Source organism: Pseudorca crassidens, chromosome 4 (assembly GCF_039906515.1).
Source record: "Pseudorca crassidens isolate mPseCra1 chromosome 4, mPseCra1.hap1, whole genome shotgun sequence".
In the NCBI taxonomy this organism is placed as follows: domain Eukaryota; kingdom Metazoa; phylum Chordata; class Mammalia; order Artiodactyla; family Delphinidae; genus Pseudorca; species Pseudorca crassidens.
In genome coordinates this window covers 79,381,048-79,525,226 of record NC_090299.1, presented here as the reverse complement: position 1 = coordinate 79,525,226, position 144,179 = coordinate 79,381,048, and the positions used below count along the sequence as shown (strand labels likewise).

The following is a 144,179-nucleotide window of genomic DNA, read 5'->3' as shown; positions in this document are numbered from 1 at the left end:
CAAAATATCAGGAGGAAGAGGAGGCTTATCCAAAGGTATAGGCACATGAAAATACTTCCTACTTTGAATAAATAGTTAAGTCATAAGTGAGGTAATTATTTGACTGTCAAATTAAGTAGATTACAAAGGTTAATGACTCTTACTAACTTCAGTCACCACTACATGTTTAAAAATAACATACCATGTTTGAATGAAGTAATATATGAAATACAACCCTTTAGTACTATGAAATGCAAAAACACACAGCAAATAACAGATTGTGAGTGAGTTATAGTTCCAATTGCTGCCTAAGCACAATTCTTTTTCTCTGAATACTAAGCTTGTTCATCGTTCAAAATCAGTTCCCCAACAATTGGCACATGCATTCTATTTTTATTTTAGTTGTACCTCTAATAGTATATCTGTTAATATCCTCAGAGGGAGGGGGAGAATGAAGGTGGGGGAGAAAGAGGGAGGGAGGAGGGAGGGAGGGAAGAAGGGAGATCTCTGGTGTCCCTTCTTTATAAGGATACTAGTCCTATCAGATTAAGGCCCTACTCTTATGACGTTTTTTTAACCTTAAGTACCTGCATAAAGACCCTATTTCCAAATACAGTCACATTGGGGGTTAGGGGCTTCAACATATGAATCTGCAAGAAGGGTACACTCAGTCCATAATAGATTGTTTAAATAATATTAAAACAATTTTAATTTTAAAATAGTTTAGGTATATAGAAAAATTGTGGAGATACTTACAGAGTATTCCCATATGCCCCTCACTCAGTTTCCCCTATTATTAACATCTTACATTAGTATGATACATTCATTACAATTAATGAATCAATGTTCATACATTATCATTAACTAAAGCCCATAATTTACTCAGATTTCTTTAGTTTTTACCTACTGTTTTTCCTCCTCTGTCTATGTCTCTCTTTCTCTCCTTCTTTTCCTTCCATTCTTTCTTCTTTTTGGTCTCATTGTCTCATTCAGGACATCACATTACCTTTGGTAGTCATTTCTCATGAGTCTCCTATCGGCTGTGGCTCTTTCTCAGATTTTCCTTGTTTTGGAGGATTTTTTAGCCTTTTCAGAAGCACTAATTAGGTGTTTTGTAGAATCAATTGAAATCTGTCAGATGTTTATCTCGTAATTGGTCTGGGTTATGCATTTTTGAGAAGAAGACCACAGAGGTAAAGTGTTGTTTCCGTCACATCATATCAAGCGTATATACTGTCACGGTGACATCACTGTTGTTGTGAACCTTGATGGCCTGGCTGTGGTAGTGCTTGTCAGGTTTCTCCACTGTGAAATTACCCTTTTGCCCCCATTTTTTTCATGCTGTATTCTCTGGGAAGAAGTAATTATTCACTGCTCACACCTAAGGAGTGGGAGTAATGCTCCATCTCCTTCAGGTAAGAATATCTACATAAATTATTTAGAATTCTTCTGTACTGGAAATTTGTTTGACAAATATTTATTTAATCATTTATACCAGTATATACTCATGGGTAATTATTTCATACTTTGGGTTATAACCTAATACTACCTTATTTTCTTTCACACTTTCTTATAGCGTTGGCCATTGGGAGCTCTTTCACTTGTCTCTTGTACCTTTTTGGCATACTCCCATTATTCTGCTCTTTTTTAAACATTTAATTGTTTCAGCAATTTCTTATTCCCTGGCACTACAAGATGCTTTAGGCTCATCTTATATATTTCCTGCCCTCATCTTAAAACCAGCCATTTTTCCGAGGAGACTTGGTTCCTTTTATTGGAAAATCATATTAGAAATCAAGATCTGGGTGTTACGTGTGCTCATTACTACTGGGATGTTGTTGCTTCTAGGTCCTGTCACCTGACAGAGTAAGGAGACATATTTGTGTATATAATAATACACATCTAAAAATATCTATAGGTGTATATTAATAAACATTAAAGTTCATATTGATGCCTCCAATTTTAATCAGTTACCACATGGATCTTTCCCACTATGTGTAACTTCCCACTACAACAGTGAGAAACCTTGTTCCCATCATTTGCTATCCATTAACTTAATTATTACATGCCAGTATACATGTATAAAAATATCATACCTCTGTAGTTTATCATCAACAGGACAGTGCTTATGTACTGTTCCTTTTGGCTTTGTTTTAAAGATTCTACTGATTTTCAAAATTATTTAGGTTATCAACCTTTCTTCCCACCATGTGAGGGACGTTTTATATGTTTATAATACAGTCAAATTGTCTTGTCATGGTCTAGAGTATATCCTGGGGTCCTCCAGTCTCCTGAATGACTTGTTTTTTTAACATCTTTATTGGAGTATAATTGCTTTACAATGGTGTGTTAGTGTCTGCTTTATAACAAAGTGAATCAGCTATACATATACATATATCCCCATATCTCCTCCCTCTTGCATCTCCCTCCTACCCTCCTTATCCCATCCTTCTAGGTGGTCACAAAGCACAGAGCTGATCTCCCTGTGCTATGTGGCTGCTTCCCACTAGCAATTTATTTTACATTTGGTAGTGAATATATGTCCATGCCACTCTCTCACTTCATCCCAACTTACACTTCCCTCTCCCCATGTCCTCAAGTCCATTCTCTACATCTGCATCTTTACTCCTGTTCAGCCCCTAGGTTCTTCAGAACCCTTTTTCTTTTTTTAGATTCCATATATATATGTTAGCATACAGTATTTGCTTTTCTCTTTCTGGCTTACTTCACTCTGTATGACACACTCTAGGTCCATCCATTTGACTACAAATAACTCAATTTTGTTTCTTTTTATGGCTGAGTAACATTCCATTGTATATATGTGCCACATCTTCTTTATCCATTCATCTGTCAGTGGACACTTAGATTGCTTCCATGTCCTGGATATTGTAAATAGAGCTGCAGTGAACATTGTGGTACATGACTCTTTTTGAATTATGGTTTGCTCAGGGTATAGCCCAATAATGGATTTGCTGGGTCATATGGTAGTTCTATTTTTAGTTTTTTAGTAACCTCCATACTGTTCTCCATAGTGGCTCTACCAATTTATATTCCCACCAACAGTGCAAGAGTGTTCCCTTTTCTCCACACCTTCTCCAGCATTTATTGTTTGTAGATTTTTTGATGATGGCCATTCTGACTGGAGTGAGGTGATACCTCATTATAGTTTTGATTTGCATTTCTCTAATTATTAGTGATGCTGAGCATTATTTCATGTGTTTGTTGGTAACCTGTATATCTTTTTTGGAGAAATGTCTATTTAGGTCTTCTGCCCATTTTTGGATTGGGTTGTTTGTTTTTTTGATATTGAGCTGCTTGAGCTGCTTGTAAATTTTGGAGATTAATCTTTTGTCAGTTGCTTCATTTGCAAATATTTTCTCCCATTCTGAGGGTTCTCTTTTTGTCTTATTTATGTTTTCCTTTGCTGTGAAAAACCTTTTAAGTTTCATTAGATCCTATTTGTTTATTTTTGTTTTTATTTCCATTTCTCTAGGAGGTGGGTCAAAAAGGATCATGCTGTGATTTATGGCATAGAGTGTTCTCTGTTTTCTTTTAAGAGTTTTTTTTGTGTCTGGCCTTACATTTAGGTCTTTAATCCATTCTGAGTTTATTTTTGTATATGGAGTTAGGGAGTGTTCTAATTTCATTCTTTTACATGTAGCTGTCCAGTTTCCCAACACCACTTATTGAACAGGCTGTCTTTCTCTATTGTATATTCTTGCCTCCTTTATCAAAAATAAGGTGACGATATATGTGTGGGTTTATCTCTGAGCTTTGTATCCTGTTTCTATTGATCTGTATTTCTGTTTTTGCGCCAGTACCATACTGTCTTGATTACTGTAGCTCTGTAGTATAGTCTGAAGTCCAGGAGCCTGATTCCTCCAGCTCCATTTCTTTTTCTCAAGATTGCTTTGGCAATTCGGGGTCGTTTGTGTTTCCATACAAATTGTGAAATGTTTTGTTCTAGTTCTGTGAAAAATACCATTGGTAATTTGATAGGGATTGCATTGAAACTGTAGATCGCTTTGGGTAGTATAGTCATTTTCACAGTGTTGATTCTTCCAGTCCAAGAACATGGTATATCTCTCCATCTGTTTGTATCATCTTTAATTTCTTTCATCAGTGTCTTATAATTTTCTGCATACAGGTCTTTTGTCTCCTTAGGTAGGTTTATTCCTAGGTATTTTATTCTTTTTGTTGCAATGGTAAATGGGACTGTTTCCTTAATTTCTCTTTCAGATCTTTCATTGTTATTGTATAGGAATGCAAGAGATTTCTGTGTATTAAGTTTGTATCCTGCTACTTTACCAAATTCCTTGGTTAGCTGTAGTAGTTTTCTGGTAGCATCTTTAGGATTCTCTATATACAGTGTCATGTCATCTGCAAACAGTGACAGTTTTACTTCTCCTTTTCCGATTTGGAATCCTTTTATTTCTTTTTCCTCTCTGATTGCTGTGGCTAAAACTTCCAAAACTATGTTGAATAACAGTGCTGAGAGTGGAAACCTTGTCTTGTTCCTGATATTAGAGGAAAAGTGTTCAGTTTTTCACCATTGAGAATGATGTTGGCTGTGGGTTTGTCATATATGGCCTTTATTATGTTGAGGTAAGTTCCCTCTATGCCTACTTTCCAGAGTATTTTTATCATAAATGGGTGTTGAATTTTGTCAAAAGCTTTCTCTGCATCTATTGAGATGATCATATGGTTTTTCTCCTTCAGTTTGTTAATATGGTGTATCACGTTGATTGAGTTGCGTATATTGCAGAATCCTTGCATTCCTGGGATAAACCCCACTTGATCATTGTGTATGATCCTTTTAATGTGTTGTTGGAATCTGTTTGCTAATATTTTATGGAGGAGTTTTGCATCTATGTTCATCAGTGATATTGGCCTGTAGTTTTCTTTCTTTGTGACATCTTTGTCTAGTTTTGGTATCAGGGTGATGGTGGCCTCGTAGATTGAGTTTGGGAGTGCTTCTCCTTCCGGTATATTTAGGAAGAGTTTGAGAAGGTAGGTCTTAGCTCTTCTCTAAATGTTTGATAGAATACACCTGTGATGCCATCTGGTCCCGGGCTTTTGTTTGTTGGAAGATTTTTAATCACAGTCTCAATTTCAATGCTCGTGATTGGTCTGTTCATATTTTCTATTTCTTCTTGGTTCAGTCTCGGAAGGTTGTACTTTTCTAAGAATTTGTCCACTTCTTCCAGGTTGTCCATTTTATTGGCATATAGTTGCTTTTAGTAAACTCTCATGGTCCTCTGTATTTCTGCAGTGTCAGTTGTTAGTTTTCCTTTTTCATTTCTAATTCTATTGATTTGAGTCTTCTCCCGTTTTTTCTTGATGAGTCTGGCTAATGGTTTATCAATTTTGTTTATCTTCTCCAAGAACCAGCTTTTAGTTTTATTGATCTTTGCTATTGTTTCCTTCATTTCTTTTTCATTAATTTCTGATCTGATCTTCGTGATTTCTTTCCTTCTGCTAACTTTGCTGTTTTTTGTTCTTGTTTCTCTAATTGCTTTAGGTGTAAGTTCTGGTTGTTTATTTGAGACGTTTCTTGTTTCTTGAGGTAGGATTGTATTGTTATACACTTCCCTCTTAGAACTGCTTTTGCTGCATCCATAGGTTTTGGGTCATCATGTTTTCATTGTCATTTGTTTCTAGGTATTTTCTGATTTCCTTTTTGATTTCTTCAGTGATCTCTTGGTCATTTAGTTGTGTATTGTTTAGCCTCCATGTCTTTGTATTTTTTTACAGATTTTTTCCTGTAATTGATATCTAGTCTCATAGCATTGTGGTTGGAAAAAATACTTGATATGATTTCAATTTTCTTAATTTTACCAAGGCTTGATTTGTGATGCAAGATATGATTTATCCTGGAGAATGTTCCATGAGCACTTGAGAAGAAAATATATTCTTTTGTTTTTGGAAGGATTGTCCTATAAATATCAATTAAGTCCATCTTGTTTAATGTATCATTTAAAGCTTGTGTTTCCTTATTAATTTTCATTTTGGATGATCTGTGCATTGGTGAAAGTGGGGTGTTAAAGTCCCCTAGTATGATTGTGTTTCTGTCGATTTCCCGTTTTACAGCTGTTAGCATTTGCCTTATGTATTGTGGTGCTCCTATGTTGGGTGCATAAATATTTACAATTGTTATATCTTCTTCTTGGATCGATCCCTTGATCATTATGTAGTGTCCTTTTTGTCTGTTGTAATAGTCTTAATTTTAAGGTCTATTTTATGTGATATGAGAATTGCTACTCCAGCTTTCTTTTGATTTACATTTGCATGGAATATCTTTTTCCATCTCTTCACTTTCAGTCTGTATGTGTCCCAAGGTCTGAAGTGGGTCTCTTGTAGACAGCATATATACAGGTCTTGTTTCTGTATCTATTTAGCCAGTCTATGTCTTTTGATTGGAGCATTTAATCCATTTACACTTAAGGGAGTTATCAATATGTATGTTCTTATTCCCACTTTCTTACTTGTTTTGGGTTTGTTATTGTAGGTCTTTTCCTTCTCTTGTGTTTCCTGCCTAGAGAAGGCCCTTTAGCATTTGTTGTAAAGCTGGTTTGGTGGCGCTGAATTCTCTTCTCTTTTGATTGTCTGTAAAAGTTTTAATTTCTCTGTTGAATCTGAATGAGATCCTTGCTGGGTAGAGTAATCTTGGTTGTAGTTTTTTCCCGTTCATAACTTTAAATACGTCCTGCCATTCCCTTCTGGCTTACAGAGTTTCTGCTGAAAGATCAGCTGTTAAACTTATAGGGATTCCCTTGTTTTTTATTTTTATTTTTTTTCCCTTGCTGCTTTTAATATTTTTTCTTTGTATTTAATTTTGGATAGTTTGATTAATATGTTTCTTCACGTGTTTCTCCTTGGATTTATCCTGTATTCAACTTTCTGCACTTCCTGTAGTTGATTGACCATTTCCTTTCCCATATTAGGGAAGTTTTCAATTATAATCTCTTCAAATAGTTTCTCAGCCCCTTTCTTTTCTCATCTTCTTCTAGGACCCCTATAATTCAAATGTTGGTGTTGTCCCAGAGGTCTCTGAGACTGTCCTCAATTCTTCTCCTTCTTTTTTCTTTATTCTGCTCTAACATAGTTATTTCCACTATTTTATCTTCCAGGTCATTTATCCGTTCTTCTGCCTCAGTTATTCTGCTATTGATCCCTTCTAGATAATTTTTAATTTCATTTATTGTGTTGTTCATCACTGTTTGTTTGCTCTTTAGTTTTCCTAGGTCCATGTTAAACGTTTCTTTTATTTTTTCCATTCTATTTCCAAGATTTTGGATCATCTTTACTATCATTATTCTGAATTCTTTTTCAGGTAGAGTGCCTATTTCCTCTTCATTTGTTTGGTCTGGTGGATTTTTACCTTGCTCCTTCATCTGCTGTGTGTTTCTGTCTTCTAATTTGCTTAACTTACTGTGTTTGGGGCTTCCTTTTCACAGGCTGCGAGTTCGTAGTTCCTGTTGTTTTTGGTGTCTGCCCCCAGTTGGTAAGATTGGTTCAGTGGGTTGTGTAGGCTTCCTGGTGGAGGGGACTGGTGTTTGTATTCTGGTGGAAGAGGCTGGATCTTGTGTTTCTGGTGGGTAGGATCGCATCTTTGTGTGTGTTTTGGGCTGTCTGTGACCTTATTGTGACTTTAGGCAGCCTCTCTTCTAATGGGTGTGGTTGTGTTCCTGTCTTGCTAGTTGTTTGGCATAAGGTGTCCAGCACTGTAGCTTGCTGGTCGTTGAGAGGAGCTGGGTCTTAGCATTGAGATGGAGATCTCTGGGAGAGCTTTCATCGTTTGATATTATGTGTAGCTGAGAGGTCTCTGGTGGACCAATGTCCTGAACTTGGCTCTTTCCCACCTCAGAGGCACAGGCCTTACACCCGGCCAGAGCACCAAGACCCTGTCAGCCACATGGCTAGGAAGACAAATGGAAAGTACCCAGCGAGGAAGATGAACTGCAGCAAAGCCTTTGTCATATGATAGTGACCTCACGGGCTTGCCGGGCGCAAGGGCGTGTGTGTGGCTCACACTCAGAGGCCAGTCAGGGGTTTTCTATTGCAAAGTGGAGAGGAGCTCACGGAGCCGCTCTGCCTCCGCTTCACTGTACACTGCTCCACATACCCTGAATGACTTTTAAACATTTTATATACATTTAGGTTCATTCTTCATGCTATAATGATTTGTGGGTTGTCACAAATGCAGTGTCACATATTCATCATTATGGTGCCATACAGATAGATTTATTCTCAAAAAATTTTTATACTGTTTTTAACCTATTCAAACAGTGCCAACCAGCGACCTATTTATCATCTCTTTAGTTTTGCTGTTTCTAGAACTAATATATTTGAATAATTGAATATTTATGCTTTTCAGACAGGCTTTTTCTGCTTAGCAATATGTATTTACAAGTCATCCATGTGTATTAATAGCTTGATAGCTCATTTCTTTTTATTGGTGAGTAATAATCTTTTGTATGGTTACATGATCTACATTTCTGATACTGGAATTTGTTTCCATCTTTCTCTTTTCTCTCCTTCTCTCTCTGATCATCCAGGCAATAGGTTTATCAATTTATTTGTCAAATAATTATCTTTAATTTTTTAATTTTTTGGTTTTCATTGTCATTGATTTCTGCTGACATTTTTCTTTTTTTTTAACTTGCTTTAAGCTAAATTGCTCTACATTTTCTAGTTTTCTAAGATGGAATCTTAGGTTACTGATTTTAGATCTTTCTTATTTTCTAATACATGCATTTAATGCTATATTTTTTCCTCCAAGCACTGCCTACACTGCATCCCACAAATATTGATAGGTTGTATTTTTATTGCCATTTAACTCAAAATACTTTTTGAGTTTTCCTTGAGACTGCTTCTTTGATTCAGGTTCTCTTTGATCTCCAAATATTTGGGCATTTTTCAGGTATCATTTGATTATTGATTTCTAATTTAATTCCATTATGATCTGACAATATATCTTCTATGATTTTTATTTTTAAAATTTGTTTAGTTGATTTTTTTATTGTCTAGAATATAATCTGTCTTGGTGAATGTACCTTTTTGTTGAAAGCTGGACATGTTGTATCAGATGATTAAAACTGAGGTAAATAGGCCTATAGTGTGTGGTTTTATGTTAATCCGGCTAGTAATTGGGCTGTGTTTAATGTTTACTGTAAGGATAGGTGCCACAAACTTCATTTATCTTGTTTTGTTTCTACTCTTAACTTTGGGCTTTCTTAAGTATTCCTCTTCAGAGAGGGGCTACGTCTTGCAGTTTGGTCAGTGGTAATTTTCTTTTATTAATATAACCCTGTTGATGTGGTGGCATGGAAGTTAGGGAGGGAAGTGTTCTGTCATCTTCTGATTAAATCACAGTCCTTTAGTTGGCCTATGTCTCTATGCTGATACCCTCACAAATATTTTTCCAGTATATAGTATCTCCCCTACATTAGGTGAGAAAGGAAAGCTTATGGGGAATGGAGAGGAGGAATTCTCTCCTGCAACTGGGATAAGACTTTGGTAAAGTTTTTCCCCTGGAAAGTAGGTCTTTGTTATAGAGAATAATCTGAGCGATTTCCCAATTAACTCTTTTCCTCCTCCTGCCAGAACCATGCTTAGTTCTTCACCATGGGATCCTAGTACAGAACCTGAGTGTAAAACCTATGAAATTGTGGAGAGCTCCTTAAGACTGCAGCTTCCAGGTGTTTCTCACTCTCATGCTAGTCTATGTTCAGTCTCCAGCAGTTCATCATTTAAGTGTTCCTACCTATTTGTGGCTCTAGCAGCTTCTGTTCTAGTTAAACATATCTCCACTGTGACTCTATATTTTCTTGTCCAACTTTTGGGGTGATAATTTGTCCTGATACCACAATTCTCTGATGAGTTAAAAATTATTGATTTTTTTGTTTATTCAGATTTTTCTTAGTATATGAATGGAAGTGACAGTTTAAAATCTATTTATATGCCAGAGCTAAAATCTGCAATCTCATATTTTTCTTTTAAAGATTTAAGTGGCCAGATGTTTACCTAGACTCTCAATGTAAACATCTGTAGCTATTTAGACAATTTAACACAATGCTAGTAATTTTACATATGTACTCTGAGCGAATAACAATCATTGATTGCTGTTGTCAATGAAATTGTATATGATCACTCTAGGTAGCAACTTCTGAGTTCATGTTAAAAGCTAAATTTTTGTTCTTGAATCTTTGAGAGTTTGTGGTTTAGCAGCTATCATAAACATCCAAGTTAAAATTTCAAAATATCCAGATTACAGCTGTAGTAGGTAGAATCTTAAATTTGCCCCCAGGATTCTCACCAACCTGGTGTACATATCCTGTATAACATCTCCTCCTTTTGAAAGGTACTTGTGATCTATCATGCCTGTGATTGTTACATTATATGGCAGAGAGATTTTGAAGATATAATTAGGGTTCCTAATCAGTGACTTTGAGCTAATCAAAAGAGAGATTATCCTGGTTCACCTAATTTAATCATGTGAGCCATTAAAAAGGGGACTAAAAAGATTTGAAGCAGGAGAAATTTCTCTTGCTGACCTTGAAGAAGCAAAATCCACATTTGAACTGCCTATTGAGGGGGATACATGGCATGAAATTGAAGCGTTCTCCAAAACTGAGGGTGATCTCTGGTCAATATCCAGAAGAAAAGGGGGATTTCAGAACGATCATTGTCAGGAACTAAAATCTGTCAACAATCAGTAAGATCAGAAGGAAAACAAAATGATTACCAACATCTTGATTTCAGCCCAGTGAGACCTTGAGCAGAGGTCCTAATTAAACCATACCCAACTTTTTGAACCATGGATAATTAATATATGTTGTTTTGTACCTCTATGTTTGTGGTAATTTGTACATAGCAATAGAAAGCAAATACAAAAGGTAAAAAAAAGCACAATGTAAAAATATTTTGATATTTTGTTAACGTTAGCCCTAGTGGGAACATGCTCAAGATTTTAGAATTAAAAGAATAAAGTCCCATTTTTTTATTCCTATAATTACAATAACTTACACAAAAAATATATTGACTTAATTTATCTAAAGATAACATGCTTAGGCATTGTCTTCATTCATTCAGGCTGCTATAACACAATACCACAGACCAAGTGGCTTAAAAGGAACAGAAATTTATTTCTCACACTTTTGAGGGCTGGAAGTTCAAACTCAAGGTGTCAGCATGGTCAGGTTCTGCTGAATGCCCTCTTCCAGGTTACAGACTTCCACTTCTCACTGTGTCCTCACATTGTGGAAGGGTCAAGGTTGCTCACTGGGGTCTCATTTACAAGGTTACTAATCTCATTCATGAGGGTTCTACCCTCATGATCTAATCACCCTAAAGTTCCCACCTCCTAAAACTACTACTTTAGGATTAGGTGTTCAGCATTTGACTATGTTGTACCTGCTGATGAAAGTTGTCTAGGTGATCAATTTGGAGTATTTGCACATTTATGATTGCTTATGTGTGCTCAAAAAAATAAAAGACCTAGCAGAGTTGTAGACTGAAAAGTCCAAAGAACAACAATGTAACAAAATAGTAACAGTATAATAGTACTAATATTTTACAGTAATAGGAAGAGTAATAACAGCTCTTTACTTCTTGAATATTTGCAATGTGTATTAATGAGTACTTGAAATATTCCAGGTATGGTTTTGATCACATGCTTTTTCTAATAAGCATTAACTAATTTATTTTTCTCAATGATACTATGCAGTAGTTACTATTAATTTCCCACTTTAGTAGAGGAAGAAACTGAAACAGAGAAAAATCAAGTTAACATATGGAAGGAAGCTCTTGCTAACAGGTGACCTGAGATGGCTTAAACTGGCCTTTTCTCCCATGCAGTAGAGAGCCTAACTGGGCCTGACCTTGGAGTTTTGTGCAAGGATTTCTACATGCACTGGGCTTACTGAAGATGTCCAGCAAAGATCCATGTGAACAACATAAGGGGCTCACTGGACAAGGCACACAGAATTCTGGTTATGTGTCCATTCTGAACCCTTTTATGCCTTGGCCTTGGGACCACGTCTACATAGGTCTGGCCAAGAGACCAAATAATCTATACCTGTTGAGCACTAGATTGATCTGGCAGCAAATAACATCATACAAATAATACCACTGATACCTAGCATTATGATTAATAATAATAACTGATAAGATCTCATAGAGAAATAACAGTAACTCATGTGTATAGTGTTTATAGCTTACAAAATAATTCCCAAATTCCTTATCCATTATTTGATTTAACTATTAAAGCAAAATTATTTAATATATTTTATTACTGTCCTAAGTTTAAAGAGGAGGAACTAAGCTTTCCAGGGGCTGAGTCACACAGCCCAAACTTGGTAGAACTAGGACTTTTAATTCCAGACTTTTAGTAAAAAGTTCCCCCAAGACTTTACTGGCTTAAAACAGCATGGATGATTCTGCAGTTCAGCAGTCTGGACTGGATTCACCTGGATGATTATTCTGCTGGTCGGGCCAGGCTTACTCAAGCATTTGCAGTCAACTGTTAGTTAGCTAGATGTCAGCTCTGAAGGTTTACTGGCTGTCAGCTGAGGTGTTGGGGAAGATTGAGCTATATTCTTCTCATCTAGCAAGGTTCCAAAATCAGCAGAAAAGAAAAACCTCAGTGATCAATCGTGTTTCAAATCTTTGCTTGTGTTTCATTGCTGCTGCTTCATTGGTCAAAGAAAGTAACATGGCCAAGTCTAGTGTCAGTGTGTGAAGGGATCAAGGGCATTAGTACAGAGAGGTATGAACAAATTTGAGACCATTATTGCAGCAATCTACCATAGTTACTTAAAAGAGAAAGCCCCTCTGTTCCAGTAGGTTCTATTAGGGTTATTGCTTTCTCAGGGTTCATTGATTCAAAAAGAACAATACTTTTCAAAGGTTCTGGAGAGAGTGTGATATAATTTAGTAATTCTCTAAAGTCTCCAGTAACAAATCTCCAAGATGTTCTATAGAACATTGGTTCTGAGATTTACTCTTCAAAGGGATGGAATTTGTCATCAAAAATGTATAGAAAATACCCATTTCCCTGGCTCACTTCGGTCCCAAGGTTTACATATTAGCATGTGTGATGGTTAATTTTTTTGATCAATGTAACTGGGCCATGGGATGCCCAGACATTTGATCAAACATTGTTCTAGGTGTGTTCTGTGAGGGTGTTTCTGAATGGGATTAACATTTGAATCAGTAAACTAAATAAAGCAGATTTTTCTCCCTGATGTGAGTGGGCCTCATTCAATCAGTTGAAGAACTTGACAGAATAAAAAACCTAAGCAAAAGGAGCTGATGAGCTGGGACACTGGTCTTTTTCATGCCTTCAGGATCAACCTGAAAAATTGTCTCTGTGGGGTTTTAAGCCTGCTGGGTTCTGGGCTAGAACTTACACGATTGGCTTGCATGGTTCTCAGGCCTTTAGAATCAACTAGAATTATACCATCAGCTCTCCTGTGTCTCCAACTTGTCAACTCCAACTGAAGATCTTGGGTCTCAGCCTTCATAATTCTGTGAACCAATGCCTTATAATAAATCTGCCTATCCATCCGGGATGTGTGTATATATATATGATATATAAATTATATCTACATATATGAATGCTATCTATCAATATATATCATTCATATATATAACATAATATGTATATTATATATTATATATATTTTATATATATATATATATATATATATGGGAGAGAGAGAGGTTATATGCATTGGTTCTGCTTCTCTGTAAAACCCTAATACAGCATATTACACATTAACATGTTAATATATTAATGGCCCTAAGACTGTCTGGAGTAAAAAATAAGAACTCTTTATCTTTTAATGTAAAAGAAATTTTAAAATAAATAGAAAAGCCTTGATTTAAGTCTTGGTTCTACTACTATGTGACTTTCAACATTTATTTAAAGGCTCCAAATAAATTTCTGATTCCTCACCTGTAAAATGGAAAGATTGAGAAAATATTTCACAGGCTGTTTTGTTTGTTCTTTTTTTTGTTTTTTGTTTTGCGGTGCGTGGGCCTCTCACTGTTGTGGCCTCTCCCGTTGTGGAGCATAGGCTCCAGACGCACAGGCTCAGCGGCCATGGCTCACGTGCCCAGCCGCTCCACGGCATGTGGGATCTTCCCGGACCGGGGCACGAACCCGTGTCCCTTGCATCGGCAGGCGGACTCTCAACCACTGCGCCACCAGGGAAGCCCCACAGGCTAAGTTTTTTCTAGAAACTTGTGAATAAATTATAGTTATAAAAATTATTATTACTATGCTTATATGACTACTTGAATCTAATACATTTTTAAACCACAGAACCCCTTGTTGTATGATATCTAATATCCTAAGGAATTATGTTCCAGTGAATATATTTTATAAAATATATTTAGAGAAGTGGAAAGTCCAGGAAAATGGTAGTTTAAAACTATTGTTGATATGGTGAAACTTAGATCTGCCATTATTTTCGCACTTAATTTGGCCTTTGTGTGTGAGAGACACATTTGGGGACAAAAGGAAATGGCAGGATGTGCTTATTCTAGACACAAAAGTTTCTCAGTAAAACAGACAAAACTGAGATTTCGACAGAATTCTTAGCTACTTCTTTTTTTGAGAAGGCTGATTTACTGGATGTCTTGAGGGAAGATTTATATGTACAGTAGGAAGATAATAATAAGAAAATAATAGTAATGGCAATACCACATAGAGCTCTCAATCTCCATTTTGTTTCAGAGTACTTTCATATCTCTTACCTGATTTCAAAAATGATTCATGGACAAAGAAACAGTACATTTGACCCAGCCACATAGTTGCAGACTACTAGAAGATTTTGGACAGATAAACTACAAAGGAAGCAGAAAGAGGTTTGCTCCTTTTGCTCAAAGATCACAGACACCTTGCCTGTGCAAGAGTAAAACTCAGGCTGGCAAACAGCAATTAACACTGACAAAATGGATCATACCAGAATATAAAATCTAAACCTACAGTTTCTTCCTGAATAGTTTTTCTGTCACAGATAATAACTGGAGATGACATTTTGAAAATATTCCCCTACTCCAACAAATTTTAAAAAATGAAATCTTGGACGTTACAGTGCCTTAAAGTGTTTTTTTAAGGGAATATATCTATTCCCTTTAATACCCCTCCCCAATAAAACATATTTTATCAACAACCATTTCACTTATATATCAAAATATGATGACTCTAATATTCATAATACTCATTTTTATACTACTTCTCCAGTTATCTTAGAATTAATATAGGCTTCTGTCTTTTTGTTCATTCTTTTGCTCTCTGTGACCTCTTAGCATATTAATGAAACAGCAAGAAAACTTTTCCAGCCATTATATTAAGGATCATAAAAAGTTGCTATTATGTTCCTAACTGAAAATATAAAATGTATTACTTTTCAAAGGATATGAGCTTAAAAGTAAAAAGAGGTGCAGAAATATGGACATTTTTGTATACTATTTACCAATGAGAGTAAAAATGCCTAGTACAAATGATGTTTACTTTTTTTTTTTTTTTTTTTTTTTTGTGGTACGCGGGCCTCTCACTGTTGTAGCCTCTCCCGTTGCGGAGCACAGGCTCCGGATGTGCAGGCTCAGCGGCCATGGCTCACGGGCCCAGCCGCTCTGCGGCATGTGGGATCTTCCCGGACCGCGGCACGAACCCGTGTCTCCTGCATCGGCAGGCGGACTCTCAACCACTGCGCCACCAGGGAAGCCCGATGTTTACTTTTTTGAACCCTATAGTTACATTGTCCTGTCCTATGATCACAGACTAGACCTACTCTAGAATAATTATTTTCTACCTTCTCATTTTTTTTCCCAAAGGTGCCAGGCAAAAAGTTAGTTAAAAGAAGAATCTCTATGAACTCAAAATCTCTCCTGGTACAATAAATTAATGTGAATACCATATTGAGAGGGAGGACATGAGAGTTTTATTTATTAAAAACCGAAGAAAGATTGTCTATAGAATTCTTCAATATGAAACTTGATATCTAGTCACCTCTTTTCCAAACATATTTCCTTAATTCACCCTGCCATTCATTTCCTCTCCACAGATCCCGGGACCCAGTTCAAATCCTACTTCCTTTGCAAAACTTTTCCTGAAGAGTCCACTGGAAGGTAATCTTTTCCTTTTCATCTTCCATATCAAAATTTTCTATCCTGCCTATGTCTTTTTTAATATGTAAGTAATGCCATAGTTCAGGACATGGACCATTGATCTAAAGAGTTGAAGTTCAAGTGCTGGCTCTATATTTATTCACTCTATACATCTGGGCAGGTGTTTGGTATCCTCAGATCTGCCTCGTTTGATCATCCATGGGGTAGGAAATGTTTATATGCCTTTTCAAGTCATTATAAAACAGTATAACAACTGGTACATAATCTACTTTTTACAAGATGATAGTGTTGTTATTTTTTTTATCATCATCATTCTCAACATCATTTCTGTAACTACATTTAACGTCCAAGAATATAAGGATAAGCTGTTGCAGTGTTTTTGTAATCTCCACGTTGCCCAGCAGTATGTCTTGCCCATGGTACATACACAAAAAATTGTTATTGATTATTAGTTTTCTGACATTGATGAAGAAAGAGGAGAAAAAAGGAAAGATAAAAGGTAAGATGACTTTATATGAACAGTGGTAATGTTAAAATTAATATCCTAGAGTCAATAGTTTCTATATTAAATCAACAAAGTAAATGTTTAAGTTGTAGACAAAGACTCTTTCAGCTCAAATAAGCTGTGATTCTGCTGCTATGAGTAAACCATTCTTTAAAGTAGCAGAGTGCAAATGAAGAAATGATGTGTAGTGTTATGAATGTGTAAAATGCGAGGAATATATAAAGTTACACTTAGATAATCATCTGCAGTTTTCTAGGCACTGTGGTCAATGATGGGAATTAAACGATTATAGGACATTGCCCTAAAGCAGCTCAAATCAAAAGGGCAGATGACTAAGCAATGTGTTATGAGAGGCTGATATGCCTCATATAAATGCTTATGCAGTGTGCTAAGGAGGCACAGAGGAAGGGCATGCAAGCCAGGGAAAGGAGACTGGCAAGCATTTAGAAAAGATTATATTTAAGCTAAATCTTCAATATTCAGGGAAACAGGCAGAGAAGCTGCTGTGGTTGTCCGAGAGAAGTATGACAAAAGTCTTGAAAAAGATGCTAAAAGGTAAAATTAAGCATAAGCCAGAAAATTAATATAGCAAAACCCTGTGATAGTTTGCCCTGAGTTAATCCAAGTTAATCCAATTTGGAAGTAATGACATTAGTGATTAGCTCTCATTCTGTGCCCAAACCACATTCTCGAATGGGAGTGGTCTAAAGTCTTTTCCTTCTAGAGGGAAGGCAAGGCCAAGGGGGAAAACAGCAGACAGCTGTATCTTGAGAAAGTATGTCCTCATATCCTCATTATTCTGGCCCAATCCCTCCAGGCTGGGTCAACAAAATGAGTCCATTCCTAGGCAGATTCCTGGAATCACTGCTTCTATCCCAGAAGTTCCATCCTGTCACAAGACCCAACTTATTATTTAAGCTGCTTTGGACAACTGCCACCAGGTGGCACCAAACTGCAGGCAGGACTTGGAGGGATTTGGATTTCCCAGACTTTGATTTTCTGACCAATTAGCTGCACAGGTTTATCCCCAGTCATTTCATTAACCTCACAACAACATGACCCAGCATTTTATCTGATTAAATTTTTAGACCCTGCATCTCACATTTTGGTAGCGCTTTTACTGCATTTTCAAATAAGAGAAAAAAATTAAAGCTTGGAGAAGAAAGACAAATGTAAGATAATTTGAAATTACTGACTCCCCAATGGATAAAGTGGTTTATTGGTTCATTGGTAGGGAGGCAAGAAGATTGGGTTCACAGGAGAAGGAAGGATGGAAACCTGGCTGTTAGCGTTTTAAAAGTTTTTGGAATGGGTATTCACAAAGGAGTGAGAAGCAGGAAAGGGGTAAGAAAGGCCATTGGAGTGAGAGGAAATCCATTCTACTGGTTTATTTCATAAGCAATAGACAAAGACTAGAGAAGTTCTAGCATATCACTAGGAAAAACAAGAGGTTTTAATGGTCATTTTGTTTTGTTTTGTATTGTTGCCCAGTTTCAGGAATCTGTGGTTAGTTTTGAAATGTATAAAATGACTTCTATTTGGTTCTCTCTCAGAGAGTGACATGTGAATCATTTCTGTCCTTTGATAATAGAAATTTGCAAATTTGGCAACCCCAGGTCTTAATGCAGGATAGTTGAAGATGCCTAATTTTCATTTCCCCCTAAATCTCCATGTCTCTCTCTTTCCAGTATAGTATTGGGTATGAGCTCTGCCTGGTGAGATGGTTTTTTTATAGTCTCCTGATCAGGCATTTCGTGTCCTGCTCATTGGCTAAAGTTATCATCTCGTGCTATGGAATTGCTTATGCTGTGAAACTTGCCTCCCAGGGAAACTTGGCCCCTAGGCCCCATAATTGATTCTGCTGTGGAATTATCTCCTGAAGATTTCTAAATTGAAGGAACTCTTAATCCATCCAAAGGTGTCTTACTAGCGGCTCAGCAGTGCACAACAACTTTACCATGCCTGTCTCAAGACGTTGTCTTTTCTCAGCTTTGTAAGTAGCATTCCAACTCATATCTTTATGCAGTAGCAGAATCTGCCTCTAGTGTGGTGCCTCTGAACTCTGACTGTATTTGGAAAGCATTACGGGAGTTCTTTAAAAAAAAATCTCACCCCCACTCCCCCAGAGATCTTAATTCAATAGATCTGAGCTATGACAGGAGCCTTAATTATTCTTTTAAAGTACCCCAGGTGCATCAGTATGTGCAGACAGTGTTAAGAAACACTTTCCTACTATTTTAGGAAGTATCAAATGATCCTTCTTAACATTTTAACCTGCATCTTAGGTTGACCCTTTTTTCCTTTTCTTAGCACATGTAGGCATATTCTTTGCTGAAACTAAATGCTTACTTTTGTTTTACAATTTCTGTGCTTTTTGTCTTATATGTTGTTGTTTGTTCTGTTTTAACATGCTTTTCTAGTTTTATTTCCTTGGGGTCTTCATGAGAAATACAGGCCTGTCAAATATATCCACCGTTCAAAAAGTCTTTTCCCACTGCCTCATCCTGAGTCAAGTAATCCCACCTAGGAGCTGTTTTCCTGTCACACTAACATCTACTTCAAGCTTGAACTGTATTTACTACAGTTCTTCCTGACTTACCTTTGGTATGGTTAATTTCAGAGCTATTGCATTTGGTTTTTAGGTGGTGAACTGCAAAAGGAGGTATTCAACCTGCATCCCCATCATAGAGCTCTGTGCCCTTACATGACACTGTGTGTACCCAAAGCACAGAACAATTTATTTTAATTTGCACCGTTTTGCCTTATGTGATAGTCGTGGCCCTGCTTAAAGTTTCTCTACATTTTATTGGAATCCTAATTTAATACACTTTTCATCATGTATGTCCGGGGCACAGGTAACCCTGTACTCTACCCACTAGTAAAGGAACCACTTTGGTATCAACTCAGTTTTTCTTTCAGCACTGTACAGTGATCTTTCTAGTCTTCTCTAAAATCTGCTCAAGTTTTCAATAACTACTTGATGCGCTATATTAATCCTTATGTTTTTAGTTGCTCGTATATTAGGCGCTGCATCTGCATGTATAAGGGGGAAATTCTCAATTTTTCCCTCGTCTCTAAATCTTGCTTTGGAAATCATTTTAGTCTATCTTGACATTTTTGGGCCAGAGTCATATTATTTCATTGGTAACAACTAGAACAACATAATCTTTCCTGATACTCTCTTTAAGAGCAGTTGTTACATTCAGATCTACCTCATTTTCCCTTTTGTATCTCTCTATCCTGGCCTTGCAGATCATTTTCCAGTTTATATCTGTCTAATTTCTTTCTAAGATTCAACTTTTCCCCTGAGGAAATTTCTCTTTCCCATGTTGACCGAAGGAAAAATGCACAATGTAAAAGTTGTGAGTTAAGTTTTATTCTGGGGCCTTACTGAGGACTATAGCCTGTGAGACAGCCTCAGGGAGAGCTGTGATGAACTGCTCTGAAGAAGTAAGGGAGGAGCCAGGATATGTATGAACTTTTTCACTGGGAAAAACATGTAGCTAAGCATAAAATAATTACTGACAGTCACAAAAAACAGACATCTCAAGTAATGATTTTAGTGTTTTTTCTTTATGGGAAAATGCAAGCACCTGGGGTCATAAAAATTATCCTCAGATATGTATCTTGACTATCTAGGGGCCATTATATCCAAAGCACAGAATGCTTCCTGTTTTTCTCCATCCTCAGTACGGCTCAGGATGCACTGTTTGTGGACAACTGCAGTGGCTAATGGCTTAATCTTGTACAACTGGAATGGCAGGCAGCATTTTTTCTTTATACCCAGAATAATCAGCATTTCTTTTGTTTTAATTATTTTGCTATCTTATATCTGATGAGAGAATTGAACCATGTTTTTGAACCATGTTTTTCCAATCACCTCAGTTTCTCCTTGATTCTCTGAGCAAGTATTATTCTTAGAGGCATACGTACCAAGCATAGGTTTTGTAAGAAACTCTTCAGCCTTTGGAATTCCAATAATTTCAGTGAGTTGTTTATCTGGTTAAATACAAGTAGATAGGATATTTTCATAGGTCTCCTTCTTTATTGCTATATTTGTTTATTAGGAAAATCTACCACTTGTGAAGGAAGCTACATTTTACTACTAGAAAATTAAAGCCATGGTAAGAGTTACATTGAATTAAATTTAGTGATCAACTTGAGACCAAGAAGAGGGTAGGACTTCTGCTGCCTGGCAGATCCCCCATATGGAGAAGCTAGATATCATAGATCTATCTCATTCTGCTAAACCCCATAATCAGATACATCAAGTATTTTCTGGGGAAACGTGAGTGAATAGGTGGTGAGAGAGTACGAGAGTTTTTCTAATGGAAAATGCTGTTATGTAGAAAGACACTTTAGGAGAGAAACACATAGGTTCTTCTCTAGTGCTTAGTACTAGGTCTAATGGTGTCTCCTCTGAATGAATGGGATGTGGAGTACAGAGGTGGGGGGCAGAGCTCCATAATATTAAGTGCCTCAAAGTCATTCTGAAAGTGATCTAGAAACATTGTTTTGCCAGAGATTAATGACAGGAGAGATCATAGCATATAACTGTTGGTAAATTAGATTTTTCTTCAGTCCTACAGTTGAGAATTTTCTCAGTTGTAGTGATAAGGAAGAATGCTAACAGAATTCAAGTATATGTAGAATATGATAACATTTACAAATATATTAGAACACATTCTTTCATATTTTATATTATTTCAAATTACAAAACAATAGATTTACTATAGAAAATGTGAATAATCTAAAAAATAATTTCATCAAACTATTAGAAATAATACAGTTCATGGTTGCTATATACAAGATATATTTACAAAAATTGATTGCATGTACATACTATAGCAAAAACTGACAAGAGATTATAATAAATAAAAAGACACCACTAACATAAGCACTCATAAAAATAATACTGGACTTTACTAATAAAATCTAACTTATATGGAAAAATATTAAAAATCAACCAAAAGACCTAAAGATTTAAATAATAAGAAGTAACATTATCGTAAATTAATCTAAATTACAAAAATTAATTTGTAAATATGTCACTCCAAAATTCTGGTTGTATTTATTTGAGATATTGAAAGAACTTATTTTAAAGTTTTATGGGAGAATAAAGGGCTAAAATGGAGTGAATTAACTCCAAAAACGTGTTGGTAGAATGTGGGGATATGGGAACCCATGTGCACCTGATAGAGCAAAGCATTTACACAAAGCAACACGTCTAGATTTTCAAAGCATGTTGCTGAGTGAAAAATGCAAAACTTATTTCTATAGCACAGCATTAGGCATACAAATGAATATAAATATACATGAAATATTTATACATAAAATAAGAGAATATGCTTTAGAAGATGTATTATATGCCAGAATAAAATGATGTAAATAAATAAGTAAATAAACCAAAAGACAATTCTTGAACTCACAATAGAGGATAGTGGACAAAGGTGTATACTTAATGCAATTTCCTTGACAAAGTCCCAAATATATAAAACAGAGTTTAACTATGCATTTCCATTTATATCTATCTTAGTTTTCTCCTGGTTATAAAAGTACTAAGTTCTTTTAGTTGAAAATCAATAGAAGTATTGAGAATCAGTACACAAAACTATAACCACCCCAGTCTTCCCACATCCTTGCAATGGGAAACACTATTAAATTTTAGCTATATTTTTAATTCAGGCTTTCCTATAGATGTTATTCTATGTTTTCCTCATAATATTATTGATTAAATATTCTCCAATATTAAAAAAATAACATTCCCTGGAAACATTTCAATGGCCGTATAATATCTTAGTCTCAATTACTAGGCTCAGACTAAATGCTACATAGGCCAAATAGAAGTTACCCATTAATTATGAATCACATTAATCAAAATTAATTATTTTCTTAGAAAAATTTGGAGTTTTTAGTTCCACATGATAGTATATCTGTGGCAGAGGAGAATAGAATTTTATAACGTAAGGTATATTTATATAGAGAGAAGCCTTATATACAGATACTGTAGAAATAGAATTTTCCTGTTCATTTCAAGATGGTTACCATGTGAGAACCACTGGAACCTCAAGGTTGCAAGTCCTACTCCATACCTCCATCTCCACCAGAAGTGCCCACTTCTTTTGAATCAGAAGTAAAAAAATTATAGGAGCTCAAGCACAGATTATCGGTATTAATTTTTACTTTGTACTTTTAAGTTTGCAACTGGGTTATACCAAATACCTAAATTTATGGAAAAATTGCTGTCTACTGACAGGAATGTGATTACCTGGAAAGGAATTCAGTTTGTGTGGGTAGGAAATAACAGAGGGAAGTGGAAAGAGATTTCTTAAAAGATGATTTGTGAATCACCTACTTAGTAGTAACCACTGAGAGGACAGAGTCAGTGACTCACAGAGAGAGTCCTGAGAAAGAAAAGATACTAGAGAGTGGGTAACAGCTTTGGAGAGAAGTAGGTGCTCTTCTAGTTAAATTTCGGAATGAGATAAAGGAAAGGAAGCATTTAAAAACAAGACCTACTAACCTGGAGGATATACAGTAATGTGCAGTAGCACATTACATGCTGTCAAGACTGTCAAACATCAAGGAGAAATCAAAGAGAAGGAGAGCTTAAGAAATGTCACCTGTATTTTAAGATCAATTTTGGAAATGCATAGAATGTGATGCTAAACCTTATAGAAAAGAAGAAAATACATTATGCTGGGAATTGATACCTTAATTCCACATTTGAAACTCCCAGATTTTTGAGACTTGGGAAAAAAAGTCCCATATTTTGCTACATATCTTAGCTTTTCCATTTAAAAAATGAAGGATTTAATTTCTTGATTTCCAAGACTCATTTTAGTTGTAAAATGTTAGACTTCTGTGACAAAATGCAAGACATTAAATTATATATAGTAATGTAAATGAAATAATTTTTTTAAATTTATTTATTTATGGCTGTGTTGGGTCTTCATTTCTGTGCAAGGGCTTTCTCTAGTTGTGGCAAGCGGGGGCCACTCTTCATCGCACACACAGGCTCAGTAATTGTGGCTCACGGGCCCAGTTGCTCCGCAGCATGTGGGATCTTCCCAGACCAGGGCTCAAACCCGTGTCCCCTGCATTGGCAGGTGGACTCTCAACCACTACACCACCAGGGAAGCCCATGAAATAATTTTGACTCATCATGCACATTAGATTGACAAGCATACATAATGGTTTTAATAAGATTACTTATCCATTTTCTTATATAAATATGAGCTATACATATTCTATAAAATTATTTTTTATACCTTTGTATCTTCTACCTATAATAAAAGAATATCTTAGAACTTAGACCAAACATAAAAGGAGAGAAAAACAAGACTTTGAGTCATATTAGCTTCATACTTTACTCATTTGGAAGTAGCCAAGGGACAGACTGGGGACATAGTCCTGGGGTGAAGCCACAGGACATGACAACGAAAGTCGCTGAGACTTTCCTCTGGCCAGACGTGTACAGAAGGCACATTCTTCCTTTGTATATTTGTACCCAACCCTAGGGAGGATCCAGGGAAAGAGGTACATGCCTGAGATACTTGAGTGACTGAGCAATTTTTCTAGTAAGACTGATCATTATCTAAATGGAGTCTTTAAATCATAGACTTGGATTTAAATTATTTAAATTATTCAGTAGACTCTTTAAATTCTTGAATTGTATTAAGTTTTAAACTAGAAGTATCCAAAGTGAGAGTGTTTTCTCTAACCCATGAGTGGAAACATGGGGAGTAATGGTCATTGTTTATAGGCAAACTAAATTAGGCATATTTCTCTTAGTATATATGAAGTATTGTGAGTTAAATTTTGACACCCACATATGCCATTTTATACATCAGAAATCTCAGGCTCTATTCTGTTCCTGCTGTGTTCAGGTATATTGCTGCCTTCTAGAATACAGCTTATATAAACAGAAATAGATTCTCATATTTGTCCAAGCTGTGAAGTCCAAGGCAAGGGACCTCAGTGAGATCAATCAAAGATGCATTTTTTGACAATCACAAACAGGCAGTTTGAACAACATGGCAGTGCACTCTAATAGCTTATGTAGCTGCTTCATTTTATGCTGAGGAAATTCCTTCTTAAACTCTTGCTTTAATTTATTCTTGATGAGATGCTTACCGTTTCCTAAGAACAGTCCTGTTATTAGAGGATAAGTATCTAAGGAAGTTACGATGGAGCAGACAGCAAGATATAAGGAGGTCATGTATGGCCCTTTATTTATTTATTAAATAAACAACTATTGATCACCTAGCACATGTCAGACACTGTTTTGTGTGGTGGGGATAAAAGGATGATTAAGACTGACATGAAGTTTACATTACAATGAGGGGGGATAGAGACAATAAAATAATAAATAGGATGATTTCAGATTGCAATCAGTACTATAAAGAAAATAAACTCTTATAGCCAAGAGTCTGAGGGGTGTGGAAATTTCTATGGAAGGACTCTGTTAAAAGAAACCATTTCAACTTAAGTTAGAATCAGACACACGACAAGGGGGTCAGTGAGTTCAGGCAAAGGGAATAAAGCCACATGGATCAAACTTGGTTGGCTAAAGCAAGAGAATGTACATTGGTTAGTTTGCGTATGGTGAGGGATGGGGTGGGAGATGATACAAGATGAGGCTGAAGAAGAGTCAGGGCTAAATCTCACAAAGCCATAGTAAGTAGTTTAGACTCTTTTCTCAGTGAGATTATGTAATGAATAATATTGGTGCCCAAATTCTCTCAGATCTCTATGACCATTTTTGTGCATATTTCAGCTTCAGTGTGCTTTTTTTCCAAGAACTAGTGCCTGTGACTCTTTTTTTAGATGATTGCTTTTCAGTGGCAGTGGCCTGCCTTATCCACATTGCAGAAAAGCATCTGAAAATTTATTTCTGTGACCTCCCTACCAGTAATTAGATGATTCATGGGTGCAGCCTCTGGTTGAGAAAATACTGAGGGTTAATTTTCTCTTCAGAGTTCTTTGGGATTAGGCTGAAAGGACCCTCTCTGGGACTTTGCCTGTGATAGAACCTTGCTTGGATTTCTCCCTTTCTCTGTTCTGCTCTCCCAGTTTCCCCTGGGAACAGTTCCTTACCAGTTTCCCTGGGAACATTTCCTTATAAAATCACTTGCATACCAAACCTCATCTCACAGTCTACATCTGGGAAACTCAAACTCTGACAGTTGGAAGATTTGGAGGAATCTAAAGAGAAGGACAAAAACTGACTAATGTTTTAAAAATATCACTGCGGCTGCTGTATGAAGAATGTTAGTAGGGCTGGGGGAGGCCAGAAAAGAAGAGACAAAGGCAGAAGGCTGTTTCAGTAATCTGGACTAGATAGCAAGCTATATGTTACCTGAAGTTCTCCAAGAGGTATGTGCATTGGAGAGACTGTCATAAATAATGCATTGAGGTATAAAAAGAAAATAATAAATTCTATTTCTTTGTATGAGTCTAGAAATCGAGAAATAGATTGTGCTTCACTACACTAATTTGTCAGTACACACATTTATACTTTGAAATAAATTTTTATATTGAGGGATGCACTCAAGATTTTGTACTGAGGAGACAGGCCATCAAAAATTTTTGAAGGACACTGGTTTTAGACATCAGCCAACTTTATGTTTTCTTTTTTTTCATGCAGTCTATTCTTGGTAGTCTTATGGAATGTTTTTCTTGCATATGTGTCTCTAGCAAGATGTCTTTGCTTTTAATTCTTCATTTTGAGGAAGGGGATTTAATTATTTGGGTGCTCCTCTAGGTTAGCTATTTTGAAGAATGAGACTATTCAATTTCTTCTGAAGAAATGCATAACTAGTTACAGGGGCAAGTCTGATAATTCTCTATTATTTTCTGAGGATAAGAAAATTAAAAGTGCTCCAGATGCTTTAAGTGTAATATTCCATCTACTATAAATTGACTTTAGAATGCTTTCCTTACACAAGGTTAGGGCATGAGTGCTCATTAAGGACTATATACATTCATGGCTTGAGAATTCATCAGAAAACCAATTAAACTCAAAGAAAGTCTACAAAAAAAAATATTGTAAGCTGACTTTTTTCTCTCACTCAGCAGTCCTTTGCCACCTTTCACATCAGATATTACTATTTTAAAATGTGGATTTTATTATTCGGGTACAGTCAGGACAACAGATCTGGTGGCAATTGCCATTGAAGAGATAGTTTGCTTCTCACAGTTCCCAAGAGGAGGGACTTGCCATGCCATGCAGGGCCACATGGAGAAACATTGGAGTCAGGCAGGAGGCAGAAGGAGCAGGAAGAAGCAGTGGTAGGAGCCTTTATTGTGGTTTCCACAGGAAAGACAAGGCAGGGTGAGCAGGTTTGGGACTGGCAAGTTTGAATAATTTCAGTAGGCTCTGGGGTATAAGGGCTGTCCCTAGATGTTTATTTCCTGGCTCTGGGGTGATTAGGACAGAAAGAAAGTGACATGAGATCTGGACAAAAGAGAGGGTTGATAGTATAGGCTTTGGATTGGCTGATTTGCATGTGAAAGGCACACCTGCATGCTAGTCCATTCCTATTGCTATAAATTGGCTAGCCCTAGGAATGTCACTCTCTTCCATGTCAAAGCATCAGAAAATTAAAAGCATCATCAATGCATTCACAATGAAAGAAAGAAAATGGTTCTAGAATAGAATGAAAGAAGAAAGAGGAAAGTGAGAAAGAAATGGAAAGTAACAAAGAGAGTGAATGAAGAAAGGAAAAGGAAAGGGGTAACTAAAGAAAAGGACACAAAAAAAAATCAAGAGAAAAGAATGGAGAAAACAAAGAAAAACTGTTTCCTTTGGACTAATTTTTTTTTTTTTTACATCTTTATTGGAGTATAATTGCAATACAATGGTGTGTTAGTTTCTGCTTCATAACAAAGTGAATCAGTTATAAATATAGATATGTTCCCATATCTCTTCCCTTTTGCATCTCCCTCCCTCCCACCCTCCCTATCCCACCCCTCCAGGCAGTCACAAAGCACCGAGCTGATCTCCCTGTGCTATGCGGCTGCTTCCCACTAGCTATCTACCTTACGTTTGGTAGTATATATATGTGCATGCGTCTCTCTCGCTTTGTCACAGCTTACCCTTCCCGCTCCCCATATCCTCAAGTCCATTCTCTAGTAGGTCTGTGTCTTTATTCCTGTCTTACCGCTAGGTTCTCATGACATTTTTTTTTCTTAAATTCCATATATATGTGTTAGCATACGGTATTTGTCTTTCTCTTTCTGACTTACTTCACTCTGTATGACAGACTCTAGGTCTATCCACCTCATTACAAATAGCTCAATTTCGTTTCTTTTTATGGCTGAGTAATATTCCATTGTATATATGTGCCACATCTTCTTTACCCATTCATCCGATGATGGACACTTAGGTTGTTTCCATCTCCTGGCTATTGTAAATAGAGCTGCAATGAACATTGTGGTACATGACTCTTTTTGAATTATGGTTTTCTCAGGGTATATGCTCAGTAGTGGGATTGCTGGGTCATATGGTAGTTCTATTTGTAGTTTTTTAAGGAACCTCCATACTGTTCTCCATAGTGGCTGTACCAATTCACATTCCCACCAGCAGTGCAAGAGGGTTCCCTTTTCTCCACACCCTCTCCAGGATTTATTGTTTCTAGATTTTTTGGTGATGGCCATTCTGACTGGTGTGAGATATCTCATTGTAGTTTTGATTTGCATTTCTCTAATAATTAATGATGTTGAGCATTCTTTCATGTGTTTGTTGGCAGTCTGTAAAGTTTCTTTGGAGAAATCTCTATTTAGGTCTTCTGCCCATTTTTGGATTGGGTTGTTTGTTTTTTTGTTATTGAGGTGCATGAGCTGCTTGTAAATTTTGGAAATTAATCCTTTGTCAGTTGCTTCATTTGCAAATATTTTCTCCCATTCTGAGGGTTGTCCTTTGGTCTTGTTTATGGTTTCCTTTGCTGTGCAAAAGCTTTGAAGTTTCATTATGTCCCATTTGTTTATTTTTGTTTTTATTTCCATTCCTCTAGGAAGTGGGTCAAAAATGATCTTGCTGTGATTTATGTCATAGAGTGTTCTGCCTAAGTTTTCCTCTAAGAGTTTGATAGTTTCTGGCCTTACACTTAGGTCTTTAATCCATTTTGAGCTTATTTTTGTGTATGGTGTTAGGGAGTCATATAATCTCATACTTTTATGTTTCCCTGTCCAGTTTTCCCAGCACCACTTATTGAAGAGGCTGTCCTTTCTCCACTGTACATTCCTGCCTCCTTTATCAAAGATAAGGTGACCATATGTGCGTGGGTTTATCTCTGGGCTTTCTATCCTGTTCCATTTGTCTATCTTTCTGTTTTTGTGCCAGTACCGTACTGTCTTGATTACTGTACCTCTGTAGTATAGTTTGAAGTCAGGGAGCCTGATTCCTCCAGCTTCGTTTTTCGTTCTCAAGATTGCTTTGGCTATTCGGGGTCTTTTGTGTTTCCATAAAAATTGCAAAATTTTTTGTTCTAGTTCTGTGAAAAATGCCAGTGGTAGTTTGATAGGGATTGCATTGAATTTGTAGATTGCTTTGGGTAGTAGAGTCATTTTCACAATGTTGATTCTTCCAATCCAAGAACATGGTATATCTCTCCATCTATTTGTATCATCTTTAATTACTTTCATCAGTGTCTTATAATTTTCTGCATGCACGTCTTTTGTCTCCTTAGGTAGGTTTATTCCTAGATATTTTATTCTTTTTGTTGCAGTGGTAAATGGGAGTGTTTTCTTAATTTCACTTTCAGATTTTTCATTAGTGTATAGGAATGCCAGAGATTTCTATGCATTAGTTTTGTATCCTGCTACTTTACCAAATTCATTGATTAGCTCTAGTAGTTTTCTGGTAGCCTCTTTAGGATTCTCTATGTATAGTATCATATCATCTGCAAACAGTGACAGCTTTACTTCTTCTTTTCCAATTTGGATTCATTTTATTTCCTTTTCTTCTCTGATTGCTGTGGCTAAAACTTCCAAAACTATGTTGAATAAGAGTGGTGAGGTTGGGAAACCTTGTCTTGTTCCTTATCTTAGTGGAAATGCTTTCAGTTTTTCACCATTGGGAATGATGTTGGCTGTGGGTTTGTCATATATGGCCTTTATTATGTTAAGGAATGTTCCCTCTATGCCTACTTTCTGCACTGTTTTTAATCATAAATGGGTGTTGAACTTTGTCAAAAGATTTCTCTGCATCTATTGAGATGATCATATGGTTTTTCTCCTTCAATTTGTTAATATGGTGTATCATGTTGATTGATTTACGTATATTGAAGAATCCTTGCATTCCTGGGATGAACCCCACCTGATCATGGTGTATGATCCTTTTAATGTGCTGTTGGATTCTGTTTGCTAGTATTTTGTTGGGGATTTTTGCATCTGTGTTCATCAGTGATATTGGCCTGTAGTTTTCTTTCTTTTTGACATCCTTGTCTGGTTTCGGTATCAAGGTGATGGTGGCTTTGTAGAATGAGTTTGGGAGTGTTCCTCCCTCTGCTATATTTTGGAAGAGTTTGAGAAGGATAGGTGTTAGCTGTTCTCTAAATGTTTGATAGAATTCGCCTGTGAAGCCATCTGGTCCTGGGCTTTTGTTTGTTGGAAGATTTTTAATCACAGTTTCAATTTCAGTGCTCGTGATTGGTCTGTTCATATTTTCTATTTCTTCCTGGTTCAGTCTTGGCAGGTTGTGCATTTCTAAGAATTTGTCCATTTCTTCCAGGTTGTCCATTTTATTGGCATAGAGCTGATTGTAGTGATCTTTTGTATTTCTGTGGTGTCCGTTGTTACTTCTCCTTTTTCATTTCTAATTCTATTGATTTGAGTCTTCTCCCGTTTTTTCTTGATGAGTCTGGCTAATGGTTTATCAATTTTGTTTATCTTCTCAAAGAACCACCTTTTAGTTTTATTGATCTTTGCTATTGTTTCCTTCATTTTTTTTCATTTATTTCTGATCCGTTTTTTATGATTTCTTTCCTTCTGCTAACTTTGGCGTTTATTTGTTCTTCTTTCTCTAATTGCTTAAGGTGCAAGGTTAGGTTGTTTATTTGCGATGTTTCCTGTTTCTTAAGGTAGGATTGTATTGCTACAAACTTCCCTCTTAGAACTGCTTTTGCTGCATCCCATAGGTTTTGGGTCGTCGTGCCTCCATTGTCTTTTGTTTCCAGGTATTTTTTTATTTCCTCTTTGATTTCTTCAGTGATCACCTCGTTATCAAGTAGTGTATTGTTTAGCGTCCATGTGTTTGTATTTTTTACAGATCTTTTCCTGTAATTGATATCTAGTCTCATAGTGTTGTGATCGGTAAAGATACTTGATACAATTTCAATTTTCTTAAATTTACCAAGGCTTGATTTGTGACCCAAGAATGATCTATCCTGGAGAATGTTCCATGAGCACTTGAGAAAAATGTGTATTCTGTTGTTTTTGGATGGAATGTCCTATAAATTTCAATTAAGTCCATCTTGTTTAATGTATCATTTAAAGCTTGTGTTTCCTTATTTATTTTAATTTTGGATGATCTGTCCATAGGTGAAAGTGGGGTGTTAAAGTCCCCTACTATGAATGTGTTACTGTCGATTTCCCCTTTTATGGCTGTTAGTATTTGCCTTATGTATTGAGGTGCTCCTATGTTGGGTGCATAAATATTTACAATTGTTACATCTTCTTCTTGGATCGATCCCTTGATCATTATGTAGTGTCCTTCTTTGTCTCTTGTAATAGTCTTTATTTTAAAGTCTATTTTATCTTATATGAGAATTGCTACTCCAGCTTTCTTTTGGTTTCCATTTGCATGGAATATCTTTTTCCATCCTCTTACTTTCAGTCTGTATGTGTCTCAAGGTCTGAAGTGGGTCTCTTGTAGACAGCATATATATGGGTCTTGTTTTGTATCCATTCAGCCAATCTGTGTCTTTTGGTGAGAGCATTTAGTCTATTTACATTTAAGGTAATTACAAATATGTATATTCCTATTCCCATTTTCTTAATTGTTTTGGGTTCGTTATTGGACTAAATCTTAAGTTGGGATGATTTTAATAAGATATTGTAATAACTGTTTTAAAAGTTGTTTTAACTACTTTTATTTCTGTGTGGACTGACTCAATTATGTGAAGAAAAATGTAGCTAAGTAGATTTGAGACAACTGAATGACTACATAATTCATAAAATTACATTGAAATATACTGAATGGATTTCAATTTAGGATTTTGCATAATTTATTTTTGTAAATTGTGTATGCTTGAATGATTTCTTCCTTAAATGAATAATGGAGATTTCTGGTAGTCAAGAATTGAGAACTTGACAGGTGTTTGAGAGAGAAGCTAGAACTCTTGTTTCTGATAAAATATGGAGAAATTATTTAAAAAATATATATTTTTTGTTACCGTTTTTATTTTTTCCTTTTTCTTCTCTCGTTGCACCGATTATTTACATTAGCTTGAATAAACACCATTTAATGACTGTATATATTCTAGGTTTTACAGGTGTCACAATTTTCTTTTGAGGTCACCTTGGGTTTTGACTCCTATTGAAACTTTTGCCACTACATGAAAACCTTCCAGTGTACTTGCTTTTTCTCATTTATTACTAATCTGATATTTCTAAACATTTCTCATGTGCCTGAGAGAATGAATATACAATGGAGAATACATGACAATTGAACTTGGACCTGTAAAGCAAACAGCCCAAGAAGACAAACCACAATCTCTGAAGCATTCAGCACAGAACAGTGAGGACTTGGTCAATGACTGCCAGATTCCCTAATTTTTGTTCCTCAGGATCAACGAGAGAGAGCCAAGTACAGTCCCCAAACCAATCACATAGGAAGATAGGATGTTCCATTTCTAGGTAGCCTGCCACTAGCCTTCTATGCCATCAACCCCCAATCAGAGCACAGCATAAGCCTTCTCTATTTCCTTTTACTATAAAGCTTTCCCACTCCCCTCCCTGACTTAGAGTCTTTGCCAAGGCAGATGATGGTAGTTGACTCCCTTGGCCAGCAAGCTCTGAGTAAATAGTCTTTGAATGGTCTTCACTATTTCCACATGCTTTTTCTTTTCCTGAGACTAATTTGTTTTTCTCTCACTAGTCTTCATAATTCTTACTTATACTAAGGTGAATGATGTTGTCTTTCTTTAGTACTAGGTATTTCTTGAAAAATGGAATGATATTATACCAGGCAGGGAGGAACACAGGTAAAAGTGTGACTGGAGGTAGGTGGATTTTTTCCCCCTTTAAATATCTTACAATTTTATTTGGAAGTTATTCCTCAATAAAGCTGAAAAAAAGGCAAAAAATACCATATAAAAATAAAATACATATTGTTTGAATATTACAATTGTGTACAACACCTTTACTCAAAGAAAGAACATAAAAAGCATAAGAATTTGCTGTCAGGGCTTTGAGACTTTTTACAATTATTTGTTCTTATGGACTTTTGACATACACTTTCTAACACTTACTCAATGATAAAATCTTTTCCTTCTCGTAGTACCAAAATATGTTTTCAAAACATTTTGGGGGTAGTATAAAAAATATGGGATTACATATCAAAGGTCCTGAATTTAAAAGTTTTCCCATTTACAAATCTATTTAACCTGTGGCAATTCATTTAACTGCTCTAAGTTTCCAGTATTTTAATCTGCTAATGAAACTAACATTGCTTTCTTGGTATAGATCACATTTAAAGAACAATGAAAAGTGTTTTGTAAACAGTTAAATGACTCACAAATATGCCCCCTTCCTTTTTTTTTTTTTTTACTTAAAAATTTTTAATTGTGGTAAAGTACACATAAGATTTATCATCTTAACAATTTTTAACTGTACAGTTCAACAGTGTTAAGTATATTCACATTGTTTTGCAACCAATCTCCAGAATTCTTTTCATCTTGCAAAACTAAAACTCTATACCCATTAAGCAACAACTCATACCATATCATTTCTAAGGATATTTGTAAATTAATATGTGATAAAGGCTGTAAGGTGAAAGGATGTTGTCCTGACTGTAGATTCAGGATTCACTCTGAAGGACAATTTTGATGGGCATGGAACAACTTTACCCTGCTCCGTAAAATGGCTCAATTCTGGCTTCATTTACCATTTATTCATTTTGACAACTGTTGTCTCACATTTTTCTTATCCTATTCCACTTCAGCCAAAATGACATTTCCAAAACTGAAGTGAGAGCATATATTTCTCAGTTTGAAATCCTTGGGTGGCTTCCTGGTATTCTGAGAATAAGAGCAAAATCTTTAATATGCCCTATTAGACCTTGCAAGCTCGAATTAGCTTATATCTTTGGTTTCATGTTCTAATAATTTCTGTTATATACTGGTTCCGCCTTACTGAATTTCGGTTCCTGGGGAGGGTTCATCTGTTTTCATAGGTCCTTCTTTTGTATATATACATACTATGAAAGCTTTTTGCCAGCCCCCTTCACTTAGGGTCATTTCCAGAAAGCTTGAGAGAAGGTTTAGAGCATTTCATGAGATCTACTTGAGATCATCTTGTAATAACAAGTTTCCACTATTCTATGTTATATTACCAGTTGGGTCCAGAAAAGCAAATACAACTTTCATGGAGTGAGGTGTTAATGGAGTACAGAGAGACATTGAATTACAATGTTTACATCTATCAATGGCAACAAGAATGAAAATAGCACCTAAATAACTTTACATTAGAACATAGACCAAGAACTCAAACTCTATTAGAATTACAGTGGCTACATGTCAGTGGTACTGTTGTAAAATGCTAGGTATATAGGTGTCAGCTGAGGAAAACATTTTTAGGTACAACAGAAAAACGACCAATTGTTTAACTCACTCTCTGGTTTAGAGATTTGACCTTTTCATGTTAATAAGTATTCCTGAAGCCAAGAGTTTTTAATGGTGAATAATGCCATTTATTTTGTAATTCCCTTTTCTAAGTATGGATGATAAACCAAACCAAAGCAAACGATACTAAAGTATTTTCATAAAGTGTAATACACAGGTTGAAATCGAGGTTACTGTTTACCAACCTGTGACATGGAAGGCAAGGTTTTTTTTTTCACATAAAAGAGAGAGTGGTATGAAGTATTAATACCATGAGAAAGGTAAAGTATTTCTTTATACTCTGGAAAACCAGCTGTGCTGAAGCTTAGCAACAATCTTAAAATAGAATGGAATGTGTGGAAATCTGGTTATTGTTGTCAACTGTTTTTTTACGTTCTTCACTATGATTTTCTTATTGAGGAGGTATCCACTGCAAAATAATCATGTGCTGCTTGTCAGAACAATTTAAAGTCATGGAGATACAGAGGCAGACAGAAGAGAGTCAGGAATATTTTCTTCAGGCAACTAGCTATAACTTTTTGATTTATATTAACAGACTTGGTGGCCAGTTACCATGGTGGTTAAACCACATCCAGAATTTTGACAGATTCTTGGAAAGTGAAACCATATTGTTCTAATTAAACATAAAAAGATGAAACTGGTAGGCTTTTAAGTACTTTATCATTTATGTATTAATGCACAGTAATTAATTATTGACCTTTGAAATAAAGAAACTAGAGGTGATTTTTCTTCAATAAATTATTATTTCAATTCAAGGAATAAAAATTACAAAATTGGGCGGGAAATGACAATATTTACAATAGTTATGATTCATTTTTGTCAATTCTAGTGATTTTTTGGTTGAAAGTATATACTTACCTTTAAAGAGTTAGCTATTTTGTTGTGATTTCCCATAGTCTATCAAGAGATTAGTAATTTCAAGGCTTTAGACATAAAAATCCACCATTAAATAATTTGGTTTTGAGAGAATAACTGATTCAAAAGTCAAGTCCATGTTACTCAATATGGTGGACAAATTTCTCCCAGAAGCCCCAGCCCATACGTCCCTCACCCTTTATACCCCAGAAACAACAAAGTGCTATCATTTTATGCCCATATTTTATGCTTCTTGAATCTAAATTTCTCTTGATAATCTCACCTGTGTTTGAGTTTCTTACTGCCTTCTCATTACATCACTGAGAATAAATTGGGATTGAAAATAGTATCAGCAAAGTAAATGAAAAAAACATGTAAAATACATTAACAATTGTATAATTCCTCACAATATCAAAAATTTAGAGTAAAATTAAAACATAATGAAATAAAATTTATGCTTTGTGTGATGCACAGAAACTAAACTTCTCTGAAATCTCCTAATTTGTAAAATAGCATAATGTCACTGAACTTGAAGGGCTATTTTAAGATTAAAAGAGAAAGTATGTGAGTAAAATCCACTGTTTGTTATATTATAAAGCTTGGAGTTATCTTGGATTTGTCACATTTTTTTCAACCCTACCTCTTATCTATCAACAAAGCAAATTGATTATGGTTTCAAAACATATCTTTGAAATTACCACTTCTCAACACCTGTACCAACATTCCTTTTGTCAAATGAACAGCCAATGCAAATGACTCCTACCTACATGCTTTGTATTCAGTCTTGCCCCCTACACCACTCTCCAAGATCCTTTAAAATAAAGCTGGTTTACATCATTATACTTTTAAAATATCTAAAATGTTTCCTTTTCAACCTTAAAATAAAAAGTAGTCTAGTTGTACTTTGTAAGACTACATTGTTAGGCCCCTGGCTCACTAGCTAATCTCTCAAAAAAAAAAACAAAAATCAAAAAACACAAAACCAAAGCCAAAAACCAGCCAAACAAAAAAATAACAGAAATAACACTAACCTCAGGTCTTTTTTCATTGTTACCTCTGAATGGAACATTCTGTTCAGATATTCCAGTGGTATATTTCATCATTTCATTGGGTCTTTATATAAATATTACCTCATCAAGAGTTCTTTGATTATCCAAACTAAAAAGTATGCCCTCTTAATTTTTAATTTTATTTCCATTATTTGTTTTCATAATGTCACTTAATGCAACCTGACATTAGGTTATCTATCAATCTATTTATTTACTTACAGTTTTTTCCACCCCCAGTATCTAGGCTCTAGGAAGGCATTTAAACTTGTTTTTGTTTTCTAATTAATCACCAGCATCTGGCATATACTAAAGGCTCAATAAGTACCTATTTAATTAATAGAAAAACAGATGAATTAATGAATAGAATATAGCTAGGATGTGCTATTATAACAAAAAACCCCACCTCATATACATTACCACATATATTCTTTCAAATAATAATGTGAGGTGGGCATTCATTATATTCCAGGTTTTATACATAAAAAGTGAGAACAAGAAATCTTAAATTACTTGCTCACTACCTTGTATCAAATAGCTTTTCTAAATTTAGCTTTTTGTTTTTTGGTCTGTAGAAAAACATCTTTTCTTAACAGGGATACCAGTTTCCTCCAGAGAAATAAAGGTAAAGCAGGAGCTAGTCAATGATTCTCAGATCAGGCTGTACATTAGAATTATCTGAGGCAATTAAAACAAAAACTATTGAGTGTTAAACAGGATTATAAGACAACTAAATCAGAAAATCTAAGAGTAGGGTGTGGGCATTTACCTGGTTTATATGCAGTGAACATAGTCGTGCATATATCTTTTTTGCATTAGTATTTTTGTTTCCTTTGGATAAATACCAAGAAGTGGAATTGCTGGATCATATGATAGTCCTTTTTTTTAAATGTTTTGAGGAAACTCCATAATACTTTTTATAGTGTTAAACAAATTTACATTCCCATCAATAGTGCACAAAAGTTCTCTTAACATCCTCATCAACTCTTGTTATACCTTGTCTTCTTGATAGCTATTCTAACAAATGTGAGGTTTTAGTTTTGGTTATAATAGACCTTTCATTTACTTGGATGTATTTATTCCTAGGTATTTTTATGCTGTTGTAAATGGGACATTTTCTTTATTTCTTTTTCAGATGTTTTATTATTAATATGTAGAAATGCAACTAATTGTTACATGTTGATCTTATATCCTGCAACTTTACTGAATTTGGTGATTAGATCCAACAGTTTTTTGGTGGAGTGTTTGGGATTTTCTATTAAAAAAATGATATCATCCGTAAAAGAGTAAACAGTTTTACTTTTTCCTTTCTAATTTGGATGCCTTTTATTTCTTTGTCTTGCCTAACTATTCCAGCTAGGACTTCCAGTACTATAGTGTATTGTATAAGAGTGATAATAATGGGCATCCTTATATTTTTCCTGATCTTAAAGGAAAAGATTTCAATTTTTCAATATTTAATATAAGGTTAGCTGTGGGTTTGTTGTCCATGGCCTTTATTATTTTGAAGTTTGTTCTTTCTATACCCAAACTGTTGAGGGTTTTCTTCATGAAAGAATGTTGTATTTTGTCAAATGCTTTCTCTACAACTATTGAGATGATCATATGATTTTTATCTTTCATTCTATTAATGTAATGTATTACAATTATTGATTTGTGTACGTTGAACCTTCCTTTCATCTCAGGGAAAAATCCACTTGGTTACTGTACATAATCATTTTAATGTGGTCTTAAATTTGGTTTGCCAATATTTTGTTGAAAAATTTTACATTTATATTCATTAGGGGTATTGATTTATAGTTTTCTTTCTGTGTTTCTTTTGATCTTATGTATTTCTTTAGTACCAGCTGGAATGTCTCCCCTTTCATTTCTTATTTTAGATTTTCACTCCTTTCTTCTTAGTCTAGCTAAAGGTTTGTTGATTTCATCTTTTCAGAAAACTAGTTTTTAGTTTCACTGATTTTTTTTTTCTTGTCTCTATTTCTTTGTTTCCAGCCTGATATTTATTATTTCTTTCTTCTGCCAAATTTGTGCTTAATTTGTTCTTCTTTTTCTAGTTGCTTGTGGGGTGTAAAGTTAAGTTGTTTATTTGAGATCTTTCCACCCTCTTAATATATGGATTTGTCACTATAGACTTTCCTCTCAGAATTATGTTTGCGGCATCCTATAGGTTTTGATATGTTGTGTCCATTTTCATTTGTTTTGCAACATTTAAGAATTTCTCTTTTGATTTCTTCTTTGACCCATATGTTGTTCAGAAGTGTTGTTTAGTTTCCATACATTTCAGATTTTCTAGCTTTTCTCTTGTTCATTTCTAGTTTCATAACTTTGTGGTCAGAAAGGATAGTTGGTATAATTTCAGTCTTAAATTTGCTAAGACTTGTTTTGTGTCCTATCACTTGATCTATCCTGGAGAATGTTCTGAGTGCATTGAAAAGAGTGTATATTCTGCTGCTGTCACATGGAATGTTCTGTAGTTGTCTATTAAGTCCATTTAGTTTAAAGTATGTTTCAATTCCAATGTTTCCTTGTTGATTTTCTGACTGGATGATCTATATCCATTGGTGAAAGTAGGGGTACTGAACTCCCCTACTATTATTGTAATGTCTATTTCTCCCTTCAGATTTGTTAGTATTTGCTTGATATATTTAGGTGCTTCAATTTTGGATGCTTACATATTTACAATGATTTTTATATCTTCTTGATGCATTTTTCAATATATAATGACTTCTTGGTCTCTTATTACCATTTTTGGCTTAAAGTCTATTTTGTCTGGTATATGTTTGGCTATCCCTGTTTTCTTTTGGTTTCCACTTGTGTAGAATATCATCTTCCACTCCTTTACTTTGAACCTATTGTGTCTTTAAAGCTGAAATGAGTCTCTTGTACACAGCATATAGTTGGGTCTTATTTTTTTAATCCACCAAGGCACTCTGTGCCTTTTGATTGGTGAATTCAATTCATTTACATTGAGTGATTATTGATATGTAGGGACTTACTAAAATGATCTTATTAATCATTTTCTGGTTGTTTTGTATTTCCACTGTTTCTTTTTCCCTCCGTCTCTGTCTACTTTTGTAAATTGGTTATTTTCCATGGTGATATGCTCTGTTTCCACTTTCTTTGTCTTTTGTAGATTTACTCTCCTTTTTTGCTATGTGGTTAACTTAAAGATTATATAAATCATCTTTCAGATAAAACAGTCCATTTTAGCTGATAGCAACTTATCTTCAAAACCTCTAAAGGCTCCCCCCTTTACTATTCCTTTTTTTTTTTTTTTGTGGTACACAGGCCTCTCACTGTTGTGGCCTCTCCCGTTGCGGATCACAGGCTCCGGACGCGCAGGCTCAGCAGCCATGGCTCACAGGTCCAGCTGCTCTGCGGCATGTGGGATCTTCCTGGACCGGGGCACGAACCTGCGTCCCCTGCATCAGCAGGTGGACTCTTAACCACTGCGCCACCAGGGAAGCCCTACTATTCCCTTTTATGTTACTGATATTACAATTTACCTATTTTTAATGTCATGTATTGGTTAACAATTTATAGTATCTATAGTTATTTTTACTACTCTTTTCCTTTAAGTTTTTACTGTAGTTGAGTGGTTAACTCTCATTCTAAAAGAGAGTTACTGTTTTCTAAATCTGACAGTCTATTTTTTACCTTTACAACTGTATTGAACACTTTCATATGTTTTCATGTCACTGATTAGCATCATTTCATTTCCTCCTGAAGAGCTCCTTTCAGCTTTTCTCTCAAGATAGGTGTAGCGTTGGTAAACTCCCTCAGCTTTTGTTTTTCTGGGAAAGCCTTTATTTCTTTTTTATATCTAAAAGATAACTTTTCTGGATAAAGCATTCTTGGCTGGTAAATTTTTTCTTTCAATACTTTGAATACATCATTACACCTTTTTCCTAGCCTGTAGAATTTCTGCTGAGAAATTGCTGATACCCTAGTGGAGGTTGCTTTGTAGGTTACTTTCTATTTTCTATGGCTGCCTTTAAGATTCTTTCTTTATTATTGATTTTTGACAGTTTCATTATAATGTGTCTTGGAGAAGGTCTTTATGTATTTAGATAATAGTGTGTTCTGTTAGCTTCATGAATGTGTATGTCCAAGTCCAGCCCCAAGTATGGGTAGTTCTCAGCTATTATTTCTTTATACATATATTCACCTTATCCCTCTCTTCTCTTTCTGGAACCCCAATTATTTGATTATTTGCCTTTCTGATCATAATCTGACAGCTCTCTAGGTTTTCTTCACTCTTTTAAAATCTTGGTTCCCTCTCTTCTATTATTTCTATATTCTAATCTCCAAGTCATTTGTTCTTTCCTCCATGTGATTTGCCCTGATACAGATGTTCTCTATAGCATTCTTCATCTCATTTGTTGAATTCTTCAACTCCAGAATTCCTATTTGGTATTTTTGTTTTGTTTTTTATATATAATTTCAGTCTCTTAGGTAAAGAACTCCTTCTGTTCATTGCTTTTATTCCTGATATCATTGAATTGTTTTTCTGAGTTTTCTTATAGTGTGTTGAATTTCTTCATAACAGCTATTTTAAATTCTTTACTAGTTAGTTCACAATATTCTGTGCACTTCAGTTTGGTTGCTGGAGAATTATTATTTTCTTTTTGTGATACCATTTTCCCTTGGTTTTTCATATTGTTTGTTCCTATGTGCTTCTGCTTTTACATTTGAAGTAGCACATATCTTCTTAACTAAACTTTTCTCTTTTGTATTCAAGAATTCAGTGCTATAGTTTAATTTTGCTGTTCTCCCTTGTCCACCAAGCTTGGCTTATTTCCTGAGCAAGGTCCCTGTCTATCAGAGCTTACTCTCATGGGCGTACTCGGTATCATGCACAAGAAGCCAGCAGCAGAGTGGAGGGAGGTGTGGGTTTAGCACTCACGGCTTAGGGGGTGCTCAGGAATCCAGTGGGAGATGCTCTAATGGGGCCTTCCTAGAGGTTTGTGGGTGGACTTCCTGTTGAAGTCCTGAAGTAGACAGCAGGAACCATGTTTCTTTAATGCCCTTTGATATTCTTATCTGTCTCCTTCCTTTTCTCCTCCTTTCCCCCAGTCATGGAGGTTGTTCCTCAGAAATCAGGGTGGTTCTGGGGAGAAACAGCTTTCTCCAGCCACAGCCCGTGCAACTGGGGTAGCCAGAGTGACTCATCACTTTCACTTTTCACCTACTATGTGGGAAAGGTCTCTGCTTTCCACCTCCCCTGTGGGAAAGGTCGCTACTGCCACTGCCAAACATCTAAGCCCTTTGAAGTGTCACCCTAGGGATGGGGGCAACTCTGGTAAGTTCCTCTTCTTCCTCTGCATCCAAACTCTCTCTATCCAGTTCCAGTGGTATGCTGGAATCTCCCCTCAGGCAGGTTGCACTTCTACAGTTTGTCTCTCATCTGTGAGTATCTGTTCAAGTTTGCTCTCTCCAGGTATTTTTCTGATCATGGTGAGTGGAGATGGGGTAGGTTCACTGAGTTTTTTGGATCCAAAGCCCCTTCTGAAGCCTTGTTTGTTTACTTTTGGATGCATAGATAGGCAAGACTATTGATCCCTTGCTTTAAGGTATGAGGCACTTTTGTTCAGTTATGAATATCTCTAATTGTTTAAAAAAATGGGGGGAGAGAAAATAAGAATGACTTAAAGCTCCACAATGCTGACATCACTCTTCCTGAGGTGTCATGATTAACAGTCTCACTTTGGTGATGTTGTCATCACACTTCTGGCCTGTGAACAGTATTGATGAAGCAAGGCTGAAAGCAGTATTTTGAAAAATCATGGATTCCAAACCAGAGGCTGAAAGCCTATATTTATATAAATATAAATTTACTTTTAAATTTATTTTTAAATTTAAAATATAAAATTAAAATTTAGACTTCCCTTTAGACTGAGCCTAAAGAGAAGATCTAATGTTTTTAGGAAAATTAAAAAAAAAAAAAAAAGGTTCATGCAAATGAAACCTGGTACTGGAAATTTTCAGCTGCTATAGCCAGAAACTAGAAATATAGAGAACAGCACTTTCAGAATTCTGTGAAAATTATTACATAACCAAAATATCAATCAATATTTCCATAGTCAAAAACTGTAAATATTAACTAACAAGTTAAAATAATTTTATCCTATAAATATATAAATATTTATATATTTATATTGTTCAGTTACAAGTGCCTATCCTGAATAGTTTGCGTTAGAAAGAAGAGAATTCTAAGTACAAAGAAAAAAAGAGAAAAAAATAGGTATTGTGATCTCTACTTAAGAGATGATGTCTAAACATCTTTCTGAGGTCTGACTTAAAAGGAGTGTTGTGTTTGTTTCTGTGTTTGTGGGTAGGCTAGTAAATGGATGTTTAAATCAACAGTGAATTGAGTATTTAAAATAAAGGTAAAGGAGTTGAAAGAAAAGACTATTCAGGTTAAAATGAGAAACACATAAGATAAATGAAAATGGAAAGTTGAAAGGAACAAAGTCAATAAGAAAACAAATATTCATGCCCAAAGCAGCAGGGTCAACATTAGTATCTGATAAAGTATTTGAGAAGGAAAGAAATATGCAATAAGAAAAGGGTTATTTTACAGGAATAAGTAGAATTGTCCATACTGAAGATATTACAGTATCCAGTATACTGGATAACATAACAAAATATATAAAGTGAAAACACTTAAAAATACAGAAGAGAAATGACAGATATATAATAACAGTAAGACCTTGACCACCACCATCCCTGCAACATAAAATGCATAGACAAAAAATAAAAAATTATAGTTTAAAAATATATCTAGTAAGCTTTATTTAAGTGTGACTTGGCTGTCTGACATGGGAGTTATTCTACTGCAACTTTGCATTGTTTCACATTCTTGTCAACTCTTGTTATTGTCAACTTTTAATTTTAGTCATTTGGAAGTATCTATAGGAGTAGCACATTGAAGTTTTTTTTTGCATTTCCCTCATGATTGATGACACTGAACACTATATGATTATTACCTATTTAGATACACTTTTTAAAAGTTCTTGTTCAATTATTTCATCCATTTTTAATTTGGTGTTTCTCTTATCTTGCTGATTTGTAAGAGTTCTTTATGTATTCTCAGATATGAGTTATTTGAAAAAAAAAACATACAAATTAAAGGAACTGGCTTCCCTGGTGGTGCAGTGGTTAGGAGTCTGCCTGCCAATGCAGGGGACATGGGTTTGAGCCCTGGTCAAGGAATATCCCACATGCCACGGAGCAACTAAACTTGCGAGCCACAACTGCTGAGCCTGTGCTCTGGAGCCCGCGGGCCACAACTACTGACACCCACGTGCCTAGAGCCTGTGCTCCGCAACGAGAAGCCACCGCAGTGAGAAGCCCGCACACTGCAACAAAAAGTAGCCCCCACTTGTCACAATTAGAGAAAGCCTGCGCACAGCAACAAAGACCCAACACAGCCAAAAATAAATAAAATAAATTAATTTAAAAAAATAAAATGAATTGTAAGTTTAAAATAAATAAATAAATAAAAAATAAAGGAACCAAGAGGAAAAACAGACAATAAGAGAAGAGAATTTCAAAATCTGAATAATCCATGTGAAGAGATGAAGCGTTAGATATTCACCCATAAAATAATTGCAAGCTGATATAAAATAGAATTACAACAGGTAAGAACAATTTGAAAAAAAAAAGTAATAGTGAAAATTAAGCATTTATTAGTAGCTTTGAACAAAGATTCAAGGAAGTTCTAGAAAAGAGAATTAAAATGCAATAGGAAAAATAGAAATAAATGCAGGAAAAGATACAAAAATTAAATGACAAATTCAAGATGTTAAAGATTCAAATTTTAAGAGTTCTAGGAAGTGAAGTTATAGAAAATTGGTGATACATTACACATTGCAGGAGACTGGGCCTAAAGAGAAGATCTAATGATTTTAGGAAATTTTTAAAAAAATGGTTCATGCAAATGATCATGAACCTGTTACTGGAAATTGTCAGCTGCTATAGCTAGAAACTAGAAATATAGAGAGCAGCATTTTCAGAATTCTGTGAAAAATATTACATAACCAAAATATCAATCAATATTTCCATAGTCAAAAAATGTAAATATTAACTAACAATTTAAAACAATTTTATCCTATATTTATATGAATATTTATATATAGACATTTGAGGAATGTTGGGAGGAGTAGTGAGAGGAAGATGTTTTTAAGAGAGCTAAATCATCATCTGTCATAAAGGAAGCAAATGAAGTTTTAAAATTAAGCAACATCATCATATTGTTTAAATTATGGAGTTGAGACACTAGGAACAGCTAAGAGTTGAAAATGGTTGTTGAACTGAGTAGGGCTAGGGTCCAGGGAAATTATTTTTTATTATAATCTCTTTAGGTCAAAATGATGTAAAGATATATACATATATGTATAGTATTACTTATTAATTTAAAACTATCAATATTTTCAATAAATTCCTAAGTGTTATGTTATAACTTTATAATTCCACTAAAAATAATGTGCATGCATATATATATATATGTATATATATATATATAGTGGGAAAATCAGCCACCAAAATATCAATAGGGAAATATTTATTAGACCCTTGATATAGCAGGTTCTTATTAACTTGAAGGTATTTGCACATTTTTGTAGCTAAATCTGAGTAGAATTTTTACAAACAGTGACTGGTACCAGTGACCAAGACTGAGAAAATAGAAATGACTGATGGGAGTATTAATATTTGGAACATCATTCTGGTTAATATACTTTTGCAATACTTAAGGGAACTGGAAAGAGTGAAGAACGTGAGTAATTGAAGTCATTTCTTATATGAATCTGGAAGTTTGCAGAACTCACATAACTAGAGAGATTCCTTTGAGTTTGCTGTTATAAGGCGAGAAGTAGCACTAATTATTAGAAATAAGGGAGACTGTGAGGAGATAATATAATGATTTATGAGCTTTCTTTATAATTTGGTAGAAACATGACCCAAATGCAGAAACATTCATAGGCACTGGACAAATGAGATTTGGTCATTTTTTGTTATTGAAGAGTTAATTGGATAAACTTCAAGAAACTTCTCAGAAAATATCTGATGTTTGTAACATATCCCTGATCTATTCTGTAATTTTTAAAAAGTTTGTTATTTTAATGGAGGATTACTTTTTTTTTTTTTTTGCTGTATGCGGGCCTCTCACTGTTGTGGCCTCTCCCATTGCGGAGCACAGGCTCTGGATGCACAGGCTCAGCGGCCATGGCTCACGGGCCTAGCGGCTCCATGGCATGTGGGATCTTCCTGGACCGGGCACGAACCTGTGTCCCCTGCATCGGCAGGCGGACTCTCAACCACTGCGCCACCAGGGAAGCCCCAGGATTACTATTTTTTTCATTTCAATAAATTCAGTTCAGTAAATTAGATCCTTAAATATGTGCTTATATACTGGGAAGCAAATAGTTCTTTAATCAATGCAAACATTAACTCACTTCATTTCTTTTTTCCTTCCTTCCTATTAGTCACTATATTGAGCACCTATTAGATGGCAAGCATTGTGCTCGTGTTTTAAAATACACCAATACATATTACAGCAACACAGGGAGTTTCAGGAATATTCTGCAGATGAGGAAATTTATGTTCAGAGGTGTTAATTAAATTGCCCAATACCACAGTGCTAGCAAATGGAAAAGTATATCTTTCTAAATGCAAATGCAAATCTTCTCCATTACATCATGGTGTATTATTTTAAACACAAGTATTTTTTAATCTGCAAGTGTTCATTGAGTGTCTATTATCTGTCATGCTCTATTCTTGACACGAGAGAAATAAAACGCAGTCCCTTTTCTTATGATTCTTATAGTCTGGTGGAGAGAGTACTCACATAAATATTTTGGGGAGCATGTAAATTTGGCTTTGACCTTGGTATTTCTTTTTGGGAACGCTGTACAAGTAGAGAAAGTGATTTAAGAGCAGAATGCCATTACAAAATTTCATGAGAAAGAAAGCCCCACAATACCTATGATAAATAATCTTTAATTATGACATTAAAACAGTGGGTAAGAAGAGAATTTCTAAAATTAGAGAAAAATGGTGTCCTAAAATCATATTTTGTTTTCATTTATCAAACTTCAAAACAGATTCATCACAAATGATTTAATGATAGATCTTCTGATGATTTTAAGCCTATAGAGGCAAAAATTTTGAGCAAAGCCTTACTGAAATGACTGCAATAGAATAGCAAGCATTTTCTGTGGATGAATATCAAAGAAGTTTTAGTTTAACCCAAGCTGTAAATTCTAAGTAATAGAATTCTATCTATAAGACATATCGCTGAAACACTAGTTCTTGACTTATATTCTGCTGTGCATACCAACAAAAATGTTAGCAGTGTTACTGAATCAATGTTTTTCTTTTTTTATAATCACACATTTAGACATAAAGATACAACCATATGTATTTTTAAAATTTTTACTATGTAGAGTTAATGAAGAATTTAGTCATTCTTCTGCTTTACTTTTTGAGAAATTTCTTGGTCTCACATAGCTAATGACTGAGTGGATCTGACTGATGTACTATTTATGGAATGGAAAATCAGTAAAGCAAATGTCTTATAACTGTGACTGACAATGAAACACAAATGTGGTGAAAGCTAAGAATGACATGTAAATAAGGAGATGATGGATTTTTTTTCACATCTTTCAGTTATATGTTAGAAAAGTAATTATAACACAGAAAAATGTAATAGAATTACTGCCCTTAGACAGGAAAATAGTGACCTAATGTTATCACTGTACTTAATTCAAAAACATCTACATGACATAAAAGAGACGATGGAACTGCTTTGTCAGATATCAGATATTCAAACAAGATGGAATAGAAGCTATTACATTTTTAAAAAACATTGAATTAAAGAAAGATTTAACACTGCACTCTGCCAATAAGAATGCCAGCTTTCAAGACAGCTTGCTTGTAAAGAACATGGTTTATTTGTTAGAATTGGGTAAAAAAATAATCAAACTGGTGTGACTTGAGAGCAGAAGTACTTCTTACATCGTGCCTGCTATAAGGAGTCTCCCAACATTTTGCTTCACAGAAAGTGCTGCAATTAATGTGCATGAGATAAAAGTTGAGATGCAGGTGGAAATTTGGAGATTTGTCATATTGAAACCAAATTTCTCCATGGCTATATTTCAAGATCCAAGATTAAGGGAGATTTTATCTCAGGCAAGTAAGTGTAAAACAGCAACTAAGCAAAAATATTCCTGATAAAATATTATGTGAAGATATTTTTAAGTCTTCTGAAAATATGGAGAATCTTCTTCAAGCAGTGCAACAGTGCAAACCACTCTAATTTGAGCGATTGATTAGATGAAGTTACAGGAATTGAAGAGCTGATAAATCTTTACTTAGATGATGGAAAACTTTCAAACTTAGTGGCAATGTTACCATCAACAGCAGCCTATAGTGCCAGTAGAGGCACACCCACTGACCCCATTTGGAAGTGAGTGGACAAATCGTTTTTTTCTAACTAAATGTTCAAACTATTAGAATTGGCTTTTAACAATTTTAGTAGTGAAAATATAATCATAATTACCTTTTTGGAAATATATTCATATTTTTCTTCAAGTCCCAAAAGTTTATTCTGTTATGGTATTAGATGGCTTCCCCTAATATTGATTTTAACATTCAATTATTTGGCTTTCAACCAAAGAGTGTATTGAGGGCAAATCTCTGATTAAAACATGGTGTAATAATTTTAGCAATAGAGACTTTAGTGCAAAGTTTTCAGGTAGTAGATACAATAGGTAGTGGATTCTGTGGTAGAGCATCAAAATAAGCTCTACACAGTGTTTTATGATAGTATTTAGAAAGAAACAAAGAACCCATGATGGTAACCAACTTGACAGAAAAAGCTAATATAATTGTAAATACAACTCTGGTGAAACTGTATTCCTTTTGGATAGTTATCACTATGTCTTCTATGTTGTCTGTAAAACCAATCAAATATATATTATAAAAATAAAATTCACATATGTAGTATAATATATGTAATATATTGCATCCAAATATTTACATGAATATTTGGTCTTACCATTAAAGGAAGCAGGACGGTTCCATTTGTGTCTGTTGTGAATAACCAAACATTGTACATTTACTTGCATATTCCAGAAAATACTAATATCTTTTATTCTTTTTAGGCTCAAATAAATAAGCTTGTTTCTCCTGTGATCCTTGGAATTTATGGGAATTGTCAGGGTATACAAATAAAATCTAGATAAAATGGTACTACTATATTTTCTCTTCATTAAGTTAAAGGAGAAGTTTCTATTTGCTGTCCTCTACAAGGAGGAGGACAGATTAAGGGAGGAAAAAAAGAAAGACAAATATGTTTTTGAGCAGTTAATTTTCAGTTCTAATCCCACAGCCATCTCTAGTGTGAAAACAGACAGGGAGAAGACTGGAAGTAGCAGGCTCGCCCATCACGCCATCCCAAGAAAGCTAAGTGAGCTTCTGCTCTTGGCTAGCCCAAGGTCCTCTTCAGGCACTAGTGACATTGGTGAAACCATGTAAAGATCAATTATGTCCTTTGCTACTTAAAGTCACTTCACAATGCTCAGAAGGAGAAATAACTTGCATGGATCTAACCCAGTTCTTTCATTGTGAGGATTTACATTAATATTTTGTATATAGCCCAATTTGTTTTCCTCTTGACCTGAGATTTTGAATACAATAAAATTCTTTCCAAACCCTTCCAGACTTCAAAGTAGAGTCAATTGGAACACTAAAGTAAGCTCCATTTCTAACTCTTCTTTACTTATTTGTATGTGATTATTCTTTAGCAGTGAGAGAGAGACAGGACCCCATAATTACGGCTTCTGGGAGTGAGCGATCCAGTATTTGGTTAAACTCCCACTGTGTTCTTGATTTGCTTCACTTTTGTGGTCACAAGAATGTAATTGTTTTACAGTTCCCCTCCCCTTTTATTTTGGCTATTTTTCTCAAGGTCTTGTGAACTCTATGTGTTTCCAGAATGCACTGACTCCTCACATTATATTTCTAATAACCAAACTCTGATAACTTGCCCTCCAGCAAAACAATAGATTTCTAGGTTGTCACCACTACCTATTCTACACTAATATATAAAGAGATTTGCAGAATCTCTCTGTATATCAATAAGATCAGTAACCCCCTGTAACAAGACATGCTTCATTAGAAATCATTCTCCTTATCCATTATGCATATTTTATTAAGAAACAACAAAGTTTTTGTGGTAAATTAAAACAGATAATAAATAGCAGTAATAAATGTTACTCTAGACTTCCCAAATGGTTTATCATATTATTTTGTTTCCTCATTTCTAAAGCTCTCCCTCCCCACATATAATCTCCTATATTTTGTCTCCTTTCAAGCATGTTAAGATGACTTAACATGACACAAACTAATGTATTTATATTTAGCCAACAAAGGCCTCCATTGTTTAGAACAGATTTTTGAAAAAGGAAGCAATGGTGCATTAGTTCAAATGCAAAAGTTTTATCATCAAAAAGTGTGATATTTAATTTAAAAATATACACTATTCCAAAAGGCCTCTACAGCATGAATGCTTTTCTCTAAATCACTGTGCCATTGTTTTCCAGACAGCCTGGCCTGAAGTAATTAGTTTTGCTTCTCTTTGTGAAATCCATTGAGAGCAGGTCAGTGGATAATGAATGTGAATCAGAAAATCTTCAGCACATTCATTTTTAAACAATTCTCCACAATGACTAGTTGTTTTGGTGTGGTGGTCCCCACTGAACAAGAGCAGCACAGTGGGCCAGCATGCCTGACGGGGCTCCTCAGAGCTGGATGATGTGAAATCAGTTTTCAGCAGGTTGTTTTAATATTTCAGCTTTTTCTCTAGTTAGGCACACATAGACATTTTCTCTTCATTAATTTAATTTAAATCTTATGGAAACAAGATGAGATTGAAATCAAGTAATTTAAGAAGTTTTTTGGAAACATAACTCCTTGCAATCATTTGGGGACCAGGAGACTTGAATATTGCATTTAAATTGAACAGTATGGAAAATGGTCTTAAGGGGAAAATGAGGGAGTAAAGTGGGTTATGTGGCACGATTCATGACTTAAAATAATATTAATTTTATTTATGGGCTCCTTTGAGTGAAAAGAGTAGTAAAGATCATTTACAAAAACACTCCATAGTGATTTGGTTATTTTCTCAAAATAATTTTTAGGATTTCTTAGGAGGAATCTTTCATACAAAGCAAATATGAGAAATTTTAGATGATCTACAAATGCTGATGATTTCAGAAATTTTAGTGTAATTGTATTATATTAATTTCAATAATTATAGTTAAGTAACTAGTAACTTATATTTTGTTTGTGGCTACTTATGAGAAATATTTTATTTATTTTTCACTTAAAGTAGTTGATTTAAAATATTCTGTTAGTTTCAGGAGTACAGCAAAGTGATTCAGATATACATATATAGATATACAATTTTTCAGATTTTCCATTATAGGTTATTATTGAATATTGTTCTCTGTGTTATACAGTAAATCCTTATTGCTTATCATTTTATGTATAGTAAAATTATATGTGTTGTAACTCCTAATTTTTCCCTCCCCTGCCCTTTCCCCTTTGGTAGCCATAAGTTTGTTTTCTAGGTCTGTGAGTCTGTTTATGTCTGTTTCTCTTTTGTAAATAAGTTCATATGTATCATTTTTTAGATCCCACGTATAAGTGATATATATTTGTCTTTGTCTAACTTACTTCACTCAGTATGATAATCTCTAGGTCCATCTATTTTGCTGGAAATGGCAATATTTCATTCTTTTTTAATGGCTGAGTAACATTCCATTGTGTGTGTGTGTGTGTGTGTGTATCACATCTTTTTTTTTTTTTTTCTGTACGCGGACCTCTCACTGTTGTGGCCTCTCCCGTTGCAGAGCACAGGCTCCGGATGCACAGGCCCAGCGGCCATGGCTCATGGGCCCAGCCACTCCGTGGCATGCAGGATCCTCCCGGACCGGGGCATGAACCCGTGTCCCCTGCACCGGCAGGCGGACTCAACCATTGCGCCACCAGGGAAGCCCTATCACATCTTTTTTATCCCATTCATCTGTCAGTGGACACTTAGGTTGCTTCCATATCTTGGCTGTTGTAAATAGTGCTTCTGTGAACATTGGGGTGCATGTATCTTTCAAATTAGAGTTTTCATCTTTTCCAGATATATGCCCAGGAGTGTGACTGCTGGATCATATGGTAGTTCTATTTTTAGTTTTTTAAGGAACATTCATCTGTTTTCCATAGTGGTTTTACCAATTTACATTCCCACCATACACTGTAAGAAAGTTCCCTTTTCTCCACACCTCTCCAGCATTTATTATTTGTAGACTTTTTGATGATAGCTATTCTGACCAGTGTGAGGTGATATCTCAATATGATTCTGACTTGCATTTCTCTAATAATTAATGATGTTGAGCATCTTTTCATGTGTGTGTTGGCCATCTGTACGTTTTCTTTAGAGAAATGTCTATTTTTTAAAAAAATATTAACTTGTATGAGCTGTTTGTATATTTTGGAAATTAAGCCCTTGTTGGTTGCATCATTTGCAAATATTTTCTTCCATTATGTAAGCTGTCATTTCCTTTTGTTGATGGCTTCCTTTGCTGTGCAAAAGTTTTTAAGTTTGATTAGGTTTGTTTATTTTTGCTTTTACTTCTTTTGCCTTGGGAGCTTTATCTAAGAAAGTATTGCTACAATTTATGTCAGAGAATGTTTTGCCTATATTCTTTACTAGGAGTTTTGTGGTGTCATGTCTTATATTTAGGTCTTTAAGACATTTGAGTTTATTTTTATATACAATGTGAGGGAGTGTTCGAATTTAACTGATTTATATGGAGCAGTCAGCTTTCCCAGCAACACTTGCTGAAGAAACTGTCTTTTCTCCATTGTGTATACTAGCCTCCTTTGTCAAAGATTAATTAACCATAGGTGTGTGGGTTTATTTCTGGGCTCTCTATTCTGTTCCATTGATCTATATGTCTGTTTTTGTGCTAACACCATGCTGTTTTGATTACTGTAGCTTTGCAGTATTATCTGAAATCTGGGAGGGTTATGACTGCAGGTTTGTTCTTTTTTCCCCAGGATTGCTTTGGCAATTCTGGATCTTTTATGGTTCCATATAAATTTTAGGATTATTTATTCTCGTTCTGTGAAAAATGTCATGGGTAATTTGATAGGGATCACATTAAATCTGTAGATTGCTTTGGGTAGTATAACCATTTTAACAACATTAATTCTTCCAATCCAAGAGTATGGTATATCCTTCCATTTCTTTGAATCATCTTCAGTTTCCTTTGTCATTACTTTATAGTTCTCAGCATACATATCTTTCACCTCCTTGGTTAGGCTTATTCCTAGGTAATATTTTTTTGATGCTATTTTAAATGGGATTTATATTTTTTTACTCTGATGTTTCATTGTTAGTGTAAGGAAATGCAACACACTTCTGTATATTAATCTTGGGTCTTGCTACCTTGCTGAATTTATTTCTTCTAATAGTTTTTGTGTAGAGTCTTTAGGGTTTTCTATATAAAGTATCATGTCATCTTCATCAATGATAAATTTACCTCCTCCATTCTTAATGGGAAACATTTTAAATAAGGAAATTAATAAATGTAAATAGTATAAGTAATAAATAATAATTAACTTTCTGATTTTAGGAAGCCAAAAGAAACATATTAAATACTCCCATTTTACTATATCCCTGTGTTTACGTTTTAGAATTATGTGATGGCAAGGCTTTTTTTTTTTCAAAATGGGGTTTCCCATTCTCTTTCTTGCCTCCATCCTAACTCAGGAGTGTGGCTATGGGAGGCATTTCGTGATCTAGGCAAAGACGGTTTGCAGGCGAGGGTCTATCAGTGCAGGAATTGAGATTGGACCTGGTGAGGGAAGCTTGGTATTTATGCCAATTACTAATGCCAGGAGATTGTTTGGAGGCTGGCATGCCTAAATTTGCTTCCAGGTGAAGACAACATCTATGCTGAGGAAGCTATTACCCACAATAGATACATCCAATGACATGAGTCATGGACAAAGAGTAATAATATCTATGCCCCCAGATTCTCATCGAAGGTGTATTAGTCAGCCAACTGGGCAATACCAAAGAGAGTCTGAAGGGTCTAAGCTTATCCCTAGACAGTATGGAAACTCTAGTGTGCAGAAGAATCAGCTGAGGTGTTCATTAAAATGTACTTTCCCTTGTGCCACTTCAAGAAATTATGATTTAGCAGATGTAGTTTGGAACTTAGGGAGCTTCATTTAAAACATTTACTTTTAATTTTAGAAAAAGCTTAGATTTATGGAAAACTTGTGAAGAGAGTACAGAGAGTTCTCCCGAGGGGACTGTGTTTTTACTACATAAACATAATTCTGATGCATGTGTTTTGAAACTCTCATATTAAGAAGTATTGGGTTAGACTATTGAGGAAGCAGAGTGGGGAGTGTTTAGATTTCAGGCACAGCTTGCTCTTTCTGGGCACATCATAACCTGGATTGCTGGAACAAAAGTCCTTGGGGTGATCAGGCTGCTGTGATGGGAATTGTAAAGAACCTAATAGTCACTGCCCATGAAATACCAGGGCTAGAAATGTAAATAAATTGTAGGTCCTTCAAGATTTTTGAGAGGGCGGTAGCTGATATATTTCCCTCTTCATATAGGAATAGTACTGGCCTAAGCCTGTGGTGGGAGAGTTCTGTAGATCCAAGTAATAGTAACCAGGAGAAGCCAAAGGAGTAAGGTTTTCTTTAAATATATTGAGCTAGTTACTAGACATGCCTTACTAAAAGATCTCATTTATAAAATTCTTTGATATAATGATATCACTTACTCATAGGGTCCTCTAATTAGCCAGGAAACTTCTGTTATTATAAAATGACAAGAAGTCTTCAAACTATAAATTATGTTCCAATTTTATTGCTTTCAGAATACTATTTGTGTATCATTCTGTATACTTTGTTTTGGACTACAGGTAAAATACCCCTTAAAAAGTGAGAGTTGGGGATCAGAATAACCTAAAAGGGAGCTAAGAAGTATAATCTACAGTTATGTTTATAATTTCTAAAGGAATGCTGAAGAGGTACGTCTGAACATGTTTATTTTTTTATAAAATAATTTCATACTTTATATGCCAGTTTAATGCTTTAATGGATGTATCATAGAAATGAATGTAAATTCATCATAATGAGAGAACTGAGAGATTTCTGACAATGGTGTGACAGCTGAATTAATCTGTGTGAAATGTCAGTAATAATGATAACCATTAATAAATACTGCATATGATTGAATTAACAACGATGTAAAACCATCTTTTGCTTCTATGAAATCCCATTTAACCAGGCAGAGATATTTTCTTATGCTTAGTATGAACACTTAATTTCAAAGTAGAGCACCTCATACAAGTTTCTCAAAAAAGATTTCATTTATATTGCCTAAGCTTACATTTATAAGAAGTAATTTTTTATGTGACTTTTTCAGAATCAAAACTTTAGTGATAGTTGATATTTACACATTTTTATTTTTGAAAATAAATTAAGTAATCATAAAGTACTGAAAGTGTATAAAATCTATAACACCTACCAGTCTTTGACTCCCTTTTTAAAATAGTAGAATGCTAATAACAGCCACTATGCCAGCAAAGTCTACATTTCAGTAAGGGGCTACATCATATATTAGTTTTGAGTTGTTTCAAACCAAAGGTACTTTGGATTATTCCAGTATTATATTATTTTTTGTGACAAATGAAAGGAGGATAATGTTAAAAATAAAGCATACCTACCATTCCCATTAATCCCCAGTGAATTATGTAGCATCAAAAGCAGATGGTGAAGCTGAAACACTATCTAATTTGGAATAGCTGAGTCTTGCCCATGGATGGAAGGTGAAGTGAACTTGATATAATTTTTTGAAAATTTGAAAGAATCATATGGTAACAGTTTACCCCCTCCCATATTATTTGAAGATAGATATGTCTAAAAAGACCAAATTATGACTGGAATCCAATGCTGTACATGATTTTGGATTAACATTGTTTGTAGATTTTGCTAGATTTAAAATTCCAGCCTCTGCTGAAGTACACATTCTTTTAAAATGAGTCAGCCATTGCTTTTGCTACAGGGTTGAGTTTGTCTGATCTTGTTTTTTACCCCAGCATTCCACAGCTATGCTTCATGACTCACAGTAGGTATTATACAAAATATTTGGGAAAATCATACAGTATTGTTAAATGCAATGGAAAATAATTTCATGTACATATAAATTTGAGGCAAATATGCATACAGGTGAGAAGTTTAGGCTTACCCAACATCTACTGAAAAAAATTAAATCTTATGAACTTAATTTATCTCCTCCATTAGAAGCTAAATATCATTTTTTCTTAGATATAAATCAATTTTAAGTGTAACTTTTTTCAGCATTCTAATTCTCATAATAATTTGTCGTAAATGATACTTCTATTATGGAAATTTTAAACCATACATTGAGAAAGAATAGAATAATGCATATAACCATGACTTAGAATGCACCTGTGACTGAGTTTTAGAAAGAAAAGATTGATTAGTTTCAGACTGATTGCTTTTTTTCTAGGAGTTTTAATATATCCTTTTGCATTTATCTTCTCCAAATCCTATATGGTTAATATTATTATATGTTTTTAATGGGGAAGGTGAAAAGTAAGTAAAGAGAAGTGAGCCACTAATGGATACATACTGAATCTTTCAGAATCTGGTGCCTGACCCTGTAGTTTCAGGTCTAATTTTCCTTCTGTGGCACCTGGGAGAGAGCGTCAGATCTTCATTAACGATCAAAGGATGGAACAGGAGGGCGAAGAAAGAAATTAAGGGAATGCTGGGAGACCAAGAAAGAGAGAATAAGTCTGTTTTGCCAATCTTGATCTCCTTTGAGAGAGGATTAATATTCTTGGGATACAGGATTCTAAGCTATCACCTCCAACAGTACTTGAGGAAGATGGTGACAGGGGTGGGTGGTTTCATGAGATTTTGTTATTCACCTGATTGGGAAAACAGAGCAGGGTAATTTTCTTTCTAGACACAGATACTTCTTAAAAATGTCTGAATCGTAAATTATCTTACATATTACTAAAATAGATATCTGTGTAGCTAAGAGTGTCAGGTGTCAGTGAGTTGGATTTTGTTCTTTAATGACTTTATGTTTATACATTAATATTTAATGGGGAAAATGACTTTCTATTAAGTTGGAAAATTTCAAATAACATATTAATAGGTTTTAATGAGTGAGAGACCAAGGGAATTGTGAAAAGTGCTTTGCATATTCCACTACTTCATTGGGACCATTTATTCTTCTTTTTCTCATGAGGTTAAAAGCTCAAATACTTGACTTTTTGGATATTTAGCTTGTCTTCTAATTATGGAAATAACTAAACTTTATTGTGTCATAAAACTATCAAACAGTGGATCTTATTGAAATTAAAGAAGTTGATTTTTTTGGCATTACTCTCTGTTTATCTGGGTATGACAAATTCATAGAATTTTACTGCGGAAACTGACCTTAAGAGTCTCCTCTTTTCTGACAATATGGCAAGTTTTCATTCAGCAAGATGAACATCTCTAATGTTGAGAAACATCATGTACAGGAGTTAGCAAAGACTCTGAAGTCAGCTTCTTTTGTCTGAATCCCAGTTCTGCCACTTACTATATCTCATTATTGTGATGATTTAATGAAATAGCATGCCAAAATTACTCAGAATAGAGTGCCACATGGTAAATACTACATAAGTATTATTATTACATCACAAGGCCACTCGTTTCATTTCTGAATTGATATACTTTTAAGTACTCACAATATATCTTTAATTTGGGATATGGGTTGGCAAACTTCTCTTGTAAAAGGCCAGGTAGTAAATATTTTCAGCTTTGCAAGCCATAGGATCTCTGTTGCAACTACTCAACATCTGCCACTAAAGCATAAAAGCAGTCTTTGAAAATAAATAAATGAATGTGTGTGGTTGTATTCCAAAAAAACTTTATTGACAAATACAAGTGATGGGCAAGATATGGCCCACAGGCCATAGTTTGCTGACCTCTTATTTAGGAGAGTATTTCAGTTCTTTTATGAAGATGTCATTCAGACAAAAAGTGCACCTTAAACCCGAGTTGAGAAAAATATTCCCTATGAAAGGAAATCATGAACTCCATGCTGCCTTGACAATTAATTCTTTAGGGCCACCCACGTGATCATGATTGCCTACACAGTGGCAGAATAATGGCATTTAGAAGGTCATGATCAATTAGACTGAAAACTTGAAAAAGGAATATCAAGTTTGAGTTTATAACTAAAATATTAAGAGTCTATCAAAAGAATATGTTGAAAAAATTTAAGCTAGCTTTTAAATGAAGATGTGACACCTGCTGTATTATCATTTTGAATAGCAAAAACCCTACATATTTATATGGTGTATGAAGACCTTGTCTGCCAGTTTATTAGAAGAACTCATTAGTATAGATTCATAGCACTTTAATTAAGATAATAATATTTTATATAAATAGAGGCTTAAACACAGCATACAATGATTTGCAATTTAAATTAAAAATGTAAAATAGACAATTTTTAAAAGCTCAATAGCAATTAGATGTCCTATTTCAAAATTAGACACAAAGCAGCAGAAAACAAAAGGAATTCATTAATAATTTAAAATAGTATTCTATTAAAAATAAGTGGTCAAATGAATTTTGAGACTGAACATTAGGAACAGCACAAAATATTAAGATTTGAAAGTAACTGGTTCAAAATGTATAAGAATAGTATTCTGAGAAACTTCTAGTCTTAGTAAGTAGATCTTGAAAGTGCTTTCAATAGCTGATATTATAGTTATACACTTAAATAAGCTTTGGAAGTTCTGTATATACATGAAGGAACTTAAATCTAAAAGATAGCAGGCTGCATTGAAATTACAGTCATTTTCCTAAGTATTAACTGATCTGTTACAATACTTAATGCAAATTATTAATAGAATTGGGAGTGATATTAAATATATTGTACTCTACTTTTCTTGCCTTTCTCTGTAAAATATACTGGATTTTTTATTAGGCTACTCAGGCATCAATCTGTGGGGATGGATGGAAGGAATAAGAGGAGATCAGAACTTGGAACACAGTGAATGTTCCAAGAGAGAAATAGGTATATTAGTAATAGTAATATTCAGCTTCTGTCATTCAAAATAAGGATCATGCAATTGGACAATATTTCAAGCTAGATATTCTTTCAAGGGAGATTCTCAAATTTCTTTTACCCCCATTTATTCAGTAAGTCAATTATCACCTAGTTTGGAGTATTAAGTGCACAGAGGTCAGTAGTATAGGGGAACACTCCAGTATGCTCTTAGAGCTTAGCTAGGGTATGGAGAGAGAAGATGGTTTAGGCATTTAAAGAAAGCTCAATTATTAATGCCTCTGGGGAGTGCTGTGAAGGAGAAGAGAAGTAGGAGATTGGATCAACCAGGCCAATGTTCAGTTTCCACCCTTCTAACTCTGGATTGAAAGAAACAAAGTGTATAAAGTGAAATTAAGAGGAGAGTAAGGGGCAAAGGTGGTTGGACTCACCTCTGGCTCCTCTTTGGAACTCTGGAAAGAATCCGAATTTCAAGCTTCTCTATGTTAATCTGGGATGTAGCCCCAGAAGTCAGACAAAAGGATTTCAGAGTCTGCCCACTGAACCAAACCAAGTTAATGTTTATCAGTGACACTGAGAACTGAGCTAAGAGCTACTGGATCTGCTGTGATGCTATGTGGGCAGACTTGGTGACCTCTAGGCTATTAGGCTGGTTAGGAGACGTGGTTATAGATTTAGGTATCTGAAACCAAAGGTTTCACTTCTGAAAGGGAATATCTCAGGAGCATTTCCTGGTTCAAAAAAAGACTTTAAGTTCATCATTTTCAGATTTTAGCATCAGAAAATGGCAGGAGAAAGGACATGTGGCATTGTCTAGCAGACCAGCTGATGCAGGCAGCATATGACCAAAGTCCAGGATAAAGTTTCCCTTAACTCACAGTGATGCATAGCTACACACCAGTACACTACACACCCTTACTCCCAGAGACCATTTTGGGGAGGAAACAGACTTAAGGGTAAATTATATGACAGGCTGAATATTCTTTTATTTAAGAAGATTGAGTACTAGTTGAAGAGCCTTATGTAGTTATCACATTGATTTAACTTTAAGCAGAATTAGATACTCAGGAGATGTTCCCCACCTCAGCCATAGGCACATGCTTTGATGGAAGACCAGGTTGATTACAGATTAAATAAGAAACTGCACAACTGATATGTAGTAAATTTATATATTGTGACCCTACTTCAAGGTCACAGTTGCAATTTATAAATGTCTTCTTGATAGAATCTCATAAAAACCTCAATAGCGTTTATACACTACAGATAGAAAAACATACAATTTGTTAATTATGGTAACCAAAGATAAAGAACATGGAACTTATTTAACAAATACATAAGTGAAACTCATATTAACATAATGCTTTAAAATTCTGTCAAATATTAATTTATCCAATGAAAGTAGTTAAATGCCTATTAGTATTTCATGACTGCCCTGTTCTATCATGGACATTAAAATGGTATAATAATAAAGTCCTCACACTCGGGAAACTTCTTATTTTAGAAGCCAAAATTTGAGTGCTTGTGAACTTAGATGTTAACTCTTAGAAATATCAGCAGATAATATAAAATATTATATAAATAATTGTTGTAGAAACTCAGGAGGAAAATCACCATCAGTTGACCAAAATTCATATGTGATTTGTAAGTACACATAGGAAAAAATTTAGATTGAGGTAGACATGGGGGGAAAACAAATATGGAGATTGACAAAAATGTAGAACTTAGGAAAGGCATGGGAATGAGCTTGGCTAAGTAAAAATCTTTGTTTGGAATGAATACTAAGTTCAAAAATAATAGCAATATTTGCAGTGTACATATTTAATATTACTGGTTCTATTATTGAATTATTTTCTTGTATGTAACTTGTCATAGAGCTAGTAAATAGAAGATTCATGTTTAAACTAAAATATTTTAGATCCTTGTTTCAAGCATTTTCCAAAACTGAAAGACTGTGTCAAGTAAGAGTGGCATTGTATGTCAGGTTGAAGAGTTTGGAATTAATGAAATAGGAAATGTGGTAACAAACATATTTGCATAACAGTAACTTCTACTGGAGTTTATATTTAAAAGGCATGACAAGAAAAAGATAAGTAATGAAAGCTTTTGTGATATCAGACATGGCTCTGAGTCTTGGTTTGCTGTTTGCAAGCTTTTTTATATTGATGTCACTTTCCTAATCTATAAAGTGACCATGATAATATCTACACCATATTATGAGAATCCCAACACATCAGTATCAAATAAATGTGAAAATGTTATATACATTTGAAGAAATATTAGCATAGTTTTCTCAAATGCAGAATGTTATTTTATAAAGTCTTAAATGTGTGATTAAATATGACAGTCCTAAAAGAAAAGAGAGGGACTCAGAGTGGCCAAGGCTGTGTACTCAAGATTATGATTCTCGCGACTCCAAGAATAAGTGATGGTGCAATTTTAACCAGATGCCCTATTATTTGGTAAATAAAGAATAAGGATTTTAGCAGGTGATATATTAAGAATAACGCTTGTGATTCCAGGTAGGATAGGATTACTTGGCATGATGTATAAACCACTCACCTTACTAGCTGAGGCATGGCCCTAGAATTGTAATGCGTGTCTTAATTATAACTCTGATTGAGTTTATCCCAATCATCCATAATGGAGGAGTTTTAGAATTTCAGTATTTAACCTTTGGTGGGAGGGCAATGATGAGATCCAAAAATAGAGGTGTGGAATGTTAAGGATATTACTGAAGACAAAACCCCAGGATCCACTTTGCTCTTCGTAAGAAATAGCTAAGACTATCTGAACTCTATAGTGAAAGGGGAGTAGAATAAATTAGGGGTTGAGATTGAGGGAACATTGTCAGACACCAATGACAGTGATTTTCAGCAACACAGTACACAGGTATAGGCATTTGATGGAAGCACTGAAGCAGTCACGTCTTCGGGTCACTGCTTTGAGTATAATTTGAAGGCAAAGAGGAATTTCAGCAAGCTTAGCAACGCTAATTTGAGACATAGAAAAAATGTGAAAACATGATTCTTTTTTCTGGTATCCCCTTGTTTATCAGTGCTGGGGGAGGGGAATATTTATTAAGAATTTTAAACAATGAACATAATCTTTATGAACCAAAGAGGAAGCTCTTTCCCATACTTTTCTCTCTGACGTAATTATTTAAGGTAACATTTTTTTTTAAGATTTATTATTTATTTATTCATTTATTTATTTTATTTATCTTTGGCTGCATCGGGTCTTAGTTACCACATGCTGGATCTTCGTTGGGGCATGCGGGATCTTTTGTTGCGGCGCGGGCTCTTCATTGTGGTGCGCAGGCTTCTTTCTAGTTATGGCGTGCAGGTTTTCTCTTCTCTAGTTGTGACACACAGGCTCCAGAGCGCATGGGCTCTGTAGTTTGCGGCACATGGGCTCTAGTTGAGGCATACAAGTTCAGTAGTTGTGGCACGTGGGCTTAGTTGTCCTGTGGTATGAGGGACCTTAGTTCCCTGAACAGGGATTGAACCTGTGTCCCCTGCATTGTAAGGCAGATTCTTTATCACTGGACCACCAGGGAAATCCCCTTAAGAGAACTTTTTTTGAAAAATAGAACTTGGGGTGAGTCTAAGGCATTTGGAAAATGCTATGACATATTTTGCAGTACACAGCACACATTTCCACTGTGTTAGGAATATTAAGAATCCTTCCATAGGGAGTGGCTTTAGAAAATATCTTTGGAGCTCCTAGAAAAGAAATGAAATGACATAAAACTGAAATTCTCAAATGGTTGGGCATTTACAGATTAACAACACTGGCAGAGAGGTTCCTATGCCTTGAAAATATTATTTGTAAATTTGATAATGTCACTCTTTATGAACTACTTATCACCAGGCCTTATTAATGTTATCTCATGAAGCATTCATCTAATAGCTAGACAGGCACTGAATTTCCTAGATCTGAGAATCAGCCTGGGTTATGGTAAAAAGGCAGTCATTCAAAATATATTTGTTATTTTCCAAGTATATATTAATCAAATACATATAGTATTTTGTGTAATATATTGCTGGATATTGTGAGAGATGGTATAATATTAGAAAATTCCATTATCCTCATGTTTTTTAGGGTTTGTCTCTATATGCCAACATTTCCAATTTTATGCGTTTTTTTTAGCTTAGCATTTGAGGCAACATTCAATATTTTAAATCCTTTGTGAGAATATATAGTTAACCTGAACGTATCCTTAAGCAGAATTAATCTAAAGGAGAAAGAGTAAAGGAAGTGGATATGAAGTTAGATCAAGAAAGAATAGTTTTGGAAAAAATGATGAAATACCAAATACATTTGCATCTACCAGACACTTGAGTCACCAACATGATCTCAGTAGTGCTTTAATCATTCAACATCAATATTAACATTTCTAAAACACTTGATCATCACCATTTTCCTATTCCCCATATCAGCACTTTAAAAATGGACTTTAATTAAATGTACTTGAATAAGCAAATACCATTTTCTTACTCTTTGTTTATTTACCTCGAATCCTAAGACCTTGCTGTGATTCACTTAACATTTTTAGGATGGCTTGGAATTTTTGATATAAACAATCATATCCTCTCTGTATGAATAAAGACAGTGTTACTTCTTCCTAATTTTTATGACAGATTTCTTTTTCTTGACTGTGAAGCTGAATAGAGGTGATGGAGGTGGACATTCTTGCCTGGTTAAACAATCTTGCATTCCTTGAATAAATAAAATTTTGTTGGGGCTTCCCTGGTGGCGCAGTGGTTGGGAGTCCGCCTGCCGATGCAGGGGACACGGGTTCGTGCCGCGGTCCGGGAGGATCCCACATGCCGCGGAGCGGCTGGGCCCGTGAGCTATGGCCACTGAGCCTGCGCGTCCAGAGCCTGTGCTCCGCAACGGGAGAGGCCACAACAGTGAGAGGCCCGCGTACCACCAAAAAAAAAAAAAAAAAAAAAAAAATTTGTTATAATGGATTTTTGTACTTTAAAAAATTGCTGGATTGAGTTTGCTAAAAATTCATTTATGATTTTACATGTATGTTTGTGAGAAAAGTTGGCCTGGAATTTTTTTTTTGTAATATCACTTTGCTTTGAGATCACTCTTATGCTGGCTTTATACAATAAAATAATCCTTACATAAATTTTGTACAAATTTTATATAAAATTTCATTAAATATAAGGATTTACTTGTGGAGCCGTCTGGACATGGAGTTTACCTTTTGTGAAGAGATTAAATTATTCAATTCCTTTAATAGGTAAAGGGCTATTCAGATTTTAAAAATTTCCTATTAGTTTTGGTAATTTGTATATTTTTTCTAGAAATTTTTTCATCTTATTCAAATTTATAAATTTATTGAAAGAAATTTATTCATAATATTCTCTCATTAATTTCACTGTCTGGCACTCTCTATTCAAAATATTATATTCTCTTTCCTTTTTTTTCCTTGGTTCTTACTAGTGACTTTAAAATTCTATTGTTTCAATAAATTAACTTTTGGCATGATTGCTTTCTATTAGATATTTCTTCATTATTTTCTAGTCATTTCTTTCTAACATGTTTTTTAAAGGTACATATGTCTTATAAATCACAGATTCAGCTGAATCCCACAAATTTTGATTATTCTAATAATTAAAAAAATTTTCACTGTGAGTTCTTTGAGCATGGGTTTGAACAGTATTGCTTACTTTCATAATATTTGGAGTTTTTAAAGTTATCTTTTTATTGTTTTATTGCTTAATTTCAGAGTGCAATACATGATACTGAAATTTGCTAAATAACACTATTTGAGCGTACAAATTGCCAATAAATATAATGTTCCAAGAACCCTAAAAATCAATTTTCATTCTGAAATTCTTCATTGCAGCATTCCGTATGTCAGATTAATTTGGTTATACTTTTTCAAACCTTTTACATCTATGTCTCTTGTCAGTTTTTGGAAAAGATATGTTAACCCTCACTTTTGCTGTACTTTTAAATGTATCTTCTTTGTATTCTCTTAATTTGTGTATTTTGAAGTTATGATATTAGGTGCTTATAAAGTTAGAATTTTTGTGTCTTCCTGGTAGATTGGCTCCTATATCATTAAAAAACTATTTCATTTTATTTCTAGCGATGACTGTTGCTTCAAAGTCAACTTTCTATTAGTTATTTATACCTTTTTTCTCTGCTTACTGTTTGCCAATTTGTATCCTGATAATTAGGGATGTCTCTTAAAACAAAAACTAGGTACCGTTTTTAAATCCAGTGTGAAAATTTGTTTTTTAATTGGCATGTTTAGCCCTTTTATATGTGTTTGGATTTAAACCTACAATCTTATTATTTATTATCTATTGGTGCCACTTGTTCCATACTTTCTCTCCTTCCTTGACATTTTTGGGATTACTTAGGATTTATGTTAATATATTTTCCTCTTTATTACCTTGTTACTTATATATTCTATAACTACTATTTTGAGAGTACCGTGGAGATTACAATATGCATTGATAACAAATTTTAACCATTGTATGTAATAGTATATTAACACATTCCAGATTGTGCTAGAACATTAGACTCTTGCTCTGCAAAGTGCAGTCCACGGACCAACAACATTGGCATCTTCCAGGTCCTTGCCTAGAAATGCAGAATTCTCAGGCCCCATCCCAGACCTACTGAATTAGAGCCTGTGGTTTTATAAGAATCTCAAATGTAACTTATGCTCAGTAAATTCAAGAGGGTATTACCTTGGAACACATTTAATTCTAGTTACTCTCCTTCCCACCTTTTTCTGTTATTATGGCTATGTACTTTAATTCTAAAATACTTTTAAACCCCAGAAGCTATTATTTAATTAGCAAATAGATTTACCCACCTATTTACCCTCATATTAGACTGAATCACATATGTACTCTTTTGCTGCTCTCCCTCCCTCCCTCCGTCCTTTGTGGTTTTATATGGAATAATTTTCTATATGCTAGAAGAACTCCTTTAATATTTCCATTAGTGTGGTTCAGCTGGTGTGTAATTCTCATTATTTGTTTTCAAAAATGGGTTTATAACCTTTAATTTGGAAAGATACAGTCACTAAGTATAAAATTCTAGTTAATGTTGCTAAGAGTGTCTAGCACAATGTTTATGCCATAGTAGTTGTTCTATATATTTGGTAAATTAATTATTATTAACAATACAATTGCTTAATTGACTTGTGTTTGACACACAACAGAGAAACAATGTTTTTCTTATTAGAAAAAAGTAAGTTTTTGCTGAACATGATAAAGCAATGAATTCTACTTTTTTTACCTCTTTCTGATTGTGGAAATAATCTTTAGAAAACCTCATACTGATTACAAGCATCTCAAGATCTGTATGGAGATCATAAAAGTTAAACAATTGACTATATTTAATTTCAAAGCTTTACAAAAGCACATGAGTATGTAAAAGTATACTTCTATGAAGAAAGATTTAAGTTAGGGCTGGAATACTAAAATACAATGTTGTAAATTTTATGATGAGCTCAAATTTAATTATAGTTGATCGTGAATAGCCCTCAGCAAATAAGGACCAAAGTATAATTTATACAAGGAATCACAGTTTCCCATGACATGCACACCTTATTTGGAAAAAAGTGGTTGAGCCCTGTAGCTATATTGAAGAATTGTTAAGTACAAAATGCACTAAAAACTTAAGCTACTGCTGCAACTCTTCCTGCATAGGAAAGGGAACATCTAGATTTGGCAATATCTAGTTTTTTGTTTTGAGCATGTGTTATTTATATCATCTTATGACCTTTTCTTTTCACAAGTGACAGCTGTCAGTGCTCAACAAACAAAAACCCTTAACATGTGTCCTTGTTAAGCTAATAATATTCTAATAGATTGTATTTTATATCCTTTATAATGGGAAAAACAAGAAAATAGCAAATTAATATTTTTCCCTGAAGCTAATTTTTATTACTATTTTTAGTCTGAGTAACTAAAGCGATCACAAATAAGCACCCATTGTTTATTTTTAACAAACATATTGAACATCTATTTTGTCATAGGTAGGTAGAATTTTGGATAATTGTCTGATAAAGCTTAATTTCCACCAATTTAGATTCTAATCTGTTTTGTAAGACAGCCAAGAAATTTTGTCATTCTAATGTTTGACTACTATTTTAAGAAGTAAATTCTTTATTCAACCTAATTGTTACATGGTGTAATTTAAGGTCTTTTTCCTTGATGTGAAAAATATTTGAAGTTAATAAGAATATGAATGACTGTTATCACTTATTTTTACATACATTTTTACAGTTTTACCAGATGAGTGAGATGGCTTTCCTCAGAACCATTTAGGTCATTGATATCAGAAATAGGAATATAGTTCTCTCGAACAACATGGGGTTTGAACTGTAGGGTCCACTTATATGCCAATTTTTTATCCAGAGTGGGTTGAATCCACTGATGTAGAACCATGGATATGGAGGAACTGTGGATGCAAAGAGATGACTATATATTATGCAGAGATTCTTGACTGCATAAAGGATCAGTGCCTCTAACCCCTTCATTGTTCAAGGGTCAACTGTAGTTTTGAAATTTTTACTCCTAGTCAAGAACCACCTACAACACCACTGGTGTCTGTCATCTCAATGGAGCTAATGAAGATGTGGTTAACTTTTATATATGATCCCTTTTGGGTGACAAGATATGGCTTCTTCTTTGTCAGCAAGCTACTATGCAGTACCAGTATGTAGAAAGTTAACTTTTTGGAATTATATAATTACAGAACAAGAAAGGATAAGTAACAAGGTACTAGAAGTAAAAAAAAAAAACCCAAAACAATGAGGAATAGTATCATTAAATATTATCCCTTGGTTTTCTCTTATTTTGTTATGGTGTTTTTAATGTTTTCAATGTTTATTCTTTAATCATGGTTAAAAATGATCTGTGAGCACTCCCCAACTCCTTCCCATGTTAAATTACAAATCTCTTAATTAGGTTCTATTTTAAATAGTGTTAATAAGAACTTAAAGTCATGGATTGATGTCTCATTTTCCTAATTATTGGTAGTTATATTTAGTAATTACTTCTATTTTCTTGAATCACCTATGCGTCAGGGACTTTATATGCATTTACCAAAAACAGAAACAAAACAAAATAAAAACAAAAAAATACAGAGTATTTTATTCCTGACTTAAGGAGGAAACATCCTCCAAGAAGTTGTGATACATCTCTAATCACTAGATAGCTATGAAGGCATCTCATTGACTCCAAAACACTGAAATTCAGCTACATTAATTTTTTTCCATTGCATCATATTTCTGAGGAGGAAATAACGTCAATCTGAATCAATTAAATTTGCATAGTAACATTATTGAGAAGATCAGATAGAAAATTGGACTCAAACATATTCTTTCCATTGAAACTTGAAATTTAATAGCAAATTATAAGGACTCAGCTTATGTTTGAATATTTATTCAATCTTTCTGGAAATAATATAGAAGTCTTACTTTTGCATTCAATGAATTTAAACAATAAAAAAACACTTTCTTATACTTTAGAAAAATATTCCTAAGAAATGCTGATATAAACAAAAGTATAGTGGAGTCTGTCTTTTCATCCAAACTGCCAAAATTTTAATAGGAAGAGTAAAGATGATTTATAAAGCCATTGGTTGGCAACATACGTAAGAAAGATTTATGTTTTAAACCTACTTTTATTACTTAAAACTTCTGCTCTTTAGTTTTTATTAGTTTGTTTTTAGTTATTATTGGCAGCAAATGAGTAGTGATGTTAGTGGAATAAAAGTTACAAATAATGAAAAAGGACATAATTATTCTCCAAACACTAAATTATTGGCTCTACAATTTTCAAAGTTTGACATTAGGTGATTTATACAATTTAAGATAAAGCCATTGTAAAAAAGAACATTTATATTGTTCTTCCATTCTATTTAAGAAAAGAATATAGATGAGTATAAGATATACTATTACTAATAGTGATACTATCAACATTAATAATAAACTTAATATTCATTAAGGATTTACATTTTATACATGATATCTAATTTAATCCTTAAAGAAAAGCCTGAATATAATTACTGTTATTCTCCCCAATTTACAAATGAGGAAACTGAGCCACAGAGAAGGTAAGAAATAAGTGGAACCAAGACTCAAATATAGGTAGATTTCAGAATACATGATTTTAAGCATAGCAGCACTGAATTATGATACTATGTTTATATTTTCTTTATAGTTGTTGGATCATGGTGAAGGTTACGGTGATATTACTCTTAGGCAAGATTCTATACTGCATCATTATTAGTTTTTAAAACAGTTCTGATTGATTAGCAGAGTTAATGCGAAACATCAAGATAAATTATGTTTGAAAAATTCAAACAATTCATGTCCAAATAAGCCACAGAGCTGAAAATGCCAACATAAGCCCTGTATTAGTTATGTTTTGCTGGGTAAAAGTGTATCACAAATTTAGTGGCTTAAAACAAGACACATGTATTATCTTATAGTTTCTGTGAGTCAGTAGTCCAGTCACAACTTAGCTGGGTATTCTGTCCAGAGTCTCCCAAGGCTGCAATCAAGGCATCGATGAACTGTTCTCATCTGGAGGCTCAGCTGGGAATATTCTACTTCCAAGCTCATTCAGCTGAGCTTCAGTTGCTGGCAGAACTGAGCTTTGTTTGTTTTTTGGAAGAATTTCTTTCTTTGTGGTTTTATGACTGAGGGCCCTGGCTTTTTACTGGCTATTGGCTGGAGGCCACCCTCAGATCCTAGAGCTTATTGCAGTTCTTAAAAGCCACCTGTAGTTCCTTACTATATAGGCTTCTCCTACATGTTTACTTACTTCATCAAGAATATGTGAGATTATGCTTCAAACTATAATATTGTACATTCATGACATAACTGGAAAATCACAGAAAACATACTGAGAACCTACTACTTAATTCCCAAGGGCAGTGAGTCTCAACCTGGGATATCACTTGGAATCACCTGGGAATATTTTTTTTATTGAATGTAATTGAGTTACTGTGTAAGTTTAAGGTGTACAACTTGTTGATTTGATAAATTTATATCTTGCAATAGGATTACCACCAAAGCTAACACCTCTATCACATCACATAATTATCATTTCTTTTTGTGGTGAGAACATTTAAGATCTAATCTCTTGGCAACTTTGAAGTATATGACAGTATTGTTAACTACAATCGCTATGCTGTGCATTAGATCTTCAGAACTTATTCATCTTCTGGTTGCACATTTGTAACCTTTAACAGCATCGACTCAATTCCCCCACTCCTCCAGCCCCTGGTAAACATCATGCTACTGTTTCTATGAGTTAGGTTTTTTAGATTCCACATATAGGTGATATTATTCCATGTTTGTCTTTCTCTATCTGACTTATATCACTTAGCATAATGCCCTCAGGTTCCATCCACCTTGTCACAAAAGGCCGGATTTCCTTCTTTCTCATGGCTGAACATTATTCCATTGTATATATATACCACAACGTCCTTTGCCATCCATACATCCAATAATGCTGCAATAGACATAGAAGTGCAGCCATCTGTTTGATATTATATTGTCATTCCCTTTGGCTATATACCTAGAAGTGGGATTGCTGGATCATACCATGATATAGATCATTATAGTGCTGTAATTTTAATTTTTTGAGGAACCTCCATATTGTTTTCCATAGTGGCTAACCATTCCCATTGACGGTGTAAGAGTGTTCCCTTTTCTCCACATATTCAACAACACTTGTTATCTCTTGTCTTCTTGATGATAGTCATTTGACAGAGTGAAATATTTGCATTTTCCTGATGATTAGTGATTTTAAGCATCTTTTCATGTACCTGATGTCCATCTGCATGTCCTCTTTGGAAGAAATATCTATTCAGTTTATCCACCCATTTCTTAATCAGATAGTTTATTTTCTGTTATTGAGTTGTATGAGTTCTTTATATAATTTGGATATTAACCCCTTATCTATAGTTTGCAAATATTTCCTCCCATTCTGTAGGCTGCCTTCTCATTTTGTCAATTGTTTCTTTTGCTGTGCAGATTTTTAGTTTGATATAGTCACACTTGTTGATTTTTGATTTTGTTGCCTGTGATTTAGGTGTCATAACCAAAAAAATCATTGCCAAGACCATTGTCAAGAAGATTTTCTCTACGTTTTCTTCTGGGAATTTTATAGTATCAGGTTATGTTTAAGCCTTTAATTCATTTGAATTAATTTTTGTGAGTGATATAAGGGCCCAGTTTAGTTTTTATGCATGTGTTTATCCAGTTTCCCCAGAACGATTTGTTTAAAAGACTATCCTTTCTGCATTGAGTGTTCTTGATTCCCTTGTTAAACGTTAGTTGACTGTATATGTAAGAGGTTGTTTCCAGGCTCCCTATTCTGTTTCATTGGTCTATGTTTCTATTTCTATGCCAGTACACAATGTTTTATCTACTATAGCTTTGTAGTATAGTTAGAGATCAAGACGTGTGATGCCTCAGGCTTGTTCTACTTTCCCATGATTGCTCTGGCTATTCTGAATCTTTTGTGGTTCCATATGAATTTTAAGATTTAAAAATTTTTTTTTGTAAAAAATGTCATTAGAATTTTGTGCCAACAGTTTTTTGGTTGAGTCTTTAGGATTTCCTATATATAAGATCATATCATCTGCAAATAACGACAATTTTACTTTCTCCCTTTCTGATTTGATTCCTTTTATTTCTTTATCTTGCCTGATAGCTCTAGCAAGGACTCCCAATACTATGTTGAATAAGAGTGGACATCCTTGTCTAGTTCCTGTATTTGAGGAAATTCTTTCACTGTTGGGTATGTTAACCATGGGTTTGTTTTATATGACCTTTATTATGTTGAGGTGTGTTTTTTACACTTAAATTCTTGAGAATTATTATTATGAAAAGATGTTGTACTTCGGCAAATAATTTTTCTGCATCTATTGAGATGATCATGTGTTTTTTTACCTTTCATACTTTTAAAAAAATTTTATTTTCTATTGGAGTATAGTTGATTAACAATGTTGTGTTAGTTTCAGATGCACAGCAAAGTGATTCAGTTATACATATATATATATGTTCTTTTTCAAAATTTTTTCCCATTTATGTTATTACAAGATATTAAGGAGAATTCCCTGTGCTTTATAGTAGGTCTGTGTTGGTTATCAATTTAAAATATACCCGTGAGTACACGTCAATTTCAAAGTCCCAGTCTATCCCTCCCCCCAGCCATTCCCCTGTGGAAACCATAAGTTCATTCTCTAAGTCTGTGAGTCTGTTTCTGTTTTGTAAATAAGTTCATTTGTGTCAATATTTTTAGAATCCACATATAAGCAATATCATATATTTGTTTTTCTCTGTCTGACTTACTTCGTTTAGTGTGATAATCTCTACGTCCATCCATGTTGCTGCAAATGGCATCATTTCATTCTTTTTAATGGCTGAGTAATATTCCTTTGTACATATGTACCACATCTTCTTTATCCATTCATTTGTCAATGGTCATTTAGGTTGCTTCCATGTCTTGGCTATTGTAAACAGTGCTGCAATAAACACTGGGGTGCAAGTATCCTTTTGAACCATGTATTTCTCTGGATATATGCCCAGGAATAGGATTGCAGGATCATATGGTAGCTCTATTTTTAGTTTTGTAAGGAACCTGCATACTGTTCTCCATAGTGGCTGTACAAATTTACGATTCCCACCAATAGTGTGGAAGGGTTCCTTTTTCTCCACACTCTCTCCAGCATTTATTGTTTGTAGACTTTTTGATGATGCCCATTCTGACAGGTATGAGATGATCATTGTAGTTTAGACTTGCATTTCTCTAATAATTAGACATGTTGAGCGTCTTTTCATGTGTCTCTTGACCATCTGTATGTCTTTTTTGGAGAAATGTCTATTTAGGTCTTCTTCCTATTTTTTGATTGGGTTTATTTATTTATTTTTATTGAGCCTCACAAGCTGTTTGAAAATTTTGGAGATTAATCCCTTGTTCGTATCATATTTGCAAGCATTTTCTCCCATTCTGTGGGTTGTCTTTTTGTTTGGTTTATGGTTTCCTTTGCTGTGCAAAAGCTTTTGAGTTCAATTAGGTCCCGTTTTTTTATATTTGTTTTTATTTCTAATTACTGTAGGAGACACATCAAAAAAGATATAGCTGCAATTTATGTCAAAGAGTGTTCAGCCTATGTTTTCCTCTAAGAGTTTTATAGTATCCAGTCTTACCTTTAGGTCTTTAATCCATTTTGAGTTTACTTTTGTGTATGATATTAAAGAATGTTCTAATTTCATTTTTTTACATGTAGCTGTCCAGTTTTCCCAGCACCATTTATTGAAGAGACTGTCTTTCCTCCATCATATAGTCTTGCCTCGTTTGTCATACATTAATTGACCATAGGTGTGTGGGTTTGTTTCTGGGCTTTCTATCCTGTTCCATGGATCTATATTTCTGTTTTAGTGCCAGGAACATACTGTTTTGATGACTGTAGTTTTGCAGTATAGTCTGAAGTCAAGGAGTGTGACTCTTCCAGCTCTGTTTTTCTTTCTCAAATTGCTTTGGCTATTTGGGGTCTTTTGTGTCTTCATGCAAATTTTAAGATTTTTTTGTCCTAGTTCTGTGAAAAATGTCTTTGGTAATTTGACAGGGATTACACTGAATCTGTAGATTTCCCTGGGTAGTATAGTCATTTTGACAATACTGATTCTTCTAATTCAAGAAGATTGTATATCTTTCCAACTGTTTGTGTCATCTTTAATTTCTTTCATCAGTGTTTTATAGTTTTCTGAGTACCGGTCTTTTGCCTCCTTAGGTAGGCTTTTTCCTAGGTATTTTTTTCTTTCTGATGTGATGATAAATGGAATTGTTTCTTTAATTTCTCTTTGTGATCTTTAGTTATTAGTGTATAGAAATCCAACAGATCTCTGTATTAATTTTATATCCTGCAACATTACTGAATTCATTGATGAGCTCTAGTAGTTTCTGGTAGCATCTTTAGGATTTTCTATGTATACTATCATACCATCTGCAAACAGTGACAGTTTTATTTCTTACTTTCCATTTTGGATTCCTTTTATTTCTTTTTTTCTCTGATTGCTGTGGCTAGGACTTACAAAACTACATTGAACAAAAGTGGTGAGAATGGGCATCTTTGTCTTGTTCCTGATCTTAGAGGAAATGCTTTCAGCTTTTCACTGTTGAGTATGATGCTAGATGTAGGTTTGTCATATATGGCCTTTATTATCTTGAGGTATATTCCCTCTGTGCCCACTTTCTGGAGATTTTTTGTCATAAATGGGCATTGATGTTTGTCAAAATCTTTTTCTGCATCTATTAAAATGATCATATGGATTTTATTCTTCAGCTTGTTAATGTGGTGTATCACAATGATTGATTTGCAGATATTGAAAAATCCTTGCATCACTGGGATAAATTACACTTGATCATGTATTTTTCAATTTGGTTTGCTAGTATTTTGGTGAGGAATTTTGCATCTATGTTTATCAATGGTGTTGGCCTGTAATTTTCTTTGATCATAATATCTTTGTCTGGTTTTGGTATCAAGGTGATGGTGGCCTCATAGAATGTGCTTGGGGGTGTTCCTTCCTCTACAATTTTTTGGAATAGTTTCCAAAAGATAGGTGTTAATTCTTCTCTAAATGTTCGCTAGAATTCACCTTTGAAGCCTTCTGTTCCTGGACTTTGTTTCTGGAAGTTTTTAAATCCCTGTTTCAATTTTGGTACTTGAGATTAATATGTTCATATTTTCTATTTCTTCCTAGTTCAGTCTTGTAAGGTTGTTATCTTTCTAAGAACTTGTCCATTTCTTCTAGGTTGTCCATTTTATTGGCATATAGTTTTTTGTAGTAGTCTCTTATGATCTTTTGTATTTCTGTGGTGTCAGCTGTAAATTCTTTTTCATTTCTAATTTTATTGATTTGCATTCTCTTTTTTTTCTTGATGAGTCTGGCTAAAGGTTTATCAAATTTGTTCATGTTTTCAAAGAACCAGATTTTAGTTTCATTCATCTTTGCTATTGTTTCCATTGTCTCTATTTCATTTATTTCTCCTCTGATCTTTATGATTTCTTTCCTTCTACTAATTTTGGGTTTTGTTTTTACTACTTTCTCTAGTTGCTTTAGGTGTAAGTTTAAGTTGAGATTTTTCTTATTTTGTGAGGTAAGATTTTATTGCTATAAACTTCCCTCTTAGAACTGCTTTTGTATGTCCCATAGGCTTTGGATCATCTTGTTTACAATGTCATTTGTCTCTAGATATTTTTAAATTTCCTCTTTGATATTTTCAGTAATCCATTGGTTGTTTAGTAGCATACTGTTTAGCCTCCATGTGTTTGGGTGTTTTACAGTTTTTTTTTTCTTGTACTTGATTTCTAACCTCATAGCCTTGTGGTCTGGAAAGATGTTGACATGATTTCAATTTTCTTGAATTTACTGAAGCTTGCTTCATGACCCAGCATGTGTTCAGTCCTGGAGAATGTTCCGTGTGCACTTGAGAAGAATGTGTATTCTGCTGCTTTTGGATGGAATGCTCTATAAATATCAATTAAGTCCATCTGGTATAATGTGTCATTTAAGGCCTGTGTTTCCTTATTGATCTTCTATCTGGATGATCTGTCCATTGATTAAAGTGGGGTGTTAAAGCCCTCCACTATTATTGTGTTAAAGTCCCCCACTATTATTGTGTTACTGTTGAATTCTCTTCTTATGGCTGTTAGCATTTGCCTTATATATTGAGGTGCTCCTATATTGGATGCATATATATTTACAATTGTTGTATCTTCTTCTTGGATTGATCTTTTTTTTCTTAACATCTTTATTGGAGTATAATTGCTTTACAGTGGTGTGTTAGTTTCTTCTGTATAACAAAGTGAATCAGCTATACATATACATATATCCCCATATCTCCTCCCTCTTGTGTCTGCCTCCCACCCTCCCTATCCCACCCCTCTAGGTGTACACAAAGCACTGAGCTGATCTCCCTATGCTTTTCAAGTTTGCATCTTTGAAAGTTCACAACTTGAAGGTTCATATGTAGGAGACTTACTGTATTGCTACTCCAGCTTTCTTTTGATTTCCATTTGCATGGAATACATTTTTCCATCTCCTTACTCTCAGTCTGTATGTGTCCCTAGATCTGAAGTGGGTCTCTTGTAGATAGCATATATACGGGTCTTGTTTTTGTATACATTCAGCCAGTCTATGCCTTTTGGTTGGAGCATTTATTCCATTTATGTTTAAGGTAATTATCACTATATATGTTCTATTACAATTTTCTTAATTGTTTTGGATTCTTTTGTAGGTCTTTGTTCTTCCTTTCCTCTTTTGTTTTCTTCTTTTGTGATTTGATGACTATCTTTAGTGTTGTGTTTGGATTGCTTTTTTCTTTGTTTTTGTATCTATCATAGATTTTCAGTTTGACGTTACCATGAGATTTTGATATAACAGTTATATATAAACAAGATTTTTTTAAGCTGCTGGTCTTTTAATCTCAAATGCATTTCCAATATCCTGCATTTGTGCTCTCTTCTCACAATTGCTGGTTTTGATATTATATTTGTGTGTAGATGATTTCCTACCTTTATGTTACGTTTCTAGTTGTGGCCTTTTCTTTCCCACTTAGAGAGGCTCCTTTAGCATTTGTTGCAAAGCTGATCTGGTCATATTGAATTCTGTTAGCTTTTGTTTGTCTGTAAAGCTTTTGATTGCACTTTTGAATCTGAATGAGAGCCTTTCTGGGTATTCTTGGTTGTAGGTTCTTCCTTTTCATCACTTTAGATATATCATGCCACTCCCTTCTTGCCTGCAGAGTTTCTGCTGAAAAATCAGCTGATAACCTTATCGGAGCTCCATTGTATGTTATTTGTTGCTTTTAATATTTTATCTTTGATTTCTGTCAATTTGATTACTATGTGTTTTGGTCTCTTCCTCCTTGGGTTTATCCTGCCTGGGACTCTGTGCACTTCCTGGACTTGGGTGACTGTTTCCTTTCCAATGTTAGGGAAGTTTTAAGCTATTACCTCTTCAAATATTTTGTCAGGTCCTTTCTCTCTTCTCCTTCTGGGACCCCTATAATGTGAATGTTGGTGTGTTTAATCTTGTCCCAGAGGTCTCTTAGACTGTCATTTCTTTTCATTCTTTTTTCTTTATTTTATTCTGTTGCAGTGATTTCTACCATTCTTTCAGCTCACTTATCCATTCTTCATCCTCAGTTATTCTGCTATTGATTCCTTCTAGTGTATTTTTCATTTCATTTATTGTATTGTTCATCTCTTTTAGTTTGTTCTTCTTCTAGGTCTTTGTTGAACATTTCTTGTGTCTTCTTGATCTGTGCCTCCATTCTTTTTCTGAGATCCTGGATCATCTTCCCTATCATTACTCTGAATTTTTTCCCCAGTAGATTGCCTATCTCTTCTTCACTTAGTTGTTTTTCTGGGGTTTTATCTTGTTCCTTCATCTGGGACACATTACTCTGCTGTCTCATTTTGTTTAACTTTCCTTGCTTGCGGTTTCCGTTCTGCAGGCTGCAGGATTGTAGTTCTTCTTATTCTCCTGTCTGCCCTCTTGTGGATGAAGCTGTCTAAGAGGCTTATGCAGGCTTCCTGGTGGGAGGGACTGGTTCCTGCCCACTGTTATGTGGTGCTAGGTCTTGTCCCTCTGGAATGGTGGCCATGATGGCTCACCAATGAGTACTCCCCAGAACTGCTGCTGCCAGTGTCTTTGTTCTCACAGTGAGCCACAGCCACCCCCACTGTCACAGGAGACCCTCCAATACTAGCAGGTTGGTCTGGCCCAGTCCCTTATGAGGTCAGTGCTTTTTTCCCTGAGTCCTGGTGTGCACGAGACCTTGTGTGCACCCTCCAAGAGTGGAGTTTCTGTTTCCCACAGTCATGTGGAATTCCTGCAATCACACCCCACTGGCCTTCAAAGTCAGATTCTCTGGGGGTTCCTTCACCTGGTGCCAGACCCCCAGACTGGGAGGCCTGATGGGGGCGCAGGACTTTCACTCATATGGGAGAACTTCTGTGACTTGTTTTTCAATTTGTGGGTCACCCACCCAGCAGGTATGGGATTTTATTTTATCGTGATTGCGCCCCTCCTTCCATCTTATTGTGGCTTCTTCTTTGTCTTTGGATGCAGTGTATCCTTTTTGGTAGGTTCCAGCGTTTTTTCCTCAATGATTGTTTAGCAGTTAGTTGTTATTTTGGTGTTTTTGCAAGGAGTGAGCTCACATTCTTCGACTCTGCCATCTTGCAACTTCCCAGAGAGCTTCTTCTCTTTCATTCTTTAATGTGATGTTTCACATTTATTGATTTGTATATGTTTAACCATCCTTGCATCTGATGGGTAATTCCATGATGTTTGATCAGCTTAATGTGTCATTGAATTGTGCTAATATTTTGTTAAGAACTTCTGCCTCTATATTAATCAGGGATATTGGTCTATATATTTCTTGTTGTGTCCTTATCTGACTTTGTTGTCTAGATAGTGCTGACTTTGTCAAATGAGTATTCCCTCCTTTTCCATTTTTTGGGAAGACTTTGATAAGGGTTGAAATTAATTCTTCTTTAAATGTGTGACAGAATTCACCAGTGAAGCCTTCTGGTCTTGGGGTTTTCTGTGTTGGGAGGGTTTTGATTATTGAGTTAATCTCCTTACTAGTTATTGATCTGTTCAGATTTTCTACTTTATCATGGTTCAGTCTTTGTAAATTACATGCATCTAGGAATTTATCCATTTCTTTTGGTTATCCCTTTTGTTGGCATATAATTGTTCATAGTAATTTCCTATGATTCTGTATATTTTTATGGTGTCACTTACGTCTCCTTTTTTAATTTTTATTTTGAGTCTTCTCTCTTTCATTTTCTAAGTTAGTCTAGCTAAAGGTTTGCCAATGTAACCAGCTCTTAGTTCTGTTGATCTTTTGATTTTTTTCTATTCTTTTCCTTATCTCTCCTTAATTTATTTCCACTCTCATCTTTGTTTTCTTCTTCCTTCTGCTAACTTGGGCTTAGTTTGTTTTTCTTTTTTTAGTTTCTTAAGGTGTAAAATTAAATTGTTTATTTGAAAAGTATTTTCTTGATATGTGCATTTATTACTCTAAACTTCTGTCTCAGAACTGCTTTTTGGCCTCCTAAATGTTTTGGTGTGTTATGTTTCAAGTTTTACTTGTTTTGATATATTATTTTATTTTCCTTTTGATTTCTTCTTCAACCCATTGATTTTTCACAGGTGAGTTGTTTGGTTTCCACATGTTTGTAAATTTTCCAGTTTCCTCTTTGGTTGATTTACAGTTTTATACCATTGTGGTCAGAAAGGTATCTGGTATGATTTCAGTCGATTGAAATTTGCTATGACTTGTAAGAGCCTTAGTCACTTTCAGTTCAAGGATTTTTTCTTCCCTCTTCTTTCTCTCAAGGGAATATTAGTTGTCAAATATAAGTTTACTTTTTAAAGCAGCATTCAGTAATGTTGGAACTGATTATTCTTAATCCATTCTCCTAGCCACTTCTCAGCTATAGACTATTTTTACTTGATCTTGGGCATTGGTCTCTCCTCTGAGCATCTGCTGCTGTTTTACAAACTTCTGTCTTGATTTTAGGTTCACTCAGCATAAGGTACATCCCATGAAAATGTCTTTCTTTTCCAAACTTGAGAGTTTTTCCATTCTACTGGTCCTTTCGGACACTCACACACCACTATTTAAGGACAGAGCATAGAAACTCTCAGCAAGGGATGGTGGGATTCTTTAAATTGCCCTCAAGATTATTTTACCGATTACTTCACTCAATACTACACCATTTTTCATACTGGTACCTAGAGAGAGAAATTGTGAGTCTGTCCCTTATATCTAAATATTTGAAGACATGCTATCTAGAGGAGATCATGTATTATTTCGGATAGCAGAACTAGGATGGGTATGTGGTACCTTATCTGCCTTCAATCTCTAAGCTTCAAACTCACAGCTTTGTTTCTGATAGTTAAGCATGACACAGTATTTGCTATACTGGGTCTTAATTCTAGCTTTTCCTCAGTCTGGGAAACTCTCCTGTAAGACTGTCTTCTATTTATGAAACTCTCCTGTAAGACTGTCTTCTATTTATTATGCAAATCTTAGCTCAAATATTCCTTCTTCCAAAAATCCCTCCCTAAACATCTTATCTCAGAAGCCCCCCCAGTCACTCCCTATCATTTCACCCTGCTTTCATTAAAGAATATACATTATATTTGTAAATTATTTTGTCTTTCTCCACTTCATTGTGAGATTAGGAGCTTTTTCCTGTGTCTCATTTGTCTCCCAAGTACAGACCAGGGTCAGGCATATAGTTGATAAATGGTTGCTTAATGAAAGAATGACATATGAATAAACATATGTGGATATTATCTCTTGTTTAATTGTAACAAAGGCATGAGAAACACGAACAGTTTGGAAAATATTTTGTACTGACTGCTGTTCAACTGTATATAATAGTTTTTATTATTACGTATTTTGGATAACAAACACAACTAAATCTAGTATACCAAATAGGTTGCTAAATTTACGATTATAAAAGCCTGATTGCAAATAGGCTTAGCACCAGAAATTACTTTGTTTTAACACAGTAGAACATTAATTTTAAGTATCAGAGGAAATAATATTTGACTTCAATTAGAGAAAGTTGGGGAATTAATGCATTTATAATATGTAACAAAGTAAATTACCAAAATCTAGAAAATTAGAAAGATATTACATTATAAAATATACTATACTATGAATAGATTAAATTATAATTTCACTTTTAAAAAAGTGACTTATCAAAAAGCTGCTGTAGAAGGAAAGCGGAATAGATATTCTGAAAATGGAGGAAAGAGATGAAAAGAAACAATATAAAGAGAGTGTAAGAAAGCACAGTGAAGTAAAAATCTAAATATAGAATTACTTTATTGTTCATAAATGGCTTTTAAGATTATAATAAAAAGCATTTGCACATACTCAGGGGAAATATTCTAACAGAGAAATACTCCAGAAAGAACATTAATGATGATGTTAAAAGGGAACAGTATTGTCATGTTATTTGTCAATTTTGTCATTAAACTGTAGACAGACAAGTGAGAAACAAAGAGCTTGAAAACTTGTCCGTTGAAAAAGTAGATAAAAGAGTAGTAATTAGAAATATTTGCTATATGCAGATCAGTGGGACCTGTTGACCTTATTTTCTATGATTTTTCAAAGGATTATTTTATGCATTTACCATTTCTGAAAAGTCCTCAAGGCTTTTCAGAGGCTGTATTGGCCTGTATATGAAAAGTAATTTAGTATTGAAAAAAAAAGTATATGAAAAGTAATTTAGTATTGAAAAGCTCCTGAAATCTAGAAAAAGCCAAAGTGAATCTAATTAGAAGGGGAAGTCTAGTGGGGTACCAGAGATTTGTTGCTACATTGTCATGGTTAAAATATGCAACAGTTTGGAAAAAGCAAAAGCTAAGTATTCAAATGATATTTGTAAGTGTTTGTTAGTAAATAAGCAGGAACTAAAACAACTAGTGGAAATAGAAATACTATAAAAAGCTTTAAGCTATTAGTTGAATTTGTAAAATTTTGACATGCTGTAAATAGCAACAAATCTAAATGTCTCTCACAAAGATTTCTGAATGGAGGAGCTTCCAGGAAGATGGTGGAAGAGTAAGACGCGCAAATCACCTTCCTCCCCACAGATACACCAGAAATACATATACACATGGAACAACTACAGAATACCTACTGAACGCTGGCAGAAGACTGCAGACCTCCCAAAAGGCAAGAAACCCGCCCCCCCCCCCCCACGTAACTGGGTAGGGCAAAAGAAAAAAGAATAAACAGAGACAAAAGGATAGGGACGGGACTTGCACCAGTGGGAGGGAGCTGTGAAGGAGGAAAGGTTTCCACACACTAGGAAGCCCCTTCGTGGGCAGAGACTGCGGGTGGCAGAGGGGGAAAGCTTCGGAGCCGCGGAGGAGAGCACAGTAACGGGTGCGGGGGGCAAAGCGGAGAGATTCCCGCATGAAGGATCGGTGCCGACCGGCACTCACCAGCCTGAGAGGCTTGTCTGCTCCCCCGCCAGGGTGGGCGGGGCTGGGAGCTGAGGCTCGGGCTTCGGTCGGAGCGCCTGGAGAGGACTGGGGTTGGTGGCATGAACACAGCCCTGCAGGGGGTTAGTGCGCCACGGCTGGCCGGGAGGGAGTCCGGGGAAAAGTCTGGACCTGCCGAAGAGGCAAGAGACTTTTTCTTCCCTCTTTATTTCCTGGTGCGCAAGGAGAGGGAATTAAGAACGCTGCATAAGGGAGCTCCAGAGATGGGCGTGAGCTGCAGCTAAAAGCGTGTACCCCAGGGACAGGCATGAGATGCTAAGGCTGCTGCTGCTGCCACCAAGAAGCCTGTGTGTGAGCACGGGTCACTATCCCCACCCCCCTTCCGGAGAGCCTGTGTAACCCGCCACTGCCAGGGTCCGGAGAACCAGGGACAACTCCCTCGGAAGAATGCATGGAGAGCCTCAGGCTGGTGCAATGTCACGCTGGCCTCTGCCGCTGCAGGTTCGCCCTGCACTCCACACCCCTCCCTCTCCCCGGCCTGAGTGAGCCAGAGCCCCCGAATCAGCGGCTCCTTTAACTCCATCCTGGGTGAAGAACAGACGCCCTCTGGTGCCCTACATGCAGAGGCGGGGCCAAATCCAAAGCTGAGCCCCTGGGAGCAGTGAGAACAAAGAAGAGAAAGGGAACTCTCCCAGCAGCCTCAGAAGCAGCAGATTAAAGCTCCACAATCAATTTGATGTACCCTGCATCTGTGGAATACAAGAATAGACAACGATCATCCCGAATTAAGGAGGTGGACTTTGAGAGCAAGATTTATGATTTTTTTCCCCTTTTCCTCTTTTTGTGAGTGTGTACGTGGATGCTTCTATGTGAGATTTTGTCTGTATAGTTTTGCTTCCACCATTTGTCCTAGGGCTCTATCTGTCCATTTTTTTTCTCTTAATTATTTTTTTATTTTAATAACTTCATTATATTTTACCTTACTTTATTTTATTTTACTTTATCTATCTTCTTTCTTTCTTTTTTTCCTTCCTTCCCTCCTTCTTCCTTCCTTCCTCACTCCCTCCTTCCCTCCTTTTTTTCTTTTTTTTTCTATTTCTACTAATTCTTTCTTTCTCCCTTTTATTCTGAGCCATGTGGATGAAAGGCTCTTGGTGCTGCAACCAGGAGTCAGTGCTGTGCCTCTGAGGTGGGAGAGCCAACTTCAGGACACTGGCCCACAAGAGACCTCCCAGCTCCACATAATATCAAACAGCGAAAATCTCCCAGAGATCTCCATCTCAACACAATCACCCAGCTTCACTCAACGACCAGCAAGCTAAAGTGCTGAACATCCTATGCCAAACAACTAGCAAGACAGGAACACAACCCCACCCATTAGCAGAGAGGCTGCTTAAAATCAGAATAAGTCCACAGACACCCCAAAACACACCACAAGGTGTGGACCTGCCCAGCAGAAAGACAAGATCCAGCCTCATCCACCAGAACACAGGCACTAGTCCCCTCCACCAGGAAGACTACACAACCCACTGAACCAATCTTAGTCACTGGGGACAGACAGCAAAAACAACGAGAACTACGAACCTGCAGCCTGCAAAACGGAGACACCAAACACAGTAAGATAAGCAAAATGAGAAGACAGAAAAACACACAGCAGATAAAGGAGCAAGATAAAAACCCACCAGACCTAACAAATGAAGAGGAAATAGGCAGTCTACCTGAAAAAGAATTGAGAATAATGATAGTAAAGATGATCCAAAATCTTGGAAATAGAACAGAGACAATGCAAGAAACATTTAACAAGGACCTAGAAGAACTAAACAGGAAACAAGCAATGATGAAAAACACAATAAATGAAATGAACAATACTCTAGATGGGATCAATAGCAGAATAACTGAGGCAGAAGAATGGACAAGTGACCTGGAAGATAAAAAAGTGGAAATAATTACTGCAGAAGAGAATAAAGAAAAAAGAATGAAAAGAATTGAGGACAGTCTCAGAGACCTCTGGGACAACATTAAACACACCAACATTTGAATTATAGGGGTTCCAGAAGAAAAGAAAAAGAAAGGGACTGAGAAAATATTTGAAGAGATTATAGTTCAAAACTTCCCTAATATGGGAAAGGAAACAGTTAATCAAGTCCAGGAAGCACAGAGAGTCCCATAGAGGATAAATCCAAGGAGAAATATGCCAAGACACATATTAATCAAACTGTCAAAAATTAAATACAAAGAAAACATCTTAAAAGCAGGAAGGGAAAAACAACAAATAACACACAAGGGAATCCCCATAAGGTTAACAGCTGATTTTTTAGCAGAAACTCTGCAAGCCAGAAGGGACTGGCAGGACATATTTAAAGTGATGAAGGAGAAAAACCTGCAACCAAGATTACTCTACCCAGCTAGGATCTCATTCAGATTTGATGGAGAAATTAAAACCTTTACAGACAAGCAAAAGCTGAGAGAGTTCAGCACCACCAAACCAGCTTTACAAGAAACGCTACAGGAACTTCTCTAGGCAAGAAACACAACAGAAGGAAAAGACCTATAATGACGAACCCAAAACAATTAAGAAAATAGGAATAGGAACATACATATTGATAATTACCTTAAATGTAAATGGATTAAATGCTCCCAGCAAAAGAAACAGATTGGCTGAATGGATACAAAAACAAGACCCATATATTTGTTGTCTACACGAGACCCACTTCAGACCTAGAGACACATACAGACTGAAAGTAAGGGGACGGAAAAAAGATGTTTCATGCAAATGGAAACCAAAAGAAAGCTGGAGTAGCAATTCTCGTATCAGACAAAATAGACTTTAAAATAAAGACTATTACAAGAGACAAAGAAGGACACTACATAATGGTCAAGGGACCGATCCAAGAAGAAGATATAACAACTGTAAATATTTATGCACCCAATATAGGAGCACCTCAATACATAAGGCAAATACTAACAGCCATAAAAGGGGAAATCGACAGTAACACATTCATAGTAGGGGACTTTAGCACCCCACTTTCACCAACGGCCAGATCATCCAAAATGAAAATAAATAAGGAAACACAAGCTTTAAATGATACATTAAACAAGATGGACTTAATTGATATTTATAGGACATTCCATCGAAGAACAACAGAATACACATTTTTCTCTAGTGCTCCTGGAACATTCTCCAGGATAGATCATATCTTGCATCACAAATCAAGCCTTGGTAAATTTTAGAAAATCGAAGTTGTATCAAGTATATTTTCCGACCACAACGCTATGAGACTAGATATCAATTACAGGAAAAGATCTGTAAAAAATACAAACACATGGAGGCTAAAGAATACACTACTGAATAACGAAGTGATCACTGAAGAAATGCAAGTGGAAATTAAAAAATACCTTAGAAACAAATGATAATGGAGACACGACCACCCAAAACCTATGGGATGCAGTAAAAGCAGTTCTAAGATGGAAGTTGATAGCAATACAAGCCTACCTTAAAAAGCAGGAAACATCTCGAATAAAGAACCTAACCTTGCACCTAAAGCAATTAGAGGAAGAAGAACAAAAAAAAAAACCAAAGTTAGCAGAAGGAGAGAAATCGTAAAAATCAGATCAGAAATAAATGAAAAAGAAATGAAGGAAATGATAGCAAAGATCAATAAAACTAAAAGCTGGTTCTTTGAGAAGATAAACAAAATTGATAAACCATTAGCCAGACTCATCAAGAAAAAAAGGGAGAAGACTGAAATCAATAGAATTAGAAATGAAAAAGGAGAAGTAACAACTGACACTGCAAAAATACAAAAGATCATGAGAGATTACTACAAGCAACTCTACGCCAATAAAATGGACAACCTGGAAGAAATGGACAAATTTTTAGAAATGCACAATCTGCCGAGACTGAATCAGGAATAAACAGAAAATATGAACAGACCAATCACAAGCACTGAAATTGAAACTGTAATTAAAAATCTTCCAACAAACAAAAGCCCAGGACCAGATAGCTTCACAGGTGAATTCTATCAAACATTTAGAGAAAAGCTAACACCTATCCTTCTCAAACTCTTCCAAAATAAGGCAGAGGGAGGAACACTCCCAAACTCATTCTATGAGGCCACCATCACCCTGATACCAAAACCAGACAAGGATGTCACAACGAAAGAAAACTACAGGCCAATATCACTGATGAACATAGATGCAAAAATTTTCAACAAAGTACTAGCAAACAGAATCCAACAGCACATTAAACGAATCATACAGCATGATCAAGTGGGGTTTATTCCAGGAATGCAAGGATTCTTCAATATACACAAATCAATCAATGTGATACACCATATTAACAAATTGAAGGAGAAAAACCACATGATCATCTCAATAGATGCAGGGAAAGCTTCCGACAAAATTCAACACCATTTATGATAAAAACCCTGCAGAAAGTAGGCATAGAGGGAACTATCCTCAACATAATAAAGGCCGTATATGAGAAACCCACAGCCAACATCGTCCTCAATGGTGAAAAACTGAAAGCATTTCCACTAAGATCAGGAACAAGAAGGTTGCCCATGCTCACCACTCTTATTCAACATAGTTTTGGAAGTTTCAGCCACAGCAATCAGAGAAGGAAAGGAAATAAAAGGAATCCAAATCGGAAAAGAAGAAGTAAAGCTGTCACTGTTTGCAGATGAAATGATACTATACATAGAGAATCCTAAAGATGCTACCAGAAAACTGCTAGAGCTAATCAATGAATTTAGTAAAGTAGCAGGATACAAAACTAATGCACAGAAATCTCTGGCATTCCTATACACTAACGGTGAAAAATCTGAAAATGAAATCAAGAAAACATTTCCATTTACCATTGCAACAAAAAGAATAAAATATCTAGGAATAAACCTACCTAAGGAGACAAAAGACCTGTATGCAGAGAATTATAAGACACTGATGAAAGAAATTAAAGATGATAGAAATAGATGGAGAAATATACCATGTTCTTGGATTGGAAGAATCAACATTGTGAAAATGCCTCTACTATCCAAAGCAATGTACAGATTCAATGCAATCCCTATCAAACTACCACTGGCATTTTTCACAGAACTAGAACAAAAAATTTCACAACTTGTATGGAAACACAAAAGACCCCGAATAGCCAAAGCAATCTTGAGAACGAAAAACGGAGCTGGAGGAATCAGGCTCCTGACTGCAGACTATACTACAAAGCTACAGTAATCAAGACAGTATGGTACTGGCACAAAAACAGAAAGATAGATCAATGGAACAGTATAGAAAGCCCAGAGATTAACCGACGCACATATGGTCACCTTATCTTTGATAAAGGTGGCAGGAATGTACAGTGGAGAAAGGACAGCCTCTTCAATAAGTGGTGCTGGGAAAACTGGACAGGGACATGTAAAAGTATGAAATTAGATCACTCCCTAACACCATACACAAAAATAAGCTCAAAATGGATTAAAGACGTAAATGTACAGCCAGAAACTATCAAACTCTTAGAGGAAAACATAGGCAGTATACTCTATGATATAAATCACAGCAAGATCCCTTTTGACTCACCTCCTAGAGAAATGGAAATAAAAACAAAAATAAACAAATGGGACCTAATGAAACTTCAAAGCTTTTGCACAGCAAAGGAAAACATAAACAAGACCAAAAGACAACCCTCAGAATGGGAGAAAATATTTGCAAATGAAGCAACTGACAAAGGATTAATCTCCAAAACTTATAAGCAGCTCATGCAGCTTAATAACAAAAAAACAAACAACCCAGTCCAAAAATGGGCAGAAGAGCTAAATAGACATTTCTCTAAAGAAGATATATGGACTGCCAACAACCACATGAAAGAATGCTCAACATCATTAATTATTAGAGAAATGCAAATCAAAACTACAATGAGATATTATCTCACACCAGTCAGAATGGCCATCATCAAAAATCTAGAAACAATAAATGCTGGAGAGGGCGTGGACAAAAGGGAACACTCTTGGACTGTTGGTGGGAATGTAAATTGATACAGCCACTGTGGAGAACAGTATGGAGGTTCCTTAAAAAACTACAAATAGAACTACCATATGAACCAGCAATCCCAGTTCTGGGCATATACCCTGAGAAAACCATAATTCAAGAAGAGTCATGTACCACAGTGTTCATTGCTGCTCTATTTACAATAGCCAGGAGATGGAAACAACCTAAGTGTCCATCATCGGATGAATGGATAAAGAAGATGTGGCACATATATACAATGGAGTATTACTCAGCCATAAAAAGAAATGAAATTGAAGTATTTGTAATGAGGTGGATAGACCTAGAGTCTGTCATATAGAGTGAAGTAAGTCAGAAAGAGAGAGACAAATACCGTATGCTAACACATATATATGGAATTTAAGGGAAAAAAAATGTCATGAAGAGCCTAGGGGCAAGAAAGGAATGAAGAGCCACACCTACTAGAGAATGGACTTGAGGATATGGGGAGGGGGAAAGGTAAGCTGTGACAAAGTGAGAGAGAGCCATGGACATATATACACTACCAAACGTAAGGTATATAGCTAGTGGGAAGCAGCCGCATAGCACAGGGAGATCAGCTCAGTGCTTTGTGACTGTCTGGAGGGGTGGGATAGGGAGGGTGGGAGGGAGGGAGACGCAAGAGGGAAGAGATATGGGAACTTATGTATATATATAACTGATTCATTTTGTTGTAAAGCAGAAACTAACACACCATTGTAAAGCAATTATACTCCAATAAAGATGTTAAAAAAAAAAAGATTTCTGAATCTTCACTGTGACTTTAACTGAACTGATGATTGAATGTGTTCTTGTATTTTACATCTTATCTCCATTATCCCCTTTGGAGGTGAAAGACAGTTAAAAAGATAATAAAAGATAGTATAAATGAAATTTGAGCAAATAAGGTGATAGGGTATCACATGCTACATGAGAAGCAGTTTCTGTTTTTATTGCTCAACTCTTTGGTTGGATTTTCACCAATTTTATTGTTCCTAAAGAGAAAAGTATATTGTAATAATCTAAAGGATAGAAGCAAAATTCTCCATCAAACCACCTTCCATGAAAGATTGGAATGCACATCTACCAATTTTATAACAAAACAAGATCGAAAGGGAAATAAATAGATGAATAATGAAGTCATCAAGCTTGTGAAAGACATCTGCCAAATGGAATCAAGATTTATTTCGTTTTCACTGAAGCCGTAATCCCCAGTGTGATGATATTTGAAGGTGGAGCTTTTGGGAGGTAGTTATGTTTAGATGAAGTCATGAGGGTGGATCCCCTATGATGTGATTAGTGTACTTATAACAAAAAGTTGACATGCTCTCTCACTCTCAGTCATATGAGGATACCACAAGATGCATCTGTCTGCAAACCAGAAGGAGGGTCCATACCAGATACTGAATCAGGTGGAACTTTGATTTTGAACATTTCAGGCTCCAGAACTGTGAGTAATAAATGTTGTTGTTTAAGCCACCAAGTCCATGGTAATTTGTTATAGCAGCTCAAACTAAGATAGCCTGAATATAAAATGGTAATACATAGTCTCAGTAAATTTAAGAAGACCAAAATCATATCAATGATCTTTTCCAAACACAATGGCATACCATTAGAAATCAACTACAAGAAAAAAGCTGCAAAAACCCCAGAACACATGGAGACTAAACAATATGATACTAACAACCAATGGGTTACTGAAGAACTCAAAGAGGAAGCAAAAATAAAATAACTGGAGAAAAAAAGAAACCAAAAACACAACAATCCAAAAATCTACAGGATGCAGGATAAGCAGTTCTATGAGGGAAGTTTACAGAGATAGAAGCCTACATTAGAAAACAAGGAAAATCTAAAATAAACAACCTAAACTTATACGTAAAGGAACTAGAGAAAAAAACCACAAAACACAAAATTAATAGAAGTAAATCAATCATAAAGATCAGAGTAGAAATAAATGAAATAGAGACTAAAAACAGTAGAAAATATCAATAAAATGAAGACCTAATTTTTTGAAAAGATGAAACTGACAAACCTTTAGCTAGACTCATCAAGAAAAAAGAGAGAGGCACCAAATAAATAAAATCAGAAATGAAAAAGAAGTTACAACTCATACCACAGAAATACAAAGGATCTTAAGAGATTATTACAAACAATTATAGGCCAATAAAATGGACAACCTATAAGAAATGGACAAATTCTTAGAAAGGTACAATCTCCCTAGACTAAAGCAGAAAGAAATAGAAAGTATGACCAGACCAATTACGAGTAATGAACTTGAATCAGTAATAAAATAAACTATCAATAAACAAAAGTCTAGGACCAGATGGCTTCAGGAGTGAATTCTACCAATCACTTAAAGAAGAGTTAACACTTATCTTTCTCAAACTATTGCAAAAATTTACAGAGGAAGGAATGCTTCCAAACTTGTTCTATGAGGCCAGCATCACCCTGATACCAAAACCAAAGATACCACAAAAAAATAAAATTGTACACTAATATCACTGATGAACATATATGAAAAAACCTGAATAATATATTAGCAAACCAAATTCAACAATACATTAAAAGGGTCATATACCATGATCAAATTGGCTTTACCCCAGGGAAACAAGAATGGTTCAATATCTGCAAATTAATCAATGTGATACACTACATTCACAAACTGAAGACTAAGAATCATATGATCATCTCACTAGATACAGAAAAAACTTTTAACAAAAGTCAACATCCATTTATGATAAAAACTCTCCAGAATATGGGTATAAAGGGACAGCAACATAAAATAAAGGCTATATATGACAAGCCCACAGCTAATATCATTCTTGTCAATGAAAAGCTGAAAGCATTTCTGCTAAGATCAGGAAAATGCCAGGATGCTCACTCTCACCAATTTTATTCAACACAGTAATGGAAATACTAGACACAGGAATCAAATAAAGAGAGATAAAAGGAATCCAAATTGTAAAGAAAGAAGTAAAACTATTACTGTTTGCAGATGACATAATATTATAAATAGAAAATCCTAAAGACATCATCATAAAGCTATTAGAATGCAACAACAATGAACCCTGTAAAGTTGCAGGATACGAAATTAATATACAGAAATTAATTGCATATGTATACACTAGCAACAAACTATCAGAAAGAGAAATTAAGAAGAGAATCCCATTTATAATCCTATTAGAATGAAAAAAAAAAATACCTAGGAATAAGTCTACCTAAGGAGGTAAGATATGTGTATTCAGAAAACAAAGAGATACTAATGAAAGCAATTGAAGACAACAGTAACAAATGGAAAGCTATACTGTGTTCATGGGTTGGAAAAATTAGTGTTATTCAAATGGCAATATTACCCAAGGAAATCTACAGATTTGATGCAATCCCTATTAAAATACCAATGGCCTTTTCCATAGAAGAACTATAAAATTTGTATGGCAACATAAAAGGCCACAAATAGTCAAAACAATTTTGAGAAAGAAGAACACAGCTGGAGGTATCATGCACTCTCATTTAAACTCTATACTATAAAGCTACAGCAAGCAAAACAGTATGGTGCTAGTACAAAAATACACACATGTATCAGTGGAACAGAACAGAGAGACCAGAACTGAACCCACACTTATATAGTCAATGTACAAAAAGGAGACAAGAATATATAATGGAGAAAAGATAGCCTCTTCAACAAATGGTTTTGGGAAACTGGTCAGCTACATGCAGAAGAAAGAAACTGCATTTCTTTCTCACACCATATAAAAAAATAAACTCAAAATGGATTAGAGACTTAAATATAAATACTGAAACCATAAAACTTCTAGGAGAAAACAAGTTGTTACTCTTTGATATAGGTCTTAGCAATATTTTGTTGGACATGTCTTCTCAGGCAAGGTAACAAATGCAAAAATAAACAAATGGGACTATATCAAACTAAAAAGCTGTTGCACAGTGAAAGAAAATATTAACAAGATGAAAAGGCAGCCTACTGAATGGGTGAAGATTTTTAAACAATATATGCAATAAGGGGTTAATATAAAAAATATATGAAGAACTCATACAACTCAACATCAAAATACCAAACAACCCAATTAAAAATTCAACAGAGGGCCAGAATAGACATTTTCCAAAGATATACAGATGGCCAACAGGCACATGAAAAGATGCTTAACATCACAAATAATCATGGAAATACAAGTCAAAAACAGTGAGATATCACCTCACATCTTCAGAAGGGCTATTATTAAAAAGACAATAGGGCTTCCCTGGTGGCACAGTGGTTGAGAGTCCGCCTGCCGATGCAGGGGACACGGGTTTGTGCCCTGGTCCAGGAATATCTCACATGCCGTGGAGTGGCTAGGCCCGTGAGCCATGGCCGCTGAGCCTGCGCGTCCAGAGCCTGTGCTCCGCAATGGGAGAGGCCCCAACAGTGAGAGGCCCGCACACTGCAAAAAAAAAAAAAAAAAAAAGACAATAAAAAACAAGTGTTGTCAAGGATATGGAGGAAAAGGAACACTTGTGCACTATTTGTGGGAGTATAATTTAGTGCAGCCACTATAGAAAATAGTATGGAGGTACCTAAAAAATTAAAAATGGAACTATAATATGATTCAGCAATTCCAATTCTGTGTATTTATCTGAAGAAAATGAACACCATAATTCAAAAAGATATATACTACCCCTTTGTTCTTTGCAGCATTACTTAAAATACACAAAATATAAAAGCAACCTAAGTACCACTGGACAGATTAATGGATAAAGATATGGCATATAAACAAAGGAATATTACCGAGCGATGAAAAAGAATGAAATCTTGCCATTTATGACAACATGGATGGACCTAGAGGTATTATGCTAAGTGAGATAAGTCAGAAAGAGAAAGAGAAATACTGTATGAATCCATCTATATGTGGAATTTAAAAAAATAAATACAACAAAACAGAAACAGAGTCATAGACACAGAGAACAAACAGGTGGTTTCCAGAGAGGAATCAGGTAGAGGGATGAGAGAAATAGGTGAGTGAGATTAAGAGGTACAAAATTCCAGTTACAAAATAAATTAATGACAGGTATGAAATGTATTGTGTGGGGAATATAGTCAATAATGTAATATCTTTGTATGGTGACAGATGGTAACTAGACATTTTGTGGTGATAATTTTGAAATGTATAGAAATACTGAATCATTATGTTGTACACAAGGAACTAACATAGAGCTGTAGGTCAATTATATTTCAGAAACAAATTCACTAACTCAGAAAAAGAGGTCAGATTTGTGGTTATCAGAAACGTGATTTAAAAAACTCCCAACAAGCAAAATTCCAGGATCAGATGGCTTCACAGGTGAATTCTATCAAACATTTAGAGAAGAGTTAACACCTATGCTTCTGAAACTATTCCAAAAAATTGCAGAGAAAGGAACACTGCCAAACTCATTCTATCAGGCCACCGTCAACCTGATTATTAAAAACAGACAAAGATATGACAAAAAAAGACAATTACAGGCCAATGTCACTGATGAACATAGACACAGAATTCCTCAACAAAATACTAGCAAACTGAATCCAACAATACATTAAAAGGATCATACACCATGATCAAGTGGGGTTTATCCCAGGGATGCAAGGATTTTTCAATATTCACAAATCAATCATGTAATACACCACATCAACAAACTGAAGAATAAAAACCATATGATCATCTCCATAGATGCAGAAAAAGTTTTTGACAAAATTCAGCACCCATTTATGATAAAAACTCTCCAGAAAGTGGGCACAGAGGGAATATACCTCAACATAATAAAGGCTATATATGGCAAACCTACATCTAGCATCATACTCAATGGTGAAAAGCTGAAAGCATTTCCTCTAAGATCAGGAACAAGACAAGGATGTCCACTCTCACCACTTTTGTTCAACATAGTTTTGGAAGTCCTAGCCATGGCAATCAGAGAAAAAGAAAAAGAAATAAAAGGAATCCAAATTGGAAAAGAAAAATTTAAACTCTCACTGTTTGCAGATGACATGACAGTATACATAGAAAATCCTAAAGTTGCTACCAGAAACTACTAGAGCTCATCAATGAATTCAGTAATGTTGCAGAATTCAAAATTATACACAGAAATCTGAAAGAGAAAGAAACAATCCCATTTATCATCACATCAGAAAGAATAAAATACCTAGGAACAAGCCTATCTAAGGAGACAAAAGACCTTCTCTCTGAAAACTATAAGACACTATTAAAATACCAATGGCAATGTTTTCAAAAGAAATTTAAGGTGACACAAAACAGTTGGAAAAATATACAATGTTCTTGGATTGGAAGAATCAATATTGCCAAAATGACTCTTCTACCCAAGGCGATCTATAGATTCAATGCAATGCCTATCAAGTTATCAAAGACATTTTTCACAGTACTAGAATAAAAAATCTTAAAATTTGTATGGAGACACAAAAGACCCCAAATAGTCAAAGCAATCTTGAGAAAGAAAAATGGAGCTGGAAGAATCAGGCTCCATGACTTCAAACTATACTACAAAGCTACAGTCATCAGGACAGTATGTTACTGGCACAAAAACAGAAATATAGGTCAATAGAAGAGGACAGAAAGCCCAGAAATAAACCTACGCACCTGTGGTCAATTAATCTATGACAAAGGTGGCAAGACTATACAATGGAGGAAAGACAGTCTCTTCAATAAATGGTGCTGGGAGAACTGGACAGCTACATGTAAAAAAATGAAATTAGAACACTTTTTAACACCACACACAAAAGTAAACTCGAAATGGATTAAAGACCTAAATGTAAGACTGGATACTATAAAACTCTTAGAGGAAAACATAGGCTGAATACTCTATGACATAAATTGCAGCAATATCGTTTTTGATCTGTCTCCTACAGTAATTGGAAATGAAACCAAACACAAACAAATGGGACCTAAAAACTTCTGCAGAACAAAGGAAACCATAAACCAAATGAAAAGACAACCCACAGAATGGGAGAAAATGTTTTCAAACGATGTTACCAACAAAGGATTAATCTCCAAAACTTACAAACAGCTCATGAGGCTCAATATCAAAAAAACAAACAACCCAATTAAAAATGGGGAAAATAGACATTTCTCCAAAGAAGACATACAGATGGTCAAGAGGCCACATTAAAAGGTGCTTAACATGTCTAATTATTAGAGAAACGCAAATCAAAACTACAATGACGTACCACCTCACACCAGTCAGAATGCCATCATCAAAACGTCTACAAAAAATAAATGCTGGAGAGGATGTGGAGAAAAGGGAACCTTCATGCACTGTTGGTGGGAATGTAAATTGATGCAGCCACTATGGAAAACTGTATGGAGGTTCCTTAAAAAACTAAAAATAGAGCTTCCATATGATCCAGCAATCCCACTCCTGGGCATATATCCAGAGAAAAACATGGTTCAAAAGGATACATGCACCTCAATGTTCATTGCAGTGCTGTTTACAATAGCCGAGAAAAGGAAGCAACCTAAATGTCCATTGACAAATTAATGGATAAAGAAGATGTTGCACATATACAATGGAATATTACTCAGCCATTAAAAAGAATGAAAGAATGCCACTTGCAGCAACATGGATAGACTAAGTGAAGTAAGTCAGACAGAGAAGGACAAATATCATATGATATTGCTTATACGTGGAATCTAAAAAAAAAAGGATACAAATGAACGTATTTACAAATAGAAACAGACTCACAGACTTACAGAGTGAACTTATGATTACCAGGGGGAAAGGGATAGGTTGGAAGTTTGGGATTGGTTATCTATTTTATATATGGCAGTGTGTATATATCAATATATAGATATCTTGATATATACACACTGCCATATATAAAATAGATAACCAACAAGGAATTACTGTATTGCAGAGGAACTCTTCTCAATATTCTGTATTAACCTAAATGAGAAAAAACTTGAAAAAGAATGGATAAATGCATATGGATAACTGTATCAGTTTATACCTGAAACTAATGCAACATTGTTAATCAGCTATACTCCAATATGAAATAAAAATTTAAAACAAAAAGAATAGGGGGTGGGAGGAGTATGAAGTGGATCTAGTCAAAAGGTACAAATTTCCAGTTGTAATATTAATAAGTACATCATGAGATGTGATGTACAACATGATAAATATAATTAACGCTGCTGTGTATTATATATGAAAATTGTTGAGAGAAAATCCTGTGTTCTCATCACAAGCAAAAATTATTTTTTTCTTATCTGTATGAGATGATGGTTGTTCACTAAACTGATTGTGGTGATCATTTCATGATGTATTTATGTCAAATCATTATGCTGCATACCTTAAACTTTTATAATACTGTATGTCAATTATATCCTAAAAAAACTGAAAGGAAAAATGGTAACACATCACTACAGGTATGTATAATTGCTTTTCTTTGCATAGTGTTATGACTTGCACACCTATCTTAAGCTATCATGGAAAGCTGAATAAAAAGCTAAGAATTTCCTTTAAGCAGCAGATTCCTGTCATATCTTGTCCAAATTCGTTGACTTCAAATCATGTTTAAAATAATCATCAAGGATGATTAACAGCTGTCACAACTAGTTCAGTTGGTTCTAGTCAACATCATTTACATTTTTAGATATTTTATATATTACTTTCTTGCCTTGTTGGTCCCTAAATAATATCTTTCAATTATCTCTTAATTAAGATTACAAAGTAAAAGTCAAATACTTAACATCACAACTTGTGATGGTTAGTTTTGTGTGTCAGCTTGGCTAGGCTATGGTGTCCTGCTGTTTGGTCAAACACTAGTCTAGATGCTTCTGTAAAAGTATTTTGTCAATGTGATTAACATTTATAATCACTTTTCTTTAAGTAAATCAAATTACCCTTGATAATGTGAGTGGGCTTCTTTCAATTAGTTAAAGGCCTTAAGAAAAGAAATTGAGGCTTCCTGGAGAAGAGGGAATTCCTTCTCAATACTGTAACATAGAAAGTTTGGCTGACTTTCTAGCCTCCTAACCTGTTCTGTGGATTTTGGATTCAAGACCTCAATGTCAACTCTTACTGGAATTTCTAGCCTGCCAGCCTGACCTACAGATTTTGAATTTACCCATTTCCACAAGCGTGAGGCAATTCCTTAAAATAAATCTATATATTTCTCTATGTACATATGTGTATTTGTATATCTATATCCTAGTGCTTTTGTTTCTTTAGAGAATCCTGACTGATAAAGGGCTCAATGCTTTTTTAGAAACTCTGGGATACACTAACATCTGTAAACAAAATTTCCTCCTTACTACTTTTACATCATTTAAGCAGTGTTGCAGTAGCCTGAAGCCCAGAGACAGAAAGTACAGTGGCAGATTTCTTTCTTTCTTTAAAAAAAATCTTTGAAGTGAACATGAAGGTAATGCTACTGCTATATAAATACAAGGCTGTGTTATTAATAATGCTAATGATAGAACATCTAAGAATGTAGCATTGGCACCTCATTATGAATGTCCTCTTTTTTCTACAAAACAAAGCACCTTTAGTAATTATATTATCTACACCCACAAAATCATTAGACACTTATGAATTATTCACATTTTCCATTATCCTTTCTAATTAACATTCTTAGTGAATGGAGTTTTTAAAACATACCACTTTCCTCAACTTTGCCATATTTATTTAAACTGCCAATAAAAAGAAGAACTTGTGAATATTTTGAACAGTGACTAAGAAGAATCAAATGATTTATGTCATAATTTTGTCTATCAGTAGTGGGATAATATGCTAGAAGAGTGTTATGTATTATTAAACACTTTAAACACTTATAAAAATTCTTACTGGAAACATTACAGAATGCCAAAATTTGTTTCTCAATTTAAGGCAAGAAAGAGTGTATGAAAATATTTTTTAGAACAGATGGTAACAGGGGACTTCCCTGGTGGTCCAATGGTAAAGAATCTGCCTTGCAATGATGGGGAAGTGGATTCAACCCCGGTCAGGGAACTAAGATCCCACATTCCATGGGGCAACAAACCCAAGGGTCACAACTACTGAGTTCACATGCCTCAACTAGAGCCTGCATACTACAAACTACAGAGCCCACATGCTCTGGAGCCTGTACACCACAACTAGAGAAGAGAAAACCCACACGCCACAACTAGGGAGAAGCCCAAGTGCCGCAACGAAGAGCCCATATGCTGCAACAAAAGATCCCGCATGCCTCAATGAAGAGCCCACATGCCGCAACTAAGACCTGACACAGCCAAAAATTAAAAAAAAACAAAACAAAAAAACATAGTAATATGTGGGAGGGTAAGAGAAGTCATCCCCAGTTACTGTTTCTAAGAAATAAATTTGTATGGCACTTTAAAGTTTACAAAACACTTTTACACACATTGTTTCCTGTTTTTCATATGTACCTATGATGTACAATAAGTTCAGCCAAACAAAATACTTTTTAAATAATTGCCCCAATATAGACAATAATTGATGAGTGGAAGTGGGTATTACCCAGGATGTTCTACTCAAGGAGACATCTGTCCACACTTTACTCTTCAAGAGAAAATGCTATAGTATTGTATGTGAGCTAATGTATTGTCATTCCCTAAAAATATAGTGCAGAATAAACTTACAGTAAAACATCAAGCACAGAAAAAGAGCTAAGGTTGTACATTTTTCTTATTCCTTTCTTTATGTGAGTTTCTTCTTGTGGTAAATAATCTTTATTCATTTCAGCAGAAAGCTGCAAAGATTATTACATCTGATGGAAATAGGAAAATGTTAGGGTCACGTGGTACACACACTTAATCAGTCCTTTACTTCTTGGAAACGGTTCCTAACTTAGCACTCTCATAGACTATTTCTCATGGATTTTGAGCTATTTCCTGTACTAGAAGCCATTGCTTTTAAACTTGACTATCTTGGATAGTAATTGTTTTGCCAAACTAGGCTTCTATTAGATTTGCTATCAAGATCACCATCCATCTTATTCATAAAACATTAATAGATTATAACTTAATTTCCCAAGATTGAAATGTTAGCTGCAAGGACAGCTTTGTATTGTCAACAATGATAAATATTTTGTTAATTTTTCAACTGTCTTCATGTCTTTGTGTTCTTGTTCACAGTTCACATTCTGATCTTCACTGTAGTCAATTTTCATGAGTCTTTTCACTTGTCAAAAGTCCAGTTACAATGAGATTGACTACTTTATTCAGCTTTGATGAATGGAAGTACACTAAAGCTATTTTACATCAACTTGTACAAATCTTTTCAAATTGAGATCATTTAATAAATGATTAAAGAAGAAAATGTAAAATTCCATGGAGGCTATATATTCTAGGTAATTCAGGGAAGATAACTCCTATTTTGCACCCCTCCCCTAGAAGGCCTGCAGTATGTTATTAAATCATCTGAGGAAGGCAAGGCCTATTGCCTTCTATCATTCACTTCTGAAATGTTTACTATTCATAGCATCTGGGACATTCATACAGCTGTTATGGTCTTTCTTCCCTCTCACTCTCAGGTAAACAGTGCATTGCATGATAACATTTTTCAAACACATCCTTAGAGACCAGAATGTATGAATCCCAGAAAATGTGTGAAAATTTTGTATACATTTGCATAGTTGCATTATTAAAATTTAAGATGGATGTATGATATCCCTACTTTCTCACTACTACCAGTTCACAAGCATTTTTCTAGAGAACACAATAAGATTGTATTATTAGTATATTAAAATAATATAGTCCATCTAACTAGTTAATATGGCTGGTATAGGAAAATATCTTTGTAAATTAATTATTGGAAGTACCATGGTAGAAACGTGAAGGTGCAGATAAAGGTTATACAGTAATTTCTTTCTCTTAAATTTATATCTATTTAGATAAAGAAAACATATTTGGACACCCACAAAATGTTTTAAAAATGCCTTTAATTAGGTAAAAAGATATGGTTTAATAAATATTATATGTAACTCATACATTTTATAAATTTATTTTGTGATCAAATTCTATACTAAAAATGAAGAATTACTATTCTAGTAGATATTTAATATATGACTGCTAATATTTAATAAATCATTGCAAGGAGGTTTGGTTCAAGATGGTGATGGAGGAGGATTCTCCCCCATAGACACACTGAAACTTCAGCTACATACAAAAAATTTCCTCTGGGAAAAAATCCCCCAAAATAGCTGAGCAACTCCTACATATCAGGTGAATGAAAAGAAACCCACATCAAAGCAGATAGGAGAGGCTGAGACACAATTTTGCCATAAACTCCACCCCCTGGCATGGCAAATCAAGTCTCTAGGGAACTCACAAGCCTGAGCATCTCCCTGAGAAGCAAAGGTTTAAACCCCACATCGGGCATCCCATGTTTTAAGACCTGCACTTGAGCGATGATCCCTCAATACATCTAGCTTTGAAAGCCAATGGAGCTTCTGTTCATGAGACTCACAAGTGTGTAGGAAACTGAGAAACAGTTCTTAAATGACTCACATACAGACTCACCCACCCTAGGGACCAGCACAGAGGCAGGCCATGGAGAGGTGCACAGACTTTCGGTGAAAAAGTCTTGTTACCTGAAAGCATCTGCCCGAGGGGTAGGCGTTTAATTTAAAACACATAGAGAAGGCTACTGAAATATTCTCCTAAAGATGGAGGCCAGAGGGGACCTTATTTTCCCTCTCCCTCTTTCTCTCCTTCCCCAGAAAGGAGCTTGTATTTTTGTATGGCAACCCAATTTTTGTGACTGCCACCCATGGGACACCTCTAGATCACCTTGTTCTTGTGGTTAACAGGGCTTATGCTCACAGGTTCCACAGGACTAAAACAAATGGAGAAAGAATTCTCAAATAGCTACCACTCTAAGGACACAGCCAAGAGACAACAGACTGAGGAACCCAGTCTTTCTGTGAAAGGGGCCTACTAGCTTATCTTCATAGCTGTGGGCTAAGGGACAGGCTTCTAATTAAACACACAGCTAAGGCCTCACTGGAATCCTCTCCAGAGACCTGGGAGGGTCGGTTCTATCTTTGCCCACTCCCTCTGCTGCATTCTGGAGTGCCAGAATCTCCTGGAGGGGAGTATGTGCACACGCCTAATACCCTAGTTGTTATGTATGGTACCCTGGCTTTTGCAGCTGCTACCCAGGTGACACCCCTTTATTGCCTGGCTCTGTTGGCCAGCAAAGTTTGTGCTAACTAGTTAAATGGGGCTGTAGCAAAGAAACAAACAGTGATTAACTGGTTATCAACCCTCAGCTCAGTGTAGAGGGAGCAGACAGAAATGTTCATCTCTAAGTCTTCATTTGAAGAAGGTATATTTGCTGCCTGAGCGTCTGGCTTCCAATCAGCCTGAATCTAGGTGATAACCAAGATTGTCCCCTTTGGGACACTAAAAGGTTTTAACACATCCTGAACTACTGAGAGTCATTAAAAGTAAAGGCTACTTAGAAAATCACCAAGGTTTGAGAGACAACAAAGTGCTAGAGTAGGGTTGAAAAATAAGGTTTATCCCCTACATGAGGTTACTCCTTCAAGACTGAGAGAGGTGGCTGTTTTGCATAATGCACAGAAACCAACACAGAGAGTTAAGGAAAATGAGGCAATGGGAATATGTTCCCAAAAGAAGAACGAGATAAAACCTCAGGAAAAAGTCCTGAATGCAATAGAGATAAATGTCTTACCTGATAAAGGGATTCAAAATAATGGTCATAAAAATGCTAACTTAACTCAGAAAAAGAATGGATAAACTAAGTGAGAATTTCAACAAAGAGAGAAAATACAAGAAAGTACCAAAGAGAAGTCACAGAGCTGAAGAATACAATAACTGAAATGAAAAATACAATTTAAAACTTCAAGAGGGGCTTCCCTGGTGGTGCAGTGGTTAAGAACCTGCCTGCAAATGCAGGGGACACAGGTTCGAGCCCTGGTCTGGGAAGATCCACATGCCGTGGAGCAACTGGGCCCATGGGCCACAACTGCTGAGCCTGTACTCTAGAGCCTGTGCTCCACAGCAAGAGAAGTCACTGCAATGAGAGGCCCGTGCACTGCAATGAAGAGTGGCCCCTACTCTCCGCAGCTAGAGAAAGCCCATGCACAGCAACAAAGACCCAATGCAGCCAAAAATAAATAAAATAAGATAAATTTATTAAAAAAAATTCAACAGCAGACTAGATGAAGCAGAAGAAAGCATCAGTGAACTTGAGACAGGGCAGTGGAACTCAATCACAGCAACAGAAAGAAAAACAGAATGAAAAACGTGAATACAGCTTAAGGGACTTGTGGGAAAACAATCAGACCAACATTCACATTATAGGAGTCCAAGAAGGAGAAGAATGAGAGAATGAGGCAGAAAACTTAACTGATGAAATAATGGCTGGAAACTTCCCTAACGTGGGAAAGAACCTGACATCTAGGTCCCGGAAGAACAAAGAGTTACAAAGATGATGAACCCAAAGAGACTCACACCAAGACACATTATGATTAAAATGTCAAATGTTAATGAGAAGGAGAGAATCTTGAAAGAAGCAAGACACTAAAAGAAAACAAAACAAAACAAAAACAAAAAACTTGTTATATAAAAGGGAACTTCCAAAGGACCATCAGTAGATTTTTCAGCAGAAACATTGTAGGCCAAAAGGAAGTGGAACAATGTATTCAAAGTGTTGGAAGAAAAAAAAACCTGCCAATCAAAAATGCTCTACCTGGCATAGTTATTGGTCAGAATTGAAAGAGAGAGTTTTCCAGAGAAGGAAAAGCTAAATAAAGGAATTTATCACCACAGACCAGCCTTTTAAGAAATGTTGGGGGCAGAGTCAAGATGGTGGTGGGGGAGGACACAGAGTTTGCATCTCCCCACAACTAGGGTGCCTGTCATATGCTGGTGGGGGACCTTAATGCCCAAGGAGATGGGAGGAACCACCGAGCAACTGGGTAGGATGTGGAGGGAGTGTGGGGAGAGGAGAAGTGGAGGTTGGACAGAACTGGCACCCCTGAGGGGTGGCTGGGAGGGGGGAGGAGTTCCCACGCCTGGAGGGACCCTTGGGGGCTCAGAGGATTAGAGGGGAGAGCTCCTAGCATTTCCCCTACCCAATCGGGCCCTGGGAAGGCTGAAATACTCATATCAGATGAAACAGACTTTAAAATAAAAACTGTTACTACAGATAAGGAAGGACACTACATAATGATCAAGGGATCAATCCAAGAAGAAGATATAACACTTATAAATATTTATGCACCCAACATAGGATCACCTCAATACATAAGGCAAATGCTAACAACCATAAAAGGGGAAATCGACAGTAACACAGTAATAGTAGGGGACTTTAACACCGCATTTACATCAATGGACAGATCATCCACACAGAAAATAAATAAGGAAACACAAGCTTTAAACGACACAATACACCAGATAGATTTAATTTATATTTACAGGACATTCCACCTGAAAGTGGCAGAATATATTTTCTTCTCAAGTGCACACGGAACATTCTCCAGGATAGATCACATCTTGGGTCACAAATCAAGCCTCAGAAAATTTAAGAAAACTGAAATTCTATCAAGCACCTTTTCTGACCACAATGCTATGAGACTAGATATTAATTACAGGAAAAAAAAAAAAAACGACAACACCCAAATACATGGAGGCCAAACAGTGTAGTACTAAATAACCAAGAGATCACTGAAGAAACCAAGGAAGAAATAAAAAAATACATGGAAAGAAATGACAACAAAAACACAACGACCCAAAACCTATGGGATGCAGCAAAAGCAGTTCTCAGAGGGAAGTTTATAGCAATTCAATCTCACCTCAAGAAGAAAGAAAAATCTCAAATAAACAATCTAACCTTACACCTAAAGCAACTAAAGAGAGCAGAACAAAGAAAACCCAAACTCAGTAGAAGGAAAGAAATCATAAAGATCAAAGCAGAAATAAATGAAACAGAAACAAAACAATACCAAAGATCAGTAAAACTAAAAGTTAGTTCTTTGAGAAGATAAACAAAATTGATAAACATTTAGTCAGACTCAAGAAAAAAAGGGAGAAGATACAAATCAATAAAATTAGAAATGAAAAAGGAGAAATCACAACTGACACCAGAGAAATCACAACTGACACCACAGAAATACAAAGGATTATGAGACTACTACAAACAACTCTACACCAATAAAAACCATATGATCATCTCAATAGATGCAGAAAAAGCTTTAGAAAAATTCAACACCCATTTATGATAAACACTGCAGAAAACGGGCATAGAGGGAACCTACCTCAAAATAATAAAGGCCATATATGACAAACCTACATCTAGCATCATACTCAATGGTGAAAAGCTGGAAGCATTACTTCTAAGATCAGGAACAAGACAAGGATGTCCACTCGCACCACTTTTGTTCAGTAAAGTTTGGGAAGCCCTACCCATGTCAATCAGAGAAAAAACAAAAGAAATAAAAGGAATCCAAATTGGAAAAGAAAAAGTAAACTGTCACTGTTTGCAGATGACATGATACTATACATAGAAAATCCTAAAGATGTGACCAGAAAACTACTAGAACTAATCAATGAATTTGGTAAGGTTGCAGGATACAAAATTAATGCATAGAAATCTCTGGCATTCATATACACTAACAACAAAAAATCAGGAAGAGAATTTAAGGAAGCAATCCCATTTACCATAGGAACAAAAAGAATAAAATACCTAGGAATAAACTTACCTAAGGAGGCAAAAGACTTCTACTCAGAAAACTATGAAACATTAATGAAAGAAGTCAAAGATGACATAAACAGATGGAGAAATATACCATGTTCCTGATTGGAAGAATCAATATTGTGAAAATGACTATACTACACAAAGCAATCTACAGAATCAATCCCTATCAAACTACCAATGGCATTCTTCACAGAATTAGAACAAAAATTTTATAATTTGTATGGAAACACAAAAGACCCCAAATAGCCAAAGCAATCTGGAGAAAGAAAAACAGAGATGGAGGAATCAGGCTCCCTGACTTCAGACTATACTACAAAGCCACAGTAATCAAGACATTATGGTACTGGCTCAAAAACAGAAATATAGATCAATGGTACAGAATATAATGCTCAGAGATAAACCCATGCACATATGGTCACCCAATTTATGACAAAGGAGGCAAGAAAATACAATGGAGAAAAGAGAGCCTCTTCAATAAGTGGTGCTAGAAAACTGGACAGGTACATGTAAAAGAATGAAATTAGCACACTCCCTAACATGGTACACAAAAATAAACTCCAGATGGATTAAAGACCTAAATGTAAGGCCAGACAATATAAAACTCTTAGAGGAAAACACAGGAAAAAAATTCTTTGACAAAAACCACAGAAAGATCTTTTTTGACCCACCTCCTAGAGTAATGAAAATAAAAACAAAAATAAACAAATGAGACCTAATGAAACTTAAAAGCTTTTGCACAGCAAAAGAAACCATAAACAAGATGAAAAGGCAGCCCTCAGAATGGGAGAAAATATTTGCAAATGAAGCAACAGACAAAATATTAGTCTCCAAAATATACAAAGAGTCAATATCAAAAAAACAAGCAACCCAATCCAAAAACAGGCAGAAGACCTAAATAGATTTCACCAAAGAAGACATACAGATGGACAAGAGGCACATGAAAAGATGCTCAAAATCACTAATTATTAGATAAATGCAAATCAAAACTATAATGAGGTATATCACCTCACACTGGTTAGAATGGCCATTATCAAAAAATCTAGAAACAATAAATGCTGGCAAGGATGTGGTGAAAATGGAAACTTCCTGCACTGTTGGTGGGATGTAAATTGATACAGCCACTATGGAGAACAGTATGGAGGTTCCTTAAGAAACTAAATAGAACTACCATATGACCCAGCAGTCCCACTACGGAGTATAAACCCTGAGAAAACCATAATTCAAAAGGACACATGTACCCCAATATTCATTGCAGCACTATTTACAATAGCCAGGACATGGAAACAACTAAATATCCAATGATAGATGAATGGATAAAAAAGCTGTGGTACATGTATACAATGGAATATTACTCATCCGTAAAAAGGAACAAAACTGGGTCATTTGTAGAGATGTGGATGGACCTAGATTCTGTCATACAGAGTGAAGTAAATCAAAAAGAGAAAAACAAATATCATATATTAATGCATATATATGGAATCTAGAAAACTGGTATAGATGAACCTATTTGTAGGGCACGAATAGAGATGTATACATAGAGAACAGACATGTGGACACTGTGGGGGAGGGGAGGGTGGGACTAATTGGGAGATTAGGTTTGACATAAATACACTACCATGTGTAAAATAGATAGCTAGTGGGAACCTGCTGTATAGCATAGGGAACTCAGCTCAGTGCTCTGTGATGACCTAGATGGGTGGGATGGGGGTGGGGCTGGGAGGGAGGTCCAAGAGGGAGGGAACATAGGTATACATATAGCTGATTAACTTCATTGTACAGTAGAAACTAACACAACATTCTAAAGCAATTTTAGTCCAATTAAAAAATTAATTAATTAAAAAGGAGAGATGTTAAAGGAATTTTTTTAAGCTGAAATGAAAGGATACTTATTAGTAACAGGAAAACACATAAAAGCATAAATCTCACTGAAAGATGTAAGTATATAGTAAATATCAGAATAATGTAAACTCGGTGGGTTAATTATTTATAAACTACTATGAAGATTAACAAAAGTAGTAACAATAACTATAACTACAATAATTGTTAACGGATATACAAGATAAAAAGGTGTAAACTGTGGTATCAAAAACATAAAAATTGAGGGGCTGGGGGAGTAAAAATGTAGTGCTTTAGAATGTGTTCATACTTAGTTGTTATTGACTTAAATTACTGTTATCAGTAGTTTTATGTAAGCTTCCTGGTAATCACAAAGCAAAAACCTATATTAGATATATAAAAGAAAATAAAGGAAGGAATCTAAACATATCACTACAGAAAATCATCAAATCACAAAGGAAAAGAACAATAGAAGAAACAAGAAACAGAAGAATTACAAAACAGCCAGGAAATAAATAACAAAATGGCAGTAAGTTCACATTCATCAGTAATTACTTTAAATGTAAATGGACTGTATTGTTCAATCAAGAGACACAAAATGGCTCATAGATTAAAAAACAACAACATAAAACAAGACATCTGGGCTTCCCTGGTGGCACAGTAGTTGAGAGTCCACCTGCTGATGCAGGGGACACAGGTTCGTGCCCCGGTCCGGGAAGATCCCACATGCCATGGAGCGGCTGGGTCCATGAGCCATGGCTGCTGAGCCTGCACGTCCGGAGCCTGTGCTCCGCAACAGGAGAGGCCACAACAGTGAGAGGCCCGCGTACCGGAAAAAAACAACCAACAAAAATACAACAAGACATCTATTTGCTGCCTACAAGACACTCACTTCAAACCTAAAGACACACACAGGCTGAAAGCCAAGAAATGGAAAATGATATTCCAAACAAATGGAAACCAAAAGAGAGCTCATGTAGTGATATTTATATCAGACAAAATAAACTTTAAGATAAAGATTGTAATAAGAGATAAATAATGATAAAGGAGTCAATCCAACTGGAGGATAAAATATGTGTAAGTATTTCTGCACTCAACATAGGAACACCTAAATACATAGGGAAAATAGTAATAGACCTAAAGGGAGAAAGAGACAGCAATACAATAATAGAAGGGAAAATTAATAACTCACTTTGATCAATGGATATATCATCCAGACAGAAAATCATTAAGGAAATATTGGCCTTAAATGACATGTTAGGCCAGATAGACTTAACAGACTTATACAGAACAGTCCATCCAAAAGCAAACGAATACACATACTTCTCAAGTGCACATGAAGCATTCTCCAGGATAGATCACACGCTAGCCAGAAAACAAGTCTTAATAAATTTAAGAAGACTGAAATTATATTAAGTATCTTTTCTAACCACAATGGTATGAAACTAGAAATTAATACAAGAAGAAAACTAGAAAATTGACAAATATGTGGAGATTAAGCAACATGCTACCGACCAACCAGTGGTTCAAAGAAAACAACAAAAGAGAAATAAAAAATACCTAAAAAATGGAAACACATCATACTCAAACTTACGGGATGCAGCAAAAACAGTTCTAAGACGGAAGTTCATAGTAATAAATCCCTGCATCAAGAAAAAAAAAGATCTCAAAAAACCTAATTTCATACCTCAAGGAAACAGAAAAAGAAGAAGAAACAAAGACCAAAGTTAGTAGAAGAAAGAAAATAACAAAGGTGAGAGTAGAAATAAAAATAAAATAGAGACCAATAGAAAATATCAAAGAAACCAAGAACTGTTTTTTTTAAAAGATAAACCAAACTGACAAACCCTTAGCTAGAATCACCAAGGAAATGAGAGAGAAGTCTCAACATCAGAAATGAAAGAGACTTACAACCAATACCACAGAAATAGAAAGAATCACAGAATACTATAAACAGTTATACACTAACAAATTGGACAACTTAGAGGAAACAGATAAATTCCTAGACATATAATGTCTACCAAGACCAAATCATGAAGAAGTGGAAAATCTGAATAGACTAATTACTGGTAAGGAGATTGTATCAGTAATCAAAAACCTCCCAACATACAAAAGTCCAGGACCAGATGACTTCACTCATGAATTATCAAACATTCAAAGACAATTAAAAACAATCCTTCTCAAATTCTTTCAAAAAAAGAGAATAGGAGTGAACACTTCCAAACACAATTTATGAGACACCATTACCCTGATACTAAATCTAGACAAGGACACTACAGGAAAAGAAAATTACAGGTCATTATCCCTTAGGAACATAGATGCAAAAATCCTCAAAAAATGTTAGTATAACAAATTCAACAATACATTAACATCACATATACCATGACCAAATGACCTTTATTCCAGGCATGAAAGGATGGCTCAATATCCACAAATCAATGTGATATACCATATTACTAAAGGACAAAAATCATATGATCATCTAAATAGATGCAGACAAAAAAACATTTGACAAAACTTAATATCCATTTATGATAAAAACTCTCAAGAAAGCAGTTTTAGAGGGAACATACCTCAACATAATAAAGGCCATATGTAACAAGCCTATAGCTAACATCATACTCAATGGTGAAGATCTGAAAATTTTTCATCTAAGATAATGAACAAGAAAAAATATCCACTCTTGCCACTTTTATTCAACATAGTTTTGGAAGTCCTAGCCAGAGCAATTAAGCAAGAGAAAGAAATAAAGGCAACCAAATTGGAAATTAAGAAGTAAAACTGTCACTATTTGCAGATGACATCATACTATATATAGAAATCCTTAAGGATTTGACCAAAAATCTGTTGGAACTAATAACCAAGTTCAGTACAGTTCCAGGATTCAAAATCAATTTCTACAAATCACTTATGTTTCTATACACTAATAATGAACTATCAAAAAGAAAAATTAAGAAAACTTTCCCATTGACAATTGCATCAAAAAAATTCCTAGGAATACATTTAACAAAGGAGGTAAAATACCTGAACCCTAAACTATAAGACACTGATGAAAAATTGAAGTCACAAAAAAATGGAAAGATATTCCATGCTCATTGGTTGGAAGAATTAATATTATTAAAATGTCCATACTACCAAAATCAATACAGATTCAATGCAATCCTTACCAAAATTCCAATGGTATTTTTCAAAAATAGAACAAACAACCCTAAAATTTTTATGGAATCACAAAAGACCCTGAATAGCCAAGGTAATCATAAGAAAGAGAACAGTACCATAGTGTTTTGAATACTGTAGCTGTATAGTCTGAAGGCAGGGAGCATTATTCCTCCAATTCTGTTCTTTCTCAAGTTTGTTTTGGCTATTCAGGGTTTTCTGTGTTTCCATACAAATTAAAAAATGTTTTTGTTCTAGTTCTGCAAAAAATATCATTGGTATTTTGATAGGGATTGCATTTAATCTGTAGATTGCCTTGTGTAGTGTGGTCATTTTAACAATGTTGATTCTTCCAATCTAAGAACGTGGTGTATCTTTCCATCTGTTTGTTTCATCTTAAATTTCTTTCATCTTCATCTTATAGTTTTCAGAGTACAGGTCTTTGCCTCCTTAGGTATTTTTATTTCTAGGTATTGTATTCTTTTTGATGTGATGGTTGTTTCCTTAATTTCTCTTTCTGATTTTCCATTGTTAATATATAGAAATGCAACAGATTTCTGTATATTAATTTGTATCCTGCAACTTTACCAAATTAATTGATGAGTTCTAGTAGGATGGTACTGGCACAAAAAACAGACACATAGATTGATGTCACAGGATAGAGAGCCTGGAAATAAACCCACCCACTTATGGTCAATTAATCTACAACAAAGGAGGCAAGAATATACAGTGGAGAAAAGACAGTCTGTTCAATAAATTATACTTGGACAACTGGACAGCTACATGTAAAAGAATGAAACTAGAACACAGTCTAATACCATACATGAAAATAAACTCAAAATGGATTAAAGACCCAAATGTAAGACCTGATACTGTAAAACTCCTAGAGGAAAACAAAGGCAGAACACTCTTATACATAAATCAGAGCAATATTTTTTTTTGGATCCGTCTTCTAAAGTAAAGGAAATAAAAGCAAAAGTAAACAAATGGGACCTAATTAAACTTAAAGGGTTTTGCACAGCAAAGGAAACCATAAACAAAATGATAAGACAAACTACTGAATAGGAGAAAATATTTGTAAATTATGTGACTGATAAGGGATTAATATCCAAAATATATAAACAGCTCATACAACTCAACATCAAAAAAAAAAAAATTAAAAATGGGCAGAAGAGTTGAATGGCTATTTCCCAAGAGAAAATACAGAGGGCCAACAGGCACATGAAGAGATGCTCAACATTACTAATCATCAGGGAAATGCAAATCAAAACCAAAATGAGATGTCACCTCACATGGGTCAGAATGGCTATCATCAAGAAGTTTACAAATAATAAATGTTGATGAGGATGTGGAGAAAAGTGAATCCTTACACACTTCTGGTGGGATGTAAACTGGTGCAGCCACTGTGGAAAACACTACAGAGGTTTCTCAAAAAACCAAAAGTTGAACTACCATATAACCCAGCAATTTCAGTCCTAGATATATATCAAAAAAAATCCCCCCACTAATTCAAAAAGCTACATGCACCCCAATGTTCATAGCAGCATTATTTACAGTTGCCAAGACATAGAAACAACCTAAGTGCCCATCAACAGATGAATGGATAAAGAAGATGGGTTATGTATATACAATGGAATACTACTTGGCCATAAAAAAGAATGAAATTTTGCCATTTTTAGCAACATGGATTGACTTGAAGGGCATTATGCCAAGTGAAATAAGTCAGGCAGAGAAAGATAAATACTGTATGGTATTGCTTATATGTGGAATCTGACTAATGAATATAAAAGAAGCAGACTCACAGATATAGAGAACAAATTAGTGGCTACCAGTAGCGGGGGCAACATAGGGGTGGGGAAGTGGAAGGTACAAACTATTGGGTGTAAGTCAGTCTTAAGGATGTACTGTACAACATGGGGAATATAGCCAATATTTTATAATAACTGCAAATGGAAAGTAACCTTTAAAATCTGTATAAAAATTTATAAGTTAAAAAGGCAATCAGGGCTTCCCTGCTGGCGCAGTGGTTGAGAGTCCACCTGCCAATGCAGGGGACATGGGTTCGTGCTCCGGTCCGGGAAGATCCCACATGCTGCGGAGCGGCTGGGTCCGTGAGCCATGGCCACTGAGCCTGCGCGTACGGAGCCTGTGCTCTGCAACGGGAGAGGCCATGACAGTGAGAGGCCCGTGTATCACAAAAAAAAAAAAAAAAAAAGGCAATCAACCATGAATATAGATAGAACTTAAAAAAGATCAATAAAAGGTAAAAAAAAAAAAAAAAAAAAGAAACACTCACCTGCACTGTTCTTCATAAATGACATGCATTGGCCACATGATCTTGGGGATACCTCTTTACTTCTTAATAAAATGGGATGAATAATAAATGGCAGGAAGGATTAAATGAGGTAATATATGTCAAAGCTCTGTAGAATGTTATACTTCACAGTTAGCTCATACAAAGATTTTTTAAAAAATTGTAAATAACCTGGCCGCCTTTTTAGGATTCCTTATGTCTAAGACTTTTCGATATGGCAAATACTTTTTAGTGTGTTCTATGTGCCAGAAACAATACTAAGTACCTTCTAAATATTAATTCATTTAATCCTGTGTCAACTTTATTATGAAATAAATATTATTATTATAATTCTCATAGATTAAGAATCTAAGGTAGGGACTTCCCAGGTGGTGCAGTGGTTAAGAATCTGCCTGCCAATACAGGGGACATGGGTTTGAGCTCTGGTCTGGGAAGATCCCACATGCCACAGAGCAACTAAGCCCGTGTGCCACAACTACTGAGCCTGTGCTCTAGAGCCCATGAGCCACAACCACTGAAGCCTGTGTGCCTAGAGCCTGTGCTCCGCAACAAAGAGAAGCCACCACAATGAGAAACCCGCACACCACAATGAAGGGTAGTCCCTGCTCATTACAACTGGAGAAAGCCCCTGTGCAGCAACCAAGACCCAATGCAGCCAAAAATAAATAAATAAATAGATAAATAAGTAAATAAAAAAGAATCTATAAAGCAGAAACTAACACACCATTGTAAAGCAATTACACCCCAATAAAGATGTAAAAAAAAAAAGAATCTAAGGTAAAGGGAAGTTCAATAGCTTGCCAGAGATTAAAACCACATGATTAGGAAGCAATGTCTTATACTTGGAAAATAATGGCCTCATTCTAGAAAATTCTACATCTTGGCTAAAACTCCACCTGTCTAACTTACCTTTCACCCATAAAGGCATGAACTTTATGAGGGGGAAAAAAGAGACAGCAGAAAGCTGAAGGCATCATGCTTCTTGATCTCAAACTATATTACAAAGTTACAGTAATCAAACAGTATGGTATTAGCATAAATATATACAGATCGGTCAATAGAACAGAACAGAGAGCTCAGGAAAAAACCTCACATATATATGGTCAATTAATTTATGACAATAGAGCCAAGGATGCACAATGGTGAAAGGACAGTCCCTTCAATAAATGGTGTTAGGACAGTCACATGTAAAAGAATGAAACTGGACCATGATCTTACACCATACACAAAAAGTAAATCAAAATGAATTGAAGAATTGAATGTAAGACCTGAAATCATAAAACTACTAGAAGAAAACATGGATGTTAAGCTCCTTGACATTGACTTGGTGACAAGTTTTGGATTTGATACCAAAAGCAATGGCAAAAAAAGCAAAAATAAGAAAGTGGGACTATATTAAACTAACTAGTTTCTGCACAGCAAAGAAAACCATCAACAAAATAAAAATACAGTCAATGAATGGAAGAAAATATTTGCAAATCATATATCTGATAACAAGTTAATATCCAAAACATATAATATAAAGAATGCATACAACTCAATAGCAAAATCAAATGATCTGGTTAAAATTGGGCAGAGGTTCTGAATAGACATTTTTCCAAAGAAGAAATACAGATGGCTAACAGGTACATGAGAAGATGCACAACATCACTAGTCATCAGGGAAATGCAAATCAGAAGTGCAATGAGATATCACCTCACACTTATTAGAATGGCTACTGTCAGAAGGACAACAGATAAATTTTGGAGATGGTGTGGAGAAAAGAAAACCTTTATGCACTGTTGGCAGGACTGTAAATTGGTGCAGCCACCATGGAAAACAGTATGGAATTTCCTCAAAAAACTAAAACAGAACGACTGTGTGATCTAGCAATTCTATGTCTGGGTATTTATCCAAAGGAAAAAACAACACTAACTTCAATAGTTATATGAACCTCCTTGTTTACTGCAGCATTATTTACAGTAATCAAGACATGGAAACAGCCTAAGTGTCCATCAATGCATGAATGGATAAACAAGATGGGATACACACACACACAAACCCCACAATGGAATACTATTCAACCATAAAAAAGAGAAATCTTGCCACTTATGACATCATGGGTGGACCTTGAGGTCATTATGGTAGGTGAAATAAATTGAACAGAGAAATACAGATACTGTATGATCTCATTTATATGTGAAATCTTAAAAAATAAACAACAGCAAACAAAACAAACTTTAAACTCATGGATACAGAGTACAGATTGGTGGTTTCCAGAGGAATACAGTGGGTGGTGGACTAAATGGGTGAAGGGGGCCAAAATATACAAGCTTCTGCTTATAAACTAAATTATTCATGGGGCTGTAATGCACAGCATGGTGACTATAGTTAACAATCCTGTATTGTACATTTCAAAGTTGCTAAGAGAGCATATCTTAAAAGTTCTCACCACAAGAAAAAAAATGTAACTGTGTGGTAATAGATGTAAATTAGTCATATCATGGTGATCGTTTTTGAAATATATACAAATATCAAGTCATAGGTTGTACAACTGAAACTAATACAATTTTACATGTCAATTATATCTCAATAAAAAAATCATTGCTAAGGCAAATGATTACTTCACACATGAAGCACAAAGGTTTTCTACTTAAAGAACAGGATGTTTAGAGCATATCTGAAATTCTTTTGTTAAATATACTTTAATAGTTATGACTTTAATAGGTTATGACTCAGTCTAGAACATGTGCTTTTTATCTTAGTGCACAGTACTAGATTAATTTTCTAGATTAAGGTATTTTATCTGATAATATGAAAAAAAAGTTGCTCAGGGGAACATCCACTTGTGAAGATTGGGGGACAACATTTTCATAGTCGAAGCCAGTATTTTTTTACTCAGGAAATGCTATGTTTGGAAATTTATAATATATATGCATGATATTTTGACAATTTAAGTGGTCCATCTGTCAGAATATTCTTTTCAAAGAGCCTTCTCTTTGTGGAAAAAAATGCCGTAAAACGGATGTTGTAGTTAAATATTTTGGTAAATATATACACACTACTTACTGCTAAAATATGTGAATGATTCCAGGGTTTAGTTTTTTGTTTTAAGATATAAAAATGTGCTTTTCTTATGTAATACATTTCTGATAGAGCACTTATATTTCAGTGATAGTCTGAACATATTTTTTTTACTTTGAAATGGATAGTTTTAATAATGAAGTACTATTTAGGAAAAGTTCAATATTCCAGGGAAGATACTATGCATAACATTTGGTTTTAATGTATGCATATTTCAGTGTTCTAATAGTTTAAACATTGCAATTGTTGGTATACATATTTTTATAATGAAGAAAGAATTTTATTCCATCATACTTAAAACAAGAATATTGCCTTTCCACAAATTTATCAACAATATTCAAATATAGTATACATATAGATGGAGAAATAAACTACAAGAAAACTAATGAATACTCTCAGAAAATTTACCCAGAGTAATTTTCCTTCACAACATTTCCATCATAGACAAGCACTTAAACAATAACATCATTAAAATTTTATACTCAGTGTACATGGAGCAACCCTTCATATTTAAGAATTAGGTGGTTTATTGCTTTCAGGTCTTGAGAAGACAAAAGAAACAGGCTATTATTTCTGTCTTACAGTAAAGAAGTTTTAGTGGTGCATTCTAACAGGAATTCCCCTCTGAAACAAATTGAAACAGCTAACCATTTCTATTTAATATCACCCTGACTGATAATTCCTCCTTTGCAAAATTCTACTGCACTAAGCATAACTCTGTATATCTATTTTAAAAATAGAAAACTTCAAATTAAGATTTAGTGATGTAAATGTTTTACTCCTGTGTATAAGGTTGTTTGGGAAAGATGACAGGGAATTAGAAGATACAGGGACAATAATGTTAATGATAGAGAAGTAGCAGATGTAGTTTTCAAGGAATGTCTCAGAATTTCTAGGAGATATTTGGAAATAATAGATTCATTTTGAAGCTGTTTGCTTTTTTTTTTTTTTTTTTTTCGGTACGCAGGCCTCTCACTGCTGTGGCCTCTCCCGTTGCGGAGCACAGGCTCCGGATGCGCAGGCTCAGCGGCCATGGCTCACGGGCCCAGCCGCTCTGCAGCACGTGGGATCTTCCCAGACTGGGGCACGAACCCGCGTCCCCTGCATCGGCAGGCAGACTCTCAACCACTGCGCCACCAGAGAAGCCCAAATGTTTGCATTTTTAACGTATAGATGCTTGTTTTGCAGCCTGGGGGAGAATGATGGTGATCTGTGATAGTGGCTAAAGTCAGCATCTACTTCTTAGAATCACTCAGTGCAATCTTGGGAGAGACAAGGAATCTGAATCTTGACACTGCAAGCTATGTAGAAAGGTGCTGGGGATTGACTGTACAGGGCGATATTGGTTCAAGGCAGACTCCTGCTATGTGATCTCTGGAATGACAGCATCATGATCAGAGCTGAAGCCATATAAATCTTATTGAGAAAGGAATTTGAGTATTTCTCCTCATTGCATATAAGTTAACTGTTTCTCCAAATACTTATTTCTAAAATTTTGCATCTTTTGGGGGTCCTATAAGATCAGTCAGTAACCCCTAGTCACAGTTTCAAAAGGCATGTTTAACGTCAAAATGGCAAACTAGGCACATGTACTTAGCTTCAGTTTTTCCTCTAATTCTACTAAAATAAAAAATTATGAAAATGATTCAATTTCTGCAAAGAGAACGGGAAGTTGGTAGGCTATTCAATAGTGAATAGTGGATGAGACATTTCAGCACATTTCTGTAGGAAGAAAAATGTAGGGAATGATTGAGGTTAAGCAGAAAGGAAATGGCTGCAAGTGGGTGGTGGAGGAGGAACAAAAAAGTGTGGCATTGGAACCCCCAAGATGCTCTTAGGTCTGTGGAGTTTAGAAGAGAGAAGCAGGCAGAAAAGAGAGATATATGTCAAAATATTAAAGCAAATTGGAGAACGGTAAAGCCTTTAATGTATATGTTGGTGTTCCAGATTTTAAAAAATACAGTAAATGAGTAGGAAGGGAAACCGTCTGAGGAGAAAAATATTTTAGGGGAATGAGATATTAAAAAAAGAAAGCAAAATAGCAAAGCAAATTTGGTGTGAGTCTGAAGGGACGCGAATTGCTGCCTGATAGGAAGCCTATTCTAAAATAAGACCTGTGAGATTGGCATAGCTTGTGTGCCTCACACTACATATACAGCACTCCAATCAGGTCGATAACAAAGAAAGTGATTCCTACACACCCAACAATAGGCCAGTCTTTCATAATGGAAAATTGAGGATCCCCAGGCATATAAAAACAAAGACTAATATAAAACACAATGGAAATAAATAGAAAAACGAAAGGAACTCCAGAAGAAACTGTTCAAAAAATTGAAAGAAATTATGGGTTTTTTTGGTTAAATTAACATATTCAGAGAAATTCAAGAATAATTATTTTCATAAATATAAGAACAAACTGCTATATTAAAAAAAGATAAATTTAAGGAGATAACAGCTTTTCCACATTTAAAAGAAGACAGTCAAGTTGGAAAATCAAAATAAAGAAAAATATATTTGAGAAATATCCCAGAATATAGAATTAAAAAAACCAAGACACAGAGATAGATAATGGGAGAAGATAAAGGACATGGAGGGTCAATCCAAGAGGGCCATTATCAGAAAAAAAACCAACCCAGTTTTCTTTGCAAGTAGTGGGAAGGTAACTAAAGAAGGGGATTTCTCAAAGTTGAATGCACATATTCAATTTTTAAAAATCTAAATTAGTGCGAGCATAGTAACAGAATACATACCTACATTTAATTACATCAACAGGAAATTTCATAACACCAAAAATTAAGAAGAGATTCTGAAAGCTTCCAGAGAAACCAAACCAAATAATGTTAAGCTAAATGAAATTAAACAAATTTTCTGGACAACAACAAAAAACAGAGTGGTATATATCTTCCTATTAGGGCCACTAGATGTTTAAAGACAAAGGAAATACTAATTATTAGCCGAATTCTTTGATCTTACATTAATTGTCTTAAATGTATTTGGCCTTGGACATAAAATATTGTTACACTGGTAAGATACAGATACTTAAAGTCTATAATCTCAGGAGCATGGTAAAAACAGGTTGCTATTAATATATTAGGCAAGTGCAAAAAAGGGTCTTATTTAAATTGCAAAACATATTGTTCATTTAATCTATAGATTGTTACAGGAAAATAAGTTAATGAACTGTGTTAATCTTACTTGGGTCTATAAAAAGAGTTTAGGCTTTTCTATTAGTGGAGAATATCAGTCTCTTGTGTCTAGTTTTTATCCTATTGAGATATTAAAGAAAAACAAATGGTGGTTTTAGCAGATTCAAATTTAAATACGACGCAAAACTGATTTCTTCGGCACTGTAGCGATATTTTTTAAAATCCTAAGGAAAAAGAAATTCTCACCTACAATTCACAAAACATCATGGACTTAGTCCTTTTACCTGACATGTACCCTTTCTTAGGGAACTATTTTGGAATATATCCCAGGAAAACTAGGAAACGAATTAGGTGTATTTTGTAGAACTCAGCCACAGGCCAATCAGCTTGGCCACCAGCAAGTGTGCTGTAGCAGTGGTTCAATAATTAGCTCTGGATCTAATCCAGAAGAGTACTATAAGGAGGGCAAGGGGATTATTGGAGGGCAATGTCAGCCAGCCCATATTTTGAACATTAAAAATTGGGACAGCAAGAGCACTAAGAGAGGTTTCTCTGGGGAGGGAGTCAGTGTAAAATGTGAAGGAGGGCTTAAAAGAAAAGATGTGTGACTATGTAATTTAGAGTTAGAGTAGCAGGGTTCACTTCAGATCATCAACTCTGTAGCCTATGTTACATTCATCAACAGCTCTGTGCCTCAATTTCTTTATGCAACTGGGATAATAAAATTATTGTAAAAAACAAAATTACTGTAAACAATGAGAACAATGCATGACACTGGGAAAACATTATTTAAGAGCTGAAGGAAAGATGAGGATACGGTAATAAGAAAAACAAAGGATTAAGAAAAACTATGTACAAGAATCACTAATTTTCTAAAATATGGCATCAAGAATAACAAAATTTCCAATTGGCTTTGATCCTAGGTATAAGGTTCTTTTAGAGGGACAGGCTTATATTTTTCTAATGGATACAGAAATATAATTTTAACTCACAATTTGATATTTGAGTAAGAGTCATAAAATCATAATGATATGAACATAAATTACTGGGAGATAAATTTTAGAGCAAACTTAAGAAAAAGTAAGTTATTGGAGAACAAAAGGTAAATGATTATCACCATGACAATGTAAAAGTGAAATCAGATGCATAGCTGAGAGAATATGGGCAGATAACATTATCTGACAAAGTGTAGATCCAAAAAGAACTTTTCGTATACTGACGGAGGTTTAAGAATATCATTAACAATTATAGGGATAGCCAATAGAAAAACAGTAATATATATATGTGAAATCCTCATTTAATGATACAAAGTATTGAAGCAAAATCATCGTCATTCATATCAAGGAGTCAGTAGGCACTGCTTGGATTTCTGGTTTATCACAGAATAGTGGTAATACCCTAAATTTAAATCTCTCTACCCACTCCTACCAATAAAATAACTCATGTATTCAACGTAACTATGAGATGGAGAACACTGTGAACTTCAAACTACCTGTACATGAGAAAAATAAATACCCCAATCTACCAGAAACTCCAGATCCCACATGTAGGTGTGACGGATCACAGGTACAATCACTTTCAGAAAGACAGATCACACACTGAATGATAAATACTGAGAAGATATCTGATGTCTGATATATCAGAATAGTAGCTATTGAGAAATCAAAAGGAAGAAGGTGGAAAGGTTGTGGGGCCCAAGGGAACAGTACTAGAAAGGCACCACTTCTGTATCATAAAGGGCTAATTTAGAAGAAGGAAGCATCCCTTGAAGATTTGGAGGTAAAGAAAAAGAAGCAAGCAGGAAAATTGATTATATTGCTGTACACATGCAAATTACAAACTTGTAAGTCTCACCCTTTATGAGTTTCCCACTGTATTGGTGCTGTAACAAATTACCATAGCTTGGTGGCTTACAACAACACAAATCTTTTCTTTTACAGTTCTGGAAGCCAGAAGTCTGAAATTAGTTTCACTATGCTGAAGTCAAGTTGTTATTCCAACATATCATAGGATTAATTTCTTTTTGGAAGTCAGAAAGGTTTTTGGAAGAATCTGTTTCTTGCCCTTTTTTTTTTTGTTTGCGGTACGCAGGCCTCTCACTGTTGTGGCCTCTCCCGTTGCAAAGCACAGGCTCCGGACGCGCAGGCTCAGGGAACCTCTGTTTCTTGCCTTTTTAAGCTTCTAGTGGCTGCCTGTGGCCTTGGCTTGGGGTTCCTTTGTCTATCTTCAAAGCTCATCACTCAAAAATTTGCTTCTTGGCTTCCCTGGTGGCGCAGTGGTTGAGAGTTCGCCTGCCGATGTAGGGGACACGGGTTCGTGCCCCGGTCCAGGAAGATCCCACATGCTGCGGAGAGGCTGGGCCCGTGAGCCATGGCTGCTGAGCCTGCGCGTCCGGAGCCTGTGCTCTGCAACAGGAGAGGCCACAACAGTGAGAGGCCCACGTACCGCAAAAAAAAAAAAAAAAAAAAAATTGCTTCCATTATCACATTTCTTTCTCTCTGATTCTTCCTCTGTCCCTCTTATAAGAATTGTTGTAATTACATTGGGTCAACTTTTATAACCTAGGATAATCTATCCATCTCAAGGCCCTTAATTTAATCATTAAGTCTCTTCTGTGATGTAATGTAATGCAGATTCTAGGAATTATGACATGGACACGTGTGGGCCATTGTTCAATGTATTCTCCCTCATCAAATGAAGTAGCACCATAAATAAAAGAAACTATACTTTCAATGCAAGAGAGCAGTCTTGAACTTAGGAACCTAGTTAGACCCCCATACTTTTCTCTATGACTGTGCACAAGAGTAATAGCTGGTCCCGGTGGGAAATAAAATTAGGAAATGAACAGGAAATGAAAAATGACATTTATACAAGGATTCAGAAAGAAAAAAACCCCTAGAAAACTAGAATAAAAATGTTTCAAATTAAGAACTTTCTTCCACCAATCACAAATACAAGATTGAAGAAAAGTACATCACAACATTCTAACCTGAATAAAATATACTACACATTAATTTTCAAATATAAAGAATGCCTTGAGTCAGGAATTCAAAAACCTGATTCAAGAACATATATGTATTAAAAACAAAGATATGAAACAATTATTATTTTGTTTTTAACATCTTTATTGGAGTAAAATTGCTTTATAGTGGTGTGTTAGTTTCTGCTGTATAACAAAGTGAATCAGCTATACATATACATATATCCCCATATCTCCTCCCTCTTGTATCTCCCTCCCACCCGCCCTATCCCACCCATCTAGATGGACACAAAGCACTGTGCTGATCTCCCTGTGCTATGTGGCTGCTTCCCACTAGCTATCTGTTTTACGTTTGGTAGTGTATATGTGTCCATGCTACTTTCTCACTTCGTCCCAGGTTCCCCTTCCCCCTCCCCAAATCCTCAAGTCCATTCTCTATGTCTGCGTCTTTATTCCTGTCCTGCCACTGGGTTCATCAGTACCGTTTTTTTTTTTTTTTTGTGGTGCTCGGGCCTCTCACTGTCGTGGCCTCTCCCGTTGCAGAGCACAGGCTCCGGACGCACAGGCTCAGCAGCCATGGCTCACGGGCCCAGTCCTCCGCGGCATGTGGGATCTTCCTGGACCGGGGCACGAACCCATGTCCCCTGCATCGGCAGGCGGACTCTCAACCACTGCGCCACCAGGGAAGCTCAATACCGCTTTTTTAAATTCCATATATATGCATTAGCAATATGGTATTTGTTCTTCTCTTTCTGACTTACTTCACTCTGTATGACAGATTCTAGGTCCATCTACCTCACAACAAATAGTTCAATTTTATTTCTTTTTATGGCTGAGTAATATTCCATTGTATGTATGTGCCACATCTTTATCCATTCATCTGTCGATGGACACTTAGGTTGCTTCCATGTCCTGACTATTGTAAATAGAGCTGCAATGAACATTGTGGTACATGACTCTTTCTGAATTATGGTTTTCTCAGGGTATATGCCCAGCAATGGGATTGCTGGGTCATATGGTAGTCCTATTTTTAGTTTTTTAAGGAACCTCCATACTGTTCTCCATAGTGGCTATATCAATTTACATTCCCACCAACAGTGCAAGAGGGTTCCCTTTTCTCCACACCCTCTCCAGCATATATTGTTTGTAGATTTTTTGATGATGACCATTCTGACTGGTGTGAGGTGATACCTCATGGTAGTTTTGATTTGCAGTTCTCTAATGATTAGTGATGTTGAGCATCCTTTCATTTGGTTGTTGGCAATCTGTATATCTTCTTTGGAGAAATGTCTATTTAGGTCTTCTGCCCATTTTTGGATTGGGTTGTCTTTTTTTTTTTTTGATATTGAGCTGCATGAGCTGCTTGTAAACTTTGGAGATTAATCCTTTGTCAGTTGCTTCATTTGAAAATATTTTCTCCCATTCTGAAACAATTAACTAAACTCAGGAAAAAATACTGAATAAAAATACCACAACATCTTAAAAATGACTACTAAATTACAAGCTGCCAAAGGGAGGCTATACTCAGTTAAAATTTAATGAATGCATTGAGGAGATGCTTGAAGACTAAAAAGAGCATGATGACGAAGTGGAGAAAAGTATAAATATCGGTATGAAAGGACATTCATACATAGTTCGGACAAAGAAAATCTATAATACATGCAATTAGAGTACCTGGGAGAAAAAAATCCCCAAAACAATGTAAAATAAATAACATATAATAATAAAATCAATCTTCACAGCAAAAGGGATTAAAAAGAAAGCTAAGGAATTAAACCATTTTTAAAAAGTAACACAATACATATATACAGAAAATAGATGTAACAATAAAATGGTAGTTAGAACAGAATAAATCATATGGTTAAATGTGAATGGATTTAACTCACTTACTTAAAATATTTTCAAATTGACACACAAACAAAATCCAGCTTTGTGTTGTATACAGGAGACCTACCTAAAATAAAGGGACTCATGGAGTCTAAATATACAAGGGCAAATTTATAACAGAAAAATATTTAAACCGCAAGAAAGTGGAGATTGCATTCCAGGTATTAAGGTAATTCCAGATAAAAAATGATTAAATGTATCAAATAAGACAATTTGAAATTCTGAAAGCCCCAATTCACAATAAAGTATTAGAATATTGAATATCTATACAAAAAATAACATAGCAATAATCTTCATAAACATAAACTACAGGAGATTCAAGAAGAAATATACAGAATCAGACTAACTGGAGACCAAGCCACTTGCAGTTAAAAAGAGGTCATGAGACCCAAACAATAAGGATATAAAGTCATCCACAGCATAATCTTTAAGGCCAATTTTAAAGCAATGTCTCCAATATTATACCCTCTAAGAGAAAATATATCTTCTGCTCAATCACACATAGAACATTGACAAAAAAATCACCTATACCCAAGAATGTAAAATGGAGAAAAGATAGCTTCTTCAATAAGTGGTGCTGGGAAAACTGGACAGCTACATGTAAAAGAATGAAATTAGAACACTCCCTAACCCCATACACAAAAATAAACTCAAAATGGATTAAAGACCTAACTGTAAGGCCACACATTATAAAACTCTTAGAAGAAAACATAGGCAGAACACTATGACATATCACAGCAAGATCCTTTTTGACCCACCTCCTAGAGAAATGGAAATAAAAACAAAAATAAACAAATGGGACCCAATTAAACTTAAAAGCTTTTTCACAGCAAAGGAAACCATAAACAAAATGAAAAGACAACCCACAGAATGGGAGAAAATATTTGCAAATGAAGTGATGAACAAGTGATTCATCTCCAAGATATACAAACAATCATGCAGCTCAATAGTAAAAAAACAAAACACAATCAAAACTGGGCAAAAGATCTAAATAGAGATTTCTCCAAAGAAGACATAGAGATGGTCAAAAAGCACATGAAAAAAATGCTCAGCATCACTGATATTAGAGAAATGTGAATCCAAACTATAGTGAGGTATCACCTCACACCATTCAGAATGGCCATCATCAAAAAATCTACAAGCAATAAATGCTGGAGAGGGTGTGGAGAAAAGGGAATCCTCCTACACTGTTGGTGGGAAAGTAAATTGATACAACCACTATGGAGAACAGCATGGAGGTTCCTTAGAAAACTAAAAATAGAACTACCATATGATCCAACAATTCCACTCCTGGGCATATATCTGGAGAAAATCATAATTTGAAAAGATACATGCATCCCAATGTTCATTGTAGCACTACTTACAATAGCAAGACATGGAAGCAACCTAAGTATCCATCAACGGAGTAATGGATAAAGAAGATGTGGTACATATATACAACGGAGTATTACTCAATCATAAAAAAGGATGAAATAATGCCATTTGCAGCAACATAGATGGACATAGAGATTATCATACTAAGTGAAGTAAGTCAGACAGAGAAAGACAAATATCATTTGATATCACTTATACGTGAAATCTAAAAAAATGATACAAATGAACTTATTTGCAAAACAGAAACAGACTCACAGACATAGAAGACAAATTTATGGTTATCAAAGGGAAAAGGTGAGGGGGGAAGATAAATTAGAAGGTTGGGATTAACATATACATGCTACTATATATAAAATAGATAATCAAAAATAACATACTGTATAGCACAGGGAACTGTACTCAGTACCGTGTAATAACCTATCTGGGAAAAGAATCTGAAAATGAATAGATATATGAATATGTATAACCAAATCACTTTGCTGTACACCTGAAATGAATACAACGTTGTAAATTAACTATACTCCAACATAAAATTAAAAATATTTTTAAATTGCCTATACCTTATATTTTGAAACAACATTATCGAGTTCCAAGTTACAGTAAAGATATAAACACTCTGGTAAAAATATAAGAAAATGGATATTAATAAAATAAAAATTCAAAAAGGACTTTTCAGCTGGAAATTTGAAAGCTTTCTATTAAAAAACTTCTGGTTGAAAGTGAAATGCAAACCAAAATTGCAGAAGTTGTGAACTGTAATAACAAACATTTCATACCAACAGGATACATTTAAAGCAGTGACAAAAGAAAAAATAATGCTTTAAATACTCTACCAATGAAAATTATAGAATGTAGGTATGAACTAATTACGAACTCAAAATAGAAAATGGACAAAGTAAATCAAAAGGAAGGACAAGATAGGGTGTATTATAAATAAAAGAAAAAACAAGTGATGCAGAAAAAGTAAAAACAATATAAATAATTAATATATTTAAGTGCTTATTATTATTTTTTTCCACTGTACCATGTGGCATGCAGGATCTTAGTTCCCTGACCAGGGATGGAACCCATGCCCCCTGCAGTGGAAGCACGGATTCTTAAACACTGGGCTGCCAGAGAAGTCCCTGAGTGCTTATTTAAAAATTAATCAAATAGACAAATAAAAACAAAGGAAAATTGGGAAAACAACAAATATTCAAAATAAAAATTACAAAGGAAAACTAAACATAACAAAAGGAAATTAAGAAATATGTGATATTTTGCACCAGTCAAAAAAAAAATTGAAACTCTAGATGAAATGGATAACTATTAAGGAAAATACATGAATCAAATTTGATGACAGTTAAGGGAAAAAAATTAAACAAAAATTCCATAGAAGAAATAAATAAAATTATTACAAATATGCCCCCCAAAAGTGTATCAAGTTCAGATCATTTATTGGGGGTCATTAGCAACACTTAAAAGATCAGAAAATTGCATTGCCACATAAATTGTTCCAGTTTACATAAAACTGATACTTAAACCTGAAGAATGGAGTCCCCCAAAGAAAACTATACACTAATCTTGTTATGAATATTGGTGCAAAAATCCTAAATAAAACATTGGCAAATAGAATCTATGTTAACATTCAGACAAAAATACATTATGATTGAAATCTATCAATCATCTTCAGTTGTTTTTCTCAGAGTTGTTCATTGTTGTTCAGAAACTAGAATGCTTCTCTGCAGTCACTGTTCATACAAAGGATTCATACAAATGACTCAAAGACAAAAACATGGTGAAGTCATGCTGAACGACGGTTGAAACTTAAAACTAGACTTCTGCAAATGAAACCTTTCTTCAAGAAGAATCAAAAACATTAGTGAGATCTGGACCATCCCTGATATTCTCTACCACAACTTTGACCAAGAACAGAACTTAAGACAGAAAAGAAAGAAAGAAGTCCCCACATACCTTGAAAAACATCTGCTTCAGAACCATATAGATGTTGTGGAATTGTGTTGCCTGCTGAGGAAAGATTGGGTTGATTCTGCCTTAGAAGGATATTTGTGTTGGTTTAAAGGCATGAAGGGATTAAAATTACCTACAGAATTTTGTTGACTGAAGTTGAGTCCACTATAGATCCGATGACTTTCAAAATATGAGACAGCTATGAATTGATCTGGTTTCACAAAAATGTTTACTGTAGTGATCCATCATTAATTATACATGGAAGTCAGTTATAGTATTACTTGTCATGGTTAAATAACTGCAATTAATTAAAAGTTTTCAACTTCTTTTCATATTCACTTAAAATCATTGGTATAGATGATCTCTCTTTTTTAGAACTGTGGGAATTCAATATTTTCATCATCTTGACCTTGTTGTAGACAGGAGATGCACCCTCTCTAGCCAAGTGGAATTAGTTTAATATTTTGTGTTTTCTGGTTAAATGATTTATTTTCTCATCATCTGCTTGGTCCTGTTGATAAGCATAGATTGCCGCATCATGCCTTCTTTTTCCCACGAAAGTTTAGGGATTTATCATTGCAGTATTCTAGTATAACAAAGTTTATCTTTTAAGCTCAGTGTGAGTTATATTATGTAAACTTATTGAGCTCAAGTGTTATTCCCTTTTTATTCTAAATATAACATAGAATCCAAGATATTTTGTTGGTCATGTACACCTTCCCAGTTTTCTATTCATACATGTTTATACATTCTCTCAACCTTTAACATCTACTCATAAGATAGTATGCTTAGTTTGCATTTCACTGTTTAATAAGTGACGTTTGGTTAATTAATAAATATATGTTATTTCTTTGGGGGAGAACTGGAAAGAATGTACACTTATTTTTCATTCAGTTAGATTTACTTATTTTGGATATATTAAGTATTTCACCATGGTACAGCAGAATGATAAAATACTGTGGCAATATTAGTAATTACTTGCCCAATATCTTCTCTCTTTAAAGTCAGAATCCCAATCTGAGTGGAAGTACCCACTAAAATGCATGTCACTCCTTTAGCAGTTTTTGCCAATGAGATGTAATTCACTAGATGGAGCTTTAGGAAAACCCCTTTAAAATTGGGCTGCCTACTGTCTCATGAGCATTTGCTATTCTCTTATTTCCTTTTTACCTTTCCTAGATTGGTGATGTAAATCTGGCAGTGGAGAACCACCTTCCGAAATGCATTCTCTGAAGATGCTGAATAAAAATAGGAAAAAAAAATAGAAGGTATGCATGACAAAGCATATGTCATAACACCACTAAGCCAGCTCGGCACTGTTTTCCTCTGAATTTGTCATTAAATGATAGGGGAAAAACCCTATTAATTTGTTTAAATGAAGTTGTATGTGTGTGTGTGTGTGTCTATTATTTGCAGCTAAATGTATCCCTAACTGCTACAAATAGCTCTGATTAAATGCTATTACTATACTCAGTAATACCAACTTATACTCAGTGGTCACAAAATTATAATAAATTATATTATTTTACAGTGACTTCATGTCACATACTGTGGGCATTAGTAAGTATACTCAGAAGTGTTATACTAGAAGAAAATCTAGGAAATAGATAATTATAGGATATACCTTTGTTTACATATGTTGCATGGAACTTTATTTTCCAAGTGTTTGAATATCTTATTTTTATGCTTAAGGTAGCCAGGATGGTGTCACTGGTCACTACGGTCAAACAAAAGAATCAAATGTGATTCATACCAATTGTTTGGAATATACAGATAAAAAGTCAACTAAACTTTTCACATGTTAAAACTCTTTGGCATCATGTAGACATAGTAGATATAGGGTACTACAGAAAATAATAATGATATACTTTTTTTTTTTTTTTTTTTTTGCGGTATGCGGGTCTCTCACTGTTGTGGCCTCTCCCGTTGTGGAGCACAGGTTCCGGACGCGCAGGCTCAGCGGCCATGGCTCACGGGCCCAGCCGCTCTGCGGCATGTGGGATCTTCCCGGACCGGGGCACGAACCTGTGTTCCCTGCAGGCGGACTCTCAACCACTGCGCCACCAGGGAAGCGCATGATATACTTTTTAATGATTCTCTATGGAGAGGACATTGGGATCTCTAGTCATGAAATATTCAATAATCCTTTGAAACTGCACTATGACAAGAGATATAGCTTTGAATTTATTATCCTTCTACCAAGAGCAAAATTTACTCTTATTAAGTCCCTCTGCTTAACCAACCTTAAAATAATTTAATTTTGATCATTAATTCCTTATTAACATACTAAATATAACAAAAGAGGGACAGATTTTATTGAAATTAAGGAACCCTTTGATTAATTCTAAGCTAAAACCTTGCTGTCTCATCTTTTGCTTGGAATAAGAATGCTCTACTTTTTCATTATGTAAAGTTGCTTACATTGGAGCATTTATTTAGTAAAGAGTGAAGCAAAATCTTTGTGTTGTAGTCACTGCATTCAAGTTTTCAGGGCTTCTCCTGCTTCTCAGGAATTCTTCAAATTGTGAATACTTAAACATGTAAATGGTTATTATTAAATATATAAGCAACCACTTAAGAAGATATATTTCAAGGCACATGAATTGTGCCTGGATCTAACAGCCTGTCACACTTATGTTAATTTAGAGGGCATTATATTAAAAAATGAGCATTTACAATGACACAGACACACTTCTTCCTAAGATGAGAATCATCCTACCACAGGTATGACCTCGTAGCTTTCAGAGCAAAGTATGTCAGGAGAACAGAATCCTAGTTTTGCATCTGTGTGTACAGTAGCTTTTGGAACTTGAGAAACACTTATAACTTTATAGGTTTAATTTCCAAAACAGTAAAAAAGGATGTTGATGTACTACAGTGTTTAGAGTTTCAACCATATCTGGAAGGCAATAAAATTTATGGGAAGATTGTAGGAAGTATAGTTCTATTCTTAATATATTTTCCTTCCAGGCCATGTTTGAGCTTCATAAGTTATCTCACTTTTTTGTGTTATAGCACAAGCCAGTAGGGAGGGTATAAAGAATGTTGACTTTGGAATCAGATGATCAGAAAAGAACTGGACTGAGTAACAGTTTTACTGCTTACTGCCTGTGCAAACTTTACAAAGCAATTAACCTTTAGACACTCAGTTTTATCATCTGCTAAATGGAGATCACTATTCCTCCAGATATAAACAATAAATGAGATAATTTTTCAAGGCACCTAATAAAGCAGCTGGCACACCATATAAAGTTTATAAATATTAGACTAATTACAAGTGTATTTTAAAAACATACAGATAAACTCTGACATGGAATACATTGGCTTATTATGAATCAGTGATAAGTAGCTCAAATGACTTTCTCAGATTCCAGGACAGCAGGAATTATGTTCGTTCTTATTATGGCGCCAGCATCTTGAATTATGTTTGCCCCTAAAAATGTTCCCTTCCTGAACTTGAATAATATTAACAAAGTAACCATACTCTGAATGAAAAAGTGGGACAGTTTGTATAATTTGATGGGGGGGAATCTTAGGAAAAGTATGTATGATTTAGGGCTACACAGAAAAGTTTTGCTGAAGGATAAGTCTATGCTGGGACATTCTGGGAAGACATGAATTAGCATGAATTGAAGAGGCACATCTCAAGGGGAAAGAAAATAAATCAAGATAAGTAGAGTGCATTGAAACAAAATTTTCCTGTTTCATTTCTGGTTAGCCAAATGCATTTGGGGTTTTCATTAGAGGATGGAGGGATTGTTATTACTGCCTCTTGTGATTTAAACTGCATATATATTATATGAATATAAACTACAATCAAGGCAAAGTTTTAAAAAAATTTTCTCTGAAAATTGGGTGAAATGAAATACCATTTGTAATTTGCTAATTGTCTTTCTATAGAGTTGAAATTAACTCACTTTTTGCTCTTTTTGCCAAGATGTATTTATACCACAATATTGATGAGGAAGGGATTTTTAGACTTCTGTGGCCATTGTTACCAAATCCACTTCTTCTTATCTTGGATGTTTTTTATTTTAATATACTTTACATATTAATTTTTTAAACTATCTGTGACACACAAACCAGATGTAGAGTTTTATGAAAAAGATTTTCTTGCTCATTGGTCTCCAAACAAGAGTAACAGAACCAGCATTTTTCAAGCTAACCTCTATGATTTGGTAATCACAAAAAGCTGTGCTAAACCAGCTTTTCCTGCTGTCCTAGAGTCTGATAAAGTCATGTGAACCACTTACCAGTGATTCATAATAAACCAATATATTCCACATCAAGGCTTATCTATATGTTTTAATATCTAGCTTAGCACAGATGAATGCCAGTCCAGTATCTTTTTCTCCTTTCAGGTATAGTTACTGTTCCCATTTTTATGTCTGAAACCTATCTATTCTGGTCTACTTTTAGAAGTTTTTGAAGATTCATGATCTTATACAGGTCCAAAATAGAATTTTGAAATTGCTTGTATATAGCAGCTGAAGTTAGATCAAATATTGTCACTGAGGGACTTCATGCTTTATTTTTATTGCATTTCTATAGATATAAGATTTTTTAAAAGGGTTTTTTTTTTTTTGGTAAAGTATTATATATCAGGACAATAACTGTTAAAATCTTTATGTTCTTAATTAGATGCTTGTGAGAGACTAGGTATAAAAACAGATGATGGCCAGATCATATATAAAAATAGGACTCTGACCCACAATCTTCAGTTACTTGCCCAGGAAACCAGTTCATTATCTACAGTAACTAGTCCAGGAAGCCATCTTATTATCTATAAGTCAAACTTAAAGGAAGTCATACCACTATCTCTAAAAAATAATCTATATAGACAAACAAGAACCCCTGTAACAATTGGCTCCAAGTGGCCAGGACTTGACTGGCAATTGATTGCTTTCCTAATATTTGTCCTATTTCCATTTTAGTACCAACCAGAGAAAGCTAAATATGCACTCCTACCCAAACACAGAGGATGCACCTACAGCTTGCCTACAGCTTCTCCATGCCAACAGCCTCCAATTAGGGCATAATTGAAGGCTTCCCTCTTTTCCACCATAAAGCTTTCCCATTCCTCTGTCTGCCTTTGAGATTCTGTCAAAACGCAAGTGATTATGGTTGACTCTCTTGCTAGAACAAGCTCTGAATAAATAACCTTCGCCTGTACTCATTTGGTTGTTTTTTTATTTCCACACTTGCCTACCCTACATAAAATGAGTTTAATGTCTTTGGTGCAAATTTTTTTATATGTTAGGCTTTGTGCCAGGTACAAACTTATGGCACTAAACTACATACTAAAGTTCATGTCCTCACTCAATGTAAAATTGGCAAAGTAAATAAGCAGGTAAATAGAAAATATTAATATCATGGGTTTGACTTTGAAGTTAAAGCCAGGCATAGTTTGTCAGTGGAATACAGAGCGATTAGCAAAAAGGAAAGATTGTGTAGCTACAAAAGAATAGTACATATGTAACATGCTTTTAATATAAATATTTAGCAAACTAATAATAGCCTTTATGTTTTATTTTCAATTAATTCTTTATTTACAAAGTATTATCTTTTCATTATTATGGCTTTAGAATATTTGCATTATACATTTGTCAAATATGCCTTCAGATTTGCATTTATGCTGATATATATTCAGCTCAGCATTTATGTTTCCTTTTGGACTAATGAGATTAAACATTCCCTTGATGATTATTTAATAGATGTCTTCTCTTAGATTCTCAGATGTTTTTGACATATATGGACCAAAAGGAAGATTTTGATAATTTGGATTTGGTAATTAGTATTCTCCAACTGTTTCACATTTAAATAAGACCACTTAATTTTAGTTTATAAAATATTCTCTGCAAAATTTTGAGCATAATATTAGGCAAAAATTCCTTCTCCTCTTGGGACTAAGATTTGGAATTTGCTATCCAGTGTATTTCTAAATTGCTGAATTCTTTTTGAAATCCTAACACTAGTCAAATGTTAAAATATTGCCCCTCAAAATCTGTACTTTATAAACAATTCGAAATATATCTAAAATTTTGAATTTTGAATTATGCCGAATTCATAAACTTATTTTTGGATCCAGTTGATTAATAATGAACTGCAAAAAAGCCTAATGTTTGGTCTTCATCAAAGACTACACCAATTTTTTTTTTTCATTTTGTTATTACCTGGACAAATGAATTGTAGCTTCAACTGGGTAATATGGCATTTTTAGTGATTAAAAATGCTTCTCTCTTATTTAACCTATCTCTGATGATATACTCTATTTCCCATACTTGGTTATTAGTAACTAAAATTTGGGGATGTGCTAAGTGTCTTGAGAACAAAGAGGAGTTAAGAGAGTTAAGGTGGGTTTAAAAAGACATAGCTGGGCCACAAATTTTAAGTAAGATTTTATAGGAGAGAAAACAAGGGAAGAAAATTTACTTTACAGAAATATGATTTCTAGATATCCACTGACTGCTTAGTTATAAAATATACAAAAACATTAGACCACACATATTTTTAATCAAGTAATTAATGATGAAATCAAAAAAAAGGGGAATCACTTAGAAGATTAGAACTAATCATACACATCAATCCAAGGAGATAACATGGTGATGGACCCCAGTACTTTTGGACGGCATCTTTAGAATCAAGTAGCTTACTAGCTTCCAAAGACTAAGTTTTTTGGATGTGGCTGTGGTTAAACTATCCTCACCCTTAGGATGAAAAGCTAAATAAAAGTTCCCTTGCCACCCCCCTGCACCTTCAACACACACATATAAAGTCATGATTCTGAAAATGCCAGAGTCTGAGAAAAAGAAAAAAAAAAAAGGTGAGTCAGAATAAAACTTACCCAGTATACACAGATAGGCTGGGTACTTTTCTATCTTGTACTTACCTTTGGATGGAGATAAAACGTGAAATTTGAAAAGGCAGAAACAACAGTAACAACAACAAAACTCTTGTGGAATTTTTAAAAAGTCACTAGCTTGACCTCACTCAGGTTTTGAATTTCCTTCACTCACTACATTTAAAATTAAATCATGAAAAATTTTAAATTTTCCAACAAAGAAAACACAAATCTGAGATAGTTTAGAATGTGTATCATATTCTATCAGACAATCAAGAAACAGTTCTAATATTTCACAAACTCATCAAGAGAGTAAAAAGAGTAGAGGAAGTAGAAAAAGAGGGAATTCAAATTCTTTAATGCTAGTATAAATTTAATTCTAAAACCAGATGTAAAAATTCCCCAAATCTTAGTGATTAGAATAATAAACATTTATTATCTATTTCTGTGGGTCACGAATCTCAGAGATGCTTACCTGTAAGGTTCTGACTCAGGATCTCTCTCTAAGCTGCAATCAAGATGTCAGCAGGGGGCTGCAGTTACCTCGGGACTCACCTGGAAAACTAGCCACTTCCAAGTTCACTCCTGTGGCTCTTGGCAGGCGTTGAGTACACGCTGATCACTGGAGAAGGACATCATTGCCTGCTGCATGGTTCTCTTCATAGGGCCACTCACCTCATAGCAGTTTGTTTCTCCCAGAGACAGGTATCTGAGAGAGAAGTATGCATGACAGTAACCAAGACAGAAGTCACAATATTTTTAGAACCTGATATTGAAAGTGGCATCCCATCCCTTCTGCAATACTCTGTCCACAATCAAAGAGAAGGGTTACACAAATGTGCGACTACTAGGAGCCAGGGATTCACAGGAAACCACTTTAAAGGCTGTCTACCATACCAGGTAAGGAAATTCAGAAGATTGCAGACAAGTTCATAAACATAGATGCAAAAATCCTTAATAAAATAATAGCGATTAGACTGTATCAGTGGTTTAAAATTAAATTACATCCTAGCCAAATTGGTCTTGCCCAGGAATACAAAGGTGGTTTAAAATTAGAAAAAAAAATATTGACTACACTGTAATGTATTACATTGACAATAAAAAGGTAGGAAAAATGATTAATGAACTGGTGCAGAAAATAATCCTATGATAAAATTCAACATCCAATCATGAGAAAAGTAGCAAATTAGGACAAGGAGAGAACTTCCATAACCTTATAAACAATGTCAGCCTGACATTTATAGGAAATGTTATGTTCAATGAGGAAATATAAAAATCATTACCTATAAAATCAAGGAATAGGCAAAAATAGCCAATACCATTGATTTATATTCATACATTTTTGAATATTTATTCAATATTTTCCTGGAGGTCTTAGCCAACCCAGTACGACAAGAAAATTAACTGAAAAATATAAACATAGGAAAATAAGGAAAACTAATATTTCCATATTATATGATTATATATATACATGAAACTACAGAAAAACTTTATAATTAAAAGTTTAGTAAGTTTGTTGAAAATTAGGCAAATAGAAAAAGTGAATTTTCCACACCAGAAATAACAGTTAAATATATAAAAAAATAAGATAATAACTATAGAACAACAAATACCATAACTAAATAGGAATTCATTTTTAAAAGAATACACATGAACTCTATAGCAAAAACTGTAACTCTGATGAGGATTACAGAAAATTATCTGCATATATGGACAACTATTATATTAAAAAATAAAGCAATAAGAAAACGCAAATGTTAAGAAAAATTACATCATTTAATATGAAAACATTTAACTTTCTATCTCCATTTATCTATTATTTCATAACATTAATATTAAGCAGTCTTGCTTAGTAAAATAAATTTTTCAAGTAAATAAAAATTTTAAAAACCTAGTCATTTGAAGACATAAATTGGAGATCTTTTAATGAAAAACAAGAACTGTTTTGAATGAATGTCTATTTAAAATATAATAATCACAAAACATATTTTTTTAAAACTCTGTTGTTTAGAAATTTTTGAAGGATGAAATCTTGTACTACAGACATAACTGGAGGAAATCATGGCCACTGAGTAATGAACAGTCTAAATTAAAATAATACAGATTCATTTTACTCTTAGGAGTCAATCGCAATCAAAATTCCTTTTTTTGTACAACAACTACAAAAATAAAAAAGAAAATCCGGAATTACATTTGCATATTCCATTCAATTGAAGAAGTTAATCACCTATTCTGAATTAGGGTCCATATTTTGTATCCTCTCCTTTTCATTTTGTCCTTGCTATATAATCTATAATAAATTGTCATAGACAAAAAAGAGACAGCATTTTGTGAACTGAAATGGAAGAGATTTACACTGTTATTTGTTCAGAAGCGTGTGAACAAAAATGATTTAGCTCTAAGGATTTGTGCATAGATGTATAACACATTGACCACATTTTAAAGGTGACAATTCAAGTCACCAAAAAAGTGCATTTTTGGATTTACAATTTCATTATGTAGAAAGCTAATTGATGAAACTAAGGAAGGTGAAATTTTTGAATTGATGTCTTTTAAATTTTTATTTCTCCTTTTCTCTTTTTTCTTTGTAAGGTTTTTTTTTTTCCTTAACTATACTGAAAGACAACAGTATTGTTTAAGCACAGATCTTAATGGGTGTTAATGAAGCAGGAACAAAGATCTTCTGATAGATTCAGACATCTCTATAGAGGATTTTCTTGCAGGGGATTAGTGCCAGTTATGCTTTCTTCACATTGATAATAAATAAAGATTATATGTTACTTCTCTTTGATTTTCCTTGCCATATTATGATAATTGTTATGACGCTAATTAGCAAATTGTGTGTTTGTTCATCAGTTTAATTTATTTTGATTTTTTTTTAAGTACAGGAACAAATTAGCATGGCATATGACACAAAATCACCATAATAGCATAACAAGCAAAATAAAATGAATGAATGGTTGAAGTTACTTGGAAGACAGTTCTATTTCATTTTTCAAGATGCATGATGATGATTTATCTACTCTTGGTGGAAATTTTAAGTAAAATAGGCAATACTGTAGACCCTCCTGAAGTCTGAAATTATACTTAACGTTACTATGACAAAGGTGAATTATTTTTAATTGTATGAGGGTTTCCTGCATTGCTGTCATTGAAAATGTATACCACAAGAGGTTTGTCTGTGCTAACATTCTAGAAACTCTTTGCATGCAGAATGTGTCTGCACAAATTATTTATTTAAGGTAGATAAATCAAGCATTATGTTAGTGTTTTATGTACAAGACTAAAACAATTAAAAATCCTGTAAAATAAAATTTGTTATTTTACTAAAACTAAATTTTAAGAATAATGAAGTCAGATTTGTAACCTCTTCATACGTGACGATACCTGGCATGCAGGAAGCATGCAATTATTAAAAAATTAATAAATACCTAAATGGATGAATGGCATCCTAGTAACTATAAATGGTTCTTTCTGTTTTTGTTAATTTGCTGTTGCATTAGCAGACCTAAGTTTCATAATGTACATAGTGTGACATCTTCGATTTGCTTTGGGTAGAATGTACTGAAAGGGAAGTGTAATCTCTGGGTGACCAGTCACACATTATAATGGAATAGCATAAAATGATGCACAGAAATAAAACAAGAGTATTGGCAGCCTGTCTGGCATATCATGTGCCAATTCTTTTCCCTTCGGGAAGTCTCTTTTTAGTGAATGTTCAGTCCATTGGTATTGCAGTTTGATTTGTGACTGATGAAGGCAGCTCATGTGTGGGTGCCAACACAATCACCTGGAAAGGAAGGAGATCTGTTGTCATATAGACCCATAACAAAACCTGATGTTTACACAAAGACCCTTGGCACAGGGCACGGATCCTTGAAGCCAAGCAACCTCTGCAATAAAATGGCTTAAGAGAGGAAGAGAGATTGGGATGCTTTGTATTCTTTGTTTCGTTTGATCAAGCTCGTGTTTCAAAGGTAATTGATACCCCTAGAGGCATGAACGGCCGGCCTGCCACCTCAGACTGAATTTAGATTTTTGTTGCTGATGTCAATTTTTCTGAGAATTTATTCATTAAAATAGTTTGTTTGTTTTTTTTTCCTTTTACATAGTAAGAGAGTCCGGACCTGGCCCTCTAAACCCTCATGTTTGGCTCTCCTCCGTAAAAAAGAAGACCCAAACATGACTTAAGACTTACATAAAGCCTGAATTGTCTTTTTTTAGAAAGGGATTAATGAATGTTAACAAGAGTTGTCTAAATCCTTTTGCTGGGAAAGTTAAAATTTTAGAGTTAGGCTATTCCAAAAGGAATTTCCATAAGTTTCTCAAGACAGTTTTATTAACTTCTATACTGAATTGAAGAGTGTCCCTGCAAACTACGTTCATTTGGAACTTGTGAGTGTGACCTTATTTGGAAATGGGGTCTTGCCAAATGTAATCAAGTTAAGATCAGGATAACCCATAAATCCAGTATAAGTCATGTCCCTATAAGAGGAGGGAAATTTGGGCACAGAGACACAAACACACAAGGAAAAAGGTCATGTAAAAATTGAGACAAAGAAACAATGAAATATCAGAAAGAGAAGTTTAGGAAACAATCCCATTTACCATCACATCAAAAAGAATAAAATATCGGGCTTCCCTGGTGGCGCAGTGGTTGAGAGTCCGCCTGCCAATGCAGGGGGCACAGGTTCATGCCCCGGTCCGGGAAGATCCCACATGCTGCGGAGTGGCTAGGCCCGTGAGCCATGGCCACTGAGCCTGCGCATCTGGAGCGTGTGCTCCACAACGGGAGAGGCCACAGCAGTGAGAGGCCCGCGTACCACAAAAAAAAAAAAAAAAAAAAAAGAATAAAATATCTAGGAATAAATCTACCTAAGGAGGCAAATGACCTGTGCTCCACAAACTATAAGATGCTGATGAAAGAAATTGAAGATGATACAAACAGATGGAAAGATATACTGTGTTCTTGGACTGGAAGAATCAATACTGTTAAAATGACCATACTACCTAAGGCAATCTACAGATTCAATGAAATGTCATTTTTCACAGAACTGGAACAAAATTTTTAAAATTTGTATGGAAACACAAAAGATCCTGAATAGCCAAAATGATCTTGAGGAAGAAGAACTGAGCTGAATGAACAAATCACCCTCCCTGACTTTAGACTATACTACAAAGCTACAGTAAACAGAATAGTACTGGCACAAAAACAGACACACAGACAAATGGAACAGGATAGAAAGCCCAGAAACAAAGCCACACAGCTATGGTCAATTAATCTACAACAAAGGAGGCCAGAATATACAATGGAGAAAGGGCAGGCTCTTCAATAAGTGGTGCTAAGAAAACCAGACAGCTATATGTAAAGAATGAAATTAGAACATTCTCTAACACCATATACGAAAATAAACTCAAAATGGATTAAGGACTTAAATGTAAGGCCAGATACTATACAACTTCTAGAGGAAAACAGAGGCAGGACACTCTTTAACATAAATCACAGCAATATTTTTTGGCTCCATCTCCTAGAGTGTTGGAAACAAAAACAAAAATAAACAAATAGGACCTAATTAAACTTACAGTCTTTTGCACAGCAAAGGAAATCATAAACAAAATGAAAAGACAACCTACGGACTGGGAGAATATATTTGCAAACAATGCTGCCAACAAGTGATTAATTTCCAAAATATACAAATAACTCATACAGCTCAACATCAAAAAAAACCAAACCACCCAATCAAAAAATGGGCAGAAGACCTAAGTAAACATTTCTCCAAAGAGATACAGATGACCAACAGGCACATGAAAAGATGCTCAACTTTGATAATTATTAGAGAAATGAAAATCAAAACCACAATGAGGTATGACCTCATACCAGTCAGAATGGCCATCATTAAAAAGTCTACAAATAATAAATGCTGGGGAGGGTGTGGGGAAAAGGGAACCCTCCTACACTGATCATGGGAATGTAAACTGGTGCAGCCACTAAGGAAAACAGTATGGAGGTTCCTTAAAAATCTAAAAATATGGTTACCATATGATCCAGCAATCACACTCCTGGGCATATATCTGGAGAAAAACATAATTTGAAAAGATACATGCACCCCAATGTTCACAGCAGCACTATTTACAGTAGCCAAGAAATGGAAGCAACCTAAATGTCCATAAACAGAGGAATGGATAAAGAAGATATGCTATTTATATATATATACACACATATGTATATATGCAAAGGAATATTACTCAGCCATAAGAAAGACTGCTACTTATAGTAACATGGATGGGGACCTAGAAATTATCATACTGATGTATGCCAGACAGAGAAAGACAAATATATGATATCACTTATATGTGGAATCTAAGAAAAGTGATACAAATGAACTTATTTACAAAACTGAAACAGACTCACAGACATAGAAAACAAACTTACCAAATTTACCAAAGGGGAAAGGGGGGAAAGGAATAAATTGGGAGTTTGGGATTAACATATACACACTACTTTAAGTAAAATAGATAAACAACAAGGACCTACTGTATACCACAGGGAATTATATTTACTATCTTGAAATAACCTATAATGGAAAATAACCTGAAAAAGAATATATATATATATATATATATATATATATATGTATAACTGAATCACTGTGCTGCACACTTGGAATATTGTAAATTAACTATACTTTAATAAAAAAAGTTTAAAAAATGGAAACAAAGATTGGAATGCCAATGATTGCTGATAATTAACAGAAGCTGGGAGAAATAAAATTAGAATTCACGCCTCCCTCACCACCCCAAGCCTCAGAGCGAACATGGTCTTGCTGACAACTTGATTTGAACTTCTACATTCCACAACTGTGAGACAAAGATTCTGTTTTTCTAACCCACCAAATTTGTCTTAGGAAACAAATTTAGACTTTAGTGCTGGGAAGTTGAGCGCTACTGTGCCAAATACTCAAATGTGGCAGTGTGTTTCTTAAACGCGTGGAGATATTTTTCATTCGCAAAGAAAATATGTTCTCTTAAAGGTAATAGATAGAGGATGGAAGTGTTAGGAAGCACATTAAAATCTAGACCGCCTTGAAGGGACTGTTGGTAGAAACAGAGACATTAAAGGTAATTCTGGTGAGGACTCAAAGAAATAAAGAGAACTATACAAAAGTTTCTACCACCTTAGAGAATATTAATTTGCTGTTAATGTGATAATATTATCATAAAGAGAATGTTGCTAGAAACATGAACATTAATGGCTCTTTTGGTGAGGTCTCAGATGGAAAAGAGAAACATGCTATTGGAAACCGGAGGAAAACCCATCCTTGTCATAAAGTTACAGTTCTGAACATGTTAGTTTCCTGCAAAAAGATCTTGATAGGATTTCCCACTAAAAAGGGAAGAAAGTTCAAACAACAGCCTCCCAGCCTCCAAACCTCCTTAAAATTACCTCCTCGTATGCCCCTTAATACATCTTATTAAACAGAAATACTGCCTCATTCTCTTTGGTCATTCTTTTCCTTCCAGTTTGATATACCCATATTCACAGCTAGCTGAAATGATACTTTTCCTCTTTCCCTAATGAAATTGTTCTTCATCCCCCAATTAGATGTCTCTCCTGTTAGAATTCCCACTGCATTTGTTTTATTGATATTTATACTTTTCTTTTGCATTTCATTATTATATTCTACTCTTATTCTTTGTGTAATACATTATCTCTTTTATTATAGTAAGATTTTTGAAGATAGGGCTGGTACCTGACTAATCCTCATCTGTTCCCAAAGTATCTAATGAGGTGCCAAATAAATACCTTTTCTGTGAATCAATGTATGAGGGAAAACTGTGATACAGCATTATTTGAAGATCTGATTCTATATTATTTTATTTATAGACTTACTCTAAATCACCCTATTTTGCCCAGAACTTAAATCATTCTTCGTGAGGCTTTTTTCTTGCTGTAGCTATTTTATTCATTAGACACACACACACACACACACACACACATTCTTTGTGTTCTTAAAAAATATTGCATTAAATACAGGAATCCTTAAAGAAGAAAGACTCTGGTTAGAATAAAATGAGGGGGTATTCAAGAACAGGACTGCTAAAGTCAACAACCTTGTTTTTCATCTTGACTACTTCATTTATCTACTGGCTGGTCAAGGGAATTTTCCTTAAATTCTTCATTTCAGACTTTTAATCTGTAAAATGGATAATAAAAATATCTACCTCATAGGGGTTCTGTTAGAACTAAGAGCTCAACATAGATGAGACATATTATTGATACTTGAATTAATTTTGGGTTTTTGTATCATTCATCAATAGTAAGTGGCAACCATATATATATATATATATATATAAAATGTTATACATAATTCTAAATTTGTATACATATCATTAATATCACTGTAATAATTTTCACTTTTCAAACAGCTCAAGCTAGATTTTCATTTGTATTTGTTCCTGTGCTCTATGACAACAGCTCTTAACATACTCCAGGAGTATAATGGCAGCAAATACCATATATGGTTCCTATGTGCTGTCAATGACAGCACTTCTAAATACATTAATATGTATAGAGGCTACAGTAACTACTGAACAATTTAAGTATAACACAAATTGTAATAAGTTAGCATTACTATTTATATTGAGTAAAGCAATTTACACGAGAATGCAAGAAATATTTAAGGATTGAAAAATGATCACAATCTATTTTCAACAGAAAAACACTACAATTTTTCATAGTATTTTTTTGTCTTTTTCTTTGAAAGTAAACCAATATGAGATGCTTCTTGGGCTTCATTTTCTCACAAATTGAAGAAAAAATACTTAAATTCATATTTAACACATTATAGTTATCTTACTTTAGTTCATAAATATAAATCATTAATAAATAAAACATCATAGGCCACAGCAACAAAAACACAGTACATGATTAAAGTCTGGAAAATTATTCCATTTTCATGCTATACTTAGGCATTTAATAATTCTTTTCTACAGTGAATAACACAAACTTTCTATTTCAAATATGCATCCCTTGAGGATTAGGATTTTGACAGCTGAGTTATTTTCTGGTTTGTGAAGCCATTGCCTCTGTTAGAACTTACAAGCTATAAAACATCATAAGTCCACTGGTTGGTATAAGCTTATTAATATAAGATTTAAATATTTTAGTACTAGCTTAATATGTACTAGTTTAATGGTGAATCACATTCTCTACCACATCAAAGTAAAAGAACCTTTTCTAAACATTGTGTAAATACATGAACATTTTGTAAGCTATTCTTACCAAGCAGTAGAATTTAAAGTACAAATTTTGAAAAGTATTACTTTTGAGTCAGCCAGGCAACATATGCTGCTATTAAAATGCCTCAGGGTCTTCAGTGAGGGAATATCTAGTTAAATGCAAAGGGCATGACAGTAAATAGCATGGTGAAATAGTGTAGGCCAGGCACCCTGAAGCTAGGTAGTAGGCCAGAATTGAAGGAGTGGCAGCCTTTGTATTTCAAGGCCTAAATGAACAACCTCCAAGGATCGCAGGAGTGTATTGTGAACTGAGGTCAAATATAAATGTAGTAACCTTCTTGAAGCCTGTAGTCTTATGAGTCAAGAGACCTCATGTCAAAAATAAATGTCTTCTGTTATAGATATTATATATTTTTTAAAGCCAGTAGACTCAAAATCAACCTGTTTACCTCAGTCATTACTGGCTAGCTACTTAAATGGTTCTCAATTGTCTTTATCAACCTAAAGGTCTATCCTGGAGATTAGGCATTTGGGCTTGCAGAATTCTCACTCATCACTTTCACTTGGATTTTATACTATAGTGATCCAGATAAAACTGAAGAAATTGCAATTTAAAAACAACTGTAAAATAACTTGTATATATGTGTGTAAACATACAAGCTACAGAAAGAATCCCCAAGACATCACTTGATAAAAATATCTGCAATTAAATAATATGAAGGAATCTATAGCAGTTTATCAATATGTTTCAATTTGTTTGATATTGAAAATATATAGAATAAGCTTACTTAAGGAATCGTGATGACTATATTCATTAACTTGTAGATACGAATCTGAATGAAATGAAAACAGTTGAGGACATATGCATTTGTCTCATAATTTTATTTCCTATAAATAATATTTTAGCATTTATTCACACATGGGGAGGGTGGAGAGACAGAGAGAGAGAGAGACAGAGAGAAGCTGTGTAGGAGAGAGAAGAAAGCTGTGTAGGGGAAGAAAAAATATCCTAACTCGAAGCAGGAGAATTATGACTCTTACGATATCACAATGAAAGTAAGAGAAGTGCTAAGAGGTCAGTTATTATAGGTTATAGAAGCTATACCTTCCATAGGTTTGTGTTTCTTTATTAAGGACATAGAGTTTCATATCAGGAACTCTAACTTAGAAAGTTTCAGAGTTTGACAGACTTTGGTTAAATCTTACTCCCTTTACTTACAGCTTTGTTTGCTTGGCCAAATTTATTAAACAACTTGAGATTTGGTTTGTTCAGCTGTACTGTAAAACTCAAATAATTTTATCTACCTCAGTTAATTATTATAAAAATTAAATGAAATAACATTGGCTGCTCTGGTGACTTTAACATAGTGCTTGGTATATAATAAATGCTGGGGCTCTTTCTTTTTCTCTTAACTAATGACAATTAGGACCATACACAGAATTCAAGATTCACTTTCACAAGTCTATGGCTGGGACTATCTTTGTGTTGATTTGTATAATAATCCTACTGTCAATGTGACAGACCTGTGACTTATCCTTTTGGGACGCTTCTTCATAGTGATTTAGTTAATATTTCTAGTCATCAATCTCTTTCACATGAATAGCAACAGTAAGCTAGTGTTCTCATCATGGAATGTTGCTATTTAAATATATGGCTAATTATGTATAATCTCATTTGTTGGGTTAATATTATCCTGATAATGTAGAGAAGTCTTTTGGATTTTGAATTTTTTGTCTTTTTCTCGATTTGTTACTATGCTTAAAGGTGATATGTGGGCCATGTATATCATTGTGGTAAATACATAAAAAGTGTGTCCTAAGTTTTTGCAGTGGATGAAGCTTGAGCCATAGTGCTCTAGACTTTCTTCCCAATTGACCTGAGTGTGTTCTTTTTACATGAAATTTCGAACTTCACCATCATCTAGCTCATGGATTTTACCTTGTGTGTATAATTCCCATGAGACTTTGCTAATGTCTTGCTGAAATTCTGAACTACTCTGTGTATGGGGTCCACTTGATCTGTCATTCTAATGTCTGAATCAACATAGGAATTGATGTCAGTCTAGCAT

At 34.9% G+C, this 144,179-nt stretch overlaps 1 long non-coding RNA gene across 1 annotated transcript; it reads left to right on the top strand.

Annotated features, from left to right (window-relative positions):
- Positions 1-25,771: 25,771 nt before the first annotated feature.
- On the top strand, positions 25,772-131,189 carry LOC137223178 (uncharacterized). The gene is made up of 4 exons (XR_010942747.1): positions 25,772-26,002; positions 81,254-81,335; positions 127,209-127,297; positions 130,964-131,189. It is a non-coding gene; the product is annotated as an uncharacterized lncRNA (long non-coding RNA).
- Positions 131,190-144,179: the final 12,990 nt, after the last annotated feature.